General features: G+C 40.5%; 2 protein-coding genes across 6 annotated transcripts; both read left to right on the top strand.

Moving 5' to 3' along the window:
• Positions 1-29,633: 29,633 nt before the first annotated feature.
• On the top strand, positions 29,634-67,609 carry mvb12bb (multivesicular body subunit 12Bb). 4 transcript variants are annotated; one of them, XR_006105928.1, is made up of 11 exons: positions 29,634-29,674; positions 32,549-32,648; positions 38,397-38,492; positions 40,344-40,434; positions 41,453-41,582; positions 41,729-41,839; positions 49,377-49,438; positions 61,681-61,736; positions 62,507-62,566; positions 66,952-67,061; positions 67,520-67,609. XR_006105928.1 is itself a non-coding variant. In XM_042488737.1 (10 exons), exons 2-10 carry the CDS (start codon positions 32,556-32,558, stop codon positions 66,991-66,993), a joined length of 741 nt encoding a protein of 246 aa, XP_042344671.1. In that variant the 5' UTR covers positions 29,634-29,674; positions 32,549-32,555; the 3' UTR covers positions 66,994-67,492. The 4 variants fall into 4 exon arrangements, 1 of the variants encoding a protein (XP_042344671.1); XR_006105929.1 differs by having other exon boundaries at positions 67,523-67,606; XR_006105927.1 differs by having other exon boundaries at positions 66,952-67,067; positions 67,520-67,600.
• Positions 67,610-81,172: 13,563 nt separating this feature from the next.
• On the top strand, positions 81,173-133,001 carry lmx1bb (LIM homeobox transcription factor 1, beta b). Of its 2 annotated transcripts, none has more exons than XM_042488424.1 (9): positions 81,173-81,268; positions 83,328-83,450; positions 83,953-84,139; positions 125,219-125,451; positions 127,422-127,597; positions 128,090-128,167; positions 128,538-128,604; positions 130,596-130,757; positions 131,895-133,001. In XM_042488424.1, the coding sequence occupies exons 1-9, from the start codon at positions 81,220-81,222 to the stop codon at positions 132,050-132,052; spliced, it is 1,233 nt and encodes a 410-aa protein (XP_042344358.1). In that variant the 5' UTR covers positions 81,173-81,219; the 3' UTR covers positions 132,053-133,001. The 2 variants fall into 2 exon arrangements, with proteins under 2 accessions (XP_042344358.1, XP_042344359.1); XM_042488425.1 differs by lacking the exon at positions 81,173-81,268 and adding an exon at positions 82,797-83,016 and having other exon boundaries at positions 131,895-133,000.
• Positions 133,002-144,179: the final 11,178 nt, after the last annotated feature.

Here is a 144,179-nt window from a genome sequence, read left to right as displayed (position 1 = left end):
ATTTACTGGTACTTTTTTACATTTGGCAGTTATTATCACAAATCACTTTGCATGTAAGAATTTTACACACAAAACATTTTGTTCTTATAAAATATAGCTCTTAATTGATTGAAGTAACCTACTGTAAATTAAATTATTAAATTAGCTCCACCTCAGCTAGCTACAACATTCAAATGCTGACAATTTAATGCAGCAGTGATAATAATCAAAACAATATAATATACCGTTAAACATAACAAAGGCACAACCATTCTGCTTCACAATGATTACTTTAACACTTGATACTCCTAAGTTGTCTTCTACGTTATTTTTCTATTCTACTGTGTTTGTGCATTTTTAAATGGATAGTTTTTACTTGCAGTGGAGTCTTTTAACAGTAGCATACTATACTTAAACCAGCAATACACTGAGCAGCAGCGCCAGCATACATATTGTCATTTTTAAGTTGATATGGCTGACATAGCAGACATTTTCTTCCAACATTTACAAAGTAGTATTATCATTTATTTGGAGTTATGTTTCTGGCTACCTGATGAATTTAAATCCAATATTCACTGTCCTTTTGGCTCCGTTTCTGTTTCTCTCAACTCCTGTGGGAAATATCTTGCTCTTTAGCTGCTTAGTATGTTCAGCCTTTACTAGCTAATCGCTTACTGTGTCTTTCAACTGTTTGCTACCATACAGTCAATTTTTACAGTTTTTCCGAAGGCCAAAAACAACTCTATGAAAGCAGCAAGAGTGAACAAAAACAGCAAAGTTGTGGACTGAAACACACTTTAATGCTGCACGTACCTAAGAGGAACTGTGTCTTACAATAGTTTTTGGTGGGTTCATAACTATATATAAAGATGAACATCACATCTCCACTTACTGCCTCTGTTCAAAAATGAAGCTGAAAAATCACAGATGCGGCCGCTGCCATCTTGCGCTGGTGATGTCATTTGGAGCCAGAGTCTGCACAGTGCTGGTCTCTGTGGTATCAGTTTCCAACCTGTCTGACCAGTTGCAAACAGTGCTGTTGATAGCAAGCACATCGATTGGCACGCATAGCTTTCAGTCACAATGAAATACCCAATTAAAACCAACCTTAACAAAAAATAAACGCAACATACATCAGCATGATAAAAACTAACAAAAATGACAGAAACCTTTATTGGGAAAATTTGATTTGACCATGAACTTTGAGAGCCATCAGGGGTTGATCAAGATGTTTTGGCTTCACTTTTGGGGAGCTGTCATATCTTCCATCTTAAATACAATCCATAGATAATAATTCTGAGCGATTCCTGTTGCTGCAAGGAGTGGTGTCAGCCATTGTTATTATGAAAATATTCTTTAGAATACTTCCTCCAGTACTGCTTGGTTCTGAGATAAAGCAGGTGCTTTATAGCTAATGATAGACCCAGCTCACCTTATCTGTGAGCATCCCATTGCCTTTTCAATAACACCCACATTCTCCTCAGATGCCACCGGTCCATCCAAATGTATAATGCCTGAAAAAAACAGATGCACACCCTGGTTCGAAATGTCTGCCCAGAATTGTATGGTGAATCAAAATTGGGATAAAACATTTGAATTACAGAGCACAACTGTGATGTCTGCCCTCCTGGACTGCCAGATCATGAATATATATTGCATTATGAAGATGTGATGACATTTAGAGCAATCACATTTAACCCTCTCCTCTTGTGCCTCTGTTTCTCCTCTCTCCACTAATGCATTTTGCAGCAAGGGATGCATCTTAAAAGATTCAGGGAGAAATGTCAGCCAAAGCAGACACTGCTTGAGAGCTGGGGTCATTTCAGACTGGTTTCTGAATTCTGGAGAGCACACGCACACACACGCACACACACACACGCACGCACACGCGCACACACGCGCACACACAAGGGTGCTCTATCCTTCACTTTCCCCCTCCCCCCCTTTTTTCCTATTCCATTCTGTCTCAGCCCCCTTCCACTCTAAATATTTCTGTTGGTTTACCCTTGTCCATGTGACTGCGTTGGAGGTAGCTCAGACACACTACCGCGCGAGAGAGGCTTGACCAGTTGGGCGCTGTCTCCCACCTCATTACCAGATGCAAATGAAACGGGTACACATGTTTAATATTTAGTGGCAGCAGAAATGTCAGGCTGGCACGAGATGGAATTAAACAGCACTGTCAGCGCAAGTGAACTCAAGGCTTTCTCAGCTATTTCACTTCATATTGAGTTACTGTCACAATTTATTTCACAGCGGTGGGACGACTAGTGTGAAAATGTTCTGTGATGCCTTTAAGGATGGAAGGGGAATCAAGGAAGAAGTGTGAAGGGTATTGTTCAGATGAGGCTTTGTATTTATTTCTGAGCTCTGTAACAAAGCTTTATTGTCTTAACAAAGCCCTACTATTCATACTTTTTTTTTTTCCAGATTACAATGACGGCATTTGTGTTTTATTAGAGAGTATACTGATTAAACACAATAGTGAGAGCTGGCAGACTCAGTATGTTAGTAAGTACAGTAATATTATGCATATTGGACGACTGAGCCACAGACCTCCCCAGAGAAGGCTTTGGTTTAACTAATCCTGATGATGCATACCCATATCAAATGTGTCATCCAGGCCACACCAAGAAGGCATGAAGGATTTAAAGCAATGTGGCTTTGCCTGCTGCTTGCATGAAAGTGATATTTCTAATAGCTCAAAGAAATATTATATGCAGGAAACAGTTGTTGTGTGCAAAAAGATGTCCAATTGGATTTTTGCACTCTTGTCACCACACACCGATGCATATTATCAGATTCAGGGCTAAAGCAAGTTAATGTTCGTTCTAATCAGCATGGCAGATAACACCGGGACCCACAGGGACCTAATTAAAGATACTGTACATGAGGGGTTTATCTTCACAGCTCTGGAAAAAATCCAGGCAAAGAGGCAGGAAGTAGATTGTAGTGTATGTTCGGTTGTTATTTCATGTAAGAGCAAATTTCAAATTTTGTGATTGAATTATTCTTTCATGCAGTGGTGGATCTTCCTAAAGGAAACATAGGCTGCTGTGTCGGGTGTCAATAATATTGTTTTTGTTGTTGTTGTTGTTGTTATTATTTTTAATTTTATTATATAAAAATTTACATTAAAGAAACAGAAAAGAAAAAATGACCTAAAGATCAGTCAGTCCGTAGCTGTGTGGCTGTGGCGTACTGTGGTGTGAATATTTATGGTTATCATATGGAGTGCATTTGCTACAGTGTTGGAAAATAATGCAAATAGATGGAAAATCTCATTATATAAACATTTTGACATTTCAAATATAATACCCCACCCACATCCCCACAACAAAAAATTAATAAAGTTTAAATTATTTTTGAATTCATTGTCAGTGGAAGTAATAAGAATTGAAAAAAATGTAATCACATATATTGTAAACCCTGAAATCGTGATATTATTGTTTTGTGATAATGTCGCACAATTGCAGCCCTGGTCTCTAGCACGGGTACCACGTCTATCATCACAGAAAATGCAGAGCATTTATTGATATGTTGGAATGGAGTGTATTTGGAGAGCATCACAGTAAGAGAAAATTAAAAGCGTAGTGCCCCCCCCCCCCTAAAAAAGAAGAAGGAAGGAAGAAGAAGACAAAATTTGCAACTTTATTGGTATTGGTTGTTAGCAAAGTTGTTTATTCGTGTTGATGTCTCATTAGTTTTGTTCTTCTTTGAAGTAAATATAGTAAACACAGAAGATGCAAATCTCTTTTTCTCTGTTTTTTTAGGGTGGGGTCAGGGGTTAAGCAGGGGAATCTAGCCTAGGGCCCCAAATGTGCTAGGTCTGGTACTGTGTCATATTTGAAGCACTTGGTGAGAGGTGAGGTAGGATGATGGGAGGTATGGGCAGATCAAAGAGAAAGGGGACCTTGGAAAGAGAGGGGTGGGGAGCTGTATTTTTAATTAATTGAAAGCATTATCATATAATATTGTATGAGTGAATGGAAAATGAAAAAGTTTTGCTGTGGACAGGCAGTCAATGAACTCCCACTGCCTTCTGAAAAAAAACAGAAGCGTTTCATTATTCCAAGGTGAGGGCTTTAAAACAGCATTTTAAATGTTACCCCGCTGTTCAAGATCATGAAAACCTTTAATTTCATGCAAATGAACAGCAAGGAGCATGGAGCTTAATGTAAACGAATGCTTCTTTTGTACTGCTGTAGGAGTGAGCTGGAGAGAGAGGCCAGGATAAAAAATTCCCAAGGATTCTTTAATTGCTATCTGAAATTATGTAAATCCCTCTGCTAGGCTGAGTGCAATTATCCAGCGCCTCTCGCTGCCAGCTTTACTAATGTCTAACAAAATATCGGTGGCTGACATTTAGACGTGGTAATGCAAATGAGAATTAATTTTTCTTCCAAGACAAAGGGCAGTGGAAAGATCACACCATTTTATACAATAAAGGCTGGAAAAAGTAGGGTTTGCAAGATGACAAAAAATGTTGATCAAGAAATGAGCCAAGCATTGAAGCCCATTTTATATCAGTGCAGCATGCTACCGCATAAGATTATTTTCCCTATTCTGCACTATTAATCTATTGCTATTGCCACAGAGAGGTATGCTGCAAGAAGTAGGCATTCATTTAGAGTTAGAATTAATTGCAGTGTGTGTCTCATTTTTAGTAATGATATGGGGAACCCTCCCCGCTCCCCATTGTTAGAACACGTTCCTGCCATGGCTGTGATGTTGGACTGTTTGGGTCACATTTTTCCATTTATCTCCCCGGGTACAGAGATGGATATAGGCCAGGCACTGCAGCCTGGTGAGACTCCCCTGTGTGCAGCTCGGAACACCTGTCCCGCTGTGCGTCGGCACCCCCAATCTTTACCAGGCCAAGGAGGAGCACCATCTCTCTCCATAACACTTTCCACAACCCGTTGTCTCCCGGGACACCCCAAAGGAACCTAGGGACTGGTGTTTGCTGGGAGATCTGCCGCCCAAAACTGCATTCCTTAAACCAGAAATCAAATTACAACCTGCTGACGTGGAGAAAAACTGGCTATTAATATTTTAGTATGGATACTGTGTGCAAGACACCCCCAGCTGTGAGAGCATTCTCAGATAAAGGAGAAAGAAAAACATAGCGATACACCAACAAGTGCCTGTCTACAGTGCTTTTACTTCACCAGCATAATCTAACAAAGCTACTAATGTGGTAGCAAAAACACTAGCAGACTAATGATGAACACTTGTAGTCAGTAGTAACCGGGTTACTTCTGGTGAAGCTGTTTTAGGATTAAATGCCATAACAGTTATATTACCTAATGTCGCTGTCCAAAAAAAAGAGAAAAGATCTCAAGATTTTGTTATATAGCATTTTAAGTGTTCCTTTATGAATTTATAGAATGGTCCTACCTCTGAATTTAAATATGCTATTTAAAACCCCAATGAATAGGCTGAAGAATAGTTTGTCATAAAGCTGAAAGCAAGGCTGTTTTTCTTAAATGAGAAGAAAAAAAGTTTTGAGTTATGTGGTTTTCAGAGAAGAGTCAGTACATTCATGTGAAAAATTTGAATTATCGTGTTAAAATTCATGTCAGCATGTTCGTCTGACTGAAATCGTACTAAACAGAATTTCACAGTCAGACTAACCAAGATATTGCAGTTGAGAATCGAGCTATTCTTTCATGTATACACCTTAACTGGACCTGGATTGGTATAGGCGTTCTGCACATGCTCCGTAGTCTGCGTGCTTAGCTTATACCCAGAAGTCGAATTGCATAAATTTGAATAAGGAATTTGGAAAAAACAAAAAAAGGAAATATGTATTGATGTTTTCACCTTTCAACGTGCAACCTGTTTGCCGCTCGTTTGGTGTGTTACGCATTAGGTCAACCCGAAGAAGGTCCACTTGCAACTAGCTGAAAGGGGGCAAATCGCCTTATACTGTGGGAGAGTCGGACACACGTCCGTCAAAAAAATTGATTCTCCCCTGGTGTTTGTATACCGGGACAAGGAGAGTTGTCCAAATAAATGGCCTAATCGAACTGTAGCTCAACCCTAATTGTGCATGTAAATGTACTGAGTGATGCACCAGCTACTATAAGTGATGAACCACATGCTAATTGGTGCAACCCAGTCGGCAGTCTAAATGTTGACATTGTATGTTTCTGCAAACCTCATGTAAGTAATATTTGTATGTTATTATGTTGTGTTTACGTTACATTTCAACCACGCTGATTAACCCTTGCATATATGTTTTGGTTATGTTTCAGAAAAGATCCAACCTATTTTCATGAACAGTTTCCTGCAAAAAGTAATGCATCTTAAATTCGTACATATCTCACATAATCATGATGTAGTCAAAAGCTGCAATTGTGATCGAGTTTTCTGAAGTAAACAAGGACGCTGTCTGTAAGGAGGAAGATTAGGTTGGTCGATGGTTCGCAAAACTTTGCCCAGTAGACGGGTGCTCAGAACCATGTTAACCTGGAGTGACCTCACCGTGTTTCCTTTCCCTAATCATAACCTCTGTAACTTTATGTTAATAACGTAAAGAATGTAACGTCATTCTTGGGGCACTATTTCATAGGATATCATACAAACTGTTGTTTATGCATTATCGTACAAACCGTTTATTGACAATGAGTTGAAAGAAAGTTTTTTGCGGCACTGTCCAAGGTGGAAACGCAAAAACATCTGCATTTGGTGGCGAAAAAGCCACTAAAAACGCATCAGTGACTCACCAAAAAATAACCATTTTTTTTGTTTGTTGGGCTTGGAAAGTAGTCTACAGCTTGGCAAGTGTCATATCATCTACCATCCTCTCCATCTCCAGATGACAAAGTCAGCTCATATACTACGTCACTGTAGAAACATTGATAATATATGTATAAAATGTACAAATGTAATTTATGTCTCGGGCTGGCACAATATTAGATTTTTTGCCGATATACAATATGCAGATATATAACAACTCTTTTGGCGATAACAGTTATCAGTATAACCACTTTTTTTCCCCACCTAATTTTAGCGATCGTCAAGCCTGTTATGTAGTGGAATTGACATCACATTATGAAAACTCTTATTGTGACAGCCCTCCAGCAGATAGACATAAAATACAACGCTTGTTAGTGTATGCAGTTTTCATTCATTGTGCCAAATTAAGAAAAATACTTCAACTTAGGGTTGATTTAATACATGTTCACTTTGTCAATTAAAACCAAAAACAAAAATTGAATTGTGATATCAGCAGAAATAAGTTTGTTGGCTGATTCCAATATTTCATTTTAAAGCCAATATCAGCTAATACTGATGATGTGTCAATATTATTGTGCATCCCTAGTATCCATGGTATCCATGATTATCCAAAACACTTGAAATGTGGCTATATTGTTGTTAGAAAAACTGATTCACAAACTGTCATTTAACACATGGCTTCCCTGGGAAAACAAAGGCGGTGACACAATCCACTTCCTTCCCCCAAATCATCTCAGCTAACAGTTGTACATCATTAATTTTTGCTTCCTAAGATGTCAAGAATCTATATGGCATTGCATTACATGTCAAACTTTGACGTACAGATATTTTGATTCCCTAAATTGCTTTCAAATGGGCTGTTATCATCAGTCTGTTTCGTATAGAGAACAAATCATCACAGGTCACAAGGAATAGGCTTTGAAAATTCACAGCACAGGGCCTTTATTTTGTTTTGGAGATGGCCTGTCCAATAGAAAGCTTTATCGTGCATGCTAATGTTATCGCGGGTTCTGCACCTACTGCTAATGCGCTGCATTTGTAGGTATTTACTATTGTATATAACCCCCGCAGCACCTCATATCACCCTCCTTCTTCTCCTCATCTACAGCTTTCTAACCTCCATCTTCCCCTGCCCCTCCACCACCTGTACATCCATCAGAGGGGCTGTCATGGTAGAGGGGCTTCAATGCTCCTTCCTGATGCGGCCATCAAGGCCCTCCATCTAACACAAGCCGACACATCATAATAACAGTAAGAGGCCTTTCCTGTCCAGTGTCATGCTTGGAGAGATTAGTTCCCCTCCACAAAACCCAGGTAATTTGCTTTTGCTGAAACACATTTGTAGATCGTATTCTTTCAGGTTAACTAGTTCATGAGAGGAGATGAGACACTTGCTGCACAGTGTTTGCTTCTTTATGCCATTATTCCCCCTCGGCTGTTTTAAGCACAAACCAAACTGCTTTTCTTTCATGTCTATGGTGTGTGGCTGTGAGGAGGGGAATGCGTGTATGTGGTGCTTTAGCAGTTAGAAATGTAAGAATTTTATCAAGCATTTTTATGCAACATATACACATAATTTCCTCGTGTGCATCAGTTTATATAAGCAAACAGTCCTTAACTTTTCCAAACATCGGTGGAATGGAAAGCCACATAAAGATGTCAAAATCAGAATTAAACCTTACTAAATAACCGACCCTAACCCTGCTGTAAATGTGTTTATTTCAAGATTTTAGGGTTAGGGTTTGAGTTACTTTGACTAGTGTCAGTGTTAAATCATACACAGGCAAGACAATGAACACTGAGGGACAAGTCAGTAAAGCAAAGTTGTTTTATAGCCGTCATTATTTCATGAGCAAGTTTCAAATAGGTAAGGGTTTTTGAATATGTCGCCAACTTAATGCAACATTAATCCATCTATTACCCTGATGCAAAGACTGTCAAATATCAAATGGTAAGAGCTTATAAAGGCTGTTTAATAGTAATAATAATAATGATGATGATGATAATAATAATAATGATAATAATAATAAAAGTAATAGTAATAGTGATAGGCTGAGAGAAAAACCCAAAGTCTTTGAGTTAATTTCTGTAGGTCTAATGTCTATTTCATTCTTTATTAATCACAGAGGGCTGCTCTAAATCCCCTCAGTGTATGAATGGGCTGTGCTCTGTGTCTTCTCACATTTGCTGCATGATCATATTTCATAAACACTGCATTTGAATTTTTATGTACAGAGTATGCAATATTCATGATAAACTGAATATGTAAATAGGTAACCTTTATTTATGAGTCCCTGCCAGACTCGTACTCTTAAGTATTACTTTGGATGATAAGATGGATAGACAAAAAATTTTAGTAAGGGGAATACATGTGGCCGTGGGATGATAATTAACAGCTTAATCTATACAGGTTGGAGGTCATAATTCCTCTGCTTTCCACCAATTTTTTTTTTCAAGGCTGAATAAATAAATGTCATATTTGTAATTCTAAACAATGACAAAAAAATACTTTTAATCTTTCCCACTGAAAGAGAGACAAAAGGATGGGATTTTATGCTGCTTGCTGACTTCTATTAGGATGTATAGTGTTGCTGTACAGAGCTGAGAATATCTACAAATTTATTTGAATGAATCACCCACAAAAGGGCCCAAAACTAGTCAAGTCTGTATCTTTTAGTCACACATTTAATCCTAATGCTACATTCCATTACATTTCCAGCCTGTAAGTGCTTTGGAATTACACATCCCATCCTGAAGGAGTCCTTTTTCTTATTGTTTAGAGAGCGGTTAGCATGCCGGGGATGCTCCAAATACGATTTTACATCCACTTATGGAAATCCATTGTTCCTTGAACATTTCCACATACAAACCAATATATGCTTTTCTAAGAGGTCTAAGACCTCAATTACATCAAAGGCAGTTTGTCCTGCTGCTGGGCTGCCTGCTAAAGGGCTTAAACAACTGTGTCAATGCTACCCCCTTGTGACCGCACTGCGGCAGAAGCATTTTCCTAACAGCCATCTTTCATTGCAAGAAATACTAGAGAAATGATCCACTTCAATAACATAAAAAACTATCACATGCAACATTTTAACTTATGTGAAATAACAAAAAAGACATATATAATGCAAACAATTTCAACCTTGTTACTGTTACAATAATACCCATTATTCTGCATGTGTTCCTGTGCACCGCACCTTTATTACAATAGAGTCTCTGTGGTGCGCCTTGTTTTGAAGGGCAATTGTCTGACGTCCTCGCCGTAGTTTGAACTCCGAAGCAACGAATAATAAAGATTAAAGGAAATTTTGAGAGATTCTATTTGCACAATGGATTTGAAATGTGTCATCACAGCACCTATTGCATTTGTAGCTCCCAGATCTCTTTCATTAAAAAAACCAAAGACGTCTGAGAAAGTTGCTATGCTGACATGCAGACAGATGTGCATGTCAGAGGCATGAGAGGGAATATTTTGGAGGGCACTCCTCCTGCTGTCCCAGCCCAGGCAAGAGAGAATCATGCAGTCTTTTATTGTATGGACTTGAAAAGAAATAATTAGACACACAGATATATAATTCTGCAAAGCTGCATGGCTCACTTGTCACATGTGGCAGAAAGAGAAATTCTCTGAAGTGCAGTTTGCCATGGGCCGCCACTTTTATTCCCCCAAGTTTGCTCTACCTACAAAGACACAGAGCAGGTTTGGGAAGTTGAAGCGCGTGGCTTTTTTATTCTTTGTTAAAGTAGTGGAGCCTTGGGAGGCAGAGAAAATGGAAACATTTTACAAATGTTAGTATTTTATTAACACAAAAAAACTGAAGTGAAATTAAAACGTGGGGCAACATTGTTTAGCAGATAGCTTGCTGTGTTGAATATATGTACAATATTAACCTAAATCTGTTCCTTTTTATAGATGTAGGATTTTTTTACAGCCATAAAAACCCCAAATGATGCTGCACTTGCATGTTTTTTGTAATATTGTAATCATGTAAAACATAACAATGGCAATTTTCTATCACAAAATATGATCCAATCGAGCATTTCTTAGAAGAGATGACATTTTCCATCAACTTTCAACAAAAAGTGGGAGGAAGTAGATCATCAGTCAGAATGGATATGCCAATACTAATAAGCATTGACGCTAGCCCGCTAAGAGATTAGTGATCTAAAAGCAGGAAAGCTAGAAAGAAGTAGAGATATATTCTTCTGCTGTAAATATGAAACAAAGGGCTGTTTTAAAATTTTATTTTCATTTTTAACACAAGTTAGATTTTTTCTTTTTTAATTTCACAATATTAAGTAAAACCAGTGCTGGAGCTAGCACATTCGGTGCCCTAGGCAACCCCCAAACCCCCCAACCCTTCTATCCAAAAAATTATGTGTATAGTGTTGATTGCAAAAAAAAACGAACAAAAAAAACCCAACTTAACCAAAAATAGTATTAATAGTAAAAGTAAGGTATGGTATCCGCAAATTTTAAAATCTCATCTTCTTTTAACTTTTTTTCTTACTATTCTTTCTTTCTGTCTTTCTTTGTGCTATGTCCCTCCTGGTATTTGCTTTTTTCATTTCCTCTTTCTCTAAAACCCTTCACATACATTTTACTCCACCATACTGATCAATGCTCTGGCAAGTTCTAACTGTGATGATCACAAACTGGACAAGAGAGGACGGTACCCCTACTACAGACTGACCGTTAGCAATAGACCATTTGTTCATTTTTAGCTTATGTTTAAAATTTTTTACTTTAAAAAAAAAAAAAAAAAATCCAGGGAGGGGCAAGGATTTTGCCACCCGCCTTCTCAGCCTGCCTGTGTGCCACAGATCTACCACTGAGTAAAATAACATGTAAAAACAACATATAAATACAAAGCAACTCAATTTAAACGAAAGCCCATGATTGCCCTGTACATAAAGAGAGGATCAGAGGGATGCAGGTTGGGTCACATAACGTACGGGCCATAACTCACTGCGCTCCTATGAGAGGACGTCAGCTGAGGCCATATTAGAGGGGCTGCACTATGTTGACATCTCACACAGCCCCCCAGGTTAGGCCATGTCAATCACGGGACATGTGATTGCAGGAGTCCCCGCCTGCCCTCTCATTGACACCTCCCATTGACTTTCCTTCACGCAGATCAGTGAGCCCAAACCATTTCATTCAGGGTGACCCACCACACACACACACACACACACACACACACACGCACTGGACAGGTTGATTTGTGCCTCTGTGGCAGGCTTTAACACAGCTATGACTTTTATCCACTCAAGTATGTATATTTTACCTGACTGTATGGTTCCATCTCTCATTAATAGTCTGTGCACACTGGAGAACACAGCTCGTAGCACTGTGTACAGTATGTATGCTACTAAAACAATGCTCACTTCAAAAGAAGAGAAATAGTGTTTGAATTATTTTCTTCCCTGACCTTAGGTCCATGTATGTAAACATGTGACCTAATATCATGCTACGGAGCTGTTATTTATGTCATGTAATCATTTCAACTCCCTCAGGATGCAGTCGGCATACAAACATGACCAAAATACATATTTAGATTTATTTGTCTGCAACTGTCCAATAAAACATATCCTTTGCATTTCCATCTCTGGGCTTCGGTCCCGGTGGGAGTTGCTGGCTGAGAAATGTTGTGCTTTCAAGCTTCAGGGAACAGCGATGTGAGCAATGTTCAGGGTGGAAAAAAAAAAGAAAAAAAAAAAAGAAGTGGTACGCTGCCTAAGTGTTGTACTATAAAGAGAGAAGAAGTAGGTTTTCACATTCCAAAAGCCTCCAAGGGTTTTAGCTCTGCAGTGGGATGTGGGTGCAATCATCATACTCATCTCAGGAGAGACTATAGCAGCCTCTCGACTACTCACTCAATCTTTTTGTCTCGTTTCCCTTTTATTCCTCTGTCTGTCGCATCGTTTTCTGTCTTCTTTTAGTTTGTCCGTCCTCTAATGCTCTCCCTTGGCGAAACGAGCCATCTGAGCGGCATGTTTTCTATCAAGGGGAAAGGGAGCATTTTGAAAGACCTAAATGAGCCTTGGTCGTGTCATTCCTGTTGGTGGAAATAAAATGTACAACTTTGTAATGAAACAAGTCGATTGTAAAAGCGGAATGAAATATTTTATGATGTGCTTATGAAGAAAGAAAAAGAACGTCTTGATGAAAGCCGTGCCCTTCGGTGCATTGTGGATTTCATCCTCATGCCATCCACACATGTTTTAAGGTGTTTGTGGCAGGAGAGGCATCCCCTCTGTAACCAGAGTCATAAATGAATTACTATAAAAAGGGTTACTCAAGGGCTAGATGGCTTTTACGTAATTGTGCGGTGGTGAAAGGGGGTAAGGGTCCCTCCATAAAATTTCAATAAATTCTGCATTTTCTCAATGACTTGTTGCCCCAGTGAACAGTACAGTTAGAATACTAGACTGGAAAAAAAGCTGAGTGCAAATGCTGGGCGAGGCGATGTAATTTTGAAATGTGAACTGCTAAAAAGGTAGCAATATGCTTTTATGGTATGTGCGTATTTAGTCTTATTTAAAATGTCATTAGAGGTCGTCTACATTCGTGACATCTGTGTAAAAATTGACTGGTAAGCGTGCCTTGTATTCACAGAACGTTCCGGTGCTAACTGAAATTCATGACCAGACGGCCATTATCCCCCGAGTAAATCAAAAGCCCTTCCTTTTTAACACGACTTTAAGTACAACACCAAGTTAACTGTGTTACAATATAATACATTTGCACCTTTAATTCTCTCATTTACCATAGAAAACTCAACTAAAGCAAATTCAATTAGCTATTTTTCAAGCAGACTGTTGCTGACACAGGTGAGCTTCAAAAATATAATACTCCTTTAATGCCCCTCAGAAACTTGGTTTAAAGTAAATTTCTTTATAGCATTAAATATTTAGGACTTAATAAGCAACAATCAAAGTAAAAGGTATTATCAATGAGGAGTTTGGCAGTCAAAAACTAACTTGATCTCCTTTTGGGTGGGGTAAAATCAGATTTTATTAAGTGTTTCCTTTATTGTAATCCATGAACAGGCATAAACGTGACATCACCTTTTTCTAAGTGAGCCCAACCCACTTCCAACCAGCATGGAGCTCGAGCAGAAACACAAAAACAGGAGTCTCTCAGGTTACAGTGGTTCATGTGTCCTACAAAAAAGCACATTCAGATATTCATATGATGTCTTATTAGATTAGTGCCCCACAAATGAAATTATGTACTTCAAGTAAAGTTACATATTTAATGTAAAGTTACATGTTTTGGCAGTTTTGTACAGTTATATAGGTTAGATGAGATGTAAATTAGGAAATTAAAGTTATGTAGGCAAGGTTTTGGCAAGTAAAGGTTTAGAAAAGTAAAGTTATGCTGGTTAAGTTTAGGCAAATAAAGTTGTGCAGGCAAGGCAAGTAAAGTTACATAGGTTAGGTTCAGGAAAAGGAACAGTAAAAACATTCGTGAGCATAATTCAGATTTAATTTGGTTTCACATGGTTCTGAACACTGGTCTCCTGGGGGAAAGTCCTGTATTTTTTGACCCATCCACCACCCCAACCTGCATACATGGACTTTCAATCTTTATACTACTTTCATTTTTGCACCCATTGGCTCATTAGTCACGTGATCGCATCCTTCCTAGTTACATGGACTATACACAAATTACTGGCTTGCTGATGCATGGGTTATATAAAAAAATGTAGGTATCTTAAAAAAAAAAGCAGTGCATGAACATGGCCTGCTTGTTAAATAACTGAAACTATTTAACCTTTGGCCAAAATTTTTATGTATATGTAGGATCCCAAAAATTATATCAAGATGTTCGTTGAAAAAAATACTTGTTCGGGGCCTTTAAAGTTATACACACATGTAGCTTAAATCACAATGTATGTCGTTTTTCAAGACGATATTTAAACATCCGGTCTAAAATGGTTGGCAGCTGCTCTCTGGGTGTCTGGAATATTGGTTTCTCCCACTTTCTGTAATTAGCAATGATCAAGAGGGATTATAAGCGGCGGTTAACAACATTGGACTCCTCAATGACCCTGATAGATGGTCAATTATAGTGATCAGGTCGTGGCGTTTATTGGATTTAAAGTGGCAGTGATGGGCCCTTTTGGCCTAGTGTGGGTAATTATCACATTTATGCATGATTTAAGGAGACAGTGTAGAACGAGAAAGACTTGACTCAAATTTAATCATTTTCTTATCTATGTATTTATGCAAGAGCTAACAATGGATGGCCATGAGTGGAATAATGCAATGAGACTGGGATTAGTGTGATAACCACGTACTGTATAGCCGCTGTGCAGGACGTGTCATATCTGAGGCTGGAGGAAAATTTACTGTTTCAGACAACTAGTGCCAGAACTTGGCTCTTTCCTTGGAACGTCTTGTTTTGCTCATTTTTCTGGACTTGGCAAATGTGTGTAATTCACTTCAGTGTATCAAAGACGTGTTTTTAAATTACTCTTAAACTTGTCTACAGCTCAGGTTTTTCTGTGTTTTATTGTGACCTCCACGAGGAGCTACATTTTTAAAGAGTGTTCAGACTAAAACACCTCATGGTCAGCAGCCTGCAGTTTTGCTAGCAAGGGGAATGTGCCGATAGAGAGCGAATGCTATACACCGATCACAGTTGTCAATAAATTTTTCTCTTCCTCCCCATCATCCATTATTCTCTGCCTGTTCCAAAGGAAAAAAGGCATCTCGCCACTCTTGCTTAGGCAGCCACAGACAGCTTTCTGAATCCAGACACCTGAATATGATCAACTGAAAAAGCTGCTGCTCAGCTCCTCTGGTAACACAGGAAATACATCAGTGCCTTGTTTATTTACTTTTCCCACATGCCAGAAAAGGTCAGAGTCAGAGGATTATACTGCACGGACCAAGTGGAACTCAATAAAAGCCCAGCAATGAAAACAATATCATCCATATTTTAAACAGCTGGCACCAAACAGAGGGAGCCTTTCACTAGGGTGCCAATTATTCTACTTCTCAGGGTTTTCGCAGCGAACCACAGTAGCCGTAGGTGTACTCCTCAAATAAAACCATTATTTATGTATAGTTTGTGGAAAAATTTTGAGACGAGTAATCATATATGTTAGCCAGTACATTTACTGTAGGTATTTTTCAATCATGAGCCGCTAACTAATCCATAACGCGGTGGGGGAAAATGCAGATTTATTGGTGTTTAAATGCAGATGTTTTTCAGGCAGCGAGTGTGGTTGTTTTCATAGTCTGGGTTTGTTTTCCCTCTATGGACTTATTAAAGTCAGTGCAGCACAGTCTGTGCTCTATAATCCTGATGTATTATTAATCATGTCTTCCCGTGCAACTCCAAAAAACTTCCCTTTTTGATTTTTTAACGTGAAAGTGCAGTGAATTTGAAACTGAGCCAGGTCCAGGGTGACAGGATGCTTTATTTTCTTTCTTTTGCAGAATCCAAAGCAAAGTAAATACAATGGTGGCATTGTTTTCAGTTGGAAATAGTATCTGGCACAGTGTATGCCTTGTCCATGTACTGTGTAACATGTGCATGGAGCATGGTGTTCTAGCATCTGCTGTTGTAAGTTCACAAGGGCTGTCATGCTATAGAGATAGCTGTTGACAGGTCTGAAAATGTGGTGCATAAACAAGAGATTTCAGAGCTGATCTTTCTGTTTGTGTCAAGCTTTTCTAGTATTGTATTAAATTGTCATGTAAACAAAAGTTTGCCTCTAATAAGGCCCTTACCCCTCATCGATTCAGAGGACTAATGACTTCTTTCATTGATGTCTTGTCACATTTTTCTCATGGGAACTTTATAAATGCCATCAGCTATGATGCTAAAAGCCAGTACTTTGCTTGCATAATATCCAAAAGTTTAGGTTGTTGTATGAGCAAAGTACTGGCTCAGGGGCCTGAAGCATATATCTACCATTAAAGAAGTTAATTATGTTTGTTTTAAAGCATCAAGCTTTGTCAAAATAAAGAAAAAGTGCCATTATAATTCTATTATATTCCTTTTTACTTCTCAAAGATAGATTTTGTGAGACAGTATGTTTATCTGATATTTGGTGAGGGAGAATTTTCTTATTTCTTTTGTCAAATAATTGCCCCCTACAGACACCCTTTTTTCCTTCATCCAAAAAACTTAACAACGTAACAATGAAAAACGTAGTGGGAGGAATCACCAGAGGCCCCACAATATGATATTATCATAATACTTAAGTCATAATACAATATTACTGCAATATTAAACATTTTGCTAAGTATTAGGATATTTATTTTATAATATTTGCAATATAATATATATTGCAATATATTGCAATTTATTACATTAGTGTAACTGCAAAGTATGTCTCCAAAGGAAAACTTTGTCAATGTTTGTTTTATAAAATCAAGTTTTCAGTCTGCTCATCTTCCTCATTTTTTTTTCATCAAATGTATTCAGTGGACTTTATGATTCTAGTACAAGCTACTGAAGGTCTAATTTTATTTGCAATATTAAAAATGTTTATAATTAAAAAATAACCGATATTTGGTGTCCATGTACTGATACAATATTGCCATACAAAATATCCAGATACTGTGTTGTTTTTCCCCCCTTCCTTTGTTTACTGTGGCTTTCCAATAACATTTTTTTTCTTTTTTCTTTATTGCTTTTTCTGTTTGTCTTTAAGTGTTTGAATGCAGTTTGAATGTTTTTTTAGTGTATTTTATGAATTTCTGTGCCAATGTGAAGCACTTTGAATTGACTTGTGTCTGAAGAGTGCTATATAATTAAACTTGCCTTGCCCCACAAAAAAATATCCACAATCTAATGCTAATGGTCGGTCTGTAGCAGGGGGTCACCTGTAGTCCATCGAGTTCATCGGTAAGTGATCAACATGCTACATTGCATTTCTGAGTATGGTGGAGTGAAGTGTACTCGGAAAGCATTAGAGTAACAGAAAATGAAAAGTCAAAAGCCATCTTGGATGAATTACAAAAAAAGAAGACAAAATTTGCAAACTGTGTCATTTGTTATTCATTGTTGTTTGTTAGCTAAGTACTTTAATTATCTTAATTTCTACTAGTACTTGTCCATCTTAATAATCAATACAGTTCATATAAAATATAATTATTTCTCATGTTTTTGGGGGATAGTTTGACAAACATTTTAAAAGAGGGGGTTAAGGTGCCGTCATGTTTGCGCATAACTTGGTGAATATAACAGCATGCAGGGTGATCAATAATCCCAACATACAACCCTGCAACAATGTAGGAGTCATGCTCACATATATACCACCCTGCCATCATGGCAGGTGCTGATGGCATTTCTCCCCCCCCCCCTTTTTTTTTTTTTGTTGCCTCGCTTGGGTAAGATGATAATCCAAGCCTAGTCCACTGACAGACTGCAACATGATTCACTTGGACAGTGACTGACTGCACATCCAATTTGTTTCAACTCCAGAGCAGCAGCTTATTATCTGAAATGCATGAGATGTCTGTGCATGAGAGGCGTGATCAGCTGGGGCATGCGCCGGGGCTGCTGGGAAAGTAATCAATAAGGGATTGTCTCTTGTAGTTTAGGCCGACACATTATGACAGAGCTGAAAATTAAACAGGCAGATATTAATAATAATGGAAATCAGAGGCTCATGGGCGAGATTGGGGGGAGGGGAGAAACTCAAAATATGTATCATGTTTCGGTTGTGGGTGTGTGCGTGCGGGAGGGGGGAGGAGGGGGAGAATGTACTTTTTTTTTATTCTCTGGAAATATGTGAAATATGACACATGGGTGCAACAGTGACGGCAAAGTCAGCATTGGCAAATATTACAGTGCTCCTCTTTTAGCTTATTAGAAACATTCACTGTAACCGCAATCATTAAAAAGGGTTTACATGTGTGCTCGTTTTATGGCATTTCAGATCACAAAATTGTACTTTTTTGGCAGATGCTTTAAGCCACTTGTGGGTTTGGTGTGTAATTGATCAATAAAAGTTAATCTGGGATTGATGCTCATAATAAGCAACAGCTGAAATGACCAAAAAAATCATTCTGACTGGAGAGCATGCATCCGTTTTTATTTAGCATGGATTTAAGTACCTTTTATTTTTGTTTATGGCACACACAGAAAGCATGCACACGTGGTTCAAAGATGTTTAACGAAACAAAAAGGTGTCTCGCTGATGATATAAGAGGAGTCACGGGCAGCGAGAGTAACAGGGAGAGACAGACAGACGGCTAAAGAGAGATTCCCCTGCCTTGTCAATTAGCTGTGGCAATCCGTTCCTATTGTTTGAGCTACAAACGTGCCACTCTGGGCGGAGGGCGGGGTGAAGTGGGGGAGTTAACAAACTGCATTACAGGCCATTACAGATGCAGTGTCATTGATTATTTATACCCTTATAAAATGCCTGGCTCCCTGGTGGACCAGGCTTGCTTGGCTAGCTCTGATAAAATGTTCCCTCTAAATCACCACACCAGGGCAAACAACACATTCAAATACATAAGAGAGTTGAGTGACAAAGTCCTGCGTGTATAATAGATGTGAAAATCACTGTATCAAGAACAAAGGAATAAACTGTTGTGATAGCTAAAGCCCATCACTACATCTTATTAAACTAATAACTCTTTGTGTTCTATGTTTTTTTGTTTTTGTTTTTTTTTTTTTTATGACATCTGATACTGTATGTGTGATATGATTAATTTTAGATGGAAGAAGCTCCTTCCCTGGAAGAAAAATTGGACAGTAGATCACATCCCTCCTGGAGATTTGTCCACCAGCGAGATTTTGCATTAGTTAGCAGGGGAGCAGATGGCTGCTACTAGTCGTGCTCACGCTCAGCACTTTTTTTTGAACTTTCATGTTGTAGGTGTCTGCTCTGGAGCAGGACCTTCTCCAACCAGTCACCTCACCATGGGAATTTTCCCTCTAAGATATTAATGGTTGCCCTTGCCGAGCCGACCACCTCAGCATAAAGCCCACCGGGACGCAGAAAAGCAAATGCCACACCTTTCAGAACCTTGTTTCTTAATGACACTACACTGACATTGTGGCGCCTTCAAAAACTCTGAATAACATGTGACCACCGCTTAGTCGACTAAAACACCTGTGTAGTAATTTGCCACGCTGCCCTCTAAATTTTTGTTATTAGTAAGATATATTGCTGCTCATAGAACGCATTCTTCATCTTATAGGTTAAAGGGACAGTTCACCCCCCAAATCAAAAATACACATTTTTCCTCTGACCTGTAGTGTTCTAGATCAGTCTAGATTGTTTTGGTGTAAGTTGCGTGTAAGTGTTGGAGATATCAGCCTAGAGATGTCTGCTTTCTCTCCAATATAATGGAACTAGATGGTACTCGGCATGTGGTGCTCAAAACACCAAAAATATATAAATTCAACAGCAATGTCTCTCTCCAGAAACCATGACCGGTTACTCAAGATAATCCACAGATCTTGTTCTGAGCAGTTTCATTTTCTTTCTTCAACGGCAAACTGTATCACTGCGCAAAAGAAAGCGTGCAGTTTCGCTGAGGAAAGGGAGATATCCGTAGAGATCTCTGCTTTCTGCTGAATGTAATGGAACTCGATGGCATTCGGCTTGTGATGCTCAAAGTGCCAAAAATATAATTTTTAAAATTCAACTCAATGAACTACAACTGTATCACTGCACAGAAGGAAGTGTGCATCTACTTATTGGGCAGAGGCTCAGAAGATGTAATGGCGTCCTCCTCAGCTCAGCTGTAATGTTGAGCTAACAGTAGCCTCTTGTCCATGAGTAGATGCACGCTTCCTTTTCGTGCGATGATATAGTTTGCAGTGTAGTTTACTCGAAAGAAAATTGAGCCATTATGATTATGTCTGTGCATGGGTGGATTATAAGACAATGGGCCCCTGAGCACAAAAATGCTAAAGGTCGCATCACCTCTTCTACATATTTGCAAGACATCTTGACTTTTTGGTGGCTTTACCCCTTTTTTGTTGATGTTTTGAATTTGTTTGTATTCATTATGAATATTTTTTGTGGTTTTGTATCTATTTCAAGTCCTACTGTGTATTTTCTTTTGGTTGTTTTGTTTGTCTTTGCAGTTTCTTGCATCTGTTTGTGGTCATTTCACATCTTTTCAAGTACGTACATGTTTTGGAATTTTACTGATATTTTGGCAATGAGGGCCAAAGGGGTCTCTGACACTGGGTGTGTGAACAAGTGACCAATAGGTCCATTTTGTAATTCATTCATGGGCTGTATTATCTTGAGTAACCAGGTCATGATTTCTGAAATCAGACGTTGCTGTTGAGTTTTTCAAATGAACTTTGAGCACCACAAGCTGAGTGTCATCCAGTTTCATTATATTTGAGAGAAGGCAGACATTTCTACCACTGATATCTCCAACACTCTGTAATTTACACCAAAATAATCTAGCCTGATAAATAGCTCTACAGGTAAGAGGAAAAATATGTGTTTTTGATTTTAAAGTGAACTGTTCCTTTAAAGGTCCAATTGCCAGATGTCCCGTAACACAGCAGGTAGAAAAACATGCAAGAAATACACGGTATGTCGAGAAAGTGACAAACGCATGCCAACTGAATTGCAAAGAGGTAAAGTAAGTCCATATTGGACACACTTCCCAGAGCATGGAAAGTATGAAAGAGAGGACAACATCTTGTATCATCTATCTTCCTTAAATGCTGAAGCCGTGACAAAGTGGATGGAGAAATTATGATAAATGATAAGACGTATTTAGTCAATATCTGTAATTCTCTTTCTTCACTCTGCTGTGTTTTTTTTCCCCTCTCCTCACATTGTTTAGTGGAAAAGACACCCGTTCATTTAAATAGCACTTTGAAGGCCAGATTGTGATCAAATTGAAGTGGGCATTGTACATGTTAATATCAATATCTCCATCCAGGAGATAGATTGTCAAGGTGCCTTTTTGTGAATTTATATCTTATTTACACAGTGAGAGAAGTGTATCTGGATGTTTCTTTTAACCCGGCTTTCCAGAAACCACAACAACACCACAGAAGGACACTTTGTGGATTAAAGATGTTCGGTTGTAAATATTTGACCATATCATTAGCACAGTTTGAGGCTGAAAACACCATTTAATTCAATCAAAAGAAAAACGGCATTGCACACACATTAACTAATTCAACACAAAGAAACAATATCAGCATAAAGGATGAAAAATAAAATCATAAAATCAGATAAGTTTCAGTTTTGACGTTTTATGTCATTAAATAACTTCATAATGAATTATACAAAGGGGGGTCAGAATGTACAACTACATTTGTTTGTACATTTGTTTTGTATTTGTGTTTATGATGGTGTTATTTTAAATAAAATAAAATATATATAATATTTTTAACTGCTTTTTCACATCTTAGAAGGATTCACAAAGCAAAGATGCATTTGTATCCTTTGGAGTTCTTTTTGAGTTAAAGCATCTGAACAAATGATGAGTATTTACATTCTTTAAAAGAAAAAGTACAATAGTGTGTACATGCTAACTTAATTAACTAACAATCATTAATCTCAAGGTTAATGGTGGTGAGAAATATTCCATTTTCAAGGATAAAATAACGAAGATAAACATTATGCTTTGTACAGTCCAATTAATTTGCACAGAAGTTTGAATCCATCCACTTTCACTTTCTAGGTCAATTTTTCCTATTTGTTTTTTATTAACCTTTATGATCAGAGTATTTTCAGTGAGTGCAATTCTTTTTTTTTTCAGCCCCATCAGGACAAATATGTTAACACTAAACTGCAGAGGTATATAGTACATCATAGTAAGTGAAGTTTGTAAGGGACAAAGGTAATAAAGCAATGTTTCCACATTTTCAGGATGATCAGAGCTGTTGCGAATAGTCACAGAGATCTAAAAAAAAAAAAAGAAAAGTAAAACAAGTGCATTCCAGTAGAAAATAACTTTTTTTTCTCTTTCCTATATCTGCAATGTAAATTACTTTCGACTTTTTTCACTGCTGGTACTTGGACATGTCAAAGCAGGAACAGCTTATGTGTATTTAATTACCTTAACCCTGAGATCATTGAAACCTGAGTAAATTGGCTTGATTTAAAAAAAAAAAAAAAAAAAAAACTTGTGAAGAAGGAAATGAGCCAGGAAAGAAGAAATGAATGAAATGAAAAAAAATTCATGAAATTAGTGAAAAGCAATAAAATGACCTGAAAATTACTTAAAAAACAAAAACAAAAAAAACAAGCACAAAAAGAAATTAAAAATAAAATCAGCATCAAAGAAATTACCTTCAAAAGTGCTAAAACCTTTTATAATTTGACATATTTAATTATGCTAATTATTATTTTTAAAAATCCCATTTTTTTTCCCTCAATACATTTTCCTAGCTTTTAAAAAAATAATTTTCTAAATCTAAAAAAAATCTTGTAATGTGTGGAACATTTTGTTACCATTATTGCAAAAAAAAACAAAAAATGCACCAATTTGCTCAGGGTTTAAAGGTTTAAATACTTGTGAGAGGCATTTGAAAGCAGCATAAAAGTTATATTGCTTCGGGTTTCAAAGGGTTAACGATGGCTGCATACAGTTTAGTTATGCCAGTACTTGTGCTATGGTATTGTGAATGCGAGCCAGTGAAAGTGTCATTAGCTACACCTGTATTTCTTCTGCTATTAATATATGTTTTTAATGTGTTTTAAATGAAAAAGCCTGTTATAGCCTCATACTTGAAGCTGAATTAGGGTTAGTGTTTAGTGACCACAGGTGTATTGACACTGGACCCATCTAGCCCATGTGTAAGAGGAAGAGCTCTAAGCTGGCAATGAACTGAGTGAGATGTGTGTCAGTATGAGCCGCTCTGGGAACCGAGAACATGACAGGAAGATGAGTGAAAAGCACCGAGCAACACAACGCAACATCCCCTCCAAGGAGAAAGACATGATGGTGGCTCATCACGCGTAATGTTTTTTTTACCCCACAGTCACAGGCCTAACCCAACTATTCCAAATAATTTCATTTTACAGCACATGAGTACCTGAGAAACATCTAATTGCACGACGGAGGAGTGATTGAAGGGTGTAGTAATGGACTGGATGGTGACGCTGTGAAACACCTTGTTACAAACTGTTTCCTGGATGCCATCAGTCACACTGCGGTGGGGAAATAGTGCGGCAACAGGTAGCAACGGACTCCAACCTTTTCTGTGTGCTTTAACACACAAAGTGAGAGAATCCAAAGGAAAAGGACGAGGACAGGGGGGAGACAGGAGCGAAAGACAAGGGGATCATATTGCCCAAAAAATGTTTGCAGAGTCGATATTGAACACCGTTGTTGAGGTTACTATTTATCTCATGCCGGCCAAGTTGGCACGCACATCTGGCGCTGGGTACTTAGTGCAATTATTTATGATTTCCTCCAAGATTTAAAAGCTCTTCGCCCGGCCTTGTAATGCAGTAACTGATTGCACTGCTAATGTAATTAAGGGGAGATTATGATGTCCACGTGGCACACCAGATGGTGGCATTCACAGCGATGGGGGAAGGCACAACTGGCACACCACTGCACAAGGGCAGTGAGGCGCAGTCAGTCGGAGCAGTCCAGACTCCCCACCAGACGGAGGAAAGTATATGTGTGTATGCATGCGTATGTGTGCGGTGTGCATGCACAGATGCATGTGAGTGTATGGGTGTGTGCTTGACGATAAGTTGAGCGATAAAGTGTAAGCTGGGAGGAGATGAGTGTATTTAAAATAGTACCAAAGAAATTACTTAAGCTAGACTTACTGGTCTAGATGCATGACATGGGCATATACTCTCAAAAATACACTATGCAGGCCAGTGTGTAGGTTTTGCTTCAACATGGGGAGTGGGCACATATGAAACTGGGTGTTTGGCGTCCTCCCCAATTTGAGCACACAATTTTCAGCATTCTCAACTCTTCAAATATCGCACTTTGGTCAGTGGATTTTCACATCTACATATGTCGCGCTAGGTATCCTCCTGCATCTGTTGTTGACGTTCAGGATGTTGTGTCAATCTACATCTGTTAATGTACTGTGTCTTGTCAAAATACACTAACATTTCCGCAGGAATTGTACAGTTTCTGCTCATTAAATGCATACGGTCTGTTTCAAAATAAATTTTGAAGTCAGTGAAACACCTTGTATTTACATTTATTACCTTGTGCAACACAGGCACGTGCTAAGGCTTTGGAAATGACATCATGGTGTGGTTCAACATTCGTACAGGAAGATTACAGTGGCTTCCGGGTGAAAATCCAGGGTTCGTTTGACCCATTCATTGCCCTTCCCATAGACTTTTTAGCTTTTTGTATTATATTCTTACCAGAAGCGTTTTAAACTGATACTGTCTAGCTTCTGCTAAAGGTTGTGGATGTGCCATTCCAGCATGGTATGAACTGATGCTGCCGGGCTGTGTGTAATGCCGCCACGAAAGGTGCCTTTTTGCATCTGTGTCTGACGCTGAAATCACAGACCAAGTGATGGTATTTGATGAGTTGGGAATGAGAGCAGGCTGGCATTCTAGTGATTTTTATGCATTATGTTTTTTTCCTTTTCGGCATCAATTTATAGTGAAAATTGAATTATATCTAACAAATTAGCCCCAGTATGTACGAGCAATGCATGAAACTAGCCTTAGAGGAGGTGTGGAGGTGTCCTAAACACTTCCCACTCCCCATACACACACACAATTAACACCTATGCATATGTCAAATAAAAACCTGTTGTTTGATCTTGCAAGGTTATATATTATCTATAGGGCTTGAAGACATCTCATCTTTTTTTTTTTTTTTACAACAAATGTAAAGAAATGTAAACTAAATCTGACAGTTTCGTCATGTCCAACTTGTGCAATTCAGTGCTTTAGACAGAAAAACAGATGGCATAAATGGAAAACTAAATCACATTTGGCAAAGCTATCATGTTTCAGGAGATTTTTCAGCCAAGGCAACAACGAGACTGGACCAAACTGACCTTTAATTAGAAAAAAAGCATGATATTATAGAGCCTTAGCAAGGCTGTATCCTATGGGGGCACTAAGGGTATGCCTTCTTAAAGCTTGTTATTATAAGCTATTCAGGAGACACAGGGATTTTTTTTTTTATGTGTAGACAGAAAAGGGAGGAGAGGAGGGTGGCGAGGGTCATATATGAAATGAGACCTGCAGATTTCTACACAGCCCATAATGGGTTCACACGGGTGACGGGGACATGGGGGCGCAGTAGATTTCCCAAGTTGAGATTGGGATATTATTACTCTCGGGGTGGCAACACAGAAATCTCCATCTTCAGTCCCCGGACTAGTGTCAGCAAATTACCAAACACAGTGAATGACCTTTACACGGGAAAAGGAAACCTTTGCTGTTTTATATCATTTGGGTGCAAAGTCGTTCACTGTGGTATAATTTTGGTCCAGGGGCTCCTCTGTCATCCACTGATTACCGCTCACAACTGCACATTGTTAAGACTCACCTGAATATGTGTATGATATTTTCCACGTGATAGGATGATCCAGTGTTTATGGGGTCGACTTTAACTGAAACGTGTCATAAAGCATACATGAAACAAAGCGTGAACAAAGAAATCACAGTTTTAATGAACCTTTTCAAAATGCCAGCTGTAATGCAATGCATCCTACACTGGCTGCTCCCCCACAGAAAGCTGCCACAGCCATCATTCATCTTACCCCACAACCCTCAGCATGCGATGTGCCGCACATTAAAACACTGTAATAGCTGATGGCTTTCACAGTTAGCATGTGTTGCTGATATCTCCAGACTCTCGACGAGTGTTTCATCACCTATTCCATAATTAGACCATTACTTTAGCAGGTGTACCTCTTCTCAGCCGAAGCATGTGTTGGGATTTTTTTTTTTTTTCTGCCGCTTCTGTTTTTTTTCCCTCACTGACACCTGAGATTTTATCTTATCAACTTCAGCACTGCATCAGAATCTACATAAAATGAACATGCCTGTTTCAGTAGGTTGTCAACACCTTGATGTGGAAGCATGTGTTTGTAGGATTGCGTGTGTGTGTATGTGTGTGAGGTGGGTGGTGGTGATGATGGGGGGTGTTACAGTATCTGACAAAGTAAGACTGCTGTAAAAAGAAATTCTCTCCCACTGTGTAAATTACGCTGCTATGATAATTTGTCACTGATATGGACAAACACCCATGTTCTGCCGCTGTGGTATATGATCTTAAGATATACTGTTTGGCAGCAGGTTTGGGTCTCGACAGTTGTTTTATTAATCTTTTATAATAATTCTCAGTTTTGATGACTATCTCCATCACTTTCTAATCGACGTACAGAACACAGCCCCAATGATCTATCTCGTCTTGCAAAAATAAGTGACGAAAAAGTAACAATATCCAACTACTGGCATCTCTAAAGGTCACTAACTAAAAGCACATTTTTACTTATTTAAAACTGACAAAAAACAAAACAACAACAACAAAAACTGAGCAGGACAGTAAGTTACTGTACAGGCACGTCACCCCCTGTAAAACCAAAAATGTCATTTTTACCCCTCTATCTCTGCAAAAAAATTAAATTAACAAGCTATATGTTAATTAGTAAGCTTGAGACATGTAGGATTTTGTTACCTTTGAATAACAGCTGCTGCTTTCCCCTGTTTCTGATAAGCTAACTAGCAGCAGGTTTCTATTTAAAAAGCCATGAGAGAGGTGCTGCCCTTCTCATCACTCTCAACAAGAAAGCAAACAGGCGTATGTTCAAGTATTCCTTTTAAATGACTGTGGAGGAAAATATACAGCAGGTTGCAGGTAGCAGCAGCTACTGGTGCAGCTGGTTTTATGCAGGGAGACACTGCAGGTGAATATATTAAAGTTTTGACTGATGGATATCACCTTGAAACGTCCCTAGTTGGTTACTTACATTGAGAGAATTATTTGTTTTATCAGCCCTATAAGTACCAGCTCTGTAAGTAAAGGACGTTTTTAAATAAAATGAACACCAATCTGCCTAAAATTACAGAACATAGATCTGAACATTGGATAAAGCCAAGTTCAAAATACTTGTTTGGTATTGATGCGAAGGTTTTAGTATAATTATGAGTATAAGGAAAAAACTGATTGAAATTGTAATCATTGTTATTCAAAAAATAAGATATTACAGGTAAAGGGGGTAAAACATTTTGGCTAATGTTTATTTACTACTCTAGTTGATTAGGCTACTTACAAATTACAGTAAAATGGGGGGGGGGGGGGGGGGGTTATCAAAAGTTTTCTTAAATTTAATGTTCAAATATTCAAATGAAGCATTACCTAATATAATAGCTTATGTGCTATTTGCATACATCTAAATCACTAAAGCACTAAAGCACTAAATGTAATCTGTAAATTAACCATTGCTTGAAAAAAAAAAGAGTATGTTTTCACCTGTAGTCTCTCCCCGCAAACTGCATCTAAATACTGGAGTGGTGAGACATCTAAAGTCAGAATACATAAGGATTGTAAAAGCAGGCAGTGCTGTTGCCTGTTGAGAATTTCCCAAATTAAAATTAGAAACTAACACTTGTCTGCAAACACAAGCAGGATTTTGCATCTTTAATTAACATCAACAGTAAGTGTGGAGGTGGTGAAAGGTGCTGGTCATACGAGGTGGCAGTTTCTCTCTGAAAGTCTCCACTCTAATTATAGAGGCGTTATAAAAATGTAAAAAAAGGGAAAAACTGATCAGATCATGTAAGCCCATAAATACATTTCACAGTGTGTGGCCCCAATAAAGACACCATACTGGCATATGGCGCCATGTCACAAAGCAGAGCAACAAGTCTTTGATTTGAATAAATTAGGATAATAGTTGCACAATGAAATAATTTATTTGATTGGGATGATGGGGGTAGAAATAATAAACTTGGCGATGGCAGAGCATCTGTTGCCCCTTGGTGTTTTGGACAGTCTACAAAGAGGCTTTCAAGTTTTGTACTCTGGGAGATGTACGTCCTAATGTTACAGCTAAGCTAATACATTGCTCTTTATCTTACTTTTATCTGATTACAGTAATGACATGTGATGATTAGAGAGACAACCAACTGTCAGAAGGCGTGACCCGTAGATACATCCACGTAATGATAGTCATTTAGTGATGCACAACCTTAATTTAGTTACCATAGCCAAATTGGATCTCAAAAGTTATTGCAAAGAAATACACCCACGAGTCAGTGTGGCATTGTTGGCCCTGCCTTTATTCTCTGTGTATGCACAATTCACACTGACAATGCAAATTGGCACATTTAGCATTCATATGGCTTCCTGATTGCGCTTTTATAAAATGTTCTCATTTCTTGAATTAGATATTGAGAATCCAGTTGCTTTTGTGCTGCCCTCATTGAGCAGCATGCCATGATTTTTATCAGCAAGGCAAGCTATAAGCATAACAAAGTCATATATATGTGTATATGTATATATATATATATATATATATATATATAAGTTTGGACGTAAAATACTTATGTTTATTGAATATGTCTGATGGGGATTCTTGTGTTGTTTTTCATACTTATATTTTAGCCTGTTTTCATTCCAACATTTTATTTGCTTGCTTGAAATAAAGATCTAAACAAGATCATTAAGTTTAATTCAGAGGTTAAGACAATTTAAGCTGACTTTCCAAAAGGGACTGTGTAATTTACAACATTACAGACCACTATAACTGAACTGAGGGCAGAAATCAGTAAACAGAAGTTATTTATAAAAATAAATACAATTTTTTAAAAGGCTATAAATGTTATCAATTCGTTTATTTAAAAAAACCCAATTTATTTGTATTTATTTTATTCAGGAAAAAATGAAAGAATGAGCCTCTCCCTAGAATTATTATCGGCTTTTGGTTAATCATTAGTTGCACCAGTATTTACTTCCGGTAGGTTCGCGCAGGGTCCAAAGTTGAAAAGGTCACAGGAGCACGCAGGAGCAGGAGACCGCGGGTCGTTTCAACCAGGTAAACAACAGCCAAACGACAACTATTTGGGATGTCAGTTTAACTTTCTAACGGCTAATATAGTTTCTAGTGTTTAACTATTCATTTATGTGCTCGAAATATACGTTTTTATAAGTAAAATACACCTTTGTAGCTGCCGCGAGTCCCCATGTGGAGCCTTACAGTAACGTCATGTCACTATTTTACACCTGCAAGCGGTTTTATGCACTTTCAGAGAGCTTTTCCAACATTTGAAGACACAAATAATGGAAGACGAGGTTTTAAAGTATGAAGAGTATGACTTGAAGCTAGCGTCCTCAGAAGCCTGAGTAATAACGTTAAGTAGCAGTATTAGAAAATAACGTTAGCTTAACTAGCTGTTCAAAGTTAGGCGCATACATGCAGACCGTTCATGTTTAGCACTGAATCAGCTGTAAAAGTGCATATTATTATGCATATTAGTAAACATTTCTGTGGCCTTTTTTCACAGCAGATATTTTGACTTGTGATGGCAGGAAGAGCACAGGTGAGATTAGTAACATTAATGATGGCTCAGTTCCATTACGTTTCCTAGTAAGCTAGTCCAGTAGGCCAGAATGCACAATACCAGGACCTCCACTAAGTGGAATACAGCCACTACTAGCGTTATTAATTTTTTTTTCAGACAAGATAGTATGTTATTTATCCCGAAGGAAACTGCTGTGCAGCCGTTGCAGTACAGAGGAGATGAGGTAGAGGAGTGCAGATACAAAGCATGCAATAAACAAAAGTAAAACAGCAAAGTAGAAAAATAATGTAGCCTTTAGCAACTGTAAGACACAGTATGCAGCAAGCTAGATAACAGTAAGGTGCAAAATATAAGAACTAGCTCACAGTAAGGTTAAAAATATAAAATCGGCCCATAGAAATTAGCCATTAAGATAGAAAATATAAAATTAGACAGTGAGGTGCAAAATAGGTGCAACCAAAATATATATGTAACCTACAATACATACAATGAAATGTTGTGTATGAATATGTTTGTACAGTGTCAGATCTAAAGTAGTTGGTGTAAGAGTGCTAGATTGCATGGTTGATGCAGAGTGTTCGATTGTGATTATGTCCATGATATTTCCTTGGACACAATATCAGGGACATTTCCCGCAATGACCTGTCAAAATGTCTGCCCTGAATAAGTCTATTGTGCATGTTCTTATACAGTTAATTATCTAAGTAGAGTTTACTTGTCCTGTATCATTTTTTGTGTCTGAACAAGAATTAAAAAATGAATGTGATCATCATAATCACTGCAAACTTGCGATAATATTCATATCCACATATAGCCTACATCATATAGCCATAGTAAATATTAGCAAGCTAACTAACATTATAAATGTTGGGACTGTGTAGATCCAATACTCAAAGATGACGTTTTAAATCTGTCACGTTCACCAGCTTGCATATATACCCTCTTTTCAACACTGAGGTGATACCTGTAGCTCTCAATAAGAAATTGGACCAACTCAGCATTTATGCTTTGTCTGGACAGGTACACATGTTGTTATAGTTAATCAACATATAATTAATTAGCAAGACTAAACACATGTCACAGCTACTATCATAGCAAAGGCCAGATAAAAATGTATTAATTTCTATGCAAAAGGCTGAAATCCCTGTACTACCTTATTGTTATGGAGATAAAGCATCATGTTTGCTTTAAAGCCAGCATTGAACATAACAGACACACCAATCAAGTTTGTATACCATGTAAAGTGATGTTTTTTTACCTGGGAGCTGGAAATACATTTGGATGGATTTCTCTTTGGTCTGCCTGGATGAGTCTCTAAGCCTTGATGTTGTGCTGGAAAACAAAGCTCATTTTGAACAAATTAATGTTACAAAGAGATCCTTCATTCTATTAGCTAATTTGCTATCCTGTTTCATTTGAATAAGTACGGCTATCTAGCATTTGTTAAAGAGACAGCTGTTTCGGGAGTAAATCCCCTAATTTGATCAGCTTAATTGCAATAGATTTCGTAAACATCAAGATTGAATGCAGCAACTTTGTCAGTTAGTACAAGAATGCTTTAAACCTAATCTAATAAAATTGCGTAAGGGAACAATTGCAAAGCCACTTACCCTGTAAAAGGCTTGCATACCCATTAGGGAAAAATTCCCTTGGACAGAAATAGATAGCAATTGATTGGGACTTCCTTGAAAATATGTGATCACCCCCCCCTAATTTGTGATTTGGTGAAGTCATTGGGTGGTCTCCAAATGCTGTTTTTGTCGTTGGTCTCACTTGTCATTTGATCCTGGATTAGAGGACCCCTTTTTCTTCTGGATCCTAATAAGCCTCATCAAGAAGTCAATAATGTGGTCATTTTAGCCAAGAAAAACCTTGTCCAGTCTCCATTTAATGACTCTGAAGGGTGAAATCCTAATTCTGTGTCCCTATCTGCATTTTGTTTGTTTATTCAGAGTTTTTACATGAAGAATACTGTTTTTTCTTTTAAACTAGACTATATATAGCAAAATACAGTTGTTTTTTTTTTTTGTTTGTTTTACTTAATAGGGATGCACATTCACTTTTAAATGAAATATCGGCCAACATGCTGATTTCTCCTGATATGACAAAACTTTTTTTTTTTAATTGACAAATTGAATGTGTACAAAACATCAACCCTGTTATTTATTGTTGTTGTTATTTATCGGCATATTGGATACTGGTATAAAATCCAGTATTGGGCATCCCTATTTTTTAACCCAACTTCTTTCAATTTTTATTTGCACTGAATTACACAATGTCTCTAAAGTTAATTTTGAGGAGGAAAAAAATAGGGATTGTTGGAGTGTGTTTATTCCGGTGAAATGCCAAAAGTAAGATGACTTTTTTGTTTGTTTTTCTAACGGCAGCTTTGACATGTCTGAAGCAAACAACCAGCTGCCCACAGACCCCATCTCTGCAGTTGGAGTAATCACTTCACTCAGCAAGGCCCCCGATGGCTATTATGTTGTGAGTATTCATATTGAATCATATAGCTTGATTTAAAAATCTTGGATTTAACCTGAAAAGGTTTCTTGTATCTCCTTAACTTTAAAAACCTTAAGTGAAATTAAAAACTAGGAGAAATATTTACTATATAAATTCTAAATACTTTGCCAGAATTATTAGGAGGCCGTTGCCTTTGATTTAAAACTCTAACCCCAAATCTAATCCTTTTATTTTGAAGTTTTCTGTTTTGCTCTCTGCCTGTAATTGCTGATTGTATAGCATAACTTACAGCCAGGATGTTGGCAGCTTTCCAAGGTGTTTTTTTTTTTTTTTTTTGTTTGAGCTGTTCGATGACTTATTCATAAAGTTTACTTTGATGATTAGGAAGATTCCCTTCCTGACATTGTTGCTGGTTGCCACCAGCATTACAGACACACCAGAGGCAAAGATTTAATGATGTTTGCTTGATGCCCACCAGAGTCATTTAAGTTGCTCCCATGTTTCCCTGATATCCAAATACCAAAACAACAGGAACAGGAGTGTGTCAGGGAGCGGCACAGGCATCGACTGCTTTATGTGAACCTTTCTTGGTTGTGAATGAGTCGGAGAGGGTTAAAACAGAGAAGAGTTTGTGAGTTAAACTAATCAAAAAACAAGCTCAAGGGCAGATCTCTCTTCCTCTCTCTCGCTTCCTATTCAGACTTCTTCTTGCTCTCACCCTGTGCCCCCAAACCCTCCCTCTTCCCCCAGTTTTTATCTCTTCCTGCTCCACCCTACACACCAAGCTTGTTCTAATCTCTGGCAGACGATGGTGGGTTGGCATCAGAACGGAGCCACTGGCAGGGAAACTGCGCGCACACCACACGGTAGTGACAAACATAGAGAAACCCCATCAGACTTCCTCCTCCGCTGCTCCAGTGCACCAGTACTTTTCAGCTGATGTGCAAATGCTGTGCGTGTTCTGTAGGGCTGAAAGCAAGTCACTGACTATTAATGACACCGGTTTATCTCCGCTATAGATGCTCAGTAAATTAAAAAAAAAAAAACAAAAGTGTGCACCCCCCAGGCAGTACACCAGTGGTTTGAAATTTGGAAATAGTTTGTACTTGAGATAATGAATTGTAGGCATATTGATGAACATAAATACAAAGACTGACACGTCTTCTTTGTGTGACCTTGTGTTGCTACGTGCCTCGGCATGGTGGTCTTGTGTCCTGACTAAAATGTATATATCTCAAAAAATGGATCCCCTGACTCCTCTAGTGCCAACGTGAGGTTTACATTTTGTTTTTATAGGTCAAGTAAAGTCCATTTTATTTATATGGCCCTCACAAATAAAAACCTTGCCACAATGTGTACAGATACCCGCTGCCCCCAGACCCCGATTTGGATAAGGAAAAACTGCACCACAAAAAAACATCTCAAAAAAATATTGGATGGTTTGCCATGAAATTTGGTACAAATATACACCGTGCTCAGAGGATGAATTCTTACAGATGAATAACTTCAAAATTGATTGATTCACATTGCCATCAACCTGGTCCGTACCTTGTGTTATTGTAGCAAATGCTAGCATGGTTACGCTGTGAAACTACGTAATGAGCATAGTGAAAATCATACTAGCTCAACAACAAAAATTTAACATCGCCATTGTGAACATGTTTGCATGGCTACATTAGCATTAAGTTAAAGGTACACCACACAGATTCATTAGCAAAGCCGGAAGTGGTTCTTGTATGATGTGAATGTGACTTTGCTTCCTGTTTGTGTTAAAAACAAAACAAACAAAAAAAAAACAGGTTAAAGCCTGTATTTGATACTTTCAGGTTTAGTGATATTTCAGTCTGTGTCAGTATTCCTTAATAAAATCAAATCAAAAAACATATCTTTCAAGGTTATAAAATATCCAAATCACATCTATGAATAAAAAGTCAAGTACAAGTTAGCCTCCGAGATAAAAGTCCAAGGCCTCAGCACTCTGAAGCACCATTTCAGATGCGTTTGTCCCATCTTCAAGAACATCTTTTGAACATCACTATGTGGTCTTTCATCTGAGGACTTGAAATACAAACAAACATATCAACACTCGGCATCAGTGTGCTAATGCAGCGCTGAGAAGGCTCTCAGGATATTACGCCGTATTGATTTTTTTTTTTCTTCCCTCCTTTCATACTAGACTTCTTGTAGAAATCCTCCTTACTGCTTACCATACTTACCATACTTTTTATACAGCAGATCAAAGGGCTGATTAACTCTTTTGCTCTCTGATACGAGGCGCTCACATCTCTGAACTTGAGCAGGTTGTTCCAACACAAGAGAGCACAGGCCCAGATCAAACACTGTTCCACTGGGATCAGGAGCTTTGCTGAAGCACCAGCAGCCACCCAACATCAAACGCCGCGAGTAGACTCACGCACACTCGCGCTCTGTGCAAGAGTTGCAGAGGGGATGTGTGTGCATTTCAGATTCACCTGAGCATTTGACATGTTCCACTCATAAACTCATTACTGAAATGTAACTTTATTTGGAGCCTGTTACTGGGTTATGATTATTTAACATGCCCAGGTGTACAATCCACTAGCAGCTTTTTCGTTTTTAGATGCGCTTTTGTACTTTAAAGGTATCGTTTGACTTTTTAAACTTATTGCTGTGTTGCCAGGCGTTAGAAGAGCAGATGGATACCACTCTCATGCCTGTGCGCTAAGTTTGGGCGCTTAGCTTAGCATGAAGAGTGGAAGCATTGGGAAACAGGTAGCCTAGCTCTTTTTTAAACTCAAAAATAATCCTACTAGCATCTTTAAAACTCATTAACTAACATGCTTTTTGATCAGTTTGTACGCAAATGAAATTTAAAAAAGACATTGCTGCTACCATGTGTTTGCCAGACAATCTGCAGAGACACTGCACAGAAGTGCTGGACAAACAGTTTATCACCAAGAAACAGTAATTGTGCGCGAGTCCCTCTAAAACCACAAATTATTGCTTTTACATTTCCTTTTTTGTGGGGATTAAACTAGGGATTCACCAATTGGGAAAATCAAAGCCAATATCAATGTGAAAAAGTCTGTTTACTATATATAATATGTAAAAAATCCCTCTCTAATATCTATTTGATATTGCTGTGAAAACATCACAATTTCTCCTTCAGACAACTTTATTAATTCACGTTTCTCGCCAAAAACTACATTTTACAAGATTACATTTGAACATTATAACATTTGAATGTTATAATTTACCATCGCTGAAAATAAATTTTTCCTGCATAGAGATTGAATGCATCATACTGTAACTCAGTGCACCCTTATATACTATATAAAAAGATAAGTACAGAAAACAATATACTGTTACATACTCTTATGTACTATAAAAAAAACTAATGATAAAAAGTACAAAAAACAATATTTACAAATGTTTTAATTATATATTTAAAATTATGTTACAGAAAAAACAACAAAGAATATATATGTAGCATGCTCTTGTTTTTTGTTTTTTTTTACTTTTTCTTTTTTTTAACATCTCGCTATTTTTTGGTCATTTGTTAACTTGCTCATTGCTTTGAGTTGGCACAGGTTTCAGGAGGTTTAACTAACTAGAACAATGTGAATAAGTGAGCTTTAGAGAGAGACATTTCCCTTGCTTCCAGTCTTTAGCTAAGCTTAGCATTCATTGGCTCTAATGTTAGCCCCATATTTAGTCTGTCTCAGACCTAAGAGTTAAGTCAGTCTTACCATGTAAATCTCACAAAGTAAGCCAATAAGCACATTTCAAAAAAATGTCAAACTATTACTGAAAGTCAAATAACTTTTTCAGAGTAACTGCTGCTTTTATTTTTTAATAATAATAATATATATATATATATATATATATTGTCAGCAGTCAGCTTATCCATCTTCTGTTGAGAAAAAGGATCCAAAACATTTTCTCTCTTCAGTGCTTCTGTTCTTCTTTGAAGGGACTGGCTTGTTTCGCTGTACCTCTCTTATATCTTCTGCACCTGATTTCACTCCCCTGAGGTTTTTGATTGAATGCCTTTATATCTTTTTATTCACAGCTGTGCCTCTCAGTGCTTCATAGAAACTTGCTGGTGGTGTCTGTCTCCAGAGATCCTTCATAGGAGCATCCAGCACCCCCTAAAGACTTGTTTCATTGGTGGGCTTTTAGATCACTGTAAGCTTTAGATTTTAGGAAGTGGCAGTCGAATCTGTCATTGCATTTTAAATCAAATGTTACAACCACATTTCAATATCAAGAGGCATGACGTTTCTTATCAGACATGTGGCATTCTTCTCATTGAAGTCTGCGTACTGATGGAGCCATGCAGTGCCTGACTTGAAAGTATTAGTGAGGAGCCATCGCAACTTTACACATGCCTGTTCTTGCCGTGGCTCAGCAGTTGGCGTTTCACATTCAAGCTGCGTCGCATCCTTGCTGCCGGCGGCTGTGGCAGGATGATGCCTGAGGTGCCTCCTAGGAGGACCGTGCCCTCGTTACTCCTCAACTTGACTTTGGGTTTCACAAAGCGAGCCCTTTGTTTACGCTGACAGGATGCGCTGGCTACTGACCTGGAAAAAGTGGCCAAGACGGGTTGTCTTGTAAGGGAAGAGGGGAGGCTGGTGATGTATAGGCTCCTTCTGGGACCTTTCATGGAACTGCTGTTGGAGACGCCCCGCAATCCCTCTCTCCGCTCATCTCCCGTTCTTTCTCTCTCTCTCATCCCGCTATCTATCTCTGTTCCCCCACTCTAGTCTCCGCTCTCATCCTAGCTAGTCACTGGTGGTTTTTCATGAATCTCCCCATGCCATGTTTCCCCCCACCCAGTCACCGAGGTCATTCATCATTATTGTCAAGGGGGTAATGTGTGTGGGTGGGTGCAGAGATCTATGACTTCTTCATTTGAATGAACCTCATTAGATTGACTCTTCTTTGTAAAGGATCCCTTTAGAAAATAACTCTGGCAGTTATTTAGGTGATTCTCACACGATAGCCAATGGAACATGACGCTTCAGCCGAGCATATTTGCTGGAACGATGGAGGAGTCTCTGTGATGCGGTCTGCAGGTTATGTTTTGCTTTATCATTCTGCCCTGCATACCTACATTTACATAGCAATGTGCTGTTGGACCTTGAGCTTGACTTGTGGTGCCTACACGCTGTCAATATGATGCAATCCATTTTTTTTTACTGACTCCCCTGATCATTTACAGATATGAATGAGCCTATTGTGCAAGGACGCGCTGCTTAGCTGTGTGGATTTTGACTTATTTAGGCACACGCGTGAAATTGCTTTAAATCATCAGTAATTTATTCTTGGAAGAATTGTCTCATTAAATCATAGAATAAATCCACACAGGGAGGAGAGCAGTACAACTATTTAAGGTGTTCTCAGTTTACCTGTGTCTTGCTAAAAGGGTACTACAGTGGGTTTTAAAAAAATCTTTCCACATTTACCGCAAATATAATCCCTGCTTTCCCACAGAAGCACATTCAAGTTTGGTTTCCTTATTAGAGCAGATCCTTGTCAGGGCATCTTTAATCAGCCTGTTCCCGAGGGATGGTATTTTTAGCCACCTTTTTGGAGGCTAAGACTCCTTTACCCACGCAGAGCACTAATGAGATGGAGCGCTAGTGTAGGCAAGCGTTAATTAAGGCTAGTATGCAAGGGAAGAGGCAAAAGCAACACGCTCATGGCATACATACATTAACTTTATCCCACCTCCTGCATGTTTTTTTTCCCTCCTTGTGTTTTTTTCTCCCTCTTTTTTTCACGTAGGTTGCACAAACAACAGATGGCTCTGACGCCGACCTGTGGAAGGACGGCTTATTCAAATCCAAGGTCACTCGCTACCTCTGTTTCAGCAGAGAAACTGTAAGTGTGAATGTAAACTTCTCCCTTTCCCTATATGCATTTTAACACTAAAACCTCATCTGTAGCACCTTTTTTTTGTTTGCCAGCAATTATTAGCTCTGTTTTTCAGCCGACAGAATATCTTAATGCACTTTGCACTTTGATCAGTGAAAGCCCCATTTAAAAAGGCCAGCGTTGGCAGTGCAGTTTTGAACTTTTTACATATAATGGATTTGCATGCATATTCCAGATGAATAATACCTCGCTGAGATATTTTTCCTGTTGTACATCCTCCAGAGGATATTATTTATGTTTATTCATGACAGAACAATGAGCTGTATTTTAACTATTCCAATTTATTCAATCAACAGTGTCCCTGTAGAGAAAATGGTTACCAACCAGTGATTCTTGAGAGCTGATGCACATGTAATTGTGAATATAAAAATACTCCCTTTTTTATGTGAGAAATTACTCCACAAAAAGCACTTTCAGTATGCTTGTGCTATATATAGGCTTTATATAGAGCTCCCTAATTGAGCAGCACTGACTCTTCTGTGGCTGAAATGATATCTGAATGTTTGTCATAAAGCTGTTGGGTCATTTTTGGACTCATCTCCTGCCTGCACCCTACAGCTGATGTGTTGTTGCATGGCTGTCAGCTGCTCCGTGGCCATAAATACACCTACCTGTCCAACCTCAGCTCACACAGCTTACTATTGGCTGTCTATTAATTTGTTTCCATGGCTCTGCTGGTGCATTATGTAGACAGTGTAAACAAAACCTGCATTTTTTGTCATCATTTTGCATCAGCTCAATTTTATGACTTAATCAAGGCCTTCATTTTCTTCTTCTTCTTCTTCATTTTTTAACAGTATGTCTTCTAAAAGCCAGGCAAACTTGGCAGCGGCTGCCTCGTGCATGAGCTCAATCTGGTCCGCAGCTTAGTATATAACATACAAATAGCCTTCCTCTAGTTCCTGTATATTATCTTAAAATGTGTGTCCACTTTGTTTTAAAGACTTTGACACAAATAAAACATGACAGAGCCATCAACAAAGGCTATTTTGTCTGCCACTCAATGGAGCTCCCACTGTAATTGTCTATGACAAAAACAGATTCTGCAAAATTAGCCCCTGAATTATGTGGGGGGAAGTAAATAGTTTGTGATTTATCATACTCTAGGTTGGAGGTAGAAAGCCCTTTTTGTCAGGCCCTGATGGAAGAAATCTCTCCAGCAAAAGGGGAGAAAATGCTAAAAAAAGGTTCCATGCATAGTAATAACATTCATCCATATTCCTCCTTAAGTCAGTATAAAAACTATGAATAAAAAATGTCTCTAATGGTAATGACTGTCGGGCAACAGTAGCAGTGAGATCCAGCCTTTTCGGACGCATCAAGTCACGCCTGGCTCGCCCCACTCTCTACTGCCGCTGTGTATTATTGCAATTTATTAAGGCAAAAAATGAAAATGTAATGGGAGGCAGGGAAGAGTCATGCTTGAAAATGTCAACTACACAGTCCCTGATTGTTTTTAACCAGTCCCATTCTGTTGATTAGACTGCCTGCTCTGTCTCCCATCATCCCACAGCTTCTCGCCAAAAGGTTGAGAATGATTACAAGTTCACAGATGCATTCTCTCATTGCAAAAAAAAAGCTATTAGAGAGTAATTACTTCAGCTATTTTGTCAACCCTTCTCTTTAGAGACTTCCCGAGCTTTTAGTAAATCATTGAGTCTATTATCTCTACTTTTTTTTCCCCCCCGAGCCCTCCAAAAAGTGACTAACCTTTTCTTTTTCTTGCTCTCTGTCCTTTTTAAAAGTTGAATTTGAATACAGGAGTTTAAATTTCCTGCCTTGTGCTCTATTTTTCAGGGGCCTGACGTTGTTGCGGACATGAAGCTGATTGACATTAAGGACACATTGCCAGAGGGCTTCACACCTGTGGAAGAAACATTGGACACAAGTAAGTAAACACTCAATACCGACCGCAGGCTCACTCCCCTCCTCTTCTTGTTTTTTTCACTCTCCGACCAGCTTATGCGGAGGTCCTCGGGGGCAGCTTTGCTTGAGATAGTGAATGTTTTATGGGTGCAGGTTAGCTTAATTTATGGCAGACTGTGGGAATAAAATAAACATTTTGCCCTGGAGGTACAAGAGAAAAGAATCATGAGTCATTGTTTATCTCAGCTGGAGCTGTGCTTTACTTTATGAGGGGCTTATTTATTTATGTATTTATTTGGGGAGAGGATGAGTGGATGGGGGTTATCTAATATTAATGAAATGCATTCCCCAATGCTTTAGTGCTTTTTGAGTGCTATGTATTTCCCCCTCACTATCCATGCCTTGGAAATGTAATAATATTTTGGTGTGGGGAGTGAGGACAGCTTGTTTATTATTTTTATTATCATTGCATTTACACTGCACTTTCTAGTGTTGCAGGGGAAATAAATGAGCAAGGCACAGATGCAATATAGGAAAGCATGGCAATGTTTTTTTGTCGTTTTTTTTTTTTTTTTGCCAGAATGAAGAAAAGAGATTATGTTTTGTTTGGCTACGGTGTAATTTAATATTTTATTACTTTGTGTGAATCCATGTTTAATGTATACATGTGACATTATATATGAGTTTCTATCTAGAATATCCAGTTTAAATCCCTGTTGTGCACTAAAGCTGATGGAGGATTCACTTGCTTCTGTCATTTCACCTACTAAAATGATAAAAATTATAATAACGCATGTGGATATTGTGGCTTTCCGCTGTCCAGTTATTTCCCTTTGAGCACAGCAAGTCACCCGGCAGCTGATATTAGCTCATCTCTTATTCTAGGACTGGGAATGACTAAATAGCAAAACTCAAGTGGGATTTGTGAATACATATATTTCTCCTAGAGGCTGATTTATTTTTTTAGCTTGAAACTCAAAGTATGGATATGCAACCACCAATGTCTTGTCTGACACTGTCATGTTTACCCGACTCATCAGGGGAAACTGCCATGAGGAAGAGGAGGCTTTGCGTGAAAATCAGCCCTCGTGCGGCTGCCTTGACGGCTGTGTATGACATCCAGGTTGTTTCAAAGTCCAAGTACCATCTTGTTAACTACACCTGTATGGGGTGAGCTGTTTGGCACTGATGAATCCACGATGTTTTGTGTTTTCTACCAGTCATGGTGATGCATTTTATAATTTGCATGAAGGATCACTAACTGTTTAAAACTGAGTGAAACACTCCATGTATGTTTCTTCTTCATCTTTACACAGTGAGATGAACAGTATGGGGATATGGTACAGAATGGGAGAGGTTTCACAGTGTCAGTCGTCCCAGGAAACATCTGGTACCGCTAACGGTGACGCTCCACCCAGCACAGCAAGGTAACGTCATGCCACGTTATTCAGCAGTACCTCTTGAAGTTTAACTCTCCTCCTTGCTCTCTTTTTTTATTTCACGCCCAGCGTGCTCTTTGTTACGCTTCTGTACCACATGTACGACAATGAGGACACAAGCAATTGATCACTCCCGGGCAATCTGCCGTAAAGGTTGTGGCCGGACAACGAGGTAGCGAGGGCGAACTGGAGAGACAGGCTAACTAGACAGGATCCCCTGAACAAGAACATGAGTTCAATGAGGGCTAAACTCCTGCTATTTGCGGGTTGTCCCAGGAGGCAGAGGCAGGTCGCTCCTCTGACTGCGGTGACAGGAGTGTTGTACTGTGCAGACAAAGAGGAGGAGATGTAGCCCGGAGAGCGAGCGACAGCTGCAGAGGAAGGGAGGAGAGCTCCAAGATCTGCGCCACGCTGGAGCATGTGTGTGTTTGTGTGCGTCCCCTCCTCTGCTCATGCTGCTCAGGCTTCCTCCGCCTCAGGCCTCAGAGTGAACGGAGCAACCCTTTGTACTGTGTCCAGATCAAACAGCTCAATTATTTATCGCGATGAAGATCTGGGGATTTCCACAGCAAATTGTAAATAAACAGTGGAGACTCCTTCGGTGTAGCGGCGCTGTGGAGAGGGAAGCTTGGCACGGGGCGCTGACGGGTTTGCCAGCTTGAAGTGCTCTGCTTTGCCATCCTGTGCTGGGCTGGGTAAAAAGCCACTTAAAAGCCGCAACAGGCCAGAGTGCTGGATGCCAGCAGGCGTATTCAAAACAGAGCTTCTGTTCACATGGCTGCTCAGTGGCATGAGAACAATAAAAACGGACTGCCGTGAATCCTAAACCCAAGTTCAAACTGGGTGGAGTTGTGTGAATTGTCCACATTTTGGAAATCGATGGTCAATAATCTTTGATGTGCTGAAGCAATGGTGAGCGCTCAGGCCCGTGTGCACGACTTAGCGACTCTTACCGGTAATCCTCCGCTCTTTTGAAGCTCACTTTCAAGTTGGTGAGGCTCAGAGGTTGGAATAAATTGCACCTCGAAGCGACTCACACCCCCTCCTGATGCCTGCTGAGATCACAGGCTGCTGTTTTTGTATTAACATTAAAATTCATTCCACAGTCAGAGAGTCTTCTTTTGAGAGTATTTCCATCCATAATGCACTGACACATAAGGACGGGACTGTGGGCAATTCTTGACTGTTTATCTGGCATCCTCCCTGTGTAGTTACATGCACTTTAGACAACCATACATACAGCTATAAATATTTCTGCAGTTTCTTTAAAGTCACAGATGAGATGGCTTGACACAGTGATTTACAAACAGCTCTTCAACACTTACTGATTGCTTAAGTAAGTACAGTACTACAGCATAACTGTCTGTGTAGTATCACCCCACTATACTTTATTCATATTCAGCAAGAGAAAATTCTCTCCTCCATGCCTCCTTCAGGCTATCTATAACAACTTTATGGCCTTTGGAGAATAGCACCTCTTAAATTTAAGTGCTCTTTACAGTCAGTGGAAAAGATGTTTTAAATACAGTCAATAATGTGTAAATTTTTAATGACCCTTATAATTTTGAAAGCTGCAGTGATCCCTCTCAAATGTTAAGTTGCCTCAGGCAGCGAGAGCTTGTTAGAGTTGTGTACAAACGCACACCGCAAATCTTTTTTTTTTCTTTTTTTTTCAGCAGCACAGAGCTGCAGAACACAGTAACTGCAGGGTGTTGCATCATTATGGGATGCACAGAGTTATTGCATCAAGGCTAAGGTGTTATATTTGAATTGCTCTTGGATGGTTTTGTCAGTTCAGAACAGGTTATCTGCAGCTCTTGAAAAGTTTAAGAATCTTTTCATTCTTTTCCTAATAATGCCCTTCGCCTCTTTCTCACTGGACAAAAAGCACTAAAATCCACTATTTCATAGGAAAGGTTACAATCAGCATCCATTCCCATGACAAATTACCTTGCAGTATTCACAGGTATAGGAAATAGGACACCTGTGTGGACGACCTAATTTTGGCCCCTTTTTTTGATAAAAATACTGTCTATGTCCCTCCATGCAGCACTCGCACACCGTTCAAAATTAGTCACTACCGAGTTTGAAAGAGAGACTGAATAAGTAACACATTAAAGAAAGTAGCAACCACCGTAACATTTTCACAGGCCTCCATGCTGCTTTCTCCTGTAAACTAACATTTTCCAGCATATTTGTGACGGGGACTGAGAGACACCAGATAAAAAGCAGAAAGGCAAGCTAATCTACTGGTCGACTGACAGTGAGAAAAGAGTCTGTTGCCTACTTTTTAGCAAGTTTTCTCACATAATCCTCCCATTGGAGGTTGTTGAGGACATTCTAAACAACTATAAACTAAAAGAAGGATTGTTGCAAAGCGATCTGTGCTCGTGGGAGGATGTTAACCCTTTTTTGTGAGCTAGAGTTTCAGTGAGCAGGTAATAAATATTTTCCTTGTTGATTAATCTATGATTAGTATATGAAATGTCAAAAAGTAGTGTAAAACACCCACGAAAACATCCCACAGCTCAGCGTGATGTCATCAACTTGCTTGTTGTGTCCATCCAGCTGTCCAGTCCAACTCAAAAGATATTTCATTTACTATCATATACGTCAAGGAAAGGCAGCAGATCCTTATGACTGAGAAGCTAAAAGCAGCAAATGTTGGTATTTTTGCTTTAAAAAGGACAAGTTGTTAATTCAGTATCAAAATTTACTGAATTTTCTTTCAGTCAACTAATTGAGTGGTTCTCAAACATTTTAAACGACGTACCACCTCAGAAAAAAAACAGGCTCTCCAGGTAACATCACCATGACTGACATTAAAATACAGTAATGCTGGCCTACCTTATTTAGCAACAAACAGTTCCCTCAGGGGTCAGGTTGATTCCTAAATCAGATGATTATTTACTGTTAATTGTTGCCTGCCACAGCCACAAGCCAAACCACAGGTGCTGAGAAGACTTGACTGATGCTGCTTAAGTAGCCACTAGCACTGTGCTTGGTTGATTTTTGTCCGCTTCACTTTAAGTGCTGCTCAAAATACCTTTCTCCTGATTTGCACTTCTCTTTCGGTTTGGTCCCGTTTGAAGCCAAGACTGCAAGTTTTTTTTTTTTGTTTTTTTTTTTACCTCTGCTTACTGTCTTGCCATCACAGATTAGCTTGAAACTAATCATGGAGTATGCACTCTCTATGTTCACCAACATGACGTATATTAACAGTGGATTTGGAAGCAAAAATATTACATATTTTATATTACACTTTAGGAAATCTCATAGTGTAAGTATTTCAATTTTGAGAAGCAAGAGGAAAATATAACAACAGCCCTCTGTTGTTATATTTTCTTCTACCTGATTATTGTTGCCAAAAGAGTTCATGATGACAGTATTGTTGCAGTATCTACAGAAAATCTGACAACAATAATATATGGGTAGAGTTGTAGAGAGCCTGTAAACACAATTGTATGAATTGTGTACACTTAATGGATACACAAAAGGCAACCAGCTGGTGTTTAGGAGGGAGACAAAGCAAGAACTGCAAAGAAGCAGAGGCACTGGATTATTTACTCAGGCTTATCATATGTCAGTTAATAACATGATATCAATAATTCCTTTTTAAATATCACTACCATAGTCACTACCGGTGTATCGCAACACCCCGAGTTGTCCTATTTTTGTAGCATTTTATATATATATCTAAAGTAATCATATATATATTTAAAGTATTTTTCTTTAAAAAAAAAGATTCCACCGCATACCACTAGAGGGCACTTGCATGCAATTAGTGGTATATGTACCGTAGTTTAAGAACAAGTGGACTAATTGAAAAGCAGCTCTAAACTAAGTGAATCATGCTCTATTTGCTGATTCATTTTAACCATTTTCTGCAATTTTTCCAGTTTGCATAAATTGAATTAATGATATCATGAAGAAATAGTAATTGTTATATACTGCTGGGTTAGTGCTGAATATAAATGTGATGTAATAATATGGAATTCTAGACTGTATCGTCTCCACTGGTTTTCCATCATACTTTTATGCTCTGGCCAGTATCATTGAGAAACAGGTATTAAACTGAATTCTATATGGTATTAAAAAAGTCTTAGAAAGTCTTAAATTTAACTTGGTGGACCCTGCAGAAACCCGGTAAAAAGGAATTAATATAGAAATGATTACTTCAACCAAGTTTTATCAGCTGAAGTAGGATCAGTGATAAACATTAATACTAAAATACTTACTTCTTATTGGCTCAGGCCGGAGTGCCATGTTGAGCCACTAAAGCTGTTGGGGTACAGGGCTGTTAAGAAGTCTGCCGTGCAAATGCATTTCAACATAGTGTGATTAACGTCTCTTTATCAAGTTTGTCTAAAGCGTTTCAACCAGCGACCGTGTTCTGTTTTGATTCATAGCTGCAGCTTGATGTCAACCACTTTGGCTTGTTCTCTGTCAAGACCGACCGTATCAGCCGCTCCCTGACTTTATAATGTGAAAAACCTGCACCATCCGGTCAGCCTTTTAATGTGTCCAGTAAAGTATCCCTCCTCCTTCCTTCTCCTGGCCAACGCTGCCATTTGTTCTCCTGATAAAACTGTCATTGCTGAGGCTGATATCTGACCTCTACAGTGACTGCTAGCATAAATTAGCCTTGTCCTAATATTGCAATTTCTTTCGCTTCACTCAGAATCAAGGTTTTTGACATTTCTCTTAGAATAATAGGCTATTGTACACACAGACACTTTTTAAATCAAACTGTACAGCGATAAAAATGTCAAGGCCAAGTGTCTTTTTTTTCCCTCATTGCATACTGTAGTTGGCTTTTTTTTTTTAACACGTGAAGCCTAGAGAGTCATCAGTGTCAGAATTGGCATGCATATCAATACGTTTAGGATGGCACTGTCTTCTACCTGTGACACTTCACGCGTCGCTGCAGCTCTGCAGGAGTATTGTATCGGCTTTCATTGCTCGCTGGTTAACCAAGACTTCCCACTGCACACGACTCTTGAGGAGAAAGAGACACGGTGACTGTCAGCGTGTCGCCTGACAGATCTCCCATCTGAAAGTGCTGAAGAACAATCACTCCAAGCTCAATCTCACTCATTACTTTCTTGTGTTCAGAAAAGTTACAAAAAGTAGACGAGATCAAGCGAAGGGATGCCGAGCGGTGCCAGGAATGATCGAATGATCAGCCGAGATCTGATGGGCTCAGACTGTTCGCTGATTTGCCACCAAATTCAGAGAGATCCTCTTTTCAACACCTGACACCGAGCTTAAAGGAGGATAATGATGGGTGAGAAAGCAGCTCCCACAAAGCAGCACTGTCGGCACATAGAGGAAGGTGTGGAGATGTTGTCACGGGAAAGGCTGGATGTGTGTCAAAACAAGAGCTTCCAGCTCTCTGTATCGCAGCTCTGGCTCTTCAGCGATATTACTCTCATCCTCATCTTACCTCTCTGCTGACTTCCGCTTGTCTGTCCCCACTGTCTCTCCCACTTTCTCTCCTCCTCCTCTTTTTTTTTTAACACAGACAACTCTTTTCCTTATTCCGCGTAGAGCAACTTAAAGAACACCACACAAAAAAAAAAATCTGTTGAACTGTAATTCATGTTGTCAAGTAATCCTCGGTGTCGTGGTTCGCTTTTGCCGCACTAATATGATTTTAACTCCGGCAGATTTCACGGGAACATAAGACTCTTGATCTGCGTTGTAATTGCGTAAATCTTTCAGGCCGTGTTCCCAGTTTTACCATAATTTGATGAGGAACAACGCTGTAATTGAATATTCAAATTAGGAATATGTGTCAATATGGCTCTCCTTGCCTGAAATGAGGATTAATTGTTGTCAAAACTCCAGTGGCCGACATAATACGAGCCCCAACACTGCTGTTGATTAGCAAATGCACTTGCCATGTTTTTGTTTTAAGAATTAGTTGTCTAATTGATTTGCCATATGTTACCCTCTCCAATGCACCTAAAATTGTATTTAGAAATCACCAATTTGGATTGAGACAGTTTTTTGTTTCAAACAGATGGGAAAAGCAACCCGGGAGGTTGCCTGTAGAAAAGCATTTCATGAGCCACATTTCCCCGCTTTCACGCTGAGTCTTTGGGGCTTTTAGTACCACTTTCACTTCTTCAGATACACAGATAAATAGCCAGATTTTCCCTGTTGTCTTATTTTCAGTATTAATTTAACAACACAAACACAGATGCCCTAAAAGGACATTTAAAGCATTTCACCCCCCCCCCCTATCAGTTCTTGGGATGTCTCTGTGCTTTGAAAGATGTGTACCTTTCTTCCTCAGCAGTGGAATCAACCTTTTGAAAGGTAAAAGAAGTCTGCGTTGAATATGGCAATCGTTCCCGCAAGATTGATGCCAACCTTTTAAAAATTCACCATTGGCCTGGATTTAACATGGCCAAATGCGGATGTAAATGAGGAGGAGAAAAGTCGACCCTTTCATTGCAAATAAATCTGAGTTGCAGGCTTCAGCTCATAAATACCACAGCCTGTCAGAAGTCTTGTTTTATTGCTCTTGATGGAAATTATTGCATTTATTTATCTCATCCAAAGAGATAAGGCTTTGGAAGCCACAACTCACACGTGGCTCTCGTGGAATATGCAGATCTGCCTTTAGTCTTAAATTTCAAGAATTTTTGATTTTACACCCCGCTTGTAAGAATTATTATGTTTTCCATAAACTGAGCAAATACAGAACATGATACACACTTCATTATTTGCAACTTCGCACCTGCTCGCTCCCCAAAATCTGTTGTGTCTTTTCATAATTCAGCGCTGTCTTCTTATTCTTTGTCATTAACAGCAAACTCTTTGTTGTCTTCTAATCAAACACACTTTTTTTAATAATGTGGCCGACCACTTTGCATTATCATTATAAGATCATTTGTTTTATAATGCCATCCCAGAGCTCATTTTACCTTCAGAGCATGTCATGTTATGCAGCTCTCTCTCGAAGCTGTGAATTTTTTATTTTTTTTCCCCCCTGCTTGCTGTGGATTTATCGATCCGTAGGGGTGAGTCACAGGGTGTAATTCATGATAGCTTGATTGATGAGGATTTCAATCTTATATGGTTTGTTAACTTCAACTGCCCACAAAGTGCATTCTGTGCTGTTTTCTGTAATACAAGGCCATGAAACGGTGAAAAAAAACAGACTTCCCTTGAATAATGGAATCTCTCAGTTCCTCCAGAATTTACAAGATCCTGCTCCAATCCCTCCGTTAAAGGTCTGTTCAAGCCCCTGGGCAGCTGAGGCACGCTTTAACTTTTACCATATTTCTGCTCTTTAGATTCATCCTGTTATTTCAGTGCTCTGTTTTGCTTTGAGATAAAAAAAAAAAAAACTCTTTGTGTAAGGGTTTTTTATGTTAAATTATTTTTTTGCATCACAACATGTCTCGAAACATCATTGTCTATTTGACAAAGTTAACATGCATTTTTGTATATTTTTAACATAATGGTCATTAAATTGGTCAGTTGATAGAACAATTTTGCTTTCTTTCTGCAGGTTGAGGACCATGAGCAGGCCAGACTATGAGCACCAGAGCAGTGGGAACTACACCATGACAGGTAAGGTAAACGGTTTCTCACTTAAAAAGTATGCAAGTCAGCACCGTTTATAACAGTCATTTCAGACAAATGGAAGGGTCTAAGTTGCTTATTTAAAGAAAAATCTTTGTTTTTTTAGAAAATGTTGGCACTTATGCTTTCTTATGTACGCCGAACATCGTCTCCATGTGTACATAAAGGCGGCTTTTCTGGTCCTTGATCTATAAAACGCTCTACGTCTAGATCTCAGTGATGGATACTGTACAGAGCTTTGCTTATCTGAGCGAACGTGACTTCCCAGAGGAGCTCGGCATTACACTCAAGAGAACATTTAACAGCTGTCAAAGATGATCCATCACATGCCATACTTACATTATGTACCGTGCATTGCACCGGACGAATTCCCTTCCCTTTTGTCAAGGAGAGAAACTCAACTATAGCACAATGCTCCGGGACTAAAACAGAAGAGAGGCTAATTCGTTAGGAAGCAGAGCTTAGCCATGACAGCCTTAGAGCCACAGAGTCAGAGCCGGCTGAGACGCTCTATAGTCTCAAAGAGCGTGTGATCCACACGAGGTGAGTGAGGCAGGCAGGTTTTTTATCCAGCTGGAGAGAGACACCATGTGGTGAGGATTCCTCCTGCTGCTCGAGCAGAGGCACACCCAGGCTGTGGCCGTGTTACACCCTGCCTTTTTAATACAAGTCTAGGTATTTAACAGTTGCTGAAGCACACATAATAGACTGCATAACAAATGCATTTTAAAGTCTCTAAATTCTGAGCCGTTCTTTCTTTTTTTCTTTTGTGTGTGTGTGCGCGCGTGCGTGCGCCTGTGTGCATGCGCCTGTGTGCGTGTGCCTGTATGCGTGCGCCTGTGTGCATGTGCGTGTGCCACCATCCAAAAAAGAAGTCCATCATTTACAAAATAAATGATTAATACATCATTTTGTTGCTCTGACAGTCATATTATAAGTTAGTCAAGACAAGTGTGCAAAGTGTGGCCCTGAAGGAGCAGACATTAACACACAGCTGAGTGGTTTGTGGCATTGGGTGTGTGATTCCTCCACTGGGACAGGCTTTGAGTGACAGTGAAGAACACGCACATACTGTACAGCACGTTGCCAGCAGTCATTATTTATCTCCAGAAAACTGTCCTTTGCAGCTGTACGGACTCTCTCATTTCTTCTACCTTCGTGCGTCCCTTTATGATTTTAAAGTAGGGAGGATAATGAAGTCAGCCCGAGATGGTTCTTGGCTTTATTTCTTGAGACTGTGTACTCGTCAGCCTCTCAGCATCACACTGTGAATGTGAGAGAACGCAACTTCCCTTCATTAACAACGTGATAGCCCGCGGACCAAGTGTGAGGTCGTAGCCGACAGCCTATTTGTGTTAATTGTTAGCCGTGTTGTGTGTGTGTTGTGTGTGTGTGTGTGTGTGGGGGGGGGTGTGTGCGCATGGGCGTCTGCGTGTGCACGCGTGTGTGTGGGCTGACAGCTGGCCAGGTTCGAGTTGGTCTAAAACCATGTGCGCTCTGTCAGGGTTGTACAGGCGCCTTCTTTAGGATTGATGAATTGCCTGCTTTCTTGATTAAACCCTCCGTCACTTCCCAACAAAACAAAAACCCCAACAGAAAAAAAAAAAAAAAAAAAGCGGGTGAGTTGAGGGGAGGAGAGGTAACATGTCTGGGAAATCTGTCATCCGCAGTCACATCATGTACAGATGTGATGTGCAGGCGCTTTGACATTTATTAGCAGAATATTAAAAACTAATTCACATTTATTTTGCAGCCCTCTTTCACTTGACAGTTTGGGCTCATTTGAAAAGTTATCAAGTTTTCATAGCGAGCACCAACCTTTTGCATTTTTCTCCACCACGTTGCTTTGATCCATGCCAAGTCCCTTTGCCAATTAGGTCTGTTATTCATGCATTGACAGAGAAGAAGGATAGTTTAAAGGTAATTAAACGTGCATTCATGAAATGTGTCTAAAAAGCATATGTTTGATAAAAACATAAATGTGGAAAAAAAGTCTAAAAGTCTGAAATAAACCTATGTGACGCGTTTCATTGCAGTCTCTCGTCATTACCTGCAGAACAACATATAGTATTCAGCAGACATCCAGCCGATAAGAAGGTAAACGAAATAAAAAGTAATACATTTACATATCTATCGCATTAATCAAAAATAAATCCTGACATTGGCCCTGATCTAACGTAATATGGAGAGCAATTATTTCCCTATCCATTAGAGGAACTTCAATTAACAGACACGAGACAGTTCATCCTTCAGAGGAGGAGGAGGAGGAGGGGGAGGAGGAGGAGGGGAAAAAATAGGAGGCTCAAAATTAACTTGGGTTTGCAAAATATCTTGGCAGGATGACAGTGATTTTTGATTTTCAGGAAACAATATTAGAATTCTTATTAAACTATGTGCATCTGCTTTTAATTTGCTGCAAATAATTGGAAAATGCAATGGAGCTTTCCAATTAAAGCTCCACTTTATGCTGTTTAATAATACCCTCATAATATTATAGCTTATGAAATGACAGGTGAGTTGGTGTATGAATAAAACATAAAGCCCTGTAATAAGAGACAGAAAAAAAAAGCGGGACAGTTGTTGGGGGGCTTTTAAATGCTCGACATAATTTGCATATATTAATCTCCTCTTTTCAGCCTTATCAAGTATTCCACTGTATTTGAAGTTAAAATAGTCGTGACAGGCAGGGGTACGCTTCGTTTTTCCAAGGATTTATTACTTGTATAATTCTGGATCTTTAATAAGCCAATATGACTGATCCTCTGAGTTCTGTGGAATTTGGTTAATTGTTCCAGATGGTGCTCACTGATTATGCAAAATTACTTTCTTTCTCCTCTTTTTCCCCCAACTACACCATTTCTTGATTGACTAACATGGAGAAAAAAGATTATTTTTGGCGCCGCACTTTCATTAAGAGGGTTCTCATCAGGTTTCAAACAAAAGTTCCATCTTATCTCCCTGTGTAGTTCTGGGCGAGGCTGTGCAGAGGGAGGCGATCAGCTCGGCTCTTATCTCAAACCGTGATGGATCTCAACTGCTTCTGCACCGCTGGGGTTATATTTTAGAATAACACAATTCTTTAGGCTGAGGGATTAAAAAACACGACCTCTGGATAGTGACACAAAAGTTATTATTAGTGTATGCCGTTCTCTTCTTTCTCCTTTCTCCTCTCTTTCTCTCCCAGAGATTGATGAAATTACTAAGCAGCAGGGTTGGTCCTCCACTTTGCAGCTCGGGCTCCATCCACAATTCACTAACATTCTGTTTTGCATCAGCTAAACCGAGCTGAATGAATCATTTATGGAAGTGTTATGGGGGAGTATCGGCAGATTTACTGCCGAGCTTTTACTTTAGATGGAATGGGATTTCTATGAAACCGATCTTGATGTCTGAAGTAATGCCAAAGCTTACATCAAGACATGAAAGGAACGCTCTTAAAACCCACGTTTTGCTTCCTAATTCCCCTGGTCAGCAAAAGGCGAAACAGGGAGAGAGAGGGGGGGGGGGGGGCAGGAGGAGAATAATATTTACACTTAATGTAAACACACACACACACACACACACACGTCCTTAAACTGTTTACTGCTCCCAGCAGCTAATGCTATGAAGGAGCGTTGGATTTCTTCCTAATAATTTGATGGCTTGTAAACTGCGCAGTGTTTAAATTTGCGTCAAATTAGATGCAAGTTGAGCTGTTCATGCATTTTCCATGTTTAAATAGCATCATAGTGTCAACACTTTGGGGTGAATACTGCTATTAAACAGCTGGCTGAAATTCCCACCCGCACGCTTGGAACAAATCTTAATGCTATAAAGATGAAAACAAGAAGGTAAGAAAGATGTTAGGTGAGGTATTGTTAGCGTCATTAAGTGGATTTCTGGCAGAAACTGCCGAGATTTAATTGTGCAGAACATGTATGTAATTCTCTCTGTTAAGTTTTCGTCAGATTATCAAAAAAAAAAAAAAAAAAAAAAAAGAGAGACTCATAATTGTTTTCTCAACACAAGCTTTGTTTCCTTTTGGAGAAAAATGATACACCATGTAATAAGTTCATCCAGAGACTTTTGATTTTTACTATTATTGATTTTGTGTTGGTGTGTATTTTTCAGAGAGCAAAAAATAAAAAAACCTAACCCAATAAAAGTGTGAATCACCAGAGGCCTCATGATGAGAAATGATCACGATACTTATGTCAAGATACGTCATTATTGCGAAGTTCAACATTTTACGATATATGCTAAGTGTTGCGACAACATATATTGCGATGTATTACCTTTTTTTAGCAGTAAATTTTGCCCCAAAAGAAAACCGTCAACATCTGTTTCATCTTAAAAAGATCAAGTTTTTAATGTCTATATCTCACTTCACTCATCGTTGTTGCTGCAAAATGTATCAAGTAAACTCACAAAGTAATGCATTTTATTATTCTAGTAGTCTCCCAAAAGCTGAATTTGTATTTGCAAAATTGATATTTATTTTAGAACCAAAAAAATGATACTTGGCACCAGTGGATGGTCATTATTGATTGGCAAAATTGTGCGATAACATGCTGTATCAGTTTTTTTTTTCCCCAACCCATAACTGAAGCGGCCTCTGATGTGTAAAATTGTTAATCTGAACTAATTCTATATAATGACCAAAGCTGAACAAAGTGTAACAATTTATGGTTTTTATTTTGTGTGTGTACACTGTGTATCTCCTCAGTCAAAAACCACTTTGGGATTTGAACTGGTTAAACGCCTTTTCAAGAAAATCCTGTCTGCATTTACCTTACTGATACGTCAAAAATCCTGTTGGTCTGCTCAGGTTATTTTGGAAACATCATCGATCCCAGAGTGTCACTGTCGTGAAGTATTCGGGGATCAATCCTGAACGAATCATAATGGAATTTTTGACTGGAGCCTCAAGGCCCTCTGGCATTTTTGGACCTTTATTGCAGTCAAATAAGAGACTTTTTAAATGGCTGAGCATTTGCAGGCCAGACTGGACTCTGGAGTCTCATCCCTCATTGCTTTCTATCCATCCCTGAGATAGAAGCAGTGCTCCATTAGTTTCAGTGTCCAGACGTGGACAGCCTCAATGGATGGGCCTGTCACGGCTCCCTCATTTGCCCCATGTACAGCAGGGTTTGTTATCACACATCTAATTAGAACTTGATAAAAAATATTTCACAAAAATCCAGTCATTAAATATAGTTTAAGGAGATTTATGGTCAAATATGCCTTAAAGATCTTTTAATGGCTCTGCTGACTTGTTAAGTTTGTAATTAATGATCTTCTAATACATACTGTGGTGTGATTTAGAAAGCACAATGAGATTCTGGGAATGAAGTCGTTCTGGAAAAGGGCATCTGGGGCTCCCAGAAGCTATATTAAATAGTTCTGCTCAGACTGGTTTGCTTAGAGCCATGAAGTCTGCTGTGAAAAAAAGTTCACACACACATCAGCGGTGTCTTTACATAGATGAGGCCGTTTTTATGTTAGGGTGCAAGGAATAGAGCATGATTATGAAACAGTTCCTTTGCTTTCATAACAGTCAATTAGTGTGGACAGAAAAGTCTTCTGTAGTGGTACTTGCATTTTGTGCATTGCTGTATTTAAGTAATGGAAAATGTCTCTCTTTAAAGCCCACTAATTCACACACAGTAAAACTAATAAGCAAATGCATATGTATCAAACTGTAAATGCATTATACTAATAACAGTCGCCTGTTTCATCAGGAGAGTAATGGTGTCCTTATTAGCATAATTAATGACAAATGGCAGCGCAGCATTGGTGGATTGGTTCTAGGGGATGATAAATTGGTGGATGCCCAGGTTAGTGGCTGCCAAGGAGGCCTCTTTGGCTGTCATCCCTCCTGCTTCCACTCTGGCACAGTTCATTACTCACCGTGTGAGATGCCACTTTACATTGCCTGGTACTGTGAGCATGGAGAACTTAATAATGCCACCACAACCACACAGGGGCCTGCTGCTTTACCCACAGTCCAGAGGGCAAGTAGCTCAGCGAGGGCTAGGGGTTGTGGGGAGCAGGGCCGACGTGGGAATCGTCTCCTGCAGCTGCACTGATCAAAACAGATCACGAGTCAGTCGCTTACTTGAGGGGAACCGGGGCCATATGACCCAGTCTCCAGTGCTGGTGAGTGTTTCTTGTTAGGATTTCTGGGGCTCGCCACATCCCTCGCATCATTACGGGTTAGTTTGCCCACAGAACCGCTAATTAAGAGGGGATTTGTGTAATTGTGCCTTCTGCTGTGTCCCATCCGGCACATGCAATTTACTGTCAGCCCTCTGCCAGCTTTTACACTTGTCCAGAGAGGCGTACCCCATTTATACACACATTCTGCTGCACATTTACCAGCAGCCACAGCTGGGGATCAATGCCAGTGCCATGGCAATGTCTTAAAAGACACTGTGCTGCTGATTAAAGTCTGATTGTCCATTTAATTTCATGAGAGCTCTCAATAGCTAGCCAGCAAAATCGACTCTCCCAGTGCTTCTCTAGTACTGACTTCTTTTAAAAGCAGCTTTTGTCATTTATTAAAAATCACTGAAGACTTTTTGTACTTTACATTAAATAGCTCCTACATATATTCATGACGTTTTCAGTGTCGGTATTGGAGATGATATCGCACATGCACACACCTCCTCAGAGCATTCGGTGTTATGCAGTGGTGTTTGTGGCCAGCTCACCGTAGGTGTTGCTGGCTCTACCCACTTTCTGGAAGACTGATGGACCAGCGCCCGACTGGGGCTGCCTCCTGGCTCCATACCCACAACCAGATTTCAAGGACTGCTTGTCACAGATGGAAAAGTAAGTGGGTCATTCTGCATAAGCTTGCCATTTTGCACCCCTCTGGTAACAGCAAAATTGCTGAATTTTAATATTGGAGATTTTTTTTTGTAAATAAACTGGTTACTGTAGAGAGCATTGGGTCTGTTGTTTTTGTTCGATGTTTTGAGAGGATTATGTTCTTATTTTCATTTTGGTATTTTTCATATTAAAACTAAACTGTTCAACACTAGTTAAAAGTAAACTATAAAGGCTGTTTTATACAGTTATTATGTGTTTGATGATGCATTTATTACATGTCACGTTTTAAAAAATTAGATAATATATTGTACAACAAAAACCTAATTTTCTTTAGAAAAATATTCAACATGGACAAACGGCAAGCTTGTGTAAAATGATTCAACTTCTTTCCATTCCCTTGGTGATTCTTTTCCCTCCACAGTTTCTCTCCTTAAACCTGGATGTTTAGCAGCAACAGCAGCCTGCAGTGTGTAACTATAACCACATTTATGCACTGGATGCTGTGCATATGTCAAACATTTGTTTACATTTGCATGAGATGAAATTAATATTTTAGTGTAAGCTAACTGACTTGCTGTCAGGAGAATTGCAGCAGAAGCTTGCACACAGCACAGTGAGACGGGGGAAACGAGCAGCACACAGCCGGCAGAAACAAATAAAAATAGATTATCAGAAAGCCTCAACATCATTTCAGCGCGTGATCTATTTTAGTATCAATGTTATACGCTTTTTACAACGTTAATTGACTCCCCAGTAAACACTTAAATAATTCAAAAGTTACACTTCCACTTTTGCAAGTGAGATTTTTAATACATTGAAAAGTTTTTTTTTTCTCCCCTCACTCGTGTGTCTAGAGGGCTTGAAAAAGCGGGAGAAAGATAAAAGAAAAAGAATGGGTTTCATAGAGCCATAGTCATTAAAAGAATCTGAAAATAGCAACTCGCTATCATCTGTTCTCATAGCACGGGTCAGGAGCTCTGACACCTCCAAAATTCCTCCTGTCAGGGTAGGGGGCCATTTGTATTCTCTCTCATTAGGCAATTTGACTAATGACCTGCCGTGGCTGCAGAGCTACTGAGGGACCCGGAGCCTCGCGCCCTCTCTCTTGCAGCAGCCTGAACACACACCCTCTATTGGAATGGCACAGATGGCATGCCCGGGCGACAAAATAAACTACAATATGTCTCCGAGATGCTGTCAGGCCTGGGCACTATTCCTCATGTCAGAGAGGGGCTAAGGGCTGTGAGTGGGCATAGGGGGTCCTCCTCCAGCTCTCTGTTCATCTACTCACCATTATCTGCAGAGGTGACAGAGAGCGGGGTCTGCAACTAGAATAGCATTTCCATGGTCTGCATAAAGAATCCACCCTCAAATTGAGAGTCACACCGACAGGGAAGATATAGCAGTGTCTAGCCTGGCTGCACAAAGAGAAAAGGCAACATCCAATTGTTTGGAATATGAAATTCAGCAGGTCCCAGATGGAGCTCTAACCCATTTTTGAGCAGCTTTACTTCTTATTCCTTATTATTGAATGGTACTCAACAATAGAAATCAGCTCAATCATGAGTAAAAAAGTTGTAATAGGCGCTCATTTGCACTTACAGATTATCACCCTGGCTGTGACTTTCCTCACTTAATTCAGGTGCGAGACGGATTCGCCCAAGTAATCATACTAGACAGAGATCAATGCAATTCTGCTGGATTAGTGAAGTGTAAAATAAAAGTTCATCAACATTCCTAAAGTGTTACTCTTGAGTTGTGGTTCAGGTAATATGGGGTATGCTCGATCACCCACGCATATTTTTCCATCAGTCAGTGTCGGGAGCGCAACTCGCTGTGGTTTATGTGTGTGTGTGTATGTACGCTTTGTGCGCACGGCCATGTCTGTTAGAACCCTGGAAATGCAATGTATGGCGCTGCTGAAGTCCTGGGTGACAGTGCATCCAACAATGGAAGAGTGAGGGATTAGTGCTCAGCCCAGCGTACGAGGGAGCCCTTCCCGCCCTGAAACAGCCATTCATCTGTGCCCAGGGGCTGGAGATGACAATGCAGCCATTGCTCATCGCACCTGACGGAGCCATTAATAAGGCAATGATCCACACGGGGCCTGTGCTGACTCCGTTCTTTACACTACAATCACTCAAGCCACAGGGTCCTCCTTACTTAACGCCACCTCTGCGCTCACCACCGCCGCCATCATCATCATCATCATCGTGGTCATTGTACCAGAATTCCTGCCAGATGTTTTCATATTGACTGCGCTCACATACTCCAAATGCCAAATAACTACGCAATTCCCTGCTCTGCGATACAGTCATGAGTTAATGGACTGTAGCCAGGCCATTTGAGCGGCTAGAGCATGTTTCATAGTGGGATTCCTGGTCAGAAGATTGGATTTACATTATTTTTGCCCTTTGCACCTTCAGATTTCTCCATGGTATCCATTTCTTACCACCAAGTCATCTCCTGCGCCTCTCCATTTATCTGGGTGCAAGATAGCCTCTCTGGTATAGATGGTGGAGGAATACAAAGTGAGATCTGGTTTTAAATGTAATCCTTGAGCAATAAAGAAACCCTGTGGCCTTCAGCTCTGCATTCATCTGTCCGCGCCACGCAGATCCATCAGCAGCTACAATCTCGGCTTCCCATTGCTGGCTATTGATTCAAATGTATTCTCCCTGGCTGCCTCTGCCCGGTGTTGGTGCTCCCAGCGACACAGTAGTGCATGTTTGCTCACTTGTTTTTACGAGCTCAAACAAGTCATTGAACCTTGCCTTGGTTTGCTGGCTGCACCAGATAGCCATATATCCCAAGGTGCTACAGCAGTGATCTAGTCAAGACCACCTCAACCAAGACCAAGTCATGACCAAGGCCAGAGTGTATCGAGATTGAGATTGAGACCGAGACTTTAAGAGGTTAAGACCAACTCAAGACCAAGACCAGATCTGTGCAAGTCCCATACTGCATGACTGACATAAGATGTGGAACATGCAATAAGCATTCCTCAAATCTGTCTGAAAGATCCACGTGCCCAAAAAAACATCAACAGAAAACAAATGAAGATTGATTCACCTCTTTTATTGCCACACTGTATATATGTATGCATATACAGAAGTGTACCACAAGAAATGTCTCTATAAAATACTCTAATTGTTGCAGAGGTGAATATTATGTGTGTGAATTTTCCCCCCATTTTCTGAGCAAAGAATTAATAAAGGAGGGGTGGCAAGACCAAGACCTTCAAAAGGGGGCTTGAAACAAATTTTGAGTAGCACCATGCTAGTGGCATTGCTCAATGGATGCCAATGTCTTTGGTCCATTGGTTGGTCCGCATCTCCGACCCAGACTGAAAAAGCGCAGCAGCTATTGTTTGGATTGTCTTAACATTTTGTACAGACATCCACAATACACCATGAGGTTGATATTTGATTTGATTTAACTGTGAAAAAAAAATATGAAATTTGCCTTGTGTCCCAGGACATCAGCTGCTTCACATAAATACATATAAATTCTAAAATGCAAAATAATATTAAACCAGACAACAAAACCATGCTACAAATCCGGTTTTCACAACTGACATTATGAAAAGTCAATGAAGTGCCACAAATAAATAATTCCTATTACATTCACAGTTCGAAGCCATAGTCTGATGTAATTGGTTGACAGACTGAGAAACAAAAAGACTTCCTCAGCCTGCTCGATTGAGCCTGCTGGACTGGGAGCGGACATCATTTTATCTGCCAGAAACAATGTTCTTTTGGTATACACAGCTTGAAAACTTCTAGGGGTTTTGAGTGAAATATCTTCAAAACTATTGGATTAATTCCCATTGAATTTTGGTTCAGACACTCATGTCTCCCTCAGAATGAATTGTGATAATTTTGGTGATGCCCTCTTTTTCATCTTATGTCATCGGGTCAAAATTTCATTTTTGACCTGCAAAACTAATGATATTCCCATCAGCCTTGGAGCTAGTTACAAAGTGCTAAAATGCTAAAGTATGCTGAACATGGTATTTTTCCTGGCATTGCTGTAAAAGAGCTTAACGCTCAGTCAATTTTCCCTGAATAAATAACGCTTAATGATGTTGAAACATTTAACCCTTTCAATATCACCCTGTTAGCATCATTATTGTTGTTATTGACTTTAGCATTTAGCTCAAAGCGCCGCTCACGGAGCCTCACAGAGCAGCTAGCACAGCTGTAGACTCTTGTTCCGACTATGTTTCTACTATGGGAGACGATTGGACGCCAAGAAACTAAATGAGCCTCCCTGTGGTTGTGAGGGTGAGGGTCAAGCTTTGATTACAAAGATCACATTGTACTACACTCGTGTGGAAAGTGCCCAACCGTGGATCTGTGTAATGACCGAGAAAGGAAAGCAAGTCACATAAGTGTCAAAGTGAGGGATATTTTAGAATCTCATACTTTAGAATATTGCTGCGAACAGGAAAGGCCAAAAGGAGTGTCAGCTCCAAAACGATGACTCATGAACAGCTTCGGCTTACATTTATGAGTTCCTTTTCCTGTGCCAGCGGCCTGATGGACTGTGGGTAAAAGAACACCAGTTGGAAGCTTGGCCTCTTGATATTTTGGGGCTCCCGTCGAAGCCAACGGCAGCAAGTTTTGTGCCTCCAGATTTGGGAGTTTTATAATGAAGCAGAGCAGCTGCAGTTTTCCCTTCAGTCTGGAAACGAGAGGCTTTGTGTCCCTTGTCACCCTGTGTTAATTTGGGCCCTAATGTATTTTATAAACAAAGGGCTGCTCTCTAGCCTGACAGTCGTGACACCTTGATTCCAGTGCAGGATGCATGCAGTACGGGGTTACACCATTAATAATCAACTGGCAGCCATCACACCATTTTAACCACGATCATTATGATAAAGGGCATACACTTAATTACAGGCCTGCTTAATTATAGCTCTGTTGAAGCTCGTTTGTTTGGTCAAATGCTAATTATACCACCACGCTCTTGGCAAGTCCTCATTTCAATCCACTTTTTGCCGGCTGAACAGTGTGGCTTATTTTCATGCAAATTTGATATCTGGTGAATGTTTTGTCTCTCTTCTTTCCGCTTTTCTGTGCCTTGTGTGAGTGTGTCTTTGTTTCCGAGGTGAACATCTCTCAGACAAGACGGAATCGGGAATAATCAAGAGTAATTAAACTGGAGGAGGGTTGGGGAAAGGGCTGGGCTGGAGGAGAAGAGTGGAGGTGCTCAAATACAGCAGAGAATAAAAAAGGCTTTCATCTTCCCTCCATAGACGGAAGGAGGGGAGGTGCCGGGGTGGCTGGGGATGTTGATAGCTTTGCTGTTTTATAAACCTACGCTTAGTCTTGTGGAAATACTCAGGATCAAGAATAGGGAGTAATATTTTTCTTTCTCAACCTTAAACTTTGTTTTGTCTTGCTTTTTTGCAGCTCTGGATGACGTGCCCTTTGTGATCTCTGAGAAGTTTCATAAACACCCCAAAGAGGTAAAATATTATTTGAAGAATTAGTGAAAAATACCAAATGATTGCTTTATTCCAAATAATATAAGAGGGGGGGACTTGAGAGCTACTTTTCCTGCAACCTGTTGTGTAGTTTGGACAACATTATGGTCACGATATTTAGTTGTTTTTCACTTCAGCCACTTCCGTTCTTTTGCTGTCCTCCTTTTTCCTTTTCTTTCTACTATTTTCTTTCCACTGTTTTCTTTTTCTTTCCTATTATTTCAGTTCTTTTCCTTTTCTATTATGTCAGTCGCTTTCCTTTCCTATCCTTTCCACTCCACTCCCTTCCTTTACTTTACCTCTATTTTTCCTTTCATTTCCTTTCCTTTACCTTTACTTTTCCTTTCCTTTACCTTTACTTTTCCTTTCCTTTCTTTTTTCTTTCTTTTCTTTTAATTTCCACTCTTTTCCTTTCCACTCCACACTCCACTCCATCCTCTTCCTTTACTTTATTTTGCCTTTACATTTCCTTTCCTTTCCTTTCCTTTCCTTTCCTTTCCTTTCCTTTCCTTCAGACTGAGTGATGAATGCGTGCAGTCAAGCAGAGCTGGCTCAATGCAGTCCATTCGGCTGGCTGGCGGCGGTTGTCACTATAGCCCCGTTTGTATTGACACCGAGAGGGAGAGAGGATTAAAGATTTTAAGCATGCTTACTTAGCCATGAGCCTAACCACCATGTTTCGTGTGTGTGTGTGTGTGTTTTTGTCCTCTTCCTCTTCCTCTCCCTCCTCCTCTCCCTGCTTTTGATTTCAGATGCAGCAAGTCAATTTAATGGGCATTACGATCAAATCCCTGGCAGAGATCGAGGAGGAAGTGAGTAGAGGCTGCAACGCTCGGCTGCCGCTGACGCCGCTGGCCCAGAATGCAAAGCAAACGGTCTTGGGGTTGTAATTAAGTGTCTGAGACAGCGAGGCCCTGTTGGCTCCACTAAGCCCCAATTGAATAAAAGCATGGCCGGGCAAGGCAGCCATTCTCTCCTAAAAGCTTCGTCTCCTGTTCCAAAACACTTGACTTTTATTCCCCGATTCTTCTCTCAAACAGCTCAATCTAGCACCTCGCACAGCGCTGTAGATCTCAGGGAGCTTTATGTGGTCAGATTCTGCGTGTTTAACTTTTTCAAGTTTGCAATCAGCTTCATCTTCAGTAGCATAAAAAAGAAAAAAAGTTAAGAGATCATGCCGAGCAAATAAAAGCACTACAAAGTCCTACTGGTTTCTGATGAAACACTGTAGCCTGCAGGCATTCGTAGGAAGAAAATGGTCTGTGTGCAGTCCATGTGTTTGTGAGAGCAAGAGAAAGAAAGTCTATGTATATGTGAGACTCTGTGTGTGTGTGTGTGTGTGTGTGTGTGTGTGTGTGTGTGTGCGTGCGCTTTAAAGAGAGTGACAACCCCCCTTCTCTCTCATTAGCACGGTATCTTGGTATCAGAACTGCCAGGAAGTGACAGACCACTGTAAAAGAACAGGTGCTGTTGGGTTTGAGATGTGTTACAGAGCAAACACTCCCTCATCAAACCGGGTGTCTGTTCTGCACTCTGCCTCTGTCTTCTGTCACATACTATCCAAATCACGCAGAGTCGCCATCTTGTCATATGGTCATCTGAATGAAGCTCATTGTCAGCGAAGGTATTAATGGCGTGTACGTGTATGTGTGTGTTTTTCCAGGGTGGAGACAGGCTGGCTGCTCATCCTATATGCTCTTGTCTTTTTTTTCTTTTTTTTTCTCCTTCCTCTCCTCTCCTCCTTCCTTTCTTCTCAGAGAGTGTGATTAGCAGGAGGACACATGGTGAGCTGAGCTGGGGAAGGGAAGGGAAGGGGGCATGAGAAATCATTAATTACAGCCGCGCTGGAGCTGATGAAGTAAATGTGAGATAGTGTAACACACAGGATTTAGTGAAGTGGACGACAGCACAAGATTAATGGCGGGGCCAGGCTGATGAGGAAGAAGTCACAGCTTAGCTTGATAATTAGTTTCCAAGTGGAAACATCCCTCACCATTGTGTTATTTTTACTTCTCTCCTCTTATTATTATCCCACAATGATATCTTCAGAACAAGGGAGGAAATATAGACGCTGATATTCTTGCAAACAACCTGGACAGCAGAGGTGTTTCTTTTAGAAAGTGATGCATGTCTGAGTTACTGTATTTTTTTTTTTTTTTTTGTCTAGTTTGGCTTTTTTTTTCTATATTAGTGCTAAGCTACGAATGTGTTCTCTTTTCTCAAGGTTTCTTGAGAAAGGTTTCAAAGTAGCAGCTCATTTTTGTTCATATAAAACAAAAACATCACAATATTGAATTAAAAAAAAAAAAAAAAGCTGTTTTAGTATGAATGTGTATGCCAGTTTTTAAAATATCAAGCATTTTCTTCTTCTGTTGTCCAGAAGAGGTCACTGTCCGTGCTTAGGCTGAAGGAGCTTTTTTCTCCCCTCATCAGAAACTGGAGGCGCTTTCAGCACACAACCTTAATTGCCTCTTTCTAAACCCATTAAAAAAATATAGATTCATGAAAGAGATGTACTTTGAAGAATTCTACATATGCACATGTAATTGAGGAAAACTGTTGTAATCACAGCCACAGTTGCAGATAAGACCATTTCCTAACAGGCATCACTTAAGCCATGTCTCGGATGATGTTGGTTCCAGCAATTAGGCATTCTTTTCATTTCCCAAATGACTCACAAAACTTGCGGATATTATAATTGCTTTTAGCCACGCATATCTAATTTGTGTCTTTTTAAGTGTTAATTAGTACGCGATTTAAAGTGACATCTTTATGTAGTTTGCTCTGCTGAAAAATGTTGTTGGCGGCTGGCTAATGATTTTCAGAGGGAGTATGCTAGGGTGGAGAGAAGTGTGTGTGCACACATGACAAGATTTTCATTAGCACCTATGTATGATGGGCTTTCAGTGTTTGTAGGGAGTTATCTGTGCTTGTGTGTGTGTGTGTGTGTGTGTGTGTGCGTGTGTGTTACCTTGTGAATGTATGGAGGGACAGTAGTGTGCAGGGGGTATGTGAGAGGTGTGAGAGGGAGAGCTCCAAATAGAGGTGGAATTAATGAAGACAACATGTCACATATTTTTGGCAGTGCAGCAGGGACAGGAAATGAAGCTCGGCTCGTCTGGGTGACTGCCGCCCATGTTCTAGTGTGTCACTGTCCTGTCAGCCTGTGTATAAAACTGGCAGACATTGATACATGCTCTCCCTGATAACACCCCATTCCCCCATCCATCATCCCCACACACACACACACACACACACATATATACATGTGCACACAGGATTATTTATTTACTGTGCCAGATGTTGAATTTTTGTGTGGTAGGGGGACCCGATTTCTTCACAACTAACAGGCTTGTGATATGTGACAGGTTCTGGGTAACTTGCAGCTTCGCCTCAAGTAGATGAAAATCAGGGAAGGTGGTATTGTGATCGAGAGAAGCCGGTTTGAGCCATTGTGGCTCAGTTGGCTTCTGTTGGGGAGATTTGGAAACTTATTTCAGTGATCATACAGCATCACCTAGTGCTGTGTTGCAGTAATACAACGGTCTAACTCAAAGAAAGTGAGCACTTCTTAAAATACTTCACTGTTTAGCCAATGGGACTACAAGGCCACCCACAAAATCATCTATGTGTTATTATTTTTAAAACAGTTTGAGTGTTAACTAATCAAAAATTATACTGTAAAAGATTATTTAATTGCCATAGTCACTTTTCTTATAAATGTTGCTGTCAGTCAAGTCTTCATCATTTTGATTTATAGAATATATTTTGGGAAATGGATTTTATTAAAGGTCCAGTGTGAAGGATTTATTGGCAGCTATGGGTGAGAACTTAAACTTATCCTGTGTGCCAAGTGTGTGGGAGAACTACAGTAGCCAACTTGAAAACGCAAATAGTCCTATCTAGAAATAGTGTTTGGTTTGTCCATTCTGGGCTACTGTAGAACAAAAAGATGAACTCCATAGATGAGGAGCTGCTCTGTAAACGGCTTATTATGAGGTTAAGAATTATAAGGATTATACAGCAATGAAAACAGCTATGAATATTATATGCAGTTTCTGCCAACTCATCCCCCTAAATCCCACACACTGGACCTTTAAGTTGTGTGTCTGGGAACTTCTTGGAAACTGCTTATATTGTAGGGCGTACACCGATCCAACTTTTTCTTTTCTGATACCAGTTGCAGACTCCCAACTCAAAGTATCTGTTGATTCTGAGTACTAATCTGATACCAGCACTCTCTTCTTTTCAAATGTAACATCTTTATACCTCATCAGAGGTATACAGAATTTGTTGTCAAATTTGTTGCAATATTAACAAAGAAATAATCAATACTGTTGATCTGCTGTGGCCTGTAAGTCTGTATCAGGGGCAAAAATGACCCGGTGTCACAACTGACCTTCAATGCTATTCTACCATTTCTAATAATAGGACAAAGCAGACTTTTGGCACAAAATCGGAATTATCTTCTCAATAGTGTCCCAAAAGTTCATATTTTAGGTAGAAGGTAGTTTTTTTAAAAGGAGATATTCTCACATCCAGCCATCTCATATGCAGGTGCACTGGAAAGTATTACTTGACTGTTGCAAAAAAAAAAAAATCCAGCACACTGTTTTTGCTCAGCATCACACTTTATTCCTGTCCCTTTGAAATACTTTTGACAAAGGTCCAGAGAGACCTGAACATTAGCATAACCCAACAATTGTGTTGCTGAGCAAAAACAGTGTGCAGGATCTTCTTTCCTCAAGACTCAAGTAAAAGGGAGTTCAAACCATTATGTGTAGAATCAGTGAAACAGCAACAAGACACATTTTCCTGTCCTTAAATTCCACAGAAGCCATGAATGTTGTCCACATGTCATGCCCATGCAGTGCCAGAAGGGGGCAGTGTTTGTTTGTATTTTCTGAATTTTCATTCTGGACTACAGGCTAATCACTTTGCTATAGAGTCAATGTTAGCCCTTTAGTTTTGAAGTGGAAAAATAGCAAAGAACCAAAACATTTTCAACCTGAAGTTCAACTTTATGTCAGTTTAGAACTTTTAGTTGTTTGTTTATTGTGGTGCTACGTAGTTTCATTTCAAATGATTCATGTATATACTTTATTGCTTTGGTATTAATTGTTAAGATAATTCATTTGTTATTTGACATCATATTTGTATTCAACAATGTCTTTTTCTCCTTATTCTTCTCCTGCAGTTTCACTACAACTTCAGCACAGAGCGAAGCATTGCAGTGTAACCTTCCACCCAGCATTCACGCCCTGGCAGACAGAGCGACGAGGACTGAACCAATACTGATGGACCAAAGTGATTGTACAAAATAATGTAGTAATGAAATAAGGAAAAAGCTGGAATACACTGCAACTGTATATGGTGTAATTTAAGACCAAAAAAAAGAATTTTTATCTTGATGGATTTTTATTTAAATGACTCAATATTTTAAATATTTCTTGATAATGTGTGTGAACATTAAATTTTTAGTAGATTTTCAACTTATTTATCTTAAAAGTGACCTTTTCTTAATGTGTTTTGTTTTATCTTACCCAGATAGTCTCAGAGTAAGAGTTTTGCCCAGAATAAACTGAGCTAATTAATATCCCCACACAGATTAATTCGTGAAAGTCTGTTAGCTGTGACTCACATTGTGCTCATCAGACTAACAGGGCCGTGCTGACAGTGAGCAGCAGTCAGGGAGGACATGAAGGGGGAAAAAGGGAAGCAGCCTCATCACACGCAAACAGGCCCCTCTGATGTTCATTTTCCAGCAGAAGCATCTTTCCATCACAAGGTTCATCATGAGCAGCGTTCGGCAACAACGAGCAAAGCCTGGAGACACAGGAGCCTTTTACCCCAGACGCCCGCCCACGTCAGCGGCGACTCCTCTCCTGAGTCAGGTCTTTAAAAATAGAACACAACATTAAGCCTCAGCTCTGTGGATATGTTATTCTTAATTATTAAATATGTTATTTATAGCTACAGCTGTTTAGAGGGGGAGGAAAGTATAAAAAAAAGTGACAATTTCCTTGATTTTTCTGCTTTTTTAATATTCACAAAAGCTCATTTTCTGAAAATCCAAAGCACAAGAAATATTTATTTATTAAAGTGAATATTTTTTCTCTTTAACCAACTAAAAAACACCCTGCTGCCACTTTGCTGCCACGTTCAGAAGCAGAATTTACACTTGAATACCAAAACATCACCATCTTCTCACTCCTGCTTATCTGTCATTTGCAACTAATTAAAATGTCAGACTCCATTTGCACATTTTTGCAGGTGTAATTAGTATTAGAAACTCATTAATAGATTAATGTCCCTCTTGTTAATTAGACTCTCCTCCTGCAAAGTTTGTGAACTTATGGATTCTGCTAGCAATGCAGGAATGTATTTATTATTGTTCTCATGACCAAAATTCCTAATGGCTTTCGGTATTCACAGGTGTTTAATGAAGCGTGCAGCAGATGACAGCCCTCCACCAGCGCTCGCGTTAACTCCTCTGTTCAGCCGCTGGAATCAGAGCAACGGTCTGAAGAATCCTCTGCAGAGGGAACAGCTTTCACGCTCCTTCATGAAGGTGACACTCATGTCAGTGATGCCCTAGAGCACAGTGACAGGCTCAGACAGCCCTCCTCCCTGCTGCGCGCAAAGTGCATATATACAGTATGTCATATGTATCCAGATACAGGCTGTACAAACAAAACATTTTACAGCATTTCTCATTTGGCTGAAAAACTTTGCAACAAGTTATAATATCACTATTATACCAACCACTAAATCGAGTTCTTTTTAAAAAAAAGTTAGATTATTTTTTCACAGTGTTTAGGTGGGTTGTAATTCAGAGCAGGTAGTGTGTGATGTCATTTCAGATGATATGTGATTTTAAAACAATATTAAGAGGAGATGCACAACTGCATCATAAAAGGATAAACTGTATGTACTGTGGCAGTATTGCGTTGATACACGGATGCCAGGTATTGTTACTTTTTATTATACAACTAAATGATATAAATTAAACTTTAGGTAGCCTACTAAAATAATGAGATCAGCTGCTCTCTCAGTCTACTTGATACATTTTGCTGCAATGACAATGACTGAAGTGAGATAAATAGACTTTGTTTTCGTAGATAAAATACACATTGTCAAAGTTTTCTTTGGGGACATACTTTGAAAACAGATTTTAAAAAAATGCAATATATCATAGTTTATGATACTGCAATCCTCAGCATATCACAAAACATTTAAAACCGCGTATATAATAGTATTTTGAGTTAAGTATCATGATGCTGTCGTGCATTGGGGCCTCTGGTGATTCACATCTCTTGAGAAGACAGAAGTTAACATTAGAGGGATCTTACTATTATGTGTTCTGTGTAGCCAAAGTCTGATACACAAAAGCTTATTCCTTTATACCGTAGAGCTCCACTGTTTTCCAAACACTCTTAAAATCACCTAAATATTCACTGTAGTTTATTTTGAGTCCTTTTCACACACTTGTCCTGCTGCTATGAATGCTCACGTGCGCACCAAATGTGTAGCTGAAAATAATTCCTGACAAACGCTCTAATAACTTCTAACAGTTACAAGAAATATATAATTTTCAGCCTTTCAGCTAACTGGTAGCTCATCTGGTCAAGCACATAGCATTAAGGTGCAGTCCTCAACTAGTGGAAGTGTTCCCACAGTCATGGAGAACCTCAAAAAGTCATGGAATTTCACAATCTTTTTTTTCCAGGCATGGAAAAGTAAACAGTAAGTCAAAATCATTGAACATTTTGGAAAAGTCATGGAATTTTGTTGTGTGTTATGAAATTGTTACAGTAATCTTCCATGTATTGTAACATATGGGCAAATTTATTTTCTGTAGTTACTGACGTAACGTAGCTTTAATATTTGTTGGTGGGTGACGTTTTGTTTACCTTCTCGTACATTTCTGACTTTCTTCCTGCGTTCCGTCTCTGCCTCCATGTATTTCAGCAAGGCGAAATTACTTTTAAATAGAGTTCGAGTCTGATATGTTTAAAATATGCTGTGCAAGTAGAGCAAGAAAAAAAATGAAATGATAAAATAAAATGCATTATTTTCTGTGACTTCATTGAAAAGTCATAGAAAACTCAAAGTCATCCCCTCATTCTCTCCCCCGCCTTTCCTGCCTGTCTTCAGCTTCCACTGAAAAAAAATACAGACAAAATGGCCATATAAATATTCTCAAATAAAAATCAGAATATTTAGTATTATTTTAAATGGAGGTATGTATTTTTTTTCTCTGTTTTAAAAGATTTACGTCTTCAGTAGGAACAAATGGGTCTGGGGCTGAGTGCTACTGACAAGCTGGGGTTGAAAAATATTAAGGAACGGACTACCGCACTGTTGGTTTTGGTCTTTTCGTGAGAAGTGTTGACAATTACAGAAACATAGAATATTGCCAGCCCTTTAAAAAAAATGTGAAAAAATGTGAGCCTTGCTCTGCAGAAGCAGCACTGGTAACCTCTTAGTGTTGTGTTAGATGTGAGCAGCATTCAAGGTATTGTTGTTATCAGCAGGTGGAGTCTGATGTTCGCCCTGCAGGTCACCGCTAATCACCGCTTTTGCATTCATGCTAAGAGAAGCAGCGTAGCCAAACTCTCCAGATGGGCACAGAGCCTTCAGAACCGCAGCTCTCTCATGAGCCCTGCCCAGCATCGCCCATCAAAAAGCTTCCTCACATGGTTTCACTTTTCCTTTCACTCCACTTTATGATATGGAAAATAATGATTTTCAGAGACCACATTTTAAAATTAAAATGGGAACGACCTTTTTGTCTGCAAGCTATGCAGACTAGAGGAGTAGTTAAGGGCTGCTGTGTGTCTTTAAGCTTTTCACATATGGCGAATCTGTTTCCAGGCATCTTTTAAACTCCCTTGCTATCTCTAACCTACCAGGCCCACTTTAGGCTCCTCAGTCAGCGCCGACTCTGTTGGCTCAGCCGAAGTTGAGCTGAACTGCAGAGCAGCACATCAAAGCCCCACCCTCTGTGAGTCGGCCAGATGTCCCGTGGTCATTTTTAAACTCACACCCCGGCGCATGACATGGAGCAGTGTGTAAGCATGTAGACAGAGGTGGATGGGCCGCTTGGAAATTGGAAAAGGAAGCCTGTATTTATGAGGTGGTTTGAGGTGCTGTGTTAAGACAGGCTTAGCCTGCCACTCTCCCTCTGACAGCCCTGTTTCCCCCTGAGCAGGGGTGACCAGAGACAGAGAGAGGTGAAGGAGTGAAGGCAGGAAACCTGTCAAAGCAGGTCCAGACCAGACCTGGACCCATGGTGAACAGACTCACAGGCAGGTGATGCAGCAAATCACACTGACAGAAGATGTAGAGCCTAATGTTCATATTTTTATAACAAGAACAAACAGGAAACAGAGGAATTGTACTTGCTAATGTGATTCCACCAGCCTGGTGCATGCTGGGACATACTAAACCCTCTGTGACCTTAAACAGGAAAAGCTTTGGATGAAAAATGAATGCATAAGCAAATGCTAATATCCTAAGAAACAAAGACACACAGGCTGTGCGCAGTGAAACACTCTGTCATTTACCAGTTACCTCCAGCAGTTTCTTCGTTCCATGCTGACGTCATCCAATGTTGCCCCACAGAGATATAAAGCGGGAGGTCGGACGTGTGGTCTTCTCTGTACCCGCCACCTTAACAAGCCCCCAGGCTGCACTCCGAGGGGAGCCTCACATCAAATCTGTCTTTCTGTACCTCAGCTAGAGGTAAGATGAGTGATCTCCCAGAGCAGGGATCCCCTCTCCTCCCCCACACAGCGGCTCTCCTCCCCTCTCGCTCTCTGCCACGGCGGCCAGCCCATGTGAGTCAAATTATTGTAATTGAGCAAGGATGGAGTCGGGTGTGAGGTGATCTCTCTCTTCATCCCCTCCCTCTCTGCCTCTCCCTCTCTCTCTCTCTCTCTGGCTCTTTCTCTCTCTCAGATATTTCTGCACATGTTGTGAAATGACCAGCAAGCATCTCTTTCCCCCCTCCCTCTAACACTGCCCGTAACACAGAAATCAATTAACTCCTTTCAAGTTAGATCAAAGGCCCAATACACCATCCAGGTCTCTCCACAACCTGCAGGACAATTAACTCTCCCTTTGGACAGCGACCAGACTGGACAGATGAAGGGAAGGCTGCTGCCGCTGGTCACATACGTGTGAAGCAGCCATAAACAAACGGGAAGTGATTAGACAGACTTTCGACTGGCATTGTCCTAATTTACCAGTTAGTTATGCATTAATACAACAGGACGATAGGTTTTAATTAATCTCCTGGGGACATCATGACAAAAGGAAACTGAACTTTGACTTCTGGATATATATTAGAGGATGTTTGTGCTATAAGCCGCCATGTGGCTCTTTCAGCCACACTTTTGGACAATGGGCCCCTGGGAGTAGACATGTGAAAGCCCCCCAGCCTGCCTACATAGGAGCAAGACGCCCCAACTGAAAGAGAAACAAAGTGACCACAAATGACACAGCCACATTATTTAAAGATGCCTTGTGTTGTGTTATTTTGTGTCTCTTTATGTTTCCTTGTAGTTATTTTGTGTTTTTTTAAGGTTTCTTTTTTGTCTTTGCAGTTATTTTGCATCTCAAGTTTTTTTTGTCTCTTTCTGTGCATTTTGCATCTCATTGTGGTCTTTTTACATCTCCTTGTTGACAGATTCCATGTCTTCGTAGCTGTTTTGCATCTCTTTGTAGTCGTAGTGTTTGTCTTTGTTGACAGTTTGTGTCTCTTTGTTAGAAGTTTGCATCTCTTTGAAGTTGTTTTGTGTCTCTTTCAAGTTGTTTTCTCTGTCTTTCCATCCATTTTGCATCCCATTGTGGTCTTGTTGTGTCTCTATGACAGTTTGCATCTCTTGTGTCTTTTTTGCAGCAGTTTTTTGTCTCTTTGCAGTTATTTATATCTCTCTGTGGTCGTTGTGTGTCTATTTTTGGTTGGCTTTTATGTCTTTGTGATTGTATTGCATCTCTGTGTTGACAGATTGCATCTCTTGTGTATCTTCGCAGTCGCTTTGTATCTCTTTCCAATGGTTTAGTCTGTTTTTGAGGCCATTTTGCATCTCATTATGGTCTGCATTTCTCTGGCAGTTTGCGTCTCTTGGTTGATAGTTTGCATTTTCTTGGTGGTCATTTTGTATTTCTTTGCAGTTGCTTTGTATGTCTTTCTAGCTATTTTGACTCCCAGCAGTCATTTATATCTCTTTGTTGCCATTTTACATCTTTTGGGGGGCTGTTATTACTCTACTTTGCTTTTTATCTCCTTCCAGTTGTTTTGTCTGTTCTTGCAGCCATTTTGCATCTCCGTGTGGCCATTTTGTGTACCTTTTTTGACAGTTTGTGTGTCTTTGTTGACGGTTTACATATCCTCGTGGTAATTATGTGTTTCATTGCTGTCACTTTGTATCTCTGTCCAGTTTTGTCTGTTATTGCAACCATTTAGCATCTCATTGTGGTCATTTCATGTTCCTGCTTTGACAGTGTTTGTCTCTTTCTTTACAGTTTGCATCTCTTTGTGGTCATTTTGTGTTTCTCAGCAATAGCTTTTTGTGTCTTTCAAGTTTGTCACCTTTTGCAGCAGGTTTGTGTTTCTTTGCAGTCATTTCTATCTGTTTGTCCTTGTTTTGCATCTTTTTTGGTAGTTTAATATCTCTTTTAGGTTGTTTTGCATCTTTTTTGGTAGTTTGGTAGTTAGTTGTTGGCACAGTTTGCACCTCTTTGTGGTCATTTTGTCTCCCTTTGCAGTAGTTTTGTGTCTCTTTGTGGCTGTTCTCATCTATTTTTAGATGTTTTATATTTTTTTGTGGTTGTTTGCACCTTTTTGTGGTGTGTTTGTATCTATTCTTTGGGTTCTTTTATATCTCTTTCTGGTTGTTTGCTTCTCTTTGGAGAAGGTTTGCATCTTCATGTGGTTGTTTTGGTCTCCTGAACCCTTGGGCCACTCGAGCTGTTCCCACTCAGCCTGTTCAGTAATGCTTTCATGGGCATGGCGGTGGCACACCATAGGAGTTTGACATCAAACTGACTGGGCGGGGGGGGGGGGGGGGGGGGGGGGGGGGGGGGGGGGGGTCGGGGAGCTGTCGTCCACAGACAGGTGCACTGACCCTGTCCACCCCTGAAGGTGCCACTTGCATTTTATTGGACATTTAGGGCCGGCCAGCGTTTTTTAACAGCCACCTGGATGCAATAAAGGGCCCGCTCCTGAGCTCTGGCTGCCCAGAGGATTTCCCAGCAGCTCCTGTGGGACCTCTGGCTAGTTAAGATGTTTATTAAGCTGAAAGTGGTCCAGTGGGAAAACACAGCACTTCTGAGAGATTCGGGCCAGCAGTTTTCTTGTTAGTCGGAGCGCTCCCCGGAGGATTGGGTTTCTTTTCCTTTCAAACCTCGGAGGGAGGACAGGGTCAGTTCACAGGGCATGGGGTTGACCAACTGGTAACTAGGCACATGAACCCAGGAAGGGGAATATCTAGAGACCATCAAGGTCAGTTAGGAGCGATTCCCACAGTTTCTGACCTGAGTGTGTTAGCTACGCACATTCTATTCAGCTCCAAAATGCAGTTGTGAGGCCACTTTAAGAATTCCATTATCTTAAATTTGCACGAAATATCTTGTGGAAGCATCAGCAGTTGTAACTAAATAGAATATCTGTGAGGCAGGTTTATTTTTTTTTCTCAGAAAAAGTCCTCTAAACTGCAGTTTTTACTCTTAAATTGACTGAATGAAGCTAAAATGTAAATGGCAGTGTGTACTATAGCTTCAGTGCAGTTGTATCTTTATTTTTAATGCACAACTGAATTTCTTTGAAGAAACGGCCCATCCAGAACATTGTGATGTTAGTTCTGCTTGCTGTGTGACAGATCTTGACCTCACTAAGCTCTTCTGGACCTCTAGTTCAAAGCGCTGCTCCTTAGCCTCAGGCACTCTGCCCTAATAACTTCAGTTAGCCCGTTAGCCCTTTCTCTGCTCTCTAAAAGTTTAGCAGCTGCACTCCGCTTAAAGGAGAAGAGAAGAGAAATATAGATGAATCATTAAAATGGCCTCTTTACTGCTCAGCTTGATAACATTTTTTTTCTCCCTCGTTTAATTTTGAACTTTCTCGAGGCCAAAACTGCAGAGCTCATGGTTAGCACGCTGTGAACTGAGCGGCACATGCGGCCAGCGATGGGTTTTTAGTGCTTTCTGCCTAATGTTCAGGACAGATTAGAAATGTTCGCCTGTGACAGATGCTGTCTAGATCTTCACTACCAGATCCACCCAGCTGCAAAACATCTGGAGGATTTCTACCTTTTTCCTCTGAAGTGAAGCCTATTAATGACACACCCACAATCATACATGTGCACATACACTCGCATTCAGGACCCGCAACACACATTAAGTGTGTTTGGTTGAGGAAAAGAATCACACATGTACAGATGTCTTACTACAGGTATTTTTTTTATGGCTGCATATTTTTATTCATTCCCTCTAGTTTTTTTGTCCCCTGTTATTGTTCATGCACATTGATGCTGTTACCTACTGATTTTCTAAATATTTGTTTGCCATAAAAAAAAAGCAGCCATTCAATTCCAGTTGTACATCACAGTCGGTATATGTGTAGATGTATTTAGAATATCTTTCAATACTTAAGCCGCAAAGTCTGCAAGCACATGCAATTTATTCAGCAGGGACAGAATTTATGCATTCCACATGAGGAGCGGGTAGCAAAGGCCTATGCGCTTGTTTTTAATGGCACACATCCTAAAATCACGCTCCTGGCCTCCTGCAGCCTCCGCTATTTTTTTGTGTCAGAGGAAACATTATTTTTGCAGAGACAAATCCACTGAATAACATGATCATCTGATGAAAGGCGCTGCAAATCTTGCCTGAGCTGAGGCACTTTTGCTAATGATGAAAACAGTCATGTAACAACAAATGCCACGTATCTCGCTGTGACGAGACGCTGGAATATCAGTTGGTTTTATACGCACGAGCAAAAGTCGTCTCTCAAAGGGCAAAACAATGTTTTGTTTCTGTGTCGCTCCTCCACTCAGCACCTCTGTGAGGGATTTTGAATGGTCCTGGTTGGGGAAAGATTTAATATTCTTTAGGCGCTCATCATCAAGAGTTAGACAAAGTCACAAGTCACAGTCTCATGGAGACATTTGGAGCCCAGGGTTTAATTTAGTTTAAAATTCCTGTGCAGTAAGTTGTTCCTCATGTGCCTGAGCAGCTTAGGCTCACATGCCGACTTGTTTGGCCATCGCCTGTGTGTGAAGTAAAACAGAAGGGAAGGGGAGATCCCCACATCACAGGATAAACCAATTTTGTTATTGCTGACTTTCATAATGCATCATCTGTTACCATCTGCGATCCAACTTTGAACAACTTTTTTAAAATGTTTTGAAGATAATCCTTGGGAGAAAGAAAAGTATTCATTGGGTTTTAACAAAACATTTGATAATAGTTTTTTCATTAACATCGCATGACACAATTGAAAAAAGGCCTCCTTCATTTAGCATTTTGGTTTTCATGACTTTACCACAAAAGAGATGTGTGGGGAAATAAAGTTTGATTAATGTAATACACTCCATATCATAGCAAATTAATTATAAGAGGAAAAATATGTTATTTGTGTATCGAAATGGAAATGTTTTTAAAAGAATTTTATCATTATTTCAGTGTTATAACAAAAAATCTTTTTTTGAAAAAGACAATTTGTGTAGTTGTTTTATTGGCAAGTGAAATGATTTTATGAAACGAAAGATTAATTTAATAAAAATATTAGATAGTAATTAATTAAAAGTAAGATAAATAGTATTTTTATTGTAACTTTAAGTGCATTATTCTTTTTTGTTGTTTTAGATGTGGAACATTGAACTAACATTGAAAAGTCATTGTAAGTTATTGCTGCAAAATTAAATGTGGGCTATAAAAACATCTTTTCACCAACAAACTTCCATGAGAAAAAAAAAAATAGGCCTATTTATATTTTATGGTATATTTGTTATATATACTATACTTTTTGTTTTTTTTATTACAGTAAAAAAAAAGTACAGTGCAGCTGATCACAGGGATAATATCAGAACAGAATAGTTGACAAACATATTTACCAACAGTCAAACAAGAAAAAGCACAAAACTGACTAAATACAAATCAAAATGCACATAATATGATGAGGTACATATAACACATTCAAACATATTTAGATAATATACATAAAAATATACTTTGTGGTAAAGGAGCATATTTTGCCCTTTTATTGGCATATAATCATTATTAATGTTTGAGGGGAAAAAAAACGTTCTCAGTGTTGAAAGATTTTTGACAGATTTTTTTTGTAAGGCAAAATTGTATAACTCATATATCTTATAGTTAAATACTTTTTGAATTTTCACAAATTGATAATGCATGTAAGCCAATAGCAGAAACAAAACACGTACAGAGAAGTTAAACAGGAAAATTATTCTATCAAATACAAATGATCTAAAAGCCAGCTTATGAATGTTTAAGATGTTGAAAAGATGAATCATAGAATAGATAAAAAGGACATAATTTATAATATAGATGAAGACATAGTTAGGTTTAGTTTGAAGAATTTTGCAGGAAAGCTTAACACTAACAAAAGCAGTATTGTGTGCTTCATCGAAAGTTAAAACAATCTAATAACAAACCACATTTAAGAAAGAACAGTAGTAATATTATATATATAATACACAAGTAATATTCATTCTGTTTTAATTTATATATGTACACCATGCAGTGCTTCTCTCTATACATATGTCACAGCTTTTTATATGAGCATTTTTTTAGATTGTGAGATATTTTTAAGTTGCAGCAGAAGTTTATTGCTGAAGAGCAGTGGAAGTTGTACTTCCTAGTTTTTTCCAGCAGGGGGTGGTATTGTAATTCAGATAGTGAGTTTTAGGGGTTTGGGGTAGTAACAGCAACTGTGAAGTAATCTTTGTTTAGACTGAGTCAGGGGACCAGGTGCATAAATCTGACTGCATCCTGTCATCAGATGACACCTCAGAGTTTTTGAGGAGAGCGCGTGTTGGTTTGTAGCTCAGAATGATTATTGTATTGTTGAATTACTCCAAAATCGCAAGAAATTTGACTACATTTAACAAAGGGGCTTATAGCCAGTTTACTTTTTGTCAGATTTTAATGAAATGGTTATTCTATTCTCCTCTTTTAATATGATAAAACTTCTGTAATACTTTGAGGGATTTTTGAAAGTCAAACCCAAATAACTGTTAATAGAGTAAACAAACAGGAGAGGGGGGAACTTTAAACAGTAATGTTTACAGCTATGATAATTGAATTATTCCTCTGTAATTTAATTGTCCATATACTCATAACTCCACTACATTTAAATTATAGCAGTTTGGTTAATTATTTACTCAAGAGATAGCAACACATTTGCCAATATTCACATTTTAAAACATTTGTTTATTTTAAGGGTTTAAAATAGGCTATCTATTTTATTAGTAAGTTTAAACAGTCCCATGCATTATGGTTTTAAGCTTTAAATTATTGTTTGGCCAGAATTTCTTTTTTTAAAAAATTGCATTAGTAGTGATAATGTCAGTAAGCATTTGTGTAATTTTCTTTGTATTATCACTGTTGGAGAAACAGAGCTTTATTATTAGATTTTATGTTAATGAAATTACAGCTCAGTTTCTCTCCGTGTCTTAACAACCTACACAAATGCAGATAAACAGTTCTCAGACTCACATTTCAAACTTGTGTGTCAGCTCGCTGTCACACAGAGTCCTGTCAGGCCATCTGTCAAGAACTCAATAAATTTGTCAGTCGAGGGGGAAAAAAAAGAAGCTGAATCCAATAAATCATAAGATAAACAAATCTAGCCATGGGTTGACAGTGCTGTATTAGACTTGGGCTTAATCCTGGGGGAGTTGGGATTATCCTGCAGTATCATTTTTTTGGCTGTCTCAGTAAGGTGGGCTGTGTGGTTCAGGCGAATAAAAGCAGAAACATCTGAGTGAGAAGTAGAGGATGTGATGAAAAAAAAAAGCATAAAATAAATAAATCGATTTTAGGCTATCTTGTGTGCATCTGCGATTTTAAGCTAACATAAATAAATAAAAAAAACACTGATGCAAACTATGAAAAAAATGAACGAAATCAGATGGACCCAATTTGTGACTTAAATTAAAAATCAAAACCAGTTGTTACAGGCTACTTTAGTATTCAGGGGCCCTCGGGCCTGTGGGGCCCTGCATCTCATCCTCTATTTGTTATTACAGCAGTGTTGTGTCTGTTTGCTTCCTGTGTGAAATCACGATATTAATTTTTTAAAGGTTGGAAACTGCAGAAAACATTAACTCAGCAAAAGAAATAGAAAAAAAAAGATTGAATTACAGTTGATTCGTAGTAAATTACCGATTCAATAAGCGTCACTGCTGATCCGGGACCGGTCAGCGGCTCCGTTCACCGGAGGAAGAGCGCTCTGCTGCCCTAAAAACTCCCTCTTACAGCCACAGTAATGATTTTACGCAAACGTCCATCCCTGCGCACTAAAGACGAATACTAAACAACATTTCACCCCAAATTCGTTAAACGTATTTAACGCGAGATGCTGTGCTGTTTCTATTTTTAAGATGCTCAAGTGCAACTCGGCAGCAAACAAATTAAAGGAGCGTGTTTTTTTTTTTTCTTTCATTCGATCTTTGAGGGCGAAAAAGCATCATGGAGAGCTTAGAAACACTCATTAAAAGATCAAAGTGAGTTAACTATCAAAGTCCTCTAGCCATGCAATTTAGGGAGCCATTATGTCTTTGGTTTGCTGAGTTTCTCCTTTGAGGATGTGAAGTGTTTCTTCACATTTTCACTGAGGTATTTTATTTGTTAAAAAACGCTTATTTTGCACTTTAGTTTTAGGCATAATTGTAAAAGTTCACATTTCAGTTTAAGCAACAAAAAAGGATAATGATGTAATGTTTTTTTATAGTCCACATATTCAATTTAATATATTCTGGCTTTACGTTGAGGATTATTATTATTTTTTGCAGTTCATTGATTGTAGCCTCCGGGTTTGAGGCCGGACACAGTGAGAGTTGTGTAAGTTATTCTCTTGGTTGGAAAATGAATGGATCCTGCGTGGCGTATAAACAGCGTGATGTGAATGTAATTAAAGTATGAAATGGTCTACCTATATGTTGATACATATATTTAAAAGTGATTGATGCATTTGTTTGAATGAGATTTACATGTTACGAAGTCGTGAAATAATTTCATAATTGCTTTACCAGTTGTTTTTTTCCCATTCTGTATAAATCTTTACATTTTCAAAACAAGACTAATTTAATTTAAAATTACGCGTTTATTTACATAGGAGGCGTACATAATTAAGCACTGGTAATTTGTTTGTAGTGGATTACTTCATTTTCTTAATTTACTTTTCTCCAAACTTTGTCGACTTTGTCGATCTTGATTTCCAAAACTGTGCGCAAATTTTTGCAAAAATTTAACGTTCCTCCCGCTGAAATTTTCACTTTTTTTCGCGAAATAATTTGCTCTTCTTGCACGTTAAAAACCTCATAATTTCCGCCTTAATATCCCGAGTCACTCCACTCACTTTGAAAACTGATCAAACCCCCAGCAGCCATCAGGAATGTGCATAGCCATAATGGCGCAATTATTATAATGGTCTCTTACCTTTTCCGACGGATGCAACAGTTCTGCTTACTTTAAAGTAAATTGCTAAACTTTAGGAAACCATTGCTTTCTGTACTGCACACCTGCTGCAACGTTTCTTTTTTTTCCCAGCAGCATGCGAGGGAGGGCCTGTCATGTAGGGGCTCATTAAAACACCGCCGGCTAAAAGTTGGCGGATTGATTTATTGAATGAATGTTTGATGTCCTCATTCACACAAGTGACCTGGCCGATAACTGCTGAATGAACGGAGGAGGAGGAGGAGGGAGCGGGGAGGTGGTGGAGGAGGAGGAGGACTGGGGTAACACGGGTTATATTCTATGTTTTTAAAAATGTATTGATTATTTTGTATTGATAGTGCTCAGCTCATAATGCGTCTTAGTGGTAAGATAATCTAATATAGTGCGAGGCGGAGGTAATTGAGCAACCCCATGCTGATACAAGTGCTGCAAATAGAAGAGAAGAAAAAAAAAACCCAGCTAAGCCGGGGGTGGATGACTTCATGACTGACGGGAGTGATTTTAACAGAGAAAGTGTACATCCTTTAATGAATTATAGAAATAGTCCAATATTCATATTATATTTGTTTGTGCTTTAAGCATTTTTTGTGGTAGTTTTATACTTTTTAAAAGTTACAATAAGGGAAAGTACTGATTTATTTTCTGTATTTGGCTTCTTGTATCTCTCAGATACCTCCAGCTATTCTCTGAGTGAACGGCAGAGGGCAACGCCAACAGTCTGCTCTCTGTTTTCCAAACTGGGCTACAGGTCATCGCCTTGATGCTTTACAAAAGACATCAAAAACAACAGCCAGGCCTTTGGACTGAAGGTAAACGCAGCGTTCACACACTTCAGATTATTCTGCAGAAAAATGTGTTTCTTTTTTTTGTTTTGTTTGTTTGTTTGATTTTCCTGTATGCCTACAAAAAGTCATGGCAAAATTTGGAAAGACGGACTTCTTTTCACCCTTTAAAAAAACAGCATCTTATTGTTTTAATAATAATTAATATAATTATTAATATTACTATTGATGTCATTCCAGTCATTGTCTATTCACGTCTCCATTGAGCAGCAAGTAGTTATTTCTATTATCATTAAAATAAGCTTTTCTCAAAATATAGCAACACTTTACAACGCATTTCCTTCAAATGTATCTGAGCTTTGTTCCGTAATAGAAATTGTATTTTTTTTTCTGCCTGGGTCTGTCGCTGTAGCTTTTATAAGAACCTGACAAACATGACAATGAGACTCTCGTGCAGCGTGACATAGGACGCAGCGCACAGTCCCACTCACAGCCCTGTATTTTCACTCAGGCCTCAGTGAAACAGTCCTCCGCACCTTTGCAAACCTCACATCTTTGACAACATGTTTACAAAGTAATTGTAGGTATGTATTAAATATAGACTATAATAAATCCATGATATATATACCATGCATTTATTATAGTGCATGGTATATATATCATGGAATATATATATATATATATATATATCATGCATTTATTATAGTATATAATAAATATACATATATATGTATATGTATGTATGTATATAGTGCTTTCTCGAGTACAGGCCTTTTCAGGTTGTGTTGATTTTACTCTGCACGAGAGCTCATTCCTCTCATAATAAGATTTATGGCCGCCGTGTTCCTGCAAAATAGATACAGCACAGGCCTGTAATTATTATTATTACTATTATTGGTGCTTCTTCCTGACCCAAAGATGGATAGCCATGTCTCGTCGTGGCCACCTCGGTGCCGGACAGAGCGCTGTTATCACCACTGATCGCCAGGTGCATCAGCTGAAAGGAGACAGCAGCCTCCACTGAAAACAATACACAAAAGAGAAAAGGAAGGCTTTTGAAGGTGATGCTGATCTGTAGTTTCTTTTTTTGTTTTTGTTTTTTTTTACTCCTGACGGAAATATACGTATTAATTTATGATGAATATAAAATTATTTTGTGTCTTATTTCAATGTTTTTATTTTTCCTAAATAATCACATTACATTTACAGAACGCATTATTTTCTCAGAAAGCGCATGATATAAAACGCTTAATTATTAAATTGAAGTTATTTTTGATTGTTGTTGCTCTTATTATTATATATGATATTTGGTATTGTGGGCTCAGTGTGATCCAGGCCTGTGTAAAATATCAGTTTTCTCTCTGTGCTCTTCTTCACGGTTGCCTCCGTGTGTGTTGTTATTGGACTGTGTGCAGCGCACTGTACTCTTCTCCAATAGCATCCCAACGGCGGTGAATGGGGGAATGAAAAAAGTGTAGCCATGCATGCAGGAGTGGGAGGATCCACTCGCTTCAATCTCGATCTCAGACTTTTGCAGCGACAGGGGCACAACCAACCAACCGTCTCTGTTACCTCCAAAGAGTTACTGCCGGGACATCTACATACATACACTCTCCTATTTTTGGATTTGTTGTCACGCGTCTTCTTTTTTTTTTCTTGTTTCTTCTTTATCTCACCTTTGAACAAAACTGTTATACCGTGAAGAAGTCCCCAGCTTTCTCCCGTCGGCTTGAGGACGAGAAGATAAAGCTTCCTCAGTCCTCTAATCATAACAGGTGACTGTTGAGAGAGTTTATTCCACGTTTATTGTGTCCTTTCTGTCTTCTTCCTGACGCATCTGGGATTTGTGTAGCCGGCTCACGCTGCCTTCACATTTTTAACTACTGCGAGCATCCGACTCGAGCTTTTTGCATTTACTTGAGCTCATTTTGTAGTTTTTCCTCCTCCCGGCTGCAGGCTGCTGTGTCACACGGAACTCGAGCGCTTTCCAACAGGTTTCCTCCTCGCTGTGTAACTCCAGACAAGCTTTGTGTGCGCCGGGATTCTCTTGTCCAGTCTGACCGTGTTCTTATGGATATTGCAACAGGTCTGGTGTCACTGGAGCGCCTCTCCGCGGGAGAACAGCCCGAGACGTGCATCATGCTGGACGGCATAAAAATTGAGGATCATCCCCTGCGATCGGGACAAGCCACGCTCGGAGTCATGCTCGGTGAGTCTTTTTATTTTTATTTTTAATTATCAGGCTATATAAACCTCAACAAATCACTGTGAATCGCGAGGGTCAAACACTAGACTGCCAATGCTGCCTGGATGCCATTGCTGAGTGCCCACTGCTGTGTGAGGATCAGGAAAAGTTTATTTTTTTTACGCACGGAAATGGATAAAACTGCAGATATTACTGAATAATGTAGTTTTATTTGTATGTTTTTTTGTCACGAAAACGCATCCTGAGAGACACAGGCGTAGAAGCTTGAAGTGTGATGCAGTCTGCAGGCCTTATCAGAGAGAAAATATTAAATTCATCCATCAAAACCTGCCTTTTAAAATAATAATAATAATAATTAAACACCGTACACCTCCACTGATTTCTTCATAGGCCTTTAACGCTTTTGATTGATTTATTTTTTTTTTAATCCGACACCACAATGCTTGACTCAGGCCTTTCTTTCTTTTTCCTGACGGGCCCCAAACTCCTGTGCCGTTTCTTCCAGGGACTGACTGTCATCATCCATCCGTGTGTGAAGGATGCCAGCGTCCCATCTCCGACCGCTTCTTGATGAGAGTCAACGACTCCTCATGGCACGAGGAGTGTTTGCAGTGCACCGTGTGTCAACAGCCTCTCACCACCAGCTGTTACTTCAGAGAAAGGAAACTTTACTGCAAACACGACTACCAACAGTAAGCACAAATCTCTCTCTGCATTTCTTCAGATTGCTTTGGTTCATGTGCAGTGATTTTTTTTTATTTTACTTTTTAAAAAGGTATTGTGGTTGCTTTGGCTGGCCTGAAGGCCTTGCATATGTGTGTGTGTGCAAAAACACAGTCATTCAGCTAGTGTGAAGTTGAATTTTACAATATTTAAACAAGTGCGTAAAAATGTGCACCGGTGATATAAATTAACCTGTTGTCGTTGCTTTTTTATTGTCGGACATTATTAGACATTTTGTCCTGCAAAATTATATTTATATATAAAGATGAAAGAGCAACAGAAGTGGAATTAAATCTGAGCTTTTGACTCTCTTCAAACATCTGAGTAATGTGTGTGAGGTGTCTGAAGCTCACACTGGCTGGAGGACGCACGCATTAGCGGTCATATATTACTGTCATATGCTTGGCTTTTCTTGTTGTCACAGTGGCCCACGATATTTCCACATTTGTGTCTGAGTGCATTTCTGACATAAAAAGAAAAACAGTTGATCCCACACAGGCCCGAGAGTGTGCAGGCGGACAGTGTCGGTGTTTTATTCCGCTCTGTCAGGTATTTCCTGGTTGCATCATGTGGCCTTTCCCCATCACCATCAGCCGCTTTACATTCAATTACAATATGGAAAACATCATTTCTGCGAGCTTTCTTTTGAGAGTTTCGACCCACGGCGCAGTTTAGATTTATTTTCCGATCAGCCTAAATTCATTTACTCTGCAAATCTAACGCCTTAAATATTTTTTTTTTTAAATTTTGCTTTATTTATTTTTACCGTTCCAATTTTAACGCGTTTAAAAATGTTTTATACTATTTAGATTGTATTTTATATGATACTATTTTATTTTATTTCAGGCTGTTTTATTTTGATTGGATTTGACGTGTTTTTGCACGCGGCATGGCAACAATTTAACGCTTTAATGAAAAACAATCCGCGCTTCTTCTTCTTTTTTCTTTTTCTTTTTTTTTTGTACCCCGTTTGAGTAATACGTGCTTGCAAGCTAAACACGCTAACGTGGATTAAGTATGAAAAATATCATAGGTTTAGGCATTTGCGCACGTATCACCCATACACACACACACACACACATACACACACACACACACAATTTTAAAGGAATTCATAATTTAGCGTTAAATTAAAGTTTCGCGGCTTAAAAACATCTTTAAAAAAACGAACTTATTTTGGGTTAAAATGCTGGCGTGTTATTATAACAGCAGACTAATTTAATTAAATGCAGATTATTATTTTGTTGTTGTATTTTCTTTAATACACAGCAACACAATAAATAAATAAAACAGCATGATTAATATTACAATCACCCCAAAAAATAATCCTATAAATTATGGATAAATCAGAATAATGTAAGAGTTGGCCCCTTGTGCTTTTTTTGTTTTATTGTGAATTACAATAAAGTTTTACTTTCTAAATTAGGCTTTTGACAGGAAGTAGCATGGCAGCCATTAGCTTTGGAGTCAGATAAATCAGTGAATTGAATTAGTAAATTATCACATAAAAAAAGGCAGAGATGGCAGATGTGGGGAAGCAAATATCGAAGTTAGGAAACAGAAGTAACAACAATGCTGAGGGTTGCTGTTTGGCCTGTGTGGACCCTGGGGTGCCCTGTGTTTCTCATCGCATGAGCGCTTTTCATGCTTGTCAGTAAATTTTCAGCTTTTTGTGTGCGGCCTTTTTAACAATTCTACTTCGATTACCGGGACATTATGGCTCTCTGCTAGATGCCTTGCAAAGCAACAAAGAGTTACATCCATTGCCATGTGTGCCATTCATCCAGCTTTGTGACAGGAGTGTAGTCGGCTGATAACAATGGAAAATTCATAGCAGTAACTATGGGATACCAAAGCCACGGCGTCACGGCTCAGAGGTGGCTGGAAGCTGAGACAGTCCGGCAGAGAGAAGGATCTCTTTCTCATGCCTGTTAGAGTGCTTGTAGTTTTTTTTTTTTGTTTTTTTTTTTGGTGTGTTTAAAAAGGAGAAGACAGACATAAACATACAGAGACCGAGCTATTTTTCCTCTAAATAATACTCTTTCCTGGTATTTAGTTACTGCTTTTGAAGTACCATATTTGGTCTATAGCTGACAATTTCCCCCCTTTTTTCTCTCTGCTACACTTTGAATGCATGAGCTTGTGTGGCGAGTCCGATCACCCCAGCCAAACACAGCAACCTGCTGGGCGACGTCCTGCTCTCACACACTGTTATTCATCACACATCTTTTAATTCTTCACCCTCCTTCCCCCACTTTTTTTTTTTTTTTTTTTTTTTCACCCCTCCCAGGTTAAACACTAGCTGGAGGGTCCTTCCATCACACTGACACAAGTACCTTTTTTTTGTTTATTCCATTTGCATTGATGGGATACTTAAAGATGTAATTGGCACCTTTTTGACTTTTATGACACCCATTTAAGATGCATTTGTCAGCCCACAAACTGCTTTGGGCTGTGAGGAGAGCTCCTAGCCTTACAGAGGTCTACGTGCCTAATTACATTCCTACAGCAACTGATTCATGCCCCGTAATCAGCTCTCACTAGCTATAATAAATCAAGAAATTGGCAAGCATGTCTTTTTTCGCACCTTTGGAACAGGTTTAAGTGCAGACGGGGGAAAACAATTGTGTACTGTGTTATTAAAACTCCCACCAACACGGTTCAACACATCTCGCTCCATATAGTGCAATTATATAGTAACAAGATTGGATTATATTGGCCTCTTTTTATGCCGTGCAACTGACCTGCACTTATCGTCCCTGTCTAGATAGGAAATTTGTGAATGAGGGATATTTTCATGGTTTTCAGCTCCCCAAAAAATATACAAATATCCGGCTTATTTTCCAGAGGGAGAAATATATTTTAGAAGAGGGGAAATGTAGCGGTTCCTTTTGTGAGAATATTTCAAATCTGATAGAATTGGAGGTAAATAGGGAGAGCTGTCAGTTGGACGGGAGCCATAGCCGTAGAGGAGGAACAAGCTTGAACGAGACGGGCGGTATGTAAAAGGGTAGAGTGGAATTACACCACCCCGAGAGAGTTTGTTGTGCCCTGGTGTTTGGAGGTCAATTATACATCATTAGAAGAGGGAGATCTTTTCCCCGGGGAGACCTTTCCTCTAACCAAGCAGATGCTTTGAAAGGAGCCATGTAATAAGGCCTATCACTTGACCGAAGTGTTGGACAACACCCCTGTAATGGACTGCCTTGTTAGAAACTGCCACGGGCTCCATCCACAAAACATAACATTAACTAACTATATTATACACCATGCTGCCTACTTTTGGGTCCTGCTGATGCATAAAATTAAAAAAAACTCACATACCACAGTAGATTTTTTTTTTTTTGCTCTCATGCTCTATAAAGTTTTACTGTCTAACAAAATGTTATTTTAGAATGTTTCACTTGTAACTTAACCAAAAAACAGCGGCATTCATTTTTTTTTTTTTTCTCCAAATTTTCAAAATTCACGCGCCGTAAGCAAAATTAAATTCAGGTCACGGTAGTATGAGTAGTAGGAAAAACACAGCAGTGATGAAGCCATAAAAGCAAGAGCTCCCAGAACCTGTCTCACCTCCCATGTACGCTGGACGATCCCCCGGTGTGCTGAGAGGTGCTTTTTAGAAATGTTTGGAGTGCCCTCCTGTGAAATTGTTGTTTTTTAATTAGCTGTGCTTGGGACTCTGCAGCAGTGTGTGCCGGATAGATGCTGACGGCTGGGTTTCTGTGTTAGCTCACCGTGAGTGTGTGTGTGTGTGTATGTGTGTTTTATTCACTCTAGGACACTCCCGCGTGGCCTTGCACTTTGTGAACGCTCATACGCTCACCAAAAAAAAAAAAAAAAAAAAAAAGATGTACTCGTTGTCAACCCATCCGGGTAGTTTTGTAGTTAATTAAAGACTGACCTCAGTCCTGCTACAGTATTTCAGAAGCACCAGTGGGCTCCTTTGTGCAAGAACTTTCAGCTATACTTTCTGCTTTTTTAAATTCTCCCTAAAAAGGAGAAAAATGTGTCTTTAGCCACTGCTCTTAGGTAAATAAAAGAGGACCTCTACAGAGAGACAAATCTAATGTTAGAAGCACTAAGCCGGATAATATTGCTTCAGCTTGCTGGGATTTTTTAGCGCTCGGCAAGGAGCTAGCTGAAGCTGGCCCCGTTCCTCTGTAAGGAAGTATTGGGTTTTATGTCAACATGGCTCGGCCTGTCCCAGCAGCATACTCGGATGCATCATCTGTCATCTTACGGTTTGCTAACTGTCCCCCCTCCCTGGCATATTTAGACCCATTAAAGGACCTGTTGGAGTTTATTTGCATCACTAGCTACATCTTCTGTTTCTACGTCCTTTCCGGTTCCCACAAATAGCTCTTTGAGTGATAAATATTTGCTTTAAACATATCATTTTACACACACCCTTGTATATATGAATAGTGCTGTTATAAATGCTACACTGGCGAAATCTGTAAACGCTCCAATAGTCTGCCATTGATGTGTTTTTGTGACAGTAAATCTGAAGTATTATAATGTGAAATCAGGTGAATGTTTGCATTACAAAGGCATTTCCTTTGAGTAGAAGTGAGTGGGAGCTGAGTGTGTTTGTAGGGGGTATATAAGCGTACTGGTGTGTATGTGTATGTAGCAGCAGTTGGAGCACAAAGCACTTTGCAGGATGCTCTGGGAAGCCACAGAGGCTCAGCCACGGTAATGCCCATCACCACTTTAGAGGCCAGACTGGTGGCGAGGGATGTGGAAAGAGGTCTCTGTGGCTTTGTGTGGGGGAGCTGTAGCGCAGGGGAGGAGAAGGATCTGCAGAGGGATCTGCCTGGTGTGCTCACATTACACTGGATGATAGCAGAGGGGTGCAGAGGAACTCAAGCATGCAATTTGTTGGTAGCCACAATTTAACCTCATCTCCTAAAGCCGGCTGTTAGGCAGCCAGTGGGACTTGTCAGTCAATCGGGAATGCTAATCAGTGACGGCGGAGAGAAAGCCTCCGGCTCGGCAATGCAGTGATTTTCATTACTGGCTCCGAGTCCACGGGCCTTCAGGTTTATTTTCACAGCATGACAACTCTTCATAACAAAAAAAGGAAGGCAACCACAAACCATTAAATGCAATTTACAAATTAGATTTTGGCTAAATCTGTGAAATACTGTAATAGGTTTCTTAAAGTAGCCAGCCGAGGAATACACGCACTCAGCAAATGTTTTCAATTTCAATTTGCCAGATTACATGTTTAAATCAGAAGAATGAACTTTTTTTTTTTGCTGCGCCGAAATTATTCGTTCCCAATATCATTTACGGCGTGTCACGTGAAAGCGTAACATTTACAAAAATGTTTCCACACGTTTTTTTTTTGTTTTTTTTTTAATAACGTTTCATATCTGATTGTGTCACCCTGCTCCTCCAGTTTGGAAATAGCCCCCACTTGTTTCTCCAGGCAGCCTGGTCGAACGTGCATGAGAAATTGAGACATGGCCTCTGCTGCTGGCTCGCAGTATTGCTGCTGGCCCCAACTGTGTATATGTGATCCCACTCTGGAATGTTTTTCCAACACGTAGGCTTTTCACAGATACACTAGAGAGGACTGGCATCATAGTGGCAAGTGCTGCATTCAGACTGTTGTGTGCCCAAGGCTTACTCTCACACTCACGTCACACATTCTAGCTCTACATGGGAATGGGCAGAGCAGTGTGTTTGTCTACATACACCCCAGGTTTTTTGTGAGGGTGTGGGCGCATGTGTATGTGTGTGTGTACACTTGCTTCCTCTCTTTCTTTGTCTCTAATCTAAGCTCTTTCCACTGCCTCACATTCACTCTCTGTGTTTTATTCCAGCACCTCATTTTAGCTGCTGCATGTCTGAATTTCAGCAGTATAGATTTTTGTACAGATACGGCATTTCTTTGTCTTTTTTTTTTTTCCAACCCTTTTAATCTTCATCAAATGAGATTAGCCCCCAAATACCGGTATTCCTGCCCAAAGTGACTGACAGAGATTTGCACTTTTATCATTAAGTGTGACACTAAGCTGGTCGCAGCTTTGTCTTGAATGGAGGGTCTGACGGAAACGGGGGCTCCTAATCCTTTTATTTGTGTCAGGCCCAGAAAGAGGGAAGAATGGGGCCGGGGTGGGATGGGGCTGCAGAATGCCACGGCCCTTAGTCCCCTCCAGACCCGGCCTCCACAGCCAAGTGAGCATGAGACTCATCCTATGTGGTCTATGCACTCGAGCGGACGCATACACACTCATGCACACACACACAGGCGCGCATTTGTGCATCTACAGTATGCTAAAATGTTTGCTCAAGCAAATGCACACAATCACAAATACACCGAGTCGTGTACAAATACATATGCTCACCCACTTGTGCGCCCGATTGTCATATTGGAGTGTGTACCTGCTCACAGCGGAGCATGCAGTGAGTGGGGTTGCAGTAGCAGGAGTTTGAGTCTAGGATGAGATTAATAAAGTTTGCCGGTTCCCTGGTCGAGGTCCAACGCTAGGCTTTTGTCTGCGGCTCACATCAGGTTGTGGGGCTTCAGCTCCTTTTGTGTGTGCACCCTTGTGGTAATCCATCTCCAGCGGGAGTCCCCTGGGGCACTTTATTTACTCATTCAACTGTTTGGAAGTCTGTTAGACTGCAGATCAGATGCAGTGAAACCAATGTGATTACTTTAACCAGCACTTGCAGATTCCTGCCCAGCATCTCCTCTCTCTCTCTCGCCCTGAGCTGCTGTGCTCTGCAGGTGGGAGGGAAGGTCCACACTGGCTCATCCCGCTCTGTCTGTCCTGTTTACCGGCCTGGTTCGAGGGCTTATGAAAATTCTGCATTAGTTATTGAACCTCCTGTGCCCACACACTGTAGAGCTGACTTGAGTCTCTTATTATCCTTTTGTGTTTGTTATTTCTCTCCCCTGCATCTGAAAAATACAAGTTCCAAAAACCGACAGAATTTTGTCTCAGATCATCAATCAGCACCATAGCAAGTGTGGTGTCACAGTGTAAAAACTAACATCTATGTTTTATTGCAAACAATGAGATGGATTTGGTTATCCATCCATCAACATAAACCCAGAGCTATGTATTTGGGGCTAACCCCCGTGTTAAACCGTTGCAGGCTGTCAGGCTCTCTGAATTTACTCTCCGTCTCTTCCCCCTGGCGTGGCTGGGGAATATGGTTGAAATCAGCTGCCAAGGACCAGCATCTACAGCGAGAGCTCCCTAAACTGGCTGTTTAGAACCAGCCGCTGATTGGTGATGGCTGTCTTGGCAAGAAAAATAACCCCGTATGAAAACAGTGCAGATTGGGTTTCTATGCGTCTGACTCACTCTCCTCCTCTCTGACCGGCCCCCCCACGGCAAGCCAGCATGATTTGTGCATGAGGTCCCGTGACCCATGGAAGCTTCAAAAAGCAGCGAGGGGAAATATTTGGATGATCCTGATGGGGGAGTAGAGACGTGGGAGGGAGGCAGGGATGACGGGGGCTTGGTAAGTGCAGAGCTAAGCGGTGTAAGGCAAGGCAGATGTGGAGAATCTGCAGTGCAGCCGTGATGACAGGGGAGTGTGTGTGCAGAGAAGATGACTGCCCATCTTGGACTCTTATCCAGACACCCACCTCCAGTGTCCCAGAGGACAGCTGTAACACAGACGTCATGTTCTGCACGAAACAGTGGCAAACAGTAGAGGAAAGTGTGCACAAGGGGGTCGGAGAGAGTTGCATTAGAAGAAGCATTTTATCATCAGGTACCATACCCTGATACTGATCGTCTGCACCTCACCCCCCTGCTGCACACCCCCCCGATCTCTTCTCCTCTCCCTTTACCTTTCCTCTGCCGCTTGGATATTAATGTTTCCCAGAAAGCTGCTTCAATACGTCTTCTCGGGAAATTCCACGACTCACGTATGCTGCAAAATGATCTGGTGTCTATGAAAGGGATGGATAAGGGGATAAAAAATAAAGATTTTTCAAAGTGGTTTTTGTGCATATGTGATTTGGTAGTGCTCTCAGGATGGAGATTTCTATTCGGTTGCCTTGATAAGAAAAATGTGTTGCTGCAGGTGAAGGCTGAGTTGTTTGCTCCATTCATCTAAATTTTCCTCTTCTAGCCGCTAGTATTGTTTGATTCAACCTCATGGCCTCCTAGCACATTATTTATGCACAGAATCTGCCTCTGGGGCCAGTTCGCTGGAAACCCCATTGAACAGAAATAGCTGTAGTAGACGGAGGCTTGATGCAAACCCAAACTCAGCAGTTAAAAAAGCAAAGCTTTGGTCTGAGGCAGCTCCAATCAGTCTTTGGCCTCAATGCTTGTCGCTGCCTCCTCCTGAGAGTGGGTGGGTTGACTGACCGACCCCTAGGGTGTCTGTCTGCCTTAACGCTGGCCCTGCAGGCCCAGCCTCACAGGGGAGCGCCAGCCCCAGGCGGGAGCTGTGCTCTGAAACCAGAGCTCCAACGTTGTGTTGTGATCCCAGCTGGAGAGACAGCTCTGGCTCTGAGCGGAGCCCTCTCGCAGCATGCAGCCGGGGTCACCGGTGGCCTCTCAGCCTTCATCACTCCGCTGTGCTTCTGCACAACACACACTAGGACTACATTATTTATTGACCCGCAGGCTTTGGTTCTTCTAAGACTTTGTCTCGCAACAAATATCAGAGAAGTGAAGTTTTGATGAGGTCATGTTATCAATTACATCTAGCATGGGAGGTTAAACTACACAAAATGTTAGTTCTGCTTGCACAGTTCTGCAGATGAATGTTTCACATGACTTTTACTGTCAGTAATAGCACTCTGTCAGTGAAGTACAATGTCATCTGTTATGTCTATGTTGGATCGTCTCGCTTTTAAACTTTAATCCGTAAAGTAACCAGAAAATCTGGTTTTAGGAAAAATGCCACTTTGAGTGTTTGTGGTGTGAATGTGTCTTCATGTTCGTGTTCTTGCAGTTTCTCAACACAGCGTGTTTATCATATGCTATCTTATAGGTTCCAGCTTCACTTTGCATTTAATCGGGTTTTTTGCATTCCTGTGTGAATGTGCTTGCATGTGTGCCGCCATATGTGTGTGCATTGTGCCCACTTGTGTGTGCGTGTGTGTGTCTGTGTAGTGGGTCTGTCACTCGGCCAAGCATTGGACATGCTGTTGGCAGGCGACACAGTCTGTGGATTCTCCTCTTGGTCGTGCTGCTCTGGAGGCAGAAAGCGGTGCGTGCCACCCAAACCACCAGCCAACCCCCACCCCCACCCCCACCCCTTTCTATCATCAGCAGACCGGCCTTCTCCCTGTTCTCCGTGCTCTCCTTTTCCTGGGCCCCAGAGCCTGGGCTGTGGCCTGTGGATGAGTGCTACATCCTGGCTGTCAGCACAGGGGTTAGCTGGGGATTGGCCTGTGGTGGAAGTGCAGTATCAGGCCCTGTCTGTCAGCTCCTCGTTCCACTTCCTCCCGCCCCTCAGCACGGGCAGTGGCACAAACATACAGCGAGCTGTGACTGACTCAGATCTCTGGCTTGAAAATGAAAGAATCACCCTCAGAATAGGCATATTCATAACCATGCCAATGAAAAGGGGCTGTTTAAAACCCTTAAGTGCTCGGGTGTTGTGTTTTTAAACAGACCGCGAAAGCTTTGACAGATGGTTTACTATTTCACCCAGTATTTCATTTCAGGTACTTTTAACTGTCGCTCTCTGACTTCCGAGCAACGGCCACTCACCCACAGCGTGTATTTGCATACAGTTACAGCTCCCTTGCAACCATTTCTTACTGGAAAGACCACTACCCATTTATCAGACTGACGAATGTTTGCAAAATGTCACTCAAGATATTTTATAAATCTTGTGGGTGATATATTTTCTTCCAAGATTTTGTGCATATGCATGGAGCCATACCTTTACTGTGTCTGTGGATCACATTATCTGATACACACACAGGTACATACATGCTTACACACACATGGACACACATCTGTACTGCACATGGTCGCAGACAGGCATACACATGTCGGAGGATTTGCGACTATAATCAGATTAATTGGTCCATCTCTCCTTGGAAACATCATATGTGCACATGAAGGCCTCTGGTAGCGTTCAGCTGGATGCTGCTTACACTAACCAGAGGCCAGGCAGCAGGCGTAAGGTCGGCGGGGTCACAGCACGCTCTCTGACATCAGCATCTCTTTATGGCTTACATGTTCGAAAAATTATTACAGCACTTACAGCCTCGTTCTGTCTGACAGAGAAGGAATTTCTATTTGTTCCTCTTGAGGGTTCCGACTTATTTAGGCCGTGCTTTCTTTTAGTTAAACTTGACACACAGATTTTTTTTTTTTCACAACATAAACACGAAAGTTGGTGTTGCTTGGCAGAAGTCACAGCCTCTTCAAAGACAGTTGCAAACACACTTGGCCTTTGCAACGAATATTATAAGTACATTGACCATAATCCTTATTAACATTTTCCAAACTGCATGCAGGTTCAGTGCTTCAGTGCGCACTGTATGTTTTTCTTATTGCCCACAAGTATGTTTATGTACGGGACTATCTACACACATGCTGCCATTCATGATTTTATTATAGGTTTTTTACCTCACCACAACTTATACACAGGAACGAGTAATCCTTTCTTTCTTTCTTTCTCCTTTTCAAATTGCACAATCTCCTGTTAACCACATATACTTATGTTTGCATGTATTTTATAAATTATTATGTAGTATTATGTCACAACTGGCTGTAAACGGTGTCAAGGGTCATGTCATGGTGCTTTAGATCAGTGACTCCAGAGGTACTTTTACCCAGGGGGTAGGCCTACATCAGCAGTTGTCAGGGTTTCGAAAGATTTTGGAAAAGTCTTTTCTTTTTTAAAAATATCCATATATTGAGTTACCTTCAACACTTGAACACCACTTGTAGCCATAAAGTTGAAATAGTTAGCTTAAAGTAAAAGATAAACAACTGAAAGAGCCAGAAGCAGTTTTTTGAGAGTGGACAAGACAGGATGCCCCCCCCCCCCTTGTTAGCAAAATGACCAAAAAATGCTCCCTTTTAACCTGCCATCACTCTCCCCTGGGTCTACACCCTACACCCACCCGATCCTATCTGGACCAGACCAATCATTTATTGAGAATTATTACATTTTGATGGAGCGTTTCTTTTTGAATTTGTAGCACAGGTTAAGAATTCACAAAACTCTCAGACCAGCTGCATGAGTTAAATTATCACGTGATGCTACTCAGCAAACCAGATCTGTGTGTTATTATGATTAGAGCCCGACCAATATATCGGTCTGCCGATTTTATCTGCCGATATTGGCTCATCACAGATACTGTATATCGCCAACAGCTTATAGGTTGTCCAATATGAAAAGTACATTTTTTTAACAGAAAATACTGCAGAAAAAAAGGTAGAGTAATTTGCAATTATTAAATCCCTATTAAGTTAACCATTTAAGTGCACTGATGTGATTTTTAAAATAAAGTTTGTTTTTAAACTATAAAATATCCTGCCTCCATTACATATGAAGAATTATAACCATGTCTGAGGGATAATTGCATCGCGTATTTGCATATGTAAATGATATAAACCGATATCTGATGCAACTCAAGTGAGAAGTAAGTTAGTCAGAAAAGTGATTTCATATGATTTGTTCTAATGACAGTAAAGCAGACAGCAAAAACAGAGCTTTTAGCCAAATAGTGACAGACTCTTAGGTACTTATTCTTCTCATGGACAGCTAAGGAGCAGCAGGCTATTCCTTGTCGTATGTTCCAAGATCGTGGCGATAAAGCAGCAATGTGAATCACCACTACGAGACAAAACACAGAGTATACCCACTAAAATCTGAACTGAACCTAGAAAATAAAATACTTAATGTCACAACAAAACACTGAATTGTAATGTAAATTAACAAATCATCACCTGGCTAAAACTGGATAGACAGCTGAAATAGTTAGTTAAAAGTAATGAATAGAAAGTTGAAACTATGAGCTAAAATAAATGGAAAAATGTTTGAAACAGTAATGGTTCAGTTGAAATAGTTAGCTAAATAAATGGTTAAAGAGTAAGTAAAAAGTGATAGGCTAGCAGTTGAAATAAGTTACTAAAAGGAATGGATAAATGGTTGAAAAAATTAGCTAAACATACTGAATAACAGTTAAAAGATTAAATTAGAAGTAATGGGTACACGTTTGAAACATTACATAAAAGCAAAGTATAAACAGTTGTAGCATAATATAAAAATTGATAAACTGATGAAATAGTAGACTAAGCTAAAGAGTAATGAATTAATGGTTGGAATATTTAGCTTAAACTAATTGCTGAAATAATTGTTATGAGTAAACAGCATGCATAACATGCATAAACCGCTAAAATATAGCTAAAAGTGGCCTAATGAATAATTGGCTGAATGTCTGTTAGAATGTAAACTAACCGGCTCAATCACTGACAGTTCCAATTGTGAGAAAAAAATATTGTAACAACCACTCTTCTGTCCACTTTTGTATCAGTAAGAATTGAATAATAACACGTTTGAAATGAATTCAAGTGAACACATTGATGGCTGATGTCAGTGAGGGGGTACTTGAGTTCATCTGACAGGCCTGTGTGAGTAAGAAACCGCTGATTTAGAGGGCTGAAACATGATATTTATGCACACAAGCACCAACTTCCTCCCAAAAATAATGGCTGTATGAATTTTGTTTAGTGCCATTTATTTTATTCATCAACAAATAGCAGTGGGATGTGGTTTACCGAATCAGAAAAAAATCAGACTCTTAGGTAAACTGTTGATCACAAAAAGACCTTCACATACTTCTTTGTGATTGTCCAAATGTTCTGTCCGCCTGCTCTGCCTCATGTGGTAAACCCAGCGCTGCTGGCACTTAAAACCAACGAAACAACCCATAAAAACGTTATTTTGCAAATAGTGTTTCGCCCAGCTCTGGTTTTTTCACACATTCTGGCGCTAATAAGCTGTGACACACCCTAAACAACCACCCTCTCAAAGAGTACATCTAGTGTGGAGCGGCGGTTTGGTGTCCAGGGGAAGCCTGCGGTTCTGGAGCCAGAGACGAAGTCGTGCCCTGCCGTCCCACAGAGATGACAGGAAGATAAGAAAGAGAAGTGGCCTCTCCGCACAAAAACATCCCACCAGGAACTAACCTAACCTGGGGGAGAAACGGAGGGCTTCAGGATCCTTGTCAAAATCTATCCTTACTTGAAGAAAATACACAGAAAAAAAAGTGTTTCTCCGTCAAAGTTCCTTCAACAATAGGAATGTTAGTCACCCGGTAGCTTCAGAATCCTCTGTAAGCTGTTCCTGCGGTATCACAAATATCCATATCAAGTTTATACTACAACAGCATGCCTCTGTATGTCACAACTTTGGCTTTGTGACATGGCTTCTCCAAACCAACAGCCACAGAAATAAAGAGTGGGAGGGGTGTGGGGGGGGGCTAAGTATAAGCGACAGACTCTTGGCAGACACAGCCCCTGCAGTTATAACTTAGAAAACCGCTTATACTTTGCAATATTTGAGAAGGCGAAGTGAAAAGGTAGCCATTTCTCCTAGACGATGCGTAATGAGGGAACCGTAGGGAAGGAGAAACAGCGAGCGGTTTCTGGAAGCGGCACTAACACAGGGATCAGCAGCATTAAAAGAGATTTACACCCCCAGCTCTTAAACAGTTTTCTTTTGCTCAATGGTTCCTCTTTTACAGATATTTCAAGGAAGTAATAAACTGCACTGACAAGCGTTCGAGCGGCTTTGAAACATCCCTCATGGGCAACAGAGGTCCATCACTTCTATCACAGTGCCTCGGCTCTCGCGTCGTTATTTCTGCAGAAGTCGGCCTGTTTCTCTCCGTCAACGGCATTCGGCCTCGCATGGATATTACGATCAGCTTGTTGTTGTTTGTATCAAAGAAATGTTGCGCAACTAACTGTTATCCATCAAGTGTTACGGTCTCCCCGAGGGGAAGTCAGATCGGCATTTATCTCGTCGTGAGTTGTGCTTTTACCGTGTGGTTAGGGCCTACAGACTGTTTTTCCTGAGTTCTTTTGAAGCTGTCTGCATGGTCCAGAATGAGGCCCTGCACAGTGTAAGATGTCATACTCCCACTGTGCTGACCAACGTGCTCTGTGGGGCTTGATGTGCCCATAACATTTAATGGTACTTTGGCAAATGCTGATGGAAACTCTTACTTTGCTCAGCAATCTCATTTTGTTCCCCCCTCTCTCTCTTTCTTTTAATTTACCATAATTATTCGTTTGTGTCTTTGATATACTTCAGGATGAGTGGAAAGAATATGTATTATCTGCTAATTATTAAGATTAAGGGCGGGATAAATAAACCAGAACTAAAGGGAACATTTGTCTTGAGTAAGGCACGGTTCCCCACGTTCTGCTACCCCCGAGCGTGGATCTTTGTAGTCTCGCTGAACATCAGAGTGTCCCCTTTGGATGTCGAGCTGTGACCAGGGTTGGCGAAATATTTAGGAGGAGGAGGAGGAGGAGGGAGGTCATGCCGTGGCACGTACGTCTCTCAGTGTGGGATGAGGAAACATCTCGACCTCGCACAGGTTCAAGAAGAAACAGCCTGCTTCTGATTAGTCACTCTGATCCGCAGTGATAAACAATTCCTGTGGTCTCCTGCTCCAAGAAACATCACTGGCAACGATTGAGTGTTCACGGGTGGTTTATGGTGTTTGTATGTATGCTCAGACATGCAGGGGTCTGCGCTTTTGTGTGTTTAAAAATATTTGCGAAAATTAGATCTAAATAATCTCTCCAAAAATAGCATGACTTTTGATTTATCTGGTTGGATGTGGACGTCGGTTTTATTTGCACAAGCTTGAAATGGAATGATGTGATGGTGTTATGGTCGAGGATGACATCAGAGTTGTAATTTGCAATCCAAAACATGAGGGTTTGTGGTGATTTTATTAACTACGGTAAAACAGTCACATGTTTGAATAGCAGAATAGATTTTTTTTTTTTTTTTTTTTAAGAAAAAGCATGATATCTCTTCATGCCAAATCTACAGCCCACAACAGTCCAAAACCATAACCAGAGAGTGATGGAAGCGTTTTAAAACATTTCACTCAGAGTGGCTGTTGTCCTCTTTGCCCTTGCTGGTAACTGGCAAGTTTTATCTGTTGCTGCACTTCCGCGCAGATGCCTGGCATCGAGCCTCGGGGTGATAAAAACGTCTTCAGAGGGTAAGTGTTTACGGTGAGGATCCATAAGGTTAGCAGGATCAAAGCTCTGTTGAAAGGACATTAAGCAAAGAAACAGGAATAATAAACAAAGCAGCCACTTAGTCATACAATCAGATTTATGACATCTCGAAACCATGTCATGGGAGAGGCAGGTTTTGGTTTTTTATTGCTGTGAAAAACAGCCTCCATGTACCAAAAAAGAAAAAACAGACCAGTTAAGTAAAAAAAAAAAGAACAATAGCAGTGAGGAAGGTAGGGAAGCATTTGAGATTTCACATCACAAATATACAGTAGATCTTTTTTGGCATCAAATATTGCTCTTGTGTTATTTTCTCACTGATTGGAGGAAAATTGTGTTTGACTTTTTCATTCTCAGGGAATTTCTGGGTTTGTGGAGGAGCAGCCCGGTGTCTGTCTTAGGTGGAAAAGTATTTTAGCGTCAGACAAGAGCCCTGTGTTTGGCTCAGGTCAGCTTCTCTCTGGTGCTCGTCGGCGGCGAATGGCTGATTGAGTTGACTGTTTTAGCTGGGTACGTTCACAAATGCCCCCTTAAACCCCCAACCCACGCTTTCAGCGCTGGATTACACTTAGGGACAAAGTCACTAAATAAATTCAACTCTAGGGAAGCTAAATCGTGTTTGTTTTTGTTTTGTGTTCCCATTCAAATCAAGTTTTAGGAGTTAGCAGCCACAGTGGTCAGACGTGTTTTGTTTTTTTCTTCGTGCAGCTTGTAGTAGTCTTGCAGAAGTGGGAGCGGTGCACCACCAGGGCCCGTCCTGTCCAGTCATTTGCTCGAGGCTACAGCTTTAAGTGGGAATTATTACTTGAGAGATAAGTATGAAGATAAGCCGGTCCTTGCCTGCAAGATGTATGAGGTGTCTGGACAGTGTGAAAGGTGCACCTGACCTGGAAATGAATGGTGTGAGGGTGTAAGTGCAGCACATGAACCTAGTTTTTCATCCCACCCCTGTCTTGTAAGCGCAACGCCCCAGATCGTGACACTGATATTAGAAGGTGCAGACAGTTGTATTTTTGAGGAATTATACGATTTAATTTGGTGTGGAGGTTAAAAAAATCAGTACTTTGTCTTTTGTAGCGCTAAAGCTGTAAGGGACTGTATGAAAGTTACTAGTGTTGGTAGGGGGGGTTGAGCCTTATGTTTCACTCTATAAATAAGCAAGGAAAGCATTATTAACCCTTTATAAATGGACCTCGTTGTTTGCATGACTCTGCTTACATAGATCTGAAATAAGAACCATTAGAGCATTCATTCTTTTTGCAGTGGAAAGCTGAGGTTTCTGTCTTCCCCGTTATCATGTCATCACTTATGTTACCTTACAAGGGGTGCATATGCAGTATATTGCCAAAATTACACCAGAATTTCCCTGGGAATTTCCCGTAATGGCCGTGGCAGATCATTGTTTGCATAATCTTGTATATATTGATCTAAAAAAAACCAACCAATAATAGCAAGAAAATTCATTCTTTTTGCAATAGAAAGCTAAGGCCCTTCATCTTTGTTTCATCACATTGTACGCTCATATTGATGTCATTGCGCGACATTACCGGGATGCGCATTGGCGCCAAAGGAATGTATGATGAAACTAACTGTTATACTGTTCAGAAAGGTGAGCATATCTCAAAAACCAAATAATGTACATAGTTAACAGATTCATTGTTTTAAGAAGTATTGTGTTTATGTTTTAACATTGAAAACATTTTCAGATTAATATGTTTTTTGTTTCGACTTTGTAAAATCTTACAAAAAAATGTTTTTTGTTTAATGACAATTTAAATACTTTTATGAACTATTATTGTTTTTGACTTATATAACCTTTTATTTTGTATTTGTATTTGTATTTATTTATTTAGCAGGACAGTGTGCAGAGACATTGAATATTCTCGTAGAATATAAAGATGGCTGCACCAGATTTAGCGTAGCGCTAATTTCCATCTGTAGTCCTCACATAAAAGACAGACAACATAGTACAAATCTAAAAATTATTACAATAGATAAATATACAGAGTAAAAAATAAATAACATGTACAAGTATAAAATAATACGTCAGACCTCCAAAATGCATACAACCCTGATATCAGAGACATCAGTGCAGACAAGCTTAGGTTGTGCAGGTTTCAGGGATATGAAGCATTTGAAAATTCCCTGAAAAGCCTAAGATCTAACAGTAAGCAAAAATACCAATGTGGTGAACAATTTCTATGCAGAATTCAAAGGGTTAATATTTTTGGACCATCCTCTTGACTGAGAAAAAACTGTAATACTCTCCCTTTAATATCTCAAAACAAAATAACGTTAAAGATTTTAGTCAGAATGCAATCTCTTCAGCAAAAAGAGAAATACATAACATTCCCCCAGCAAATAATTTGTACACAGTCCCTAAATGCTGCTTGAGTTTACTTTATAAAAAGTGAAATCTAAATATTTTGCATCTTAAGCTGCACTGAATACAACTAAAACTCACGTCTACAAACTTTATTTTCTTTGAGTGACTTATGAACAAATGCACAATTAAGGAATTTGAGATTTCCTTTCTTTTTTTCAGAAAAGAAAAGTGATTAGGTTGCTGCTTCACTAAGGTGTGTGGGAGAAACATTCCTCCTGCTTGGTATGTTAATTCGCAGCTCCGGGGCCTGTACCAGCCGTCATTCTTTGAAGTTTCTCTTAGCGTTGCCTTTCTCCCCATCAGGTGAACCTGTGGCCTCTGAGCATTTTTATTTATTAGACAATTCCTCACATGTAAAAGATGATAGAGCTGACATGTTACAGGCAGTTGACGCTTGCGCACGTTGAAGGGAGCGCTTTGTTTAACACCCCAACAAATTTGAGCTTTAAATTTGATGACACTTACATGCCAGAGGAGTTTGCTCATTGGACAGCTGCCAAGACACTAAAAAGAAGCCAGACCAGATCATTATGATCTTAGAAACCGTGTCACTGAAGCAAAGTACTTACAGGATCATTTTGTCTTTGCCTCTCTCTATCACCTTTTTTTTTTTATTTACAAAACCTTTCAATCCTTTTGATTTTTAAAAAACTTGAGGCGAGTGAGCGTGTGCAGCACATTTGTGCTGGTTAGCTACCTGGAACGTTCCCTCTCATCTGCCAATATTGCTTTTTTTTTTCTTCTCTTTCTAAAACTCTTGACTAAGAATCATTGTCAGGCAGCCAGCTAATGTCCAAAAAGGTCACCCGCTGTTATGATTGAAGCGAGCACTGGTGGTTTGACCCGCCGCACAAAGAGTTATAGGTGGCCGGTCAGCTTGTCAGTCAGGTTGGGTGGTTTTTTAATCATTTCATCTTTGCTGGGGGGCTCTCCCGAGACCCCTGCAACGTTTAGCAGTCTGCGGCTCTGGACCCCGGGGCTCGTCTAAGCCCTGCCTGTATCCGTGCTGCCATTATTAGCTCTGCTCTCCAGAGCACGCCGCTCATCTCTCCCCTGAGAGGGCGGCTGAGAAATGAAGCGAGCTGGCTGGGGCGCGGCAGCGGAGGGCCAATAGCCCGACATGGAACAGTAATTACTCCATTGATATTCCTCACACAATAACACTGTCATCTCTCATTTGCATAACCCCGGCTCGGCTCGCCACAGCAGATGAATGCATATGATCTCGTCAGGAGGCTGCAGGAGTTGAGACGGCGTGTGAGTGGAGGGGATTTTCACCTCCTTCTTGGTGCCAGTTTTGTTTCAAACGTGGCGGATAAACTGTTTGATTGTGATTAAGTTAGCAGGATGACAGAGGAAACCACCTTTCTACTGCTCTGTATATACAGAGCTCTCTGGCTCAGCTGTCTTTGTGGTATTAGAACATAAACAACAAAATGGAGAGAGGAGGCTGTGGTGTATATCAGGTTTGTAACAGTGTGTGTGCACGTGTGAGTGTGCCTGAGAGAATGAGAGTGTGTTGAGGGGGTGGGGTTGTCAGCGGATGTCATAGGGCCCTGTCTCAGTCCTTGGTTAATGGCCATTGGTCATAGGCTGTCTCCCCTTTATTTCTTTTGCTCTCCTGCTCTATCCTTCCAGGTCTCCCACTGGAGCAGCGCCCTCAGGCACCGCATCATTTATTGCTGTCAGGAGTCACAGGGGAGAGGAGGAGGGTGGGGGGAGAAGAGAGGGGAGGAGGAGGGGAGACAGGGAGAAGATGTGCTGCAGAGAGAAGCCAATGGAGGCGATGGGAAGAGGCAGGCACGCTAGACTGTCAAATCTCAGCCGTTGAATATTTAATGGAGCCTGGAGTGTTTATTTAGTTAGCCTGTCGATTTTTACCGCTCTGTCAATAGCGGCTCCCGTGTAGCCTGCTGATGATCTTTAGTGTCTCTTCCCCCAGGAGAGGCCAGGCACTAAATGCAATTATGGATTTTCCTGCACCGCAATGTGTTTGATATTTTTACTGATCTAATTTGCAATCTGGTAGTTTATTGTTTGGCATTTTAGTGGCGCTCAAGTGGCGAGGCAAATTTGATTTCCCCTCATAATTCTTTATAACTTCATTAATGCTGTTAGCACATTGGCACAGATCTTAAATAAAGCCCGAGAATCATCGCATGGATGAATGCATTCCTCATTTTATTGTCTCCATGCCCCATTCTTTTTACTGATTCTGGTTCTAATTAAAAATCATCCTAGTGGTGTACTGTCTTTGTGAAATATGAAATCATAATCGGATTTGAATGGCTCCCTTCACAAAGGCACGCGTATTCAACCCAAGATCTGTTGTGAGCAAACCCGAATCAAAGCAAGTTTCTTTCAGTGGCATTCGGCATCTTCCAAGACAAATGAGCGTATTAGCAGCAGAGCAACAAAAGCAACAGAGGCGAAATAACATGGGCGATTGTCTCCAATAGAGACAGTGTGGCTCCACGTGTTTCGGTAGAGCCGTAGGATTTCCAGCCCTATGACGGATGTGTTAGTTAGAGGGGCAGCATTAGCCGTAATGCTGTTAGCATGTAGCCGCGTGAGTGATGTGCTAGTTAGATGCCCAGCAGTAGAGCTAATGGTGTTAGCGTGTTGAGCCTTCAGAGGGATGCAATCGGTTAGGCTGTGATGGATGAGTGTCGTGCCGCAGAGGCCTGCAAGCCTCCTCATTCGCCAAGCTGTCAGCTTCTTAAGTGGACGTGCACAATTAGTACTGAAATCAGAGACTGCTTAATCTGATGGTAGGCTTAACATTCAAAAGGAAAAATGGCTCATCAAGCCAGTGGTGAGTGAATGATGGCCAGTATTAAAAAAAAAAAAAAAAAAGAAGAGTCGAAGCAGTGTGAGAGAGAAGGCGCTGATACACATCTTTCTCAGTCCGGCAAATGTACAATAAGCAGTGCATGACGCTGGTTTTGCTTGAGGAAGCATTGATAGCGGAGAGCTTTATTTTAAGAACTTTATCCCGCAACTTGCTCTCCGTTTCAGATTAAAATGAAATTATCTTGAAAAAGATTGACTGATCTGTCATTGCTACGATTTCCCCACTGCTGCGGACTGATTGAGTGACAGACAGATGCTGTCATGTGTCAAAGAAAGCAGAAGACACATTCCACTTCAGGGGTAAAGAGCAGGGCACATATCGCACTCAGACACCCGCAAGCACGGGACTTATTCACGCATCGCTGAGTTTCCAAAACAAACAGAGCAAATATCAAAGACAGAGGTGCTGCAGCTCTGCCTCTATGATCTGCGATAGATCAACAAAACCTGTTCTCATTTGGCCCGGCGCTGTGCTCAGACACATACCTGTTATTACTGTTATTATTATCCGCCTGACTTGTCTGTTGCTGTGATGAGAGCAACCACAAATTACAGCACGGCGTGTTTGTTATATCACATTCATCTGTTCAAAGAATTGTTTCAGATTATTGAATTAGAATAATTTATTACTGCTAGAATCTTTTTTTTTCTTAAATACCCTTCAATCAGCTAATTACTTTGGTGCTTTTCCAGATAAGTTCTTGGATTTACACAGTGACAAACCTGATTTATTGGTTCTGACAGATTTGATTGAGAGGACTGAATTGGTAATTGAATGTTGCATTGTTAGTTAAGTTTGAGGAGGATGCTCCAGTTCGTACATAAACTGTGTCTCTATTAGCTGTAAATTATGAGCCCCGTAATGCGGAGTATTCCCATTTCTGATGATTCACCCAGAAAAGATCTTTATGAAGTACTCCGCAGTGTTTCCATGCTTTACAACCAGAAACACATTGCTTTTATTTGCTGTAATCCCTGCAATTGCTACCGTTTAAAGCCCAGTTTGAAGACAAGCTTTTATTTTGTAAAGATTCGTCCTGACAGCAAAGATCCGCTCGCTTATTGGGGACTGTCATCAAATCAGCTGCAACTTTCGCCCCTATTTCATCACTTGTGGTTTCAGAAGGTTTCAGACCCACTTTTCCAAATCTTAATGGTAGTGAGCGGAGATGAGTTTGCACTCTAGCCGTGTATGAAATCCATTGTCCTTATCAGCTGAGCTGAGAAAGGGAGCGAGGCTGAGGAGGATTTCTCTCGGAGCAGGAAATGTCATTTCTCTGTAATAGTTTATGATTCATTCCTCCACCTTTGACTAAATAATGAGGGATGACAATTAGAGCGGGCCATGAGAGTAGGAATCAAAGGGCTGAGATTCCCCTTGGCAGAGTCGGGTCTGTCTGAGTGTGCTCCCAGCAAACTGGATCCAGATGTCGGAGTCTGTGCCGCCATAGGCTGCTGCTGCCACAGCCGCACAACAGGCTCTTTCTGCCAGCCAGCAGTTAGCCAGCCAATCTCTCAACCTCCAGGCTCGCAAACATGACAGGAGACTCTCCCGGTGAGAGCCCGGGACAGAGGGCCCCGCTCCGAATAAAAGAATTCCAGCCTCGTGGCCCTCATAAGCACCAAGGGCTGCAAAGTATCATTTCTTTGCATGCTGTGATTTATCTAACCCTCGGTTTGTGTCTCTATGTATGTCTTCCCTTGTCCTTTAGATTGCATCTCGTCTTGCTCGCTGTGCATGTGGGCTGGCAAAAGAAATGCTTTGGATGTAAATAGGCTTTTAGTAGGTGTAATAAATTTACAGATTGGCATGAAATTGTTGTCGAGTGCCAACAGATATTAAACTGACTTATGTGTTTGTGCTCTGATAATCATCTACGTTTTTTTTTTTTCTCTTGCAAAAGTACAGCTCATACATTGCTTGATGTGTCTGTTGGCGGAGAGGACGAGGGGGTGAAGTCTAGGAGGGGTCGGGTGTTGTCAGTCAGCGCGGCGGCTGAATCAATGGTCCGGCGTGGCAGAGAAAAGGCCAGCAGAGTGCTATTGATATGTTTAACAAATTAGCCGTGATGACGGCAGGTGTGATTGTGAAGCGCGGCTCTGGGGTCAGCTCGTCATATGGTGGCTAACAGACACGATATTGCTGCGTGTCCTGATCTCTCCATTCCCTCACAATGGCATTAGGGGCACCCCAGGGAAATAAAGAGTCCCACTCCCCTATCCCCAGTGCTCTTCAAATTAACTCCCCAGAAGGTTAAGCTCCCTGATTCATAATTATTCAAGCCCACCACCACCACCACCCTCTCCACATCCACTTCCCAAACCCCTCTCCCTCTCTCCCTCTCCTCCCTGCCACTTCTCCTGAGTGGCACTTGGCTTTTTGTGGGAAAGCCCAGGAATTAGATTATCTAAGCCTGACCTGTGAGCGTACAGCCAGATGACGGGAGCAGGATTGGACTTGATCTCTGCCTGTCTAGCTGTCTCTCTATTCAATCTAGCTGTCTGTCTCTCATACGGTGCGATATTGCTTGTGAGCGTCCCTATGGATGAGACATTTTCTAGCCGCAGCTATTCTGCAATTGCATATATAGCTCTCTGAGGAGCGGCCAGTGTCAAGAGTACATCTCACTTGCACGGTCTTGATTTGAATGATGCGTGGTGCGATTGGCCTTCAGTTCTCCCTTTGTGGGCTTGTGACAGTCTCAGCGCTGGTCTGCTCATTAAATAAGTGCCAGCGTCAAACAAAACGTGGCGACTGTTAAGCAAAGATAGAAAGAGAGTCCTACAAACTGCAGATGGTAAAAAGAGTCCAGCATGCACACATGATTGCAGTTTGAGGTTCTCTCCTCTTAAGAGTATTATTTTTTCTTAATATCTATGATCTTAAGAGGAATGTTGGCGGTCAGAAGCAATGCACTCTGCTGCTTTTAAAAGCAGATCCATTTGAAATAAAATGCACCAGGATTATCCATGGTTTTTAAGGAATTTGTTTTTTTTCTGAGCTCACTTAGACTCTGGATTTCACTGGAAAACAAAATCTCAGAGTCAAGAAAGAGAACCTGAAAGGTCCAGTGTGTAAGGTTTAAGGGGATATAATGGCAGAAATTAAATATAATGTAATAAGTATGTTTTCTTTAGTGTAAAATCACCTGAAAATAAAAATTGTCATGTTTTTTTACCTTAGAATGAGCTGTTTATATAGGGACGGGGTCCTCGTCCACAGAGTACGGCTTACTGCATTGCCATATTTCTACAGTAGCCCAGAGCAGACAAACCAAACACTGACTCTGGACAGGGCCATTCATATTTCTGTGTCATCCACTGTAGTAAGCAGCCCCAATGCAACAAAAAGTGTTGGGAACTTTTTTTTGTAATGTGGAACTACTTTATTCAGTGTTCTTATTGGTTTTAGTCACTGGGTCTGTTGTTTGGGAGAGGAAAAAACCTTTGCTGATAATTCAGCTCCCCTTTAAAACCTCCTGAACGTCTGGATTTTAAGTTATCAAAGATAAAATGTGGGCACACATCAGCTGGTGCTGGGCTAGTGGCCCATCTGCAAGGTGCCAAACAGCATTGAAGAAACACTGATGTGTAACATGTAACTGATTTTTCATTAATTTTTTACCAGTCATAATCCCCTGTTCCCCTTGTTTTGGAAATGAAAAGACAGCATAGGAGGAGCACTGATTTCTGATGTAAAATAGCTTTGTTAGGTTTTTTTTTTTAAATGGTTTTAATCACCTGGTCTGGTTGTTTTGGAGAGAAAGAGACCCTTGCAGATAATTTGGCTTCTGGTAAAAATCTCCTGAACAATAAACACGAAAGAAATTCTAACCAGGAGCAGTTTCACCTGGTAGCAACCTGCAATCCTGACCGCTATATGCCACTAAAACCCCCTAAATCTTATACAGTGTTACTTTAAATGCTGAGTGGTTATAATGAAGAGAATTTCGGATACAAGTGTCAATTAAATGCAAAATCCACTTAAGTGTTCCATCAACCTGAATGAGCATGCAGTGTGTGAAACTGACTCCCACATCACCACAAAAATGGGCTTTCAGCCTCAGCGATTTGATTTTCACCTGCTGGAATTACACCAGAGTAGAGGCCATGCACAAACGTTAATAGTTGTCACACTTCTCAATCAGCGTAGGCTGTCCGTGGAGGAGCCTCGTGCCTCCGAAGTCAATTGGGTTCCTCTGGAGGCCGAGGTAATGTAATGAGGGACCACTCCGACTGAGGGGCCGGGGCTCCTTTTCTCCACAATCACATAATTAATCTCCTGATTCCACCACTCACCGTGTCATGACAGATACGTTTGTGTTTGGTGCATAATGGTGAAGTGTGTCCTGTGCTTCCAGCCTGCCTTTGTTTTGGAAAACGGTTTTAAAAGCCCATTCCTTTACAGCCTACTGAGGGTTACATACAAAACAACACTCCCTTTGGGCCCTATTAGGAGACAAAGAGAAACACACACACTTCTCAAGCAGGTACCCTAATAATATGTCGGCAATTTAGATAATGACTGGGAGTGAGATAAACTGAAGTGTGTATTACAGGTAATTGGATCTGCAGTGTGTTGGCTACCTAAGCATCTATGGGGTTGTGTTGTTCTGCTTTGTAAGGGGGCAGTAGGAGATGGACCGTCAATGATAAGTATTGTAAGGCTTCCTAGCATATGCAGTAATAACAGCCGATTTGAGATATTATTCTCCCACGCTCACGGACATCATCAAAGCCGGAAGCAAATCAGAATTGGCTTTAGATATCTTCCTCTGGACAAGGCAGACTTTTACATCATTTCTCCTTCTTCTCAGATCCCCGCCTCTCGCAAGCACGTCCAGTTAGTCGGAGGATGACAAATACAACACCCGGGGCTGTCAGGATGATCAAGTTGAGAGTTTGTTTTTTTTTTCCTCCAAGGTGAAGTGTAGAAAAGTTGGAGCCATAATGAGAGTTGTCAAGCCTGTGAGGTGAAGCGCAGAGTATAGCAGGCAGTGGGAGCCACTCAAGGGTGCCTTTGGGGGCCTGGTGGGCTGGATCTCCTCGGCCTTTAAAGAGATTACCTTGGCAGTGTAAGGAGCAGGTCTACCTAGAGGGTTTCGGGGGAGATAGGCCAAGCAGCCCATTACCAATACTGCAGAGGACCCTCACAAGCTTCATTAATAATCTGATGATGAATCACTACTTTAATTGGACCTTTATAGCTGTTGCCCAATCCCCAGTACCATCTTCTCGACTCCATTCTTAATTGGCTGGTACTTTGTTTTTATTTCACACAATAATCATATTTTTTTAATTGATTAAGTTTTTGTTACTTATTCCATGAAGGATGGGTTCGATAAGTGTTATTGCGGCTAACGTGACGACTCTTTAACAAAGCGCGCCTTTCCTTCAAAGCGCCGAACGTGCACGGATATGTCCATATGGTTCAAAGTAGCGGCTGTTTTTAAGACTACACACAGGGTCAGATTTCTCCCACTCTTAATTAGATGAGGGATGGTCTAATTAAATCAAATTCATTATCCACAGCTCTAGAAATCAAGAGGCTCTATTGGAAATAAGGTTAGGCTCCCCCTCATCCATCATGCCTTAACTAACCAATTTACGGGCCAGCCTTTTGCATGAGGCATTATTACCTTGTCATAAACACTTACCTTTAAAATCCTCGAATCAAGCCGTGATGTGCTAAGCTTTTATCACATTAGTTTGTGCTACTGTGTCAGCCTCTTTCTGCCTAAGATAAAGTAGGCTCCCAATAATTATATTAGCCACGTAAGGCGGAGACAGCGCAAACGACTGCTATTTAAAGCGCGCTGATAATTCTGTATAATTAAGATGTAGTGCAGGTCCTCACGCAGAAGAGGGATCGAGGGCTTTTCTGTGCTGAAACAATGAAAAACAGAACAAGCAGCTCTGTATTCAGGCTTTTTTTTTTTTTAACGCAAAAGAGATGCTACACACTCACGCTAATGTGACATTTATCTGTGAAGAATTTCACTCTCAGCTTTGGCTGCATGCAAGTCTTAATACCGTTAACGACACACTTGGCCACAGTGTCTCATTCCTGCAGCTGTGAGTCACGAGTCACTCTGCGTCCATTGTCTAGGAGACACAAAAAGCTCAGCTGATCTATCTGAGCAGGCATTCATCATATTGCTTCATCTTTGATATTACTGATGCCGAAAACGATTGCAATTCTGCATTTTAATAAACCGTCGCAGCACTGTTTCATGGTATTTGTATCTGATTAGCTCAGCTTTAGCATGTGAATGGCGTGGCGAAGATGTGAGAATGCTGTTGCTTAAAATTTATAACAGTCCACCATAGGGCCACAAGCCCCTTTAAATGCCGCGCAGTGGCAGAGCCATATTCTGAAACACATGAGGCCTGTCCTCTGATCTGTGTTGGAAAGTGAATTAGTAAGCTCCATTCTAAAGCCAGTGATAGCAATGGGCTGAGAGCAGTGATTTGTTGGCAGTGTATATTACAGCCCACGGTCAGGGAGGGAGGGATCTGAGAAGCGTGTGTGTGTGTGTGAGGGATAGGACAGGGGGCCTTATCACTCAGTGTTTACTCACAGTAAATTGAGTTGAAATAATAGTCTTTCTCTGAGGCCAAACAATGGAGCAGGCTGCAGGCCGAGGGCCCAGGCTGGTGCGGAGCTGGCCTGCGCCACTTCAAAATGAAAGGCTGAGCCCGGGGCCATGGGGAGGAGGCACGGTGGGAGGAGAGGGGGGCCTTTATGTGGACGGCTACACCAGTCGCGGAGCAGACACCCCTCTGACAGGCACCTGGGTAGGACAACGGGTAGAGAGGAGCGTGGAGATGGGAGGGAGAGAGGGAGGGAGGGAGGGGGTGGAGTGATGAGGCCTCAGGGCTCTGTCATTAGGTTGGTGGTGGAAAGGAAGATGACTGCCCTGAGGACAGAGGAGCGACAGGTCCCGGTGGGACAGCGACAGCAACCTCTCGCTCCCCCGGGTCTACGCTGGGACTGGTGGGACGTGTCAGTCTGTTAGCCCCCTCTGCTTCAACACGCTCTCATAACCTCTGGCTATGGGTAAGCTCCAGGAGTCTAACCTGCAGAGAGTGTGTGAGGCTGAAAGGGAGAGCATATCCATGTAGCACAGACCCTCCTATGCCATTGTTTCTTTCGTGTGTGCGCCTTCAGCTGCACCTCAGCTCTGCCTCTTCCCCTTCATTTATCATTCTGCAACATAAAGTGCTGCCACAGCATTATAGAAACAGCTGCTTTTTTCAGACAGCCACAGAGAATGGGGCTGCTCCCCAGCACACAAAGACACTCCTGGACCCAAAGAGAGTGTAAAATTGGTGGGTGAATGCAAACCTTTTTCTTCGCTGAGAGGGCTGACCACGGGTGTCACTGCAGCGGGAGACATTGTCATTGCGTCTGAAGACAAATAAGCATCCATATCGGTCTGATCATGTGTACAATGAGTGACAGGGGCACCAGTGGCCTTGGTCAAAGCCAAATATGCAGAACTACAGCTGCTGCCACATCGCAGTCTCTTGAGAATTCATATCAGGCTGTTTAAGCAGGCGTTATATGTATGAATCATCCGGGTGGAGGCACCTGTATCTCTGCGGGCTTCACTACAATGTCAATTTATTGAGTCCAGAGCTAAAGCAAAGGGAAAACAAACCCCGTCAGAGCTCTGTTAGGGGTCATAATGCAGTCACTAAAGGGCCGCGGCAAGACCAGTGAGTTGACTCAAGGTAAGCGCCGCAGGGCCATGCAGATACGTCGACGGTTGGGTTTGCAGAGAAACCAGACGTGCCGTGCCATGCTTCACCATTCCATTCTGTGCCTTAAAGGCTCCACGTGGAGAAAAGGGAATTTTGCCGAACCTGTTCCCTTCCAGCTGGAGTGATGAGATTTTACACTCCGCCAACCACATGACAGAGAAATGCTCTGTGTGCGGGGTGTGTGGGAAAGACAGAGGAAAGCAAAGAGAGAGAGAAAGAGCAGAAAGGGCATCAGACGAATCCTCTGCCAGACCTCCTGGGGCAAAATACATGCTTGAATACTTTAAGACACGAACAAAATACTTTCACAGTAACATTAGCTGCTACGTTGGAGAGAGAATTTCCCTTTCAAGATTAAGCACACAAACACAATGCAGGTTGCAGCAAGTCCAGACAATTCATTTATTGTTCTTGTAGGGTGATTTGTACCTGGTGTGGAATGTATATCATAGATAACAATGATGAAATCATCAACAGAAATGTTATGCGCTGCTGGTGTTTTTCTTAAAGATAATACTGAGAGAAAAACAGCACAAGTGAGCTCTGACTATTTCAGATATTATGATACAATGGTTTACCCTCACATCTGTGACTACAGACATTTAAAAAACACATTTTTGCAAGAAAAAAAAAGAGCAGTAGCATCATGTGCATGTAGACTGCATTAAATGTGTTGAGTATACTTTTATCAATATGTCCGCCTTAGTCAGTGATGGCTGTAGCTATAGTTCTGCATATTTGCCTTTAGTAAAAATGGCAATATTGTGACGTAAAAATTTAAAAGTATAACTCCTGCATTAAAAAGTGTCATTTAAGTAAAAGTTTGAAAAAATAAAAGTACTTATAATTAAAACTCCTTAAACATTATATAGTGTATTATTAGATTCTTGATAGCATTTTACATGCACTCGGTCAAGCTGAGACTAGTTTTATATAGTGTTAGTTTAAGCAAGGAGATCCTCATATGATTTGTATTTGAACTCTTAATTTGTAAATGAAGTACAGATGCTATGAAGTAGAAGTATAAAGTGGCAATAAATAGAAACTTTAATTTTATTGCTTAAGTAAATTATTTTTTTTGTTCAAACACTGGCTGTTTATAGCGTACATGAAGGGTATGATAACCCATTTGTTTCTATACATATAAAATGTAACAATTATTACATCTGAGAGTATCTTTGAAAATACAAACAGAAACCATGTTTGTGCAAGAATTAAATAACATAAACTCCAAATAGCAAAAATCGGCATCTAATTTTAATCAGGAATAAATAGTGCTGCAGATTAAAGGGGAACTAAACCCATTTTTTAAAATTCACACATAATTCCTACGCTCTACGACAGTCCAAAAAACATTATTAAATATTAACAACGCTCTCCTAAAGCCAAAAGCTAGAGTGATAAAACTCAAATTTGTGATGTCACAGGGTGTTAAAATTTGACAATGAATGGTGAAGATGTTCTAGATGATACTGAGAGCAGCCAGGGGAATATTCTGAGTATATGGGTACATTTTCTGTCTCAGGACTGACAACAGTCCATTAAAAAAATGCTCATTAGGATGTACAAAAAGAAGGAAAAAAATTCTTTTTTTCCATTTATTGTCTAAGGAGCAGCTCCATACTTTATGACATCAAAAGTTAAAGACTTCTCTGGTTCCTGGCTCTGAGAGAGAGAAGCTCATGTTCACAAATAATAACTGAACTTAATAGACTGTGGAAATAACATATTGGAATTTTTTACTTAGGTGGTGTTCCCCTTTAACTTTAATCCCTTGACATATCATAAATTAAATAGAATATCAGGGAAACTGCAGTCAATTTAATAGTATCACTTTTAACAATGTGTGTGTGTGTGTGTGTGTGTGTGTGTGTGTGTGGTGGCAGAGCTTGCTGTATTTTTTTCAATCCGAGCTTCATTTCAGTGGGTCAGAGGCAACTGAGTGACCCATGGTAGATAAAATGATTTTGTTGCCCACAATGTAATTCTTTAGTAGATCTTTAAATCATTTTTTATTCTTCTAATATAAATTCATCACTTTTATGTGTGACTCCCTCGGCCAGGCACTCCCTAAATCAAACCAATTGGGGAAGAATGTATTAAAAAATAATAATGATGCAAGATGACCTTTCTCTCCCCGTCGACCCAAAGAACCCTGGAATTTGTAGGTGGTCTCAATAATGTAGCTGATGGTCTTTAGTGAAACAGCAGGTTTTTGGTTTGCTCTGCGGCGTATGTGCGCCCCTCTGTCTGTTTGACACATTCCAACACTGCACCCCTCTCCAAGGCTCCTAACTACCAGTCAGTCGCCATGGTTACAGCCATACATCCATGCCAGCCCCTCGCACTCAAAGACATATTTGTTTGGCTAGTGTAGCGACGTTCCCCGACAAAAAAACACAGCTTTTTAGCATAACACCTGCTAATCTTGGGATTTAGCTCTTTGAAGAGGATTGCTGATCAGAAATTCAAATATATTATTTGAATGCTAATCTGAATGTTAATCCCTGGCCCCCGGGTCTTAAAGCATCCTGTCTTTCAATAACAATGTTTATTTTTCATTTGCTTTGCCTTTTTCATTTTCTCTCACTCCACCCCGCCCTCCCACCCCTTATTTAGCTCTGTAGTCCATTCCCTCAAGGATATGAAAGGTGGACTCATCCTTTAGTATGAGAACATCCATGATTAGGGTGCTCCTACAGACGTGAATTATTATCATTCATTTTATGAGAATTTAAGGTGGCGGGGAAGGTTGCCTTGGGTGAAATGTTTGGTATTGATTGTGCTTAATTGATGCAGTCTTTCAGGCGCCACCATGTCTGATTTAAAGCTCTAATGTCAGCCGTGTCTAATTTTTAAACTTTTGCTCACAACCTTCTTAAAAGATGTCATGAAAACAGCTTTTTTTTGCAGCAGCAGCATTTTCATTAGAGTTCTTGTCTATTTTTCCTCTCAATTCCTTATCTATTCTCCTAGATGTTATCTGTGTAGTATCTATGTGGCTGAATGGTAAAGGAGATGAGTGGGAGGCTGATCTGGGTGTTCTTTAAATTATGTTTTACTTTCAGATAAATAAATGCAAAGAAGAAAAAAAGGAGAAGCTAATGAAAGACAGAGCAGACCAAAACATATACATCCTTATAAAAACGACTGCTGCTTATTGACATATCTGAGTGGTTAACTTGGTGTACATTACTCTATAATTGCTCACTGTATATCCTCGTGCAGTCAGCAGACCGAGCCATGCCTGCTCTTCTTTCTTTTGTCCGGCTGAAGACGCAGAGAAAAAAGAATCAAGGGCAGCAGGATCACAAACACATGAATCCGGATCTTGTGAACAACGTCTAATTCCTGGTTGCCTCACATTCGCTCTCCCACAAACTAATTTTGGGCTTAGACTGAATCTCTGTTAAGTAAACAGAGTCCCCTCATCCAACCAGCCTCCGTCACAATGATCTCCAGATCATCTTCTGCCCATTAAAACCTCGGCAAACACTTTACTTCACACCAATGCTAAAGATCGGAGGAAGGCTTTTTTTTTCCAGTCTTTCCCAGATTGTCTCTCTTTCTCCTTTGCTACCTATTAATCCAGTATCTTTCAGCTCTGGTAAACTCCTCAAGATGGACATTGCTTGGTTGAGGGTGGAAAGGGGTCAAGCTCCATTGGCCTCTGCACAGAGCTGTGGAATTTTTCATTAGTGCACAGCTGGGTCACAAGTGGCTCCAAAGCCGTCTTAATATTGTGTAGGCCCGCAGATTAGGAGCGGAGAAAAGAAGCCAAAGCGTGATGCTCTCCACCAGACCCTGTCTTTGCATATTTGCAGACTTGTGCTTTAGAACACCTCATATTACTGTTTGTTTTATTTCTTAGACCCAGAACCTTTGGGTCAATAGTAATTATAAAGCCCTCCAATCCAAATGTTGTTTTTTAACCGTTCCAGCACTGAATCTAGTAAGATGAGTCCATTTATTTTCTTACAATAAAGAAAGTATCTCAGCTACGACATTTTCACTTCGTGATTTAATCTAATCTTTGAGAATTTATCATTTGGACATGAGATCATAATTTTTTTTTTTTTTTTTTATTTCTCCAAAAGCTTTATGACTTGTAGTCAACTCCTGAATCTCATTAGAAAAAAAATCAAAATTAAAAGATAAACCTTGTGTATCTGTGGGCAGTTGCAGTCGGCCGTGGCTCTATAACGTGATAGCCATTACACTTATTGTAGCCATCACTCTGTCCGCTCTCCCAGCTCTTTCAGTGGCAGCAATCACTCGCGGTGGCTCAGCGAGCGGGGCCGAGCCCTTAATGGTGGTCTCTGCTCCACCTCACGCAGATTAGCTTGGATCGAGCAGACAAACAGAAAGAATAGTAAAGAATATATAAAAATGGGTGCACATGATTTTTACAGGAGCTGTCCAGGGAATGTTTTTTAGAGTTCTCTCCTTGGCGTCTTGCTTTTAGTAGCACCGCATTGTAAACATGTCACATCTCCAGCGGTGATGGCCCTTACAAACTGCTTCACTTACCCGAGTGACAAAAGGCAGAGCTGAGCACTTTAAAACAGCCTTGTAATTCACCGTCTTTTAATTTATTTGTTCAAGGATCAACTCCACTTTTAGAACAGGTATAAAAAAAGAAAGAAATAAAAAAAAATGAGCAGCCAGAATGTAAAAAAAAAATTAAAAAAAAAAAAATACAGTCATAATTCCCTCACCGATGCTATTGCTGTGAGTATTGTTTGCCGTGAGCTCTAAAAACTGAGCCTAAATGTGATGTTGCACTCATTTTACATACTCAGGAACACCAGCTGTCCAAACAGCATCATGTGTGCCTGCCTGCTTACTCTTGTATTTAGCTGTGTACTTAGCCTCCTCTGCTGCCCAATACATTGTCCTTTTCACTCCATGAGCTTTGTTCTACCTGTGTGGCTGGGGAGGATTATTTCCACGTTGTTTTCCTAGTGACTCATTAGCAGACACATGTGAAGGAGAGGGTCGCCTGATGCTGCAAGACAATTCTCGGCATACCGCAGTTGCTCTTGGAGCTTTGTATGAACACGCATTTATGGACTGTATGTAGCGTTACATGTCGCTATATATCCTAGATTGACAGCAGCATGAGCAGCACATTTGCTTCAATCAACAATTGTGAAAAAATATATGCACACTATTTGCATGTGTTTTAGGCTCTTGCAGTCAGTTAGGACACACATGAGCACCTCATCCTCTCCAAACTGAATTTCACGTGTTGAGTAATCTGGGAAACACACAGCCTCCTGGAATGAGATCATTTGAATAACGACTTAAGGGTTAGGATTTCTTTGTGCAGCTGTGCGGTATAGCGTTATGTACAGATATGCCTGGGATGTCTGTCTGGCCGGGGACTCGTCTGAGGGAGCCGCACATTCCAGCGTGTAGGAGCTCATGCTGCCATAGAAATAAAGTGGCCATATTTATTTTCACAATAGTGGACGTGTGGGATAGACAATGCTGGAAACACCTCGCTCCAGACTAACTGTAATCGGTGGATCTTTTAACACGTTCACTATAGTCCTGCTCAGCAGCTATTACTAAGTGCGTTCCCTCTGAGATGTAGGGCAGGTGCGCATGCATATACTAACACACACCGAACACGTCTCCGCTATTATCTTTGCTGTGCCAAGTGCAATCAGCTCGTCTCATTCCTCCCCTGTGAGCTCGCAGGCAGCCGGTTGCTGCGCTTCAGTGCGGGGAACAAGCAGAACCCTGTGGCCAGAGCTGTGTGATGAAGAAGGCACCTTTGGGCCATTAGTGGTGTACACATCTCCCGTTAATGTGTTTTACTTTTACCTGCTGGGAGTTTAATTAAAAAACAAAGAGCCTCAATTTAAAGGCCATTATTATGCTAATGTAGTAAGCACGGGATGGTGATTAAGCAGCTTTTAGAGCTGACTGGAGCTGGCCCTTGGGAGCAGAAGGATGGCACTTTTTATTTGGCTTCATTACTCTCCATGAATCTATGCTCCAAAGAGAAATGCTGATACTATGAAACAAGGTCAGCTACTGAGATCATTTATGGAGACAGCGTTATCGGCCCCACTTTCTTTTTTTGCACTGTGCTACTCACGCAGACTGAAAGTTTGGTGTAAGCTCACGGAGAAAGAATGAATCAGGAAATGCTTTAGCTGCTTTTATTTACACATGCACACCCGTTGTGTTAAAGTTTTGGAGTCTACTTTTATCATCTGCCCCTCTGCAAGCAATCAAACACTTGTATTAGCTAATTTCAGGTTGCTATTTTTAGACCGGTGTGGTCAGCGTCTACTGTGCGGCTTCTAGAGGACAACAGGACCATACATAACAAAGTAATTTTCACAATGTTGAGACGAAGTTGAAAAGGTTTGCCTTCAACATCTGGCCATCAAATGTTTTCCTCTTAAGCTGAAGCTTTTGATACTGTTGCTAAGGGCCAATTTTCACACAGGCGTGTCTCATGAGGAGCTGAGAAGTGGCTGCTCAACAGCTTGGAGTGCTCTGCTGCCTGTTTTAGACAGCTACGTTTGTTGTCTTTCCGCATTGGGACAGCTTTTCTTTCCAGACAACAAACAGAATCAGATTCCACCTGACATTGTGAAATGTGCTAGTCAATAAATTTGGTAAAATTTTGGTTGGAATTTATTTTTTGGTATGTTAAAACCTTAAAGCAGCGGTTTGACACTTTGAGAAATACGCTTTCTTGCCATGAGTTAGATGAGGAGATCAATAGTAAATGGGAGTTGCAAACATTTACGGTCAACTTGGAGATCTAATCATTTGTCAGCTGTCAATCTTTCATCATCACAAATGTATGCATAAAAGACAATTGCCAATTTAAAGAGAAGCGCTCAACAAAGATGCAAAATATTACAAAATTAAAGTTTGTCAATGCTACTGATCCTTATAGACCCTTACAGTTAGCCACCCATTAACATTACGGTCCCTGATGTCTTTGTGGTGTTTGTCTTTAGCGCCTACTTGTAAGCAATATCCAATATCCAGTATCCAATTTACAAACAGATGGTTACAGGACCTTACCAAGCCAAATGCCAACTACAAAATCGCCCGTACAAAGATTAGCTTGCTAATGTTATACTTATTGAATGCAAACAAAATATTAGTTAATGACGGATAATTAAATTCTAGCAAAATCAAACACATAATGTTGATCTACCTTTGTGCCTGACTGCATTCAATGCTGCATTTGGTGTTTTGAATCTTATTCACAGAGCCTTACTGTTAGTGTATCCTGTTAGCTCACCAGGTCTTTTTGACACTTACAGCCAGCAGATGGCACTTTTATCCAAATCCTAATCTTATCCTTCCAAAATGGCTGACTTTCTCTTTATGATGTCACATTTCTAATCCTTATACCACTCTTATATGTTTGGTAAACACAAGACTACAGCGAGCAGCTTGTTAGCGTAACCTAGCATAAAGACTGTAACTAGCAGTAGCATATCTCTGTGAAGCCTGGCTAACTCACTATATCTTGTACAAAAACTGAAGTGTAAACACAACAAGTTACAGTTTTATGCCCCTGATAATTTCTGGTTATTTAGTTAATTTAAAACATGCTTGCAGGCAGATTTTATTAGCCTCGCTTCAGACAGAGCCAGTTTGTAGTTTCCCCGTTTTCAGTCTTCATGCTAAACTAAGCTAACACACTAGCCATATATTTAGAGTGGTAACAGTCTTCCAATACAACTGCTGGCAAGAAAGAAACAAAGCAAATTCCCAAAATGTTTAAGTGTTGCTTTAAAATTTCTTACACACCTGCTTTTAGTCTTTATGCTAACCTAAGCTAACCAACTCTAGCCTTATATTTAGCCAACAGGTATGACATCTGTGTCAGTCTTATCAGCAAAAATGCAATAAATGTATTTCCTTAAAACCTTAAATTGTTTCTATTAGGTGTCACATCTGCTTTGAAACCAAAGAAACCAGGAAATATTCTGGTCAGCTGCCGAGAAGACTGATTCGAGATATAGCGGCAAAATCAGGAAGTATCAAGCGCGCGCGGTTGACCGATTGCTCCGCATGCCCCTCTTCCCGCCCGGAGGCCCTTGTCTGACCTGCCTCCGGGCCTCATCTCTCACCTCGGCTGTGATTGGCATGGCCACAGGTTTCCTGCTCAAACACGAGAGCCCATCTTCAAAGTAATAGCTTACAGCTGCTGCCTGGATAATCCTCATCCCCTCTGTCTTTGAAGGGAAGCGGTGACATAATAGCCCGGGCTATTCTTCTCTAAATTGTTATAGTGTTTCTCCGTGTGTTGTTCAATAGCAAAAGGGGAGTAGGTGAGACTGTTGCACGTGTTGCTAAATGTAGCATGATTATCAAGCGCCATAAGCAGCTCCATACTCTCTCCCACCCGCCCCCTCTTCTCTCTCTTATTCTTCTGGGTTTCTTTTATCCCGCCCAGTCCTCCTGATGCTTATCACTGCGGCAGAAGCATTAAATGTAATGTCTGGAGAAGGGAAATCATTGGCAACATGTGGTGAGAGCTTAAGATGTTGTCACACTTTAAGTTGCCTATAATCTGTTCAAAGGGAGAGTGCATAGTTCTCCAAAATGCCTGGAAAGAGGGGGGAGAAGAAGAAGAGCAGCAGAGAGGCCGAAGTCTCTCAGCTGCACTTGGCTCGGCTGAAGTGTTCATCAGACAAAATAACTGTCGGTCCCCGTTGGCTTTTGTCTTCTTCATAATGCTCTTCTTTTTTCCTTTATTCTCGTCTGTGTTTTTTGTGTTTTTAGTGAAAAAACACAGCTTGTGGTGTTACAAGCCTCAACAGTGTGATAATCTGTCACGGAGAGGAAGAGTGAACTATAGATAACGTAAGAAAGAACAGACAAGGGATTACAGGTATGTGGACACAGGATTAAAAAGAGGTAATGATTCCTCTGGGAGGGAGGGATGTGCTGAGAGGGGCTCTTTTTTCTTCTTCATTTATGAGTCCAGTTGTGGGGAGGCCTTGGGTAAATATTGACACTTGAGATGCGGCCATTGATCCACACAGGAGGAGTCTCATCACTTGATCTGTGCGCTCAGGTGTGGGAGGAGGAGGAGGGGGAAAAAAAGCGAGAGCTGGGGTTGTCGTGCTGGTGGTCCTCTTTGTGGTGTCAGCCTGCTTGTGCGACACCGGGAGTCGTGTTACCCAAGCAGCTCCAGAAAGTGGATTTTGGGTGAATACATGTCTTAGCGCGATGGGTCATTGGGATCAAGTAGAGGCAGAACGTCGTAAATGATCACCTAAATCACTTTAAGTCCGCTCACACCTACAGCACTTTGATATCTTTAATATCCCAGTGGAGCTTAACAGAGAGCTGCTCCTTTTTCGTGATGTTTTCCGCTATATAAAATCATCATTTACATCTCCTCCGTCTCCTGTGGGCCCACTGGCCTGGTCCTCAAACCACTAATCAGGTAATGTTGGGGAGGTTGAATGGCGTGCCTCCCCCTGGTCAACCTTCACTGCTCACACAGTGGTGTTGTTTTAAAGAGCATTCTTTAGCAGCTGAACTTGGAAAGGTATTAAAGTGGGATTAGGCTCCTCCACAATCCACTGCTTGTGTCATTCAGGGAGTTTGTGTTCTCCTCTCCCCACTGCCACCTCCCCACTCCTCCTCTGTTTGATTGTGGCTAGCCACAGGAGTGGGACCGACTGTGCCTTTCAAAGGAGAGGGGTAGGGTTAAATCCCTAGTCCACTGCTCCCTGCTAATTCTCCTTGTTCCTTAGAGAAGGATTTACTTCTGCTGCCAGCTTCTCAAAGGCCTTCTCTGCCCATCCGAAAAGTCGCCGTTGCCTTCCTGTGGAGGTGTGGTTGCCATAGAAGGGGCGTCATGCATGGCTATTCCATCTGAACCCCGCTGAGAATGGGGACCGGGGACTGAAAACAGGCAGAAAGTCCGGATTAGACGCGAGGACAAAGCAGGACAGGAAGATTCCAGAAGGGACGAATAGGAATTACAGCAGCAAAAATAATGCAAAGTGACAGAGAGGGGAAATAGAAAAATAATGGCTTACAAGATTAGACGCGGCGAGGAGAGAGAAGAAAGGAGAGAGGGCTGAATGAGAATGTTTTCATCTAGATGAGAAGATTTGAGAGAGCGGTCGTAGGTGAATGTGGAGCCCTGGACGTATCAAAACCGCGCTAACAAGTCATTTCCTCAACTTTTTTTTTCTCGCATTCTCTGAGCCCTAAGCCGGCAATCATTAGCTAAACATTAGAGTTCGAAGCTGGGAACTTGTCTTGACAGATTCATCACCTCTTTTCCCTGATCCCAGCATGTAACACACTAATCCCTCCGAAAACTGGAAACAAGTCCCTGAATATTCAGTTTATGCTCACAAGAGTGTGTCCATATAAGATTTGAATTTTATTTCAGAATTTGATTTTATTTTTTTTTTGTATTGCTCTTGTCTTTTGTTTTCGAGTGTCTCCGAACTTGGAGGTTTGTTTAGAGGACAGATCCAGGTTGGCAGGTCACTTAAACCAGAACCCTGCTTGTTTGAGAAACATGCCAAAATTTCTTTTTCAAGGGATTATCCTTGAGGTTTTTCCATAGTTGAATAATAATCTTCTTAACTTATTGTAATAAATGAAAGATTAAAGGATTTTATGAACCCTGTGAGTGCCAGCTTCTGATATCTCTGTTGTTTTGCGGCTGCATGATGGTTAAAAAGAAAACCAGACGCCGTTTCTCTGTGCCAGATACAGGTGGTGATCATGAGGGATGGAACTAATAACCTATCAATTAATATGATGTAATTAAGATAACATATAATCAGATCTGATAGTGAAGCAGTTATTTCAGAGAGCTGCAGACAACAAAAAAATCTGCTATCTCGTGTCCGTGCATACAGCTGCTCATGCGCTTCCACGTGTGAACACGCACACACAAACACACACCGTATCAGTACTCAATCGGCACCTATAACAACATTACCATAACAAAACCATCCTTTGGTTTCCCGTCCGCTCATATTTACACATTATATTCATCACTATCGCTCATCCCTGTCCCGTAACCGGAGGATGATGTCAATTGCTCCTCTTGCTGCCTCCCTGCCTTGCACAATGAAATAGATGTTCACCTCAAATAGATAGGCGGTTGCCAGCTGTCTTCCAGACCAGGGCAAACAAAGAGGCCACTAATAAATCCAGCTTTACGGCTGGACAAGATCAACCACACTCCCTGCCTTCTTGTTCCATTTAATGTGGCTTCTTCTGAACAACCGAGAACGAATTAAATGCCTCTCAGTCGCCAATAAAACAATGCAAACATCTTCCTGAAAGGATATAAAAGAAGATGAAGGTGTTGTCTAGGAAATGGTGATAGAGGCAGTGTTGCACCACAGGGGCTTGATATTAGACAGTAAGATGAAATATGAACAGACCAGGAGGGCAGCCCAGTAGTCAGCAATGAATCACAATATGGTATCTGATGCATACTGAGTGGCGTGGATATGAAAGAAATGTGTAAATTGTCAGCAGAGGCTTGATTGGGATCATCGGGTTTCGGTGATTACTGCATTAGAACATGATCCAGCCTCTTTTTAAGATTTCTGGCAGGGGTTGGGTGCCCATGACTGAGCTCTCTTGGAATGACGCAGGGGACCGGGCCCACCCTAGACATTTTAACAGATGAGCTGCTGCCAAAAGGAGTCACCTCCTTGGCTGCCCACAGAATCAGCAAGCCAACAAAGTAAAAAGAAAAAAATCTTGATGGGCAATTTGGAAAAGGCTACTGGACAAAATAAAATGATGATTATTTCTGCTTTTCATTTGTAAGAGAAACAGTCTGTCATTTCTTCTGTATGTATTCTCACTTTGAAGATATTTTTCAATCTTTTTGTTATTAATGGGAACAACAATTTTTGAAATCTGTTCAGTATTGAGAGAGACCACTGCAGTGGTGAAACAGGCTACAATGTAACCACTCAGGGCATGTTCCCACTGTCAGTTTATGCCAATTAAAAGTCCTCGTTTTTGCCGCTGACAGGCTCAGATTATTATTATGTCTTATTATCTAAAGGATCCCTACAGAGATAGACCTTTTTGTTAGACCCAAACTCTCCGTCGCCAAACCCACAAGACTTCACTTAAATTATAACTATAATTTTAGTGTGTATAGAGCCAACATATTTTCACATTTTAATGTGTGAATTAAAAGGTTTTTTCTACCGAACCAGGGGTGGCGATTGCTGCTACAATGAAAAGACAAGTCAAGACTGCTTTTGTGTGTTTTATTTTGTCTCTGTGAACTTTGAATGAAGCGTGTTTGACAATGATAAAATTTTTTACTTAAATGTAATGTAATTTACTTAAATGTGGCGTTTGCTATTTCTGGGCTGTTTCTGGTTTAAAAAAATGATCTTACTCTTAAAAACAGTCTTTCTCTGTAGGGATCTGCTCCATAATGTTGTCAGACACTTACAGTAACAATCTGAGCCTGTCAGTGACAAAATCGATTGATCCTAACTTAATAACTTTTTCTTAACTGCAGCCAATATGGCCACAAGTGACAATTGTAGGGTATTGGAAAATGCTAAAACACAAATAGCATCACAAGAAGAGAAGAGTTTCGATGTTACAGTAGCTGTGCACCTTCGTCTATCTAAAGTAGTTTAGCATTAGCCCCCGTAAGCTACTTGGTTGTATAAAACCAAGAAAAGCTGTGGCAGCAAAATCAACAAAATAATAAACGCTCCATTTTTTTTCCTAAGTTGCATAGTGTTGCGTTAAAAACAAAGATTTCTCTGCCTGCACATTTAAAATCATCTTTCTCTCTTGTGCTACAGGATGTTTGCGACCAAGTGCAGCGGCTGCATGGAGAAAATCGCCCCCACAGAGTTTGTGATGCGCGCCCTGGAGTGCGTCTACCACCTGAACTGCTTCTGCTGCTGCGTGTGCGACAGGCAGCTGAGGAAGGGCGATGAGTTTGTCCTGAAGGAGGGTCAGCTGCTGTGCAAGATCGACTACGAGAGGGAGAAAGACTTACTCAGCTCGGTCAGCCCGGATGACTCAGACTCAGGTGAGCCCTCTGCACCCTCTCACACAAGAGTGAGAACAACACGGTGGTGCTATCATCATATGGCACCAAGGTGCTGTATTCTGTATGCTCTGTTCCATCACAGTGGTAGCCAACACGGACGAGCACCACAATGGATCTAAACTGAATCTGACTGATTTTAGTAGGTAATATTAAAAATATATACGTATAATTTGTTCTTAAGCTAGATGCCAGACCATTTGCTGAACATCTGAGATTATTCAGAGATGTCGCATGCAGCCCAAGCAGTAAAAACTTCTGAAACAAGCCTCCATCTGCAGCTTTTCAATGGCTGATTTTGTAGCATTCTAATTCTAAGTGGGGAGCGGTTTATGATACAGTAGGAAGTGGAAACAGGACGAAGCCAAGCCACCCCGTATTAATGGCTCTCCATGCGTGGGCAGGATCTGGTGCTGGAAAGAATTAAATCACTGTATCATGGTGAGTGACAGGGATTTGGGGGCCTTTCTGCAGAAAGCCTGCGCCTCCGCTCTTATCAGCTCGAGTGTTCCTCGCCTATAGCCTCCACACACAATGAGGCATCTCGCCAAGCCTCACTGTTCACTACCATCTGGCTCACATTTAAACATGCACAAAAGCAGGGAATTTGTCAAATACATCTGTGCCTGTGTCAACTTTTGTCAACTTGTGGGAATATTTGCTCTTCGTCTTCCTCGTTTCGGTGGTGTGTACCGGTTGCGTCGCGCAGGCATGTCTTTTGTGCACGTCTCCGGATTTCAAGATGGGGAAAATGTTGACATGAACAGAGGTTAACCTCAGCATGCGGCAGACGAAATGTAGGTTTTTTGGAGGAGAAATGTAGATACGTATCACAGCCAGATAACAGGACACACAGAGCTATCATTAGTGCCTCTCCTTACAGTCACTGGACCCTTAAAATCATTAGCAGCGCTGCTGGTTTAGATCTGGAAACACTTGTTTTAGGCCCCACATAGATGGATAATTGATGGGGTCATTCATTTATTTTTTTTTATTTTATGTTTATATAGCTTTGTGGCAGGTGAAGCTAAAATGTAGAATTTCTCCACTGCAAATATTGAATGAAGTAACATTATTTTATACATTATGTCAATAAATAAGAGTTTAAAGTATTTTAAAATCAGAAGGAAAACTAATGGTGGATTTAATAGAGGATAAACTTTGGTCATGTAGTAGTGTGTAAAAAGTGTACAATACAAAGTACAGGGAAATTCATAATGATTGCATTAAATTTTAGCATTTACCCTTACAGTATAGAATACTAGTGAGTGTATGTAATAGCCGCAAACAGCAAGCTCACTTTTTAATGTAAAAAAATAAACAAACAGGCCTTTCCTTATAACAGAAATCTAATAAAACCAAGTTATTATTTCCTTTTAATGGTATGTTGTAGTATAGAAGCATAAAAATGGCACAGATTTTACAACCCAAAACTATAATATCCTGCTGCTGACAGTAAAAATCTAGCAATCCATATGAAAGTTGTCATTATTTTAAGGTCTGAATTAGAGGAAAAAAGGATTTTCTTGCTGTGTCACAGAAGATGCATTTCCCACATGCACTCGTGTTGCCTTTTTTCATGTTGCACTTGATGTAGTATTCTTATCAGAGATTGATTTAGTGTAAATCAGACAAAGCTGAGCGCAATAACTCACATGTGACGCAGCGTCCAGCTCGGTGACAAATGTGCATATTTCACTGCGCTCTCGCAGAGCGAGAGCCGTAGACTTCTGTAAGTCTCATCGTACATGTGGCCTTTTCCTTTTGTAATAAATTGATAACAAAGTATCAGAAACACATGTGTCTCCTTTGATTATGCACTTGTGGTGTGTGAATCTCCCGGAATAGGGAAGAACAAAAATATATTTATCAGCAGACTGTCACCGACTAAAAGGGTGTAGTCAGTTCAAGTTTGTGCAGATGATGATACAGAAAAATGACTCTCTTTGCAGAGAAAAGTGACGATGAGGAGTTGGACATCAAGCCGGAGAAAGGCATAGGAGGCCCTGGGAAGGGGGATGATGGGAAGGATCCCAGGAGGCCCAAAAGACCTCGAACCATCCTAACCACTCAACAGAGACGGGCCTTCAAGGCGTCCTTTGAGGTGTCCTCAAAACCCTGCAGAAAGGTACGCTTCAGTAATCCTGGAGGAAAATGTTGTTTTTTTTTTATATATTCCCTGGTCTGCATTTGGGGTACTGGGAGTTTAGATGCTGACCACGAGCCCTACAGTAGTTTCACAAATAAAATTCTCAAATTAAAAAAATCTCCCCCACCTCAGAGCTGCGCTTTGAAGTGGCAAGCAGCATTCTGTTCTGTGTTAACTGAGGCAGGCTGGTGTAACGCAGACCGCCTGCACCAAATGTCATACTGGGATAGGAGAGCTGCCTCCATAGCCTGGGCCCTAAAACAGCCGCTGCACCCGGTCCAGGGCTTTGAAGAAGCAATAACCAAAGTGGTCCAAAAAGCCCACTGCATTCATTCCACGCTCACTGAAGAGAATCAAAGAGGCAACATGCCTATCTGGAAATGTGGAAGATATGTTAAGGAGGCAGAGTATTTCAGCGTGCTGTTTTGTTTGTCTTTTGAGATGCTGAAAATCTTGTCTTGATGCTTTCAGGTGAGGGAGACGCTGGCCGCAGAGACAGGACTCAGTGTCCGGGTGGTGCAGGTGTGGTTTCAGAACCAGAGAGCTAAGGTGAGAGCTGCTAACACAGCATGAATAAGACTTTGCGTCCGCGTACAACAGCCTTATTCCATCTTCGAGTCCAGCCAGTAAATCACCACAACTATGTGTGTTAAACTTATCACTGCATTCCTCTCACAAATGTTTTTTAAAAAAAGGCCCAAGGAGTTGCAAATCTCGCTCACTCTTGCATTAAATGTCTACGCCCTCCTCTTCTCTGATTATTATCTTGTGAAAACCTTTGATTCTTGACAATGAAGTGCACTCAGATACAGATTCGGCGCAGTTCATTCGAGGGTGAACAGCGAGGAGCATCCTTTTTAAATTAAAGAGCGCATGTTAGTTTTGGGGGTTCCTCACAACTCTGACTCCTCCGTTTCAGATGAAGAAGTTGGCAAGAAGACAGCAGCAACAACAAGAACAACAGAATTCTCAGAGGCTTGGCCAAGGTACAATACTGTGCTTACCCTGCACACACAATGGGAGCTCAGTGTCTCACAGCACTTTGTCTTGGAAACTTTTTTAGTTGCTATACATCCACATTTTTCCATTTTGCATTTTCCACATTTTTAAGCCCCCCCTTCACTTACTTTGTTTGCATTTTGTTACTTCACTGTGCAGATTGATTTATGTGCAGAGTTTGATGGGGAAAGTTTCTCTGTGCTCACCTTAAATCTGGAAGCCAATCAGGGTGCAACTTACACAAGTGTGATATAAAATTTTTAATTGCAGGAGAAGGAGATGGAATTTAAAGGGTAATGTACATTATCTCATGTTTTTTGTGTCTGATTGACTAATGGGGACAAATGATTTTGAAACAGCACCAGTATTGAGTGAGATGGCTACACATGACACTGGTGAAACAGGTTCAGTGTAAGCACGAGAGGCAATTATGCAGCGCCAATTTACAACCACTAGAAGTGGTGTTTACTACAGACAGGCTCATGTTGTTGTTATTATAATTGTCTTACAGATTACTGAAAGGATCCCTACAGGGATAGAGCTTTTGTAAAAGAATAAGATTCTTTTTGTTAAGCCAGAAGCAGCTGGGAAATCGCAATCGCCAGACCCACCAAACTCAATTTAAAAATACAGTAGTTTTATTGTCACAAAACACACTTATTTCAAAGCGAACAGTAAATAAATAAATCTTACAAAAGCCATCTTGGTTCATCTTTCTGCTGGTACAACAATCACCAACTCTGGTTTGGTTGAAATAAACCTTTAATTCACCCAGTTAGGTGTGAAAATAGTCTGGCTTTATACATGCTAAAATCACTGTTTGTTTAAATGGAGATTGGTGAGTCTGGCAATAGTGGTTTCCAGAGAGCTTCTGACTGAACAAAAACAATCTTATTCCTTTCGGTAACATTGTCAGATACTTAAAATAACAATTTGAGCAGGTCAGTGCACAATTGCTCCGAGTGGTTACATTGTAGTCTGGACCGTCTCCCTCACTACTGGACTGATTTCAAAACTTGTTGTTCCCAATAGTCACTTTAGACACAAAACTATTGAAACATCGAGTCCAGGTTAAAAAAAACACTTAAGTTACCCTTTAAATAATTTTTACTCAGATAACTGATTTTTTGTAGAAAAGATATATATCAGAAGTTGTTATTAAAACAGAGCATTTTTTTGTGTTAAAACATTTATGAAGGGATCTTTTATTTTTCTCATCATGGCAATATGTTCTTGTGAATGCTGTCAACAAGCTAGTGAGAAGTGGTACATGAAAATGAAGACTGAATCAGAAAATGTGATTCTCTCCTCTGCGTTCTGTCATCAACTGTGTTGTGAGAAAAGAGTTGACGGATACAATAATTACCCTGAAAAACAGATTACAAATCTGTCACTGTGTAAACAAGAACACTCCACTTCAAAAGAAAGTCAGAAATTCTGTCTGAAAGCCAAACAAAATGAATGGCAGACGTCATCTTCCAAAGCCACTGCAAAAGGAAAGTGTAGAGGGGGGGGATGGGCTCCAGCGATGAAGCCGCAAGAGTTTTTTGTCACAAGTCAGTTCGCCAAGAGCAGTGTTGGTGAAGGGAATTGTGGGAGAAACCACAGGAAAGACTACTGTAGGTTTCCATGGAAATACTAACAGACACAGGCAACAAATCCAGGTATTTGGAGCTTATTTTAACTCGCAAACACCAGACTCCCTTTATTTTTATCAAGTCTTTTTGCTCTGGCAGGATGTGAAAACAGAAACTCAGATTTAGGTGAGTTTGAGGTTTCTTAAATTGCCGGGCATTAACAGGAATATACCAGGAAGAAACACGTCCTGGCTGCAAAATGTTGTCGTGGTTTTTCCCCCAGTTCAGCTCCACCTCTCTGCCCATTGTGCCTGGCTGCATTCTGCAAACTCATCCTCTGTTTTTTTACACTTTCTGTAATGTTTTTTTTTTTCCTCCTGTTTGCTCGCTTTGCCCTGCAGAGGTAATGTCCAATCGGATGGAGGGGATGATGAACTCCTTTACACCGCTGGCTCCGCCGCAGCAGCAGCTGGTCGCCATGGATCAGAATGGTTACAGCACAGACCCGTTCCAACAGGGGCTCACCCCCCCACAGATGCCCGGGGATCACATGAACCCATATGGTGAGCATCCACCAACCCCCCCCCTCTACAAAAAAAAAAAAACACACACACACACACACACACACCCACTCCTGCCCTAAAAAACACACACATGCCTGTCCCTTGATCAACCTCATAGCTCCCCAGCGTGGGACATGTGTTCAGGCCGCAGCGCTCCTGATTTAAAGCGCTCACAGAGACGTACCAGCAGCTTCTCCTCCCACATGAGATAACATAAGCTATCGGGTTTTGAAGTTCATTTTCAAATCTGTTTAATATGGTTTTAACTCTCCGCCTCCACTTCTGAGACCCTGTTACTGATGATGTTTTTCCAGCGGTGGTGAAAACATGTGGTCGGTGCGGACAGTTTGAGATAGAAGCACAACCCAGACAATGATTGAAGGTCGTGCGAGCTAATGAATCAGAATGGGAAAACAAAAACTGATTTCTGTGCGATACAGGAAAGAATTAAAATGCAAAAGAAGGAGAAGAGCGGGGGGAATCAGTCAATCAAGTGTTAGTCCACAGGATGTAACTGGAATAACACATTTCTGAGTGATGTCCTCAACAAGCCCCAGAGGGACCATTTCCTGAAGTTCATAACTTCCTTATAATTTGCCTCCATTTAGTTCATCTCGGTAGTAAGAACCCAAATCCCCAGTCTCATCACTCCTTTGGTTTGGGGAAAAGAACAATATTGGCAAGGCATTAAAAGATATGTCTCAAAACACTGTCCCCATTTTGTGCAACACTATCATTAAGATCCAGAGTGTAATAAAGTTAACTATTCCCTCCAGAGAAATAACATGTTGAGGTTTTATGAAAGGCGGAAGCAGTTGCTATTAACCAGATCTTTTAGGAGGATGCCCCTTGTTTACATGCTCCCTCATAGACCGCAATTGTCCCAGCGAGGGCAGCAAAAAGTGAGCTTTGATATCGAGCAAAACAGCCCTCCCAGTTGTGATGACACACAACAGCGATTTCTCAAAGTGACTATTAGTAATTATAATTTCCCAGCGCTGCTATAAATCTCAAATACAAGATTGCATTGATTTCACAGTCAGAGTGGGGCTGCGTTTTTTTTGTTGTTTTGTTTCCTTTGAATGACGCCTCTGCCACCGAATCCTGACAGCTATCTCCGCATCGCTCTCTCCGCAGGTAACGATTCCGCATTCCATGACATAGACAGCGACACGTCTTTAACCAGCCTCAGTGACTGCTTCATGGCATCGTCGGACGTGAACTCCATGCAGGCCCGCGTGGGGAACCCCATCGACCGCCTCTACTCCATGCAGAACTCTTACTTTGCGTCATGAAAGAGTGAAAAAAAAACCAACACAGCAGCACAGAATAAACTGCCCCATCTCAACCTAAAGCGCAATGGCCAGGAGTTTCGACACGGACACGACAGAAGACACCTTGCAGTAGCTCCTGGTTATGTGCTGAAAGCTTACTCAAAGATAGTAAAACCACTTGTTGTAGGACAGTGAAGATTCCTGGGGAAAAAAAGACTTAAATATTGTTAGAGATTATTCGGTAGGATCGCTTATTTGTCGCAGGAGATATTACTCTTTTCTTTGTTCACTTAAAGAAAACAAGTAGATATTGAAGCCACTGATTACACACTCTCAAACCAAATAACACAGTGAATTTATACAGTGCATGATCAATTGTAAACTAAAACTTTTTGTAAGCCCCCACCTCCACCCCGGTTAAGATGTGGTGTTTGGACTGTTTCCTCTTTACACTACATGGATTTCCATGTTCACCGTTAGCATTTTGATCACTTTCAATAGGTTTAGATATTGTGTTAATAGTAAATAGGTGCAGCATGTCTGCAAGAGTGACTGTACATTTGTGTATGAGAGTTCGTGGTGAGAAAGAATTGTTTAGAGGAGAAGAAAAAAACAAGCGGAGAATTGTTGGCCGAGTAGGATCAGTGAAGTGTAAATACTTTCCCCAGGCAAATTGGATGTGCATGTTACAAAATGGAAAGCATTCTATTTATTTAACTATAACAGGCTCTTGAAGGTGCATATTAAAACTGAAAAGCTTTATTTAAAAAGGAGAGCATTTTTTTGTTGAGCAATTAGTGAGTTCATGAGTGTCACAGCTCATCTGTATGCCTTTTTAATATGAAGATTAACCCTTTTGTTTTTTGTTTTCTTCAGCCAAGCTGTAAATGAGCAATGTTGCTATTTATTTCGTACAGACCATAAACCTTTTGTTGTCATTGTCATATGTGCATTCTCAAAAATGTTAAAGTTGCTAATTGACCAAAGTTGACTGGTTTGATGAATAAACAATGTCTTTCTCCTGATAACATTAAATAAATGCCATTCAGTGATCATTCACATGGTAAACATCTCAAGTCCCAAATATCACAATCTCTACGCATTACATTAAGATTTGTTAGCTGTGCTAGCTGCGCCGCTCAAGGTAAAACAATGTCGATCTGTCAATATGCTATAGACCAATCACATGGTCTGTTTACAATAACTAATGTGTAGAAAACCCCCAAATCTATACAGTACATAAAATGAAACCATGCAGAGCATATGCTGCCTCAGTCAGTGTTTAGCCACTTAAAAATGTCCACCTAGACAAATCGAAACAGGTTTAATATTTTCATCACTAGAACATAAAGTGTACATTTTTAGCACAATCATGACAGAAATAAGCATGATTGACGATTTCACATATCTCCGCAATTTGAATTATTTGCCAATTTTCCACCAGGAGGTGATTGTTGTTGTTTGTGCAACGTCGCTGTGATTCAGTCTAGAACTATTGTATGGATTGCCACAAAATTTGATACAGTCATGGTCCCCAGAGGATAAATCCCAATGACTTTGGTGATCCCCTGACTTTTCCTTTAAGGTCACATCCACACTAATATGTTTTTGTTGTAAAACACTGGCTATATCTATGTTTACACCTAGCGTTCACACTACTACTGCATTTTGAACCCATTAAACACAGACTTTTGACCTTTGCTGCTAAGCTGAATTTAATTAGAGTAATTAAAGTAATGAACCACTAAACAGAAAGTCAAGATACAGGTACTGTCATAAATTGTTTTGCCTTTTTGGCATCACTTCCTATTGAGCAGCACTCATAGGAATGAACAGGGCCACGCCTCCATGCTGTATCCAGGTTTTCTAAATACATCCATGGTGCCAAGGCACAGCCTCACAAGGTCATTAGTGTGAGCACATTCTGTTGTTTGTTGACCTTATAATAACCCAAAGCTTGTAACCCTTCCAATGTATGACTTTTCTTTCAGAGAATGAGTACAGAGGCAGAAGCATGCACTTGTAGTGAGGGTGAGGTCGGCGAGAAGTTCAGGTGACATACCAAAACAGCTGCATGACTAGCGAACAAACCCCACCTATAACCTCAGGGCTTGTCGGGCGGCTTCTTGGAAGTACCATCTGGGTGCTCCTTCATCTCTCTGACAGCTCCTCAATGTGGCCAGGCAAGCTTTCACCCACTGTCTGCGCAGTCACGTGACCACACAGGTAAACAGCGCATTTATGAAGTTCTGTGTTAATATGACTCATTATATTCCTAATGTCACAGTCATGACAGGGTTTAATAATCTTGGCCGCTGTTCCCGAGCAGAGGGAGTGCGTGAAATTGTCAAATCTGTGAGGATTTAGAGCATGAGCTCAGTGTGGTGGATATATATATCTCTACTATCAAGTCTTCAATCTGACAGCCAGGTGTTGGACTTGTTGGCAAGGTTACACCGCCATTTATCTTCACTTGTCACACAAGTAAGCGAGTATCCCCGGAAGCAGTGCGCAGTGACAACGTCTTAGTCTGGAACTTGATTGGATGAGATTTGTTTGAGTATGCAAATAACAGAAATATGGATCAAATCCAACTGACATGGAAATAAGTTTTTGAGTTTTTGTTTCTTTTCCTCATCACCTGAAGTTGCTTTGTAGGAGATGTAAGAAAGTATGTCTAGTTGAACAGTTAACTCTGTGTATGTGTGTGTGTGTCTGTGTGTGTGTGTGTGCATCTAAAAGCAAGAATTATGAGGACAATGAGCACCTCTGCGTCAGGTTTCCAGTGTATATGTGCATTAAAGTGTGAAAGGCTGAGTAAACAGATGCTACAAAGGCTCCCATTTACAGTAAACATGGATGGGGCTGCTACGCACACATTGTGTTTGCACGGATGGACGGTACAATCGGTTTGAACCTCTCCCTTTTCAGGGCAGGCCAGGTGAGCTTACAGAGAGGTGTTAGGTATGGACGAGGACAGAAGGCCCTGCCACTGACACTGTAGTGTAAATGTGAGAGCAAACCCTCAAAAACCAGAAATTCTCCCACATAATATTTAGTTTAAATATCGTAGTTATTTCTATTTAAAACTGTACAAACCTGTAAATGTTAAGAGTGGTAGATTGATGAATTTATGTGCACAATTAGATACAGACCAGAAGACTGCAGTTACTCAGTTCTGACTTACAATAAAATTGTGGATGATAAAAATACATTTAAACTTAAAGCTTATTTCCGCTGTGGCTTTAATAAAAGGCAGAATGGTAAGATGACCAACCAAATCGCTGGAAAAAAAAAAAAGTTGGCATTGTACATTTCATATGGGCAAATTTTAACATGTGGTTAGATGTAGGCGTAAAAAAAAAACAAAAAACACTTGGTTATGGTAAGGATACGATTATGTTTTGGTTTAAAAAAATTTGGGGGCACAATCACTGCCAGAAACACAGTGATATCTGGATGAAAAACAACTGCTTTTTTGGGGCATTATCCCGGCAGGAAACACAATGATGTCTCAGTAAAAAAAACAATCGCTTTTCATGGCACAATCCCCATTGGAAACAGAGTGATGTCTTGCTGGAAAAAAAGACGCCAACCACTTTTCATTGCACTACCAGAGTAAGATGTCTTGGTAAAAAGCAATTACTTTTTTGGCACTATCCGGACTTGTAAAACCACCACAGTAGGTCACTAAAGAACACCCACGTTTGGCAGCTTTGTCATTGTTATTCTAAAAAAAGTAATGAATTACACATTATTCGTTACTTTTTTTTTTTTTTTTTTTTTTTACAAAGAGTAATGCATTACTTTACTTAATTACTCCCCATGGAAAGTAATTTATTACACTACTCCGTATTGCTTTTTACATTAATCTACAACATTGCCTGACACACATAGTAACGTAATTGCATGTTACAAAAATTGGACATAGGCCAATAATAAATTGTTTATTTACATCAGTATGAACATTACTTGAACGGGAGAGAGGTAAAGGGACGTAAAGCGCGAGAGAGAAAGAGTTACGACGGTCGTTTTACGGCACCCGGGTAACCACAACACCGCTTGACCTGCTGAAAACATGGATGCGTAAAAACAATATTCACAACTTTGATTACGTTTTGTAAGAAACAGTTTTGATGTTTTGACCCTTACGGAAAATACAACTGAGGAATGGACACATGTTCGGACTTAATGACCGCTTCGGAGGTAGGAAATCATTTGTTTTGCATTGGTTTCGTCCCTGTTGTTTACCATGCTGGAGTTTGGTGGTAAATTATTTATGTTTTGGTGCAAATTGTTTCATTAAATGAACCGAACGACTGAAATGTGGAGCGTTTAAGCGAGCCAGCCGTGTGAAGTATGTCTGTATTGACATTTGAACATTTATATTCGTTTTGGCGAATATAAAGTTAGTTATATTCTAACTAACTAGTTATAGTTATTCCAAAGCTAACTCAGGTTAGCTTTATATCTTTATGTGTTCATGACTGAAGGAGCGGTTACACCTCACGAGGAGGGGACTCTCACATCATTTATCAGTCGACCTGTTTCCTCTGAGTCAGCACAGACTGTCCAGCAGCAGTGGCGTGTCCAGACTTTTTTTAACTGGGGTGGCCCGAGTGGGGCACTGACTTATGCAGGGGTGGTATGAGACATGGTTAGCATTGCTGTAATTGACCTTTTTCTCCTACCCGCTGTAATAGCTCACACTGCAGGGTCTTACATTCCTGTTTATAGTTTAGTTTACAAGATAAATAGACCTACAAATCAACACAACAGAGTGCCACCACACAGTTGTAAAATGGAGCGGCCACACTTTATTTAAGAAATTGTTCCTCCAAAAGTAAAAAGTACAATAGCAATTATGAAGTGCCAACAAAGTTACAGTTCCAAAAAATTAAAACAAATAAGCCTGTGCGAACAAACTTTTAAACAGTCAGATCAATTTATTTGTAAAAATGCTCAGGCTAGACACTACTGCATTACCACCTCTCAGGTTTATGACTGAATTGCAGATTTAAATGAAAATTCAGTTTACTCCTCAGACAGTTTAGATTAACTGGGTAGATAGTCGTCATGAGTTGAAAACAGTGGTGGCCAGTCAGATTTTAGGCCGCTCCCTAGACACACCCCTGATGGGCACACTGGATGCCATCGCTGTGGGCATGTTTGATTTTCATTTTCCTATCAGCTCATGATGCAGATAATTAAAGAATTTTGTAACGAAAGCAATAACGTTTTTGTTTGATTAGTAACTGTAATGTGATTACTGAGTTTAGAAAAGTATCACGTTACAGAAAAATGCAGTGCGATTACAGGAATGCTTTACTTTGTAATGTTATACTGGGCACTGATGTTTGCTGCCATAAAAGGCGCTGAAAACACTGCAGTGACTCACTGAAAAACAGTAGTGGTTGAAGTACCTGAAAGCCATAGATGAGTAAAAGTACAGATATCGTAACAGGAAAAACTTTGGTAGAAGTTAAAGTCACTGTTAACCATTTGCTTATATATTCTGTATCAAAAGTAATTTTCTAATATTACATTTGCTTGAGTATTCAAAGTAGAAGTACAAGTAAATGATAGTAGTGGAATTTTTAGAATCATGAAATTTATTTCTTCATAACATGAATACCACTCATCAAAATGGAGTGTACATTACATCTATAGTCCGTCCCTTCTTCCCTCCTTCCCTATTTTGTAGTAAGTACATACGATGCTTGGGGAAAATGTAGTAAGTAAAAGTATAGATTTTATGTAGGAAAAGCAGTGGCTCTAACATGAAAGTTGTCTAAATTTTAAAAACTAAAGTATACTCCTACCCCCCAAAAAACTAGGTGCCATAACAAAGTATTATTACTTTGTTAACAGCATGTTTTACAGACTTTTGAACAGTTCAGTGTAGACTCTGCTACTCTTCTCGACCAAGGCTGTGGGTATACATTTGTGGGAGTAGACACAGTAAAAACAAATATAAAATTTGTCCAGGATGCTTTTTATTCAACATTTATACCTCCACTCTCTACACCCTTTTGCCCTTTCTGCCTTTTTCTTACCTCCTGTCCTCACTCTCTTCAGTGCAAGCCTCCAATTTGCCAAACAGTAAAAGGCAATGAGTGAACACAACCTATGTCACTGCTTGTTCTCGGGCACTTGGCCGTGAATCGGCCAAAGACGACACTTAGGGGTTGAGGTAAGTGTGGCCTCGATATGAAAACAGGCACGCTGAAACCCGAGCTGAGGACACACATACACACACACACACAAACTCACGGAGAGTTAAGAGTCGGCCTTCAGTAAACTGTTCACACATTTACTCTTCTGCCGTTCTGGCACCACATAGGAAATGAGTCTAGTGACAATATTTTCATTAGATAACCAAAATCCTCAAATGTTCCACCTGAGACACAATTGGAGGTTTGTGATTCATTTTCTCTCTTAACTCCTGGCTTCTCCTGCCCTGCCCATGAAAAACACACGGAGCCTGATTTGTTATTCAGGGTAATTTAAAGCAAGATTTTCACCAGCTGCCCCATAAAAGCACAGCATGAGCTAAGACAGTAGCAGGAGAGTAAGCAACAAGGCTGCATATCCAACCATCACTTCATCACCGTAAATCAGTCAGGGAGGAACGCATTCAAACCATGCAACACTTACATTCTGAAATGCCCATTGTTTTGAATTTACTGTACTTGTAATTGGCATTCTCTATTGTCATTTCTCCACATCACATTTAAAACAGACCAATATTAAATTTTTGGAACAAACCAAGCCCAATTAATTGTTGCTTTGCCGAGCCAAAGACACTCAGACGTTTGTGGGTTCGGTACAGTCTAGATTTCTTCTCATGATTTCACAGAGTTCACAGGAGTTCACAGCGAGTCCCCAGTGGGAGCAGGGGGGAGCGTTTTGGGTGTTTTCGTTGGGCATTTTCCATGGCGTGTGGTTAATTGTTAAGGGAGACTTTTTAACCAACGTCTGACACATATTCTTTGAGCCTTGAGGGTTTGTGCATAATCAAATGACAGACTATGCTGCGGTTTCGACCATAGAGAGGGGTCACAGCCAAACATTCAAGCATGTCCTCACAGCAGCGTGCTGCTTTGTTGTGTCAGTCAGCAGCGGCACAAAACACTGCTGCCACGGTAAGACGCATTGTTTGCATGCTACAGGTCCGACATAGATGTAGTAACAGTGGTTTACTGTTACTTTATTGATCCCGCAGTAGGAAACTTTTTTACTGAAATACCACAAATGATGCAATGCAGACATTTGGCTCAAAGAGGACTGTGCATTGGTAATATACAAAATCTTGTAGTTAATAAAAATGCAAAAAGAAACAGAAAAAAAACAAGTCAAAGGAAAGTTCAAGTGCAATCCATTAAATTCATTCCTCATGTCAGAGAACAAGTGACTATTTGAACCTCTCCGTAGGCATTTCTTGGACATGTAAACATATTGCTGCAACTGTTTTCTTCACCTCCTACCTCTGTTCCTGCGCTGAGAAAAAGACGGTGAGGGATTCACCTCTCGGTGCCCAGAGGTGCAGATAGAGCCCTGGATAGGGCTCAGTAATCCCCACCACTATTGGAGCCCATCTGTTTTGGTTTTCATTTTTCTGCATTATTAGTGCTTATTGGTACATGGTCTAGGAATGTAGCCAGGGTGTTTGAAGTCAAGGAGGAAGGTGATGCCAGGGGCATTAGTTGAAGGAATGATGACCTTAAGGTCTAACACAAGCCAGCACTCCTAACCTCCAGGAGACTCTCCCCTTGATGTTGGAATCCAAGTCCCGCACTCTCCCCTACCCAAGATGCCGTGGACTTTGCAATTTGCCATCTCATCTGGCAATTGAGCAATGTCATAGTCATGAGATTTTCTGGTATGATGATGTCCTAAAAAACTCTGGTCTCATAATCAAAGCAGTGATAAAAAAAAAACCCCACACGTTCCATTTGTGATCTTTCAAGTGTTTCCAAAAAAAAGGGAAAAAAACTATGCTAACACAACTTTTAACCTTCTCAAATATTATCTATCGGCACTAACATGTGACGGTGGTGCAGTTTTATTGCAGTGATAGCATCAAATAAATAAGAGATGCAGCTCTGTTAGACTGTATGCTAGCTACTTGGGCACAGCAGTGCTTTGAGCTACCAACATGCTAACATCTGCATGCTTACATGTGCACATAATGATGCCACTCTGATGTTTAGCAGATAATGCTTATCATCTTAGTTGAGCTTGTTAGCATGCTAACGTTTGCTAAATAACGCTTAACCAAAAGTAGCCTTGGGCTGAACTTTTGACCTGAGAATGGCGCTTTATGTAATCGTATTATGTAAACTGAATGGATCTCCAAAGCTCAATTCATTTCAGTCTGAGGGGGCAAGAATGCATGGATGTATTAATAGACTTAGATAGAGCATTTGAGGCAGGGCACATTAATTCCTATGAAAGTTGCTCAGCACTGCATGAAGCCAAAATTGCTTTACTTCAGCAGTATGAAATCAGCCAGATCTTCCACATTATGGGGCTCATAGAGCATGCGCACTAGAGACTTACAATGGATGAGTGTGGATGAGCGTGGTGGAGAGGCTGGTTTAGCACTCAGCTAACTTGAACGGGGATAACGTGATTTAATCTTGCAGCATTTCTAGACTTTCATAATGTTTTCACCCCGAATGTATCAAATCCTGATTTGTGAAACAAGTTATTTTATTGGGGTTTTGACGCTCAAAAAAATGTTTCCACTGATTTACGAACGTCTCTTTCACAATTTAAGTATATGTGAAAAAGTCTTTTTGGGCCCAATGGCATCATGTAAGAATATAATTTTACTTGTGGCCATTATAAAAATTGGCTTCAAAGTCCAGCGCTGTTCCTAAGGGTTGCAAGAATGTTGATGCTACATTTTATGACAATCCATCCAATAGTAGTTTAGACATTAAAATAAAAATTGCAAATGTGAACTTCATGATGGCAGCGGAGCTATAATCCTCAAATCAATATCCATTAGTGTAGATCTTGGAGGAACTCAGGGGAAACATCCCCCTTAATATTTAGAGCATGCCGATTGTCCCCTTCAATAAGAACATGAAAGTATAGCAGAGGACTTTTATTTTGGCAAAACTAAAAGCATTTACACCATTTGTCAATGCAGAAGATGCACAAATTGGTGCATAAAAATTCACCAGAAAGCAGGAAATTAAGTATTAACTGCTCAAATGTTTCTGGCAGACGACCCCCAAACCCCCAGTTTCATATGTGGTTACACCCCCCACTCCTCCATCCAATAATTCTCAAGACATTTCAGTCTGGAACAAAGTCCAGACTGTCTAGACTTGGTTCAGCAGAGCTAAGTGATCATGGTACTTAAAGGCCCTCAAAGAAATTAAAGTTCAAGCAAACATTCTAATTGTCCACAAAGTGAATTTAGCTTTTATAATCAGTGTATGAGCTCCAGGCTGTGCGGTGGTGTAACACTGCAGATTAGAATCATCATTCTGTCTGTTAACTCTCCAGCAGAGGAGTTTATGCACGCATCATTTTGGCTTTTCTCTTTAATGAGGGCTTAATGACAACATAGATCAATCAAATTCTACTGATATGAAGAGTGATTGGTAATTAGAGCTGATATGTTTCCTGGTTCATGACATGCACAGCTAACTGATACCTGCTTGTTTATAATTACTCTTTGACTTAAGTTACCTTCCGGTAAATGGACAACGGCAGCGTCGGATAAGCAAACTTTAGTTTGTCAGTGTATAGCCTGGATGTGCGTTTGTCAAATCCGAGTGGAGAATTAAATCTGTCACTGAGGCAGATAAAGGCAGCAATCATATTAACCACAAGAGTTGGGAGAGAGTGCGCAGTGCAGTTCAGGTTACTCAGCAATTGAATCGTGTCAGTAAAGATCCTCTTTTATGTGCGTTACTCCTCTTTCCCCCCCAAAAAAACATTTTTACATATAAAAGAGAATTTTTTTACAAGTGTCATCAGAAAGCTTGTTAAAGTTTGAATTCATGGTTTACTCCTTTTTTTTTTCCTGTCTGGGTGAAGGAGGTTCAGAACGAAGTGAGCCCTGAGCTTCGCGTCTAAGCCCTGGATGTTTCGACAGAACTCACCTGTGAGGCTAATAAATCACTGGCAGTGTACGCTCAGAGTTGAGCGTGGACAGTAAATCTGAAAGTCAACAGCCAGTGAGGGCTTAGCCAAACTGTTAGGAATTCTGTATTTGGCACATTTCCTGTCATGTATGCCCTATTTATTATATAGACTCCATGAGAGGCTTTCTGGAGGCCATCAACAACTTATAAAACTCTCAAAATATAGCTTGACCTCTGTCCCTCAGCTTGCAAGTTATAAAAGCAGTCTGTTATATCACTTTTTGTTTGTTTATATAAATTAAATCCACTTAAGTGATTCCCAAAGATCCTTATAAAACTGTAAATCAGTATCTAGTGAATGCTGCACACTATTGCACAGAGATGTTCTAATGACCACTGGGCCACATTTGACCTTCTGCGTGACCCCGCGCTAACTCGATAATCAGTATTTTCATAGGACAGAGGTCGGCGCTACTTTGCCCCGTGGTGACCTTTTTCATTGTAGCAAGAACCAACATGATTATTAGTTCATCACCACGATTATAATCCATAATGTTACATATGAATATCATTTGTCAGTCGTGTCTTTCTGTCCAATCTCTGCCCCTCAGAGACAGCAGTCCTCTAATAGAGCTTTGATTTGGAGCGCATTGATTAGCCTCGTGCTCTCCTGCAGTTAACGGGAGAAAGTCATCCTTTGTTCCGCCGCCCCGGCCTTCTGGTTGTGTTTTTGACAGTTTTATTATAAGGACTAAAACGGCCCAAATAAACCTGCAGATGAACAGCCTCCTCTTGCTAGCTTTTCAAAAGGTTAGTAAATTTCACCATATGGATTTTTTGGTGTCTCTCCCCAAATGTCAGGGCTTAATTATTAACTGTGGGGCCATTTTGGAGAGAGATTTGCACTTTTACAATATTGTCGTGCCTGGTGAGGTTAAGTGTTGAAAGTGCAAGGAAGGCCATTGTCCTTCCTCCTTGTTTAATGAAGATGGATTTAGAGATGAAATGTAGGGTGTAATAAAGCCAGCGTGACCTTTAAGGCCTCACCACAAGTAGAAAAAAAACACGCCGATGGTTTCAACAGACAAATAATAAACCTCAAGATTAAAGAAAATGCAAAAAGGTTTTCAATTATTGTGAATTTTACTACAACGTGTTATTTCATCATTGAACACCTTACTGAAATTGTTCAGTGAGAGTAATTTTTCCTCCTCTTCAATAGATCAGGATCTATGAGCTCTAACTCAAGATTATAACCAGTCACAAACACTAAAGGTCGTGACCTCCCAGTGAGGCCGTTATGAGTAAATATTGATTACACTACAGTCAGTCAGCTAAGTAGAGCCGCCAGAGCAGAACACAGCCGTGTACTGTGGTGTTTTTTGAAAGAAGTAATATCTGGCCTAATCCCAGCCTCGGCCCTGCCCTCGGCCCAGCCGGTGCGCCTCTCTCTGCTGTGCATATCAGCATGTGCGGCTCTGCGCCGGCTCGGGTTTCTCAGAGCTCCTGCTTGGTGCAGTCGGACCTTCGCCGCGGCGTGTCTGAATAGGCTCCTGAATCTTGAAGTCCTCCGTGCTCTCGGGGCTTCCTCTGGGCACCGACTGGCTGACTCCCGAGATGGTATGGCGGTATCTTAGTTCACATGTTCCCTCGCCCCCACCTTCATACATGTCATCAGACTCGCCATGCCCGCCTCAATGAAGGCTCTCTGTTGACTTCCTCTGCTGATAAGCGAGACGTGACCAGCTCCATGGCGTTGAGCGCTAACCACTGAGCGGAGCCTTGAAATAGAATAAGTAAAAGTCTGTTGTGAAATACTTTGCGTTGCCAAATTCATGATATAGCCTATACTGTGGCTTTCCTGTATTAAAAAGGCTCTTTTTGAGAGCGGGCAGTGATGTTTGATTCATGTTCAACAGAGTGTGAATGATTTAATGAGTGTGTTTAAAAAGGTAGTTACGCTTATATTACGAAATACGCTTGTTTCCTTGTCCAGACATTTTTGGAAATACATTTGTTTTGGTAAATATACAATTTTCTTT

The sequence above is a fragment of the Plectropomus leopardus genome, chromosome 6 (assembly GCF_008729295.1).
Source record: "Plectropomus leopardus isolate mb chromosome 6, YSFRI_Pleo_2.0, whole genome shotgun sequence".
In the NCBI taxonomy this organism is placed as follows: Eukaryota; Metazoa; Chordata; class Actinopteri; order Perciformes; family Serranidae; genus Plectropomus; species Plectropomus leopardus.
Note: the sequence above shows the minus strand (reverse complement) of the source record. Positions and strands in the feature narration are given on the sequence as shown.

Coding starts and splice junctions, on each gene's coding strand:
- lmx1bb (XM_042488424.1), top strand. CDS start 81,220: ATGCTTTACAAAAGACATCAAAAACAACAGCCAGGCCTTTGGACTGAA. Junction 127,598..128,089: donor CCTCAAAACCCTGCAGAAAG/GTACGCTTCAGT, acceptor TGATGCTTTCAG/GTGAGGGAGACGCTGGCCGC. Junction 128,605..130,595: donor TTCTCAGAGGCTTGGCCAAG/GTACAATACTGT, acceptor TTTGCCCTGCAG/AGGTAATGTCCAATCGGATG.
- mvb12bb (XM_042488737.1), top strand. CDS start 32,556: ATGTCTGAAGCAAACAACCAGCTGCCCACAGACCCCATCTCTGCAGTT. Junction 40,435..41,452: donor GGAAGAAACATTGGACACAA/GTAAGTAAACAC, acceptor CCGACTCATCAG/GGGAAACTGCCATGAGGAAG. Junction 61,737..62,506: donor TTCATAAACACCCCAAAGAG/GTAAAATATTAT, acceptor TTTTGATTTCAG/ATGCAGCAAGTCAATTTAAT.